This window comes from Festucalex cinctus, chromosome 17 (assembly GCF_051991245.1).
Source record: "Festucalex cinctus isolate MCC-2025b chromosome 17, RoL_Fcin_1.0, whole genome shotgun sequence".
NCBI classification, from domain to species: domain Eukaryota; kingdom Metazoa; phylum Chordata; class Actinopteri; order Syngnathiformes; family Syngnathidae; genus Festucalex; species Festucalex cinctus.
In genome coordinates this window covers 9,648,767-9,783,788 of record NC_135427.1, presented here as the reverse complement: position 1 = coordinate 9,783,788, position 135,022 = coordinate 9,648,767, and the positions used below count along the sequence as shown (strand labels likewise).

The 135,022-nt window shown below is 43.5% G+C and overlaps 4 protein-coding genes across 18 annotated transcripts; 2 read left to right on the top strand and 2 right to left on the bottom strand.

The window, feature by feature from the left end:
• Positions 1-52,916: 52,916 nt before the first annotated feature.
• LOC144004554 (myosin-1-like) lies at positions 52,917-78,495 on the bottom strand. Its single transcript, XM_077501809.1, has 39 exons — positions 77,457-78,495; positions 77,329-77,376; positions 72,357-76,829; positions 72,144-72,287; positions 70,343-70,499; positions 70,218-70,245; positions 70,002-70,116; positions 69,825-69,917; positions 68,318-68,381; positions 68,144-68,242; positions 67,964-68,067; positions 67,734-67,872; positions 67,526-67,644; positions 66,372-66,521; positions 66,128-66,298; positions 65,753-66,059; positions 65,588-65,667; positions 65,421-65,508; positions 64,383-64,500; positions 61,918-62,041; positions 61,714-61,850; positions 60,783-61,038; positions 60,403-60,645; positions 60,152-60,328; positions 59,920-60,065; positions 59,753-59,843; positions 58,264-58,653; positions 58,060-58,186; positions 57,850-57,968; positions 57,523-57,719; positions 57,270-57,453; positions 57,005-57,170; positions 56,782-56,906; positions 56,151-56,459; positions 55,860-56,063; positions 55,358-55,483; positions 53,820-53,990; positions 53,546-53,746; positions 52,917-53,470 (listed from the first exon to the last, which is right to left on the bottom strand). The coding sequence occupies exons 3-39, from the start codon at positions 72,552-72,554 to the stop codon at positions 53,198-53,200; spliced, it is 5,940 nt and encodes a 1,979-aa protein (XP_077357935.1). The 5' UTR covers positions 72,555-76,829; positions 77,329-77,376; positions 77,457-78,495; the 3' UTR covers positions 52,917-53,197.
• Positions 77,581-80,345, top strand: adprm (ADP-ribose/CDP-alcohol diphosphatase, manganese-dependent). Its single transcript, XM_077501829.1, has 3 exons — positions 77,581-78,477; positions 79,143-79,268; positions 79,509-80,345. Exons 1-3 carry the CDS (start codon positions 77,898-77,900, stop codon positions 79,811-79,813), a joined length of 1,011 nt encoding a protein of 336 aa, XP_077357955.1. The 5' UTR covers positions 77,581-77,897; the 3' UTR covers positions 79,814-80,345.
• An 852-nt stretch (positions 80,346-81,197) lies between these two features.
• On the top strand, positions 81,198-91,614 carry map2k4b (mitogen-activated protein kinase kinase 4b). Of its 3 annotated transcripts, XM_077501825.1 has the most exons (13): positions 81,216-81,482; positions 82,628-82,663; positions 83,790-83,822; positions 85,323-85,425; positions 86,199-86,373; positions 86,467-86,586; positions 86,664-86,783; positions 86,872-86,923; positions 87,727-87,854; positions 87,917-87,994; positions 88,096-88,244; positions 88,894-88,939; positions 89,035-91,614. In XM_077501825.1, exons 1-13 carry the CDS (start codon positions 81,383-81,385, stop codon positions 89,146-89,148), a joined length of 1,254 nt encoding a protein of 417 aa, XP_077357951.1. In that variant the 5' UTR covers positions 81,216-81,382; the 3' UTR covers positions 89,149-91,614. The 3 variants fall into 3 exon arrangements, with proteins under 3 accessions (XP_077357954.1, XP_077357951.1, XP_077357953.1); XM_077501827.1 differs by lacking the exon at positions 83,790-83,822 and having other exon boundaries at positions 81,218-81,482; XM_077501828.1 differs by lacking the exons at positions 82,628-82,663; positions 83,790-83,822 and having other exon boundaries at positions 81,198-81,482.
• A 605-nt stretch (positions 91,615-92,219) lies between these two features.
• On the bottom strand, positions 92,220-133,371 carry myocd (myocardin). 13 transcript variants are annotated; one of them, XM_077501811.1, is made up of 16 exons: positions 133,152-133,371; positions 132,960-133,062; positions 132,710-132,877; positions 122,271-124,072; positions 121,449-121,679; positions 114,668-114,733; positions 105,950-106,134; positions 104,333-104,437; positions 103,955-104,262; positions 103,050-103,206; positions 101,641-102,153; positions 100,995-101,495; positions 99,734-99,880; positions 99,439-99,552; positions 98,897-98,954; positions 92,220-96,165 (listed from the first exon to the last, which is right to left on the bottom strand). In XM_077501811.1, exons 5-16 carry the CDS (start codon positions 121,588-121,590, stop codon positions 95,582-95,584), a joined length of 2,880 nt encoding a protein of 959 aa, XP_077357937.1. In that variant the 5' UTR covers positions 121,591-121,679; positions 122,271-124,072; positions 132,710-132,877; positions 132,960-133,062; positions 133,152-133,371; the 3' UTR covers positions 92,220-95,581. The 13 variants fall into 13 exon arrangements, with proteins under 13 accessions (XP_077357937.1, XP_077357936.1, XP_077357945.1 ...); XM_077501810.1 differs by having other exon boundaries at positions 121,449-123,222; positions 123,970-124,072; XM_077501819.1 differs by having other exon boundaries at positions 119,008-124,072.
• Positions 133,372-135,022: the final 1,651 nt, after the last annotated feature.

The window sequence follows — 135,022 nt, the reverse complement described above, 5'->3', positions numbered from 1 at the left end:
CTAACCCTAACCCTAACCCTAACCCTAACCCTAACCCTAACCCTAACCCTAACCCTAACCCTAACCCTAACCCTAACCCTAACCCTAACCCTAACCCTAACCCTAACCCTAACCCTAACCCTAACCCTAACCCTAACCCTAACCCTAACCCTAACCCTAACCCTAACCCTAACCCTAACCCTAACCCTAACCCTAACCCTAACCCTAACCCTAACCCTAACCCTAACCCTAACCCTAACCCTAACCCTAACCCTAACCCTAACCCTAACCCTAACCCTAACCCTAACCCTAACCCTAACCCTAACCCTAACCCTAACCCTAACCCTAACCCTAACCCTAACCCTAACCCTAACCCTAACCCTAACCCTAACCCTAACCCTAACCCTAACCCTAACCCTAACCCTAACCCTAACCCTAACCCTAACCCTAACCCTAACCCTAACCCTAACCCTAACCCTAACCCTAACCCTAACCCTAACCCTAACCCTAACCCTAACCCTAACCCTAACCCTAACCCTAACCCTAACCCTAACCCTAACCCTAACCCTAACCCTAACCCTAACCCTAACCCTAACCCTAACCCTAACCCTAACCCTAACCCTAACCCTAACCCTAACCCTAACCCTAACCCTAACCCTAACCCTAACCCTAACCCTAACCCTAACCCTAACCCTAACCCTAACCCTAACCCTAACCCTAACCCTAACCCTAACCCTAACCCTAACCCTAACCCTAACCCTAACCCTAACCCTAACCCTAACCCTAACCCTAACCCTAACCCTAACCCTAACCCTAACCCTAACCCTAACCCTAACCCTAACCCTAACCCTAACCCTAACCCTAACCCTAACCCTAACCCTAACCCTAACCCTAACCCTAACCCTAACCCTAACCCTAACCCTAACCCTAACCCTAACCCTAACCCTAACCCTAACCCTAACCCTAACCCTAACCCTAACCCTAACCCTAACCCTAACCCTAACCCTAACCCTAACCCTAACCCTAACCCTAACCCTAACCCTAACCCTAACCCTAACCCTAACCCTAACCCTAACCCTAACCCTAACCCTAACCCTAACCCTAACCCTAACCCTAACCCTAACCCTAACCCTAACCCTAACCCTAACCCTAACCCTAACCCTAACCCTAACCCTAACCCTAACCCTAACCCTAACCCTAACCCTAACCCTAACCCTAACCCTAACCCTAACCCTAACCCTAACCCTAACCCTAACCCTAACCCTAACCCTAACCCTAACCCTAACCCTAACCCTAACCCTAACCCTAACCCTAACCCTAACCCTAACCCTAACCCTAACCCTAACCCTAACCCTAACCCTAACCCTAACCCTAACCCTAACCCTAACCCTAACCCTAACCCTAACCCTAACCCTAACCCTAACCCTAACCCTAACCCTAACCCTAACCCTAACCCTAACCCTAACCCTAACCCTAACCCTAACCCTAACCCTAACCCTAACCCTAACCCTAACCCTAACCCTAACCCTAACCCTAACCCTAACCCTAACCCTAACCCTAACCCTAACCCTAACCCTAACCCTAACCCTAACCCAAACCCTAACCCTAACCCTAACCCTAACCCTAACCCTAACCCTAACCCTAACCCTATATATTGTGAATAGCTTATTACTTATGATACAAAGGCGACCAGAGAAAGAGAAACAACACACCAAGAAAGGAAAGAATGCAGGTCAAACAAGACAAGAAAGTACACCAAAGAAGGAAAGAAGGAAAGCCATGCAGAGAACACCAAGTAAGGAAAGAAGGAAAGTCATGCAGACAGTTGAGAAAAGTGCAAGAAAGAAAGTACACCAAAGAAGGAAAGAAGGAAAGCCATGCAGAGAACACCAAGTAAGGAAAGAAGGAAAGTCATGCAGACAGTTGAGAAAAGTGCAAGAAAAAACAGACACACCAAAGAAGGAAAGCAAGAAACACCAAAGAAGGAAAGCGAGGATGACGATAGGAGGGGGAGCTCTTGAGTGTTAGGAAAAGTGTCGTAGGACCGTGCAATTCCGCCTCATTGTGGGCGTTTCAGTCCCCTTACCTAACCCTAACCCTAACCCTAAACCCTAACCCTAACCCTAACCCTAACCCTAACCCTAACCCTAGGGTAAAACCCCTGTAACCTAAGGAACCCTAAAACCTAAGGAACCCTAAAACAGCCTAAATCCTAAACCCAACCAAAACACAAACACAATCACAAAAAAAGAATGAAGTGGATGGAAAACAAAAAAAATCAATCAAAGTCAATGGAGCAACATCGCCCCCTTGTGGTGAAATGCCGCAACTGCACCTTGGGAATGGCACAAACTTGGAAAAGACACCTATCCCACCTAATTAGACCACGCTGAACACAACGGTCTTGGTCCCATCTCTCTACGACCTATCGTTCTCAAGTTATTTGAGGATGGCCCCGGGGCCATCATGGTAAAACCCCTGCAACCTAACCCTAACCCTAACCCTAACCCTAACCCTTGGGCTTGATGACATCATTCACCCCGTTCGCGGCAGTCTACGGCGTAAATAAGCCATTAAAATTCCCTGGATGAGTTTATTTCACAAAAGACAGTTGAAAGAATGAATCATTAAGTCAACTGACAACCGAAAAACGTGCCAAATGCACAGCATTATTCCAAAAACAACCGAAATAAGCGAAAACTACAATTCCGCCGCCATTTTTGTAGTCCCGAGGTAGACACGTGGCGCCTACGCCCAGCGACAGCGCCCTCTGCTGTCGCGGGTGGCTTGGGCTTGATGACATCATTCATCCCGTTCGCGGCAGTCTAAGACGTAAATAAGCCATTAAAATTCCCTGGATGAGTTTATTTCACAAAATACAGTTGAAAGAATGAATCATTAAGTTAAATGACAACCGAAAGACGTGCCAAATGCACAGCATTATTCCAAAAACAACCGAAAGAAGCGAAAACTACAAATCCGCCGCCATTTTTGTAGTCCCGAGGTAGACACGTGGCGCCTACGCCCAGCGACAGCGCCCTCTGCTGTCGCGGGTGGCTTGGGCTTGATGACATCATTCATCCCGTTCGCGGCAGTCTAAGACGTAAATAGGCCATTAAAATTTCCTGGATGAGTTTATTTCACAAAATACAGTTGAAAGAATGAATCATTAAGTCAACTGACAACCGAAAAACGTGCCAAATGCACAGCATTATTCCAAAAACAACCGAAATAAGCGAAAACTACAAATCCGCCGCCATTTTTGTAGTCCCGAGGTAGACACGTGGCGCCTACGCCCAGCGACAGCGCCCTCTGCTGTCGCGGGTGGCTTGGGCTTGATGACATCATTCATCCCGTTCGCGGCAGTCTAAGACGTAAATAAGCCATTAAAATTTCCTGGATGAGTTTATTTCACAAAAGACAGTTGAAAGAATGAATCATTAAGTCAACTGACAACCGAAAATCGTGCCAAATGCACAGCATTATTCCAAAAACAACCGAAAGAAGCGAAAACTACAAATCCGCCGCCATTTTTGTAGGCCCGAGGTAGACACGTGGCCCCCACGCCCAGCGACAGCGCCCTCTGCTGTCGCGGGTGGCTTGGGCTTGATGACGTCATTCATCCCGTTCGCGGCAGTCTACGACGTAAATAAGCCATTAAAATTTCCTGGATGAGTTTATTTCACAAAAGACAGTTGAAAGAATGAATCATTAAGTCAACTGACAACCGAAAAACGTGCCAAATGCGCATCATTATTCCAAAAACAACCGAAATAAGCGAAAACTACAAATCCGCCGCCATTTTTGTAGTCCCGAGGTAGACACGTGGCCCCCACGCCCAGCGACAGCGCCCTCTGCTGTCGCGGGTTGCTTGGGCTTGATGACATCATTCATCCCGTTCGCGGCAGTCTACGACGTAAATAAGCCATTAAAATTCCCTGGATGAGTTTATTTCACAAAAGACAGTTGAAAGAATGAATCATTAAGTCAACTGACAACCGAAAAACGTGCCAAATGCGCAGCATTATTCCAAAAACAACCGAAAGAAGCGAAAACTACAAATCCGCCGCCATTTTTGTAGGCCCGAGGTAGACACGTGGCCCCCACGCCCAGCGACAGCGCCCTCTGCTGTCGCGGGTGGCTTGGGCTTGATGACATCATTCATCCCGTTCGCGGCAGTCTAAGACGTAAATAAGCCATTAAAATTTCCTAGATGAGTTTATTTCACAAAAGACAGTTGAAAGAATGAATCATTAAGTTAAATGACAACCGAAAAACGTGCCAAATGCACAGCATTATTCCAAAAACAACCGAAATAAGCGAAAACTACAAATCCGCCGCCATTTTTGTAGTCCCGAGGTAGACACGTGGCGCCTACGCCCAGCGACAGCGCCCTCTGCTGTCGCGGGTGGCTTGGGCTTGATGACATCATTCATCCCGTTCGCGGCTGTCTAAGACGTAAATAAGCCATTAAAATTTCCTGGATGAGTTTATTTCACAAAAGACAGTTGAAAGAATGAATCATTAAGTCAACTGACAACCGAAAAACGTGCCAAATGCACAGCATTATTCCAAAAACAACCGAAAGAAGCGAAAACTACAAAATCGTCGCCATTTTTGTAGTCCCGAGGTAGACACGTGGCCCCCACGCCCAGCGACAGCGCCCTCTGCTGTCGCGGGTGGCTTGGGCTTGATGACGTCATTCATCCCGTTCGCGGCAGTCTAAGACGTAAATAAGCCATTAAAATTTCCTGGATGAGTTTATTTAACAAAATACAGTTGAAAGAATGAATCATTAAGTCAACTGACAACCGAAAAACGTGCCAAATGCACAGCATTATTTAAAAAACAACCGAAATAAGCGAAAACTACAAATCCGCCGCCATTTTTGTAGTCCCGAGGTAGACACGTGGCCCCCACGCCCAGCGACAGCGCCCTCTGCTGTCGCGGGTGGCTTGGGCTTGATGACATCATTCATCCCGTTCGCGGCAGTCTACGGCGTAAATAAGCCATTAAAATTCCCTGGATGAGGTTATTTCACAAATGACAGTTGAAAGAATGAACCATTAAGTTAAATGACAACCGAAAAACGTGCCAAATGCACAGCATTATTCCAAAAACAACCGAAATAAGCGAAAACTACAAATCCGCCACCATTTTCGTAGTCCCGAGGTAGACACGTGGCCCCCACGCCCAGCGACAGCGCCCTCTGCTGTCGCGGGTGGCTTGGGCTTGATGACATCATTCATCCCGTTCGCGGCAGTCTAAGACTTAAATAAGCCATTAAAATTCCCTGAATGAGTTTATTTAACAAAGGATAATTGAAAGAATGAATCATTAAGTCAACTGACAACCGAAAAACGTGCCAAATGCGCAGCATTATTCCAAAAACAACCGAAATAAGCGAAAACTACAAATCCGCCGCCATTTTTGTAGTCCCGAGGTAGACACGTGGCGCCTACGCCCAGCGACAGCGCCCTCTGCTGTCGCGGGTGGCTTGGGCTTGATGACATCATTCATCCCGTTCGCGGCAGTCTAAGACGTAAATAAGCCATTAAAATTTCCTGGATGAGTTTATTTCACAAAATACAGTTGAAAGAATGAATCATTAAGTTAAATGACAACCGAAAAACGTGCCAAATGCACAGCATTATTCCAAAAACAACCGAAAGAAGCGAAAACTACAAATCCGCCGCCATTTTTGTAGGCCCGAGGTAGACACGTGGCCCCCACGCCCAGCGACAGCGCCCTCTGCTGTCGTGGGTGGCTTGGGCTTGATGACGTCATTCATCCCGTTCGCGGCAGTCTACGACGTAAATAAGCCATTAAAATTTCCTGGATGAGTTTATTTCACAAAAGACAGTTGAAAGAATGAATCATTAAGTCAACTGACAACCGAAAAACGTGCCAAATGCGCAGCATTATTCCAAAAACAACCGAAATAAGCGAAAACTACAAATCCGCCGCCATTTTTGTAGTCCCGAGGTAGACACGTGGCCCCCACGCCCAGCGACAGCGCCCTCTGCTGTCGCGGGTTGCTTGGGCTTGATGACATCATTCATCCCGTTCGCGGCAGTCTACGACGTAAATAAGCCATTAAAATTTCCTGGATGAGTTTATTTCACAAAAGACAGTTGAAAGAATGAATCATTAAGTCAACTGACAACCGAAAAACGTGCCAAATGCGAAGCATTATTCCAAAAACAACCGAAAGAAGCGAAAACTACAAATCCGCCGCCATTTTTGTAGGCCCGAGGTAGACACGTGGCCCCCACGCCCAGCGACAGCGCCCTCTGCTGTCGCGGGTGGCTTGGGCTTGATGACATCATTCATCCCGTTCGCGGCAGTCTAAGACGTAAATAAGCCATTAAAATTTCCTGGATGAGTTTATTTCACAAAAGACAGTTGAAAGAATGAATCATTAAGTCAACTGACAACCGAAAAACGTGCCAAATGCACAGCATTATTTAAAAAACAACCGAAATAAGCGAAAACTACAAATCCGCCGCCATTTTTGTAGTCCCGAGGTAGACACGTGACGCCTACGCCCAGCGACAGCGCCCTCTGCTGTCGCGGGTGGCTTGGGCTTGATGACATCATTCATCCCGTTCGCGGCTGTCTAAGACGTAAATAAGCCATTAAAATTTCCTGGATGAGTTTATTTCACAAAAGACAGTTGAAAGAATGAATCATTAAGTCAACTGACAACCGAAAAACGTGCCAAATGCACAGCATTATTCAAAAAACAACCGAAATAAGCGAAAACTACAAATCCGCCGCCATTTTTGTAGTCCCGAGGTAGACACGTGGCGCCTACGCCCAGCGACAGCGCCCTCTGCTGTCGCGGGTGGCTTGGGCTTGATGACATCATTCATCCCGTTCGCGGCAGTCTAAGACGTAAATAAGCCATTAAAATTCCCTGGATGAGTTTATTTCACAAAATACAGTTGAAAGAATGAATCATTAAGTTAAATGACAACCGAAAAACGTGCCAAATGCACAGCATTATTCCAAAAACAACCGAAAGAAGCGAAAACTACAAATCCGCCGCCATTTTTGTAGTCCCGAGGTAGACACGTGGCCCCCACGCCCAGCGACAGCTCCCTCTGCTGTCGCGGGTGGCTTGGGCTTGATGACATCATTCATCCCGTTCGCGGCAGTCTAAGACTTAAATAAGCCATTAAAATTCCCTGAATGAGTTTATTTAACAAAAGATAATTGAAAGAATGAATCATTAAGTCAACTGACAACCGAAAAACGTGCCAAATGCGCAGCATTATTCCAAAAACAACCGAAATAAGCGAAAACTACAAATCCGCCGCCATTTTTGTAGTCCCGAGGTAGACACGTGGCCCCCACGCCCAGCGACAGCGCCCTCTGCTGTCGCGGATGGCTTGGGCTTGATGACATCATTCATCCCGTTCGCGGCAGTCTACGGCGTAAATAAGCCATTAAAATTCCCTGGATGAGTTTATTTCACAAAATACAGTTGAAAGAATGAATCATTAAGTCAACTGACAACCGAAAAACGTGCCAAATGCACAGCATTATTCCAAAAACAACCGAAATAAGCGAAAACTACAAATCCGCCGCCATTTTTGTAGTCCCGAGGTAGACACGTGGCCCCCACGCCCAGCGACAGCGCCCTCTGCTGTCGCGGGTTGCTTGGGCTTGATGACACATTCATCCCGTTCGCGGCAGTCTACGACGTAAATAAGCCATTAAAATTCCCTGGATGAGTTTATTTCACAAAAGACAGTTGAAAGAATGAATCATTAAGTCAACTGACAACCGAAAAACGTGCCAAATGCGCAGCATTATTCCAAAAACAACCGAAAGAAGCGAAAACTACAAATCCGCCGCCATTTTTGTAGGCCCGAGGTAGACACGTGGCCCCCACGCCCAGCGACAGCGCCCTCTGCTGTCGCGGGTGGCTTGGGCTTGATGACGTCATTCATCCCGTTCGCGGCAGTCTAAGACGTAAATAAGCCATTAAAATTTCCTGGATGAGTTTATTTCACAAAAGACAGTTGAAAGAATGAATCATTAAGTTAAATGACAACCGAAAAACGTGCCAAATGCACAGCATTATTCCAAAAACAACCGAAATAAGCGAAAACTACAAATCCGCCGCCATTTTTGTAGTCCCGAGGTAGACACGTGGCCCCCACGCCCAGCGACAGCGCCCTCTGCTGTCGCGGGTGGCTTGGGCTTGATGACATCATTCATCCCGTTCGCGGCAGTCTAAGACTTAAATAAGCCATTAAAATTCCCTGAATGAGTTTATTTAACAAAAGACAATTGAAAGAATGAATCATTAAGTCAACTGACAACCGAAAAACGTGCCAAATGCGCAGCATTATTCCAAAAACAACCGAAATAAGCGAAAACTACAAATCCGCCGCCATTTTTGTAGTCCCGAGGTAGACACGTGGCGCCTACGCCCAGCGACAGCGCCCTCTGCTGTCGCGGGTGGCTTGGGCTTGATGACGTCATTCATCCCGTTCGCGGCAGTCTAAGACGTAAATAAGCCATTAAAATTTCCTGGATGAGTTTATTTAACAAAATACAGTTGAAAGAATGAATCATTAAGTCAACTGACAACCGAAAAACGTGCCAAATGCACAGCATTATTTAAAAAACAACCGAAATAAGCGAAAACTACAAATCCGCCGCCATTTTTGTAGTCCCGAGGTAGACACGTGGCCCCCACGCCCAGCGACAGCGCCCTCTGCTGTCGCGGGTGGCTTGGGCTTGATGACATCATTCATCCCGTTCGCGGCAGTCTACGGCGTAAATAAGCCATTAAAATTCCCTGGATGAGGTTATTTCACAAATGACAGTTGAAAGAATGAACCATTAAGTTAAATGACAACCGAAAAACGTGCCAAATGCACAGCATTATTCCAAAAACAACCGAAATAAGCGAAAACTACAAATCCGCCACCATTTTCGTAGTCCCGAGGTAGACACGTGGCCCCCACGCCCAGCGACAGCGCCCTCTGCTGTCGCGGGTGGCTTGGGCTTGATGACATCATTCATCCCGTTCGCGGCAGTCTAAGACTTAAATAAGCCATTAAAATTCCCTGAATGAGTTTATTTAACAAAGGATAATTGAAAGAATGAATCATTAAGTCAACTGACAACCGAAAAACGTGCCAAATGCACAGCATTATTCCAAAACAACCGAAATAAGCGAAAACTACAAAACCGCCGCCATTTTTGTAGTCCCGAGGTAGACACGTGGCCCCCACGCCCAGCGACAGCGCCCTCTGCTGTCGCGGGTTGCTTGGGCTTGATGACATCATTCATCCCGTTCGCGTCAGTCTACGGCGTAAATAAGCCATTAAAATTCCCTGGATGAGGTCATTTCACAAATGACAGTTGAAAGAATGAACCATTAAGTTAAATGACAACCGAAAAACGTGCCAAATGCACAGCATTATTCCAAAAACAACCGAAATAAGCGAAAACTACAAATCCGCCGCCATTTTTGTAGTCCCGAGGTAGACACGTGGCCCCCACGCCCAGCGACAGCGCCCTCTGCTGTCGCGGGTGGCTTGGGCTTGATGACATCATTCATCCCGTTCGCGGCTGTCTAAGACGTAAATAAGCCATTAAAATTCCCTGAATGAGTTTATTTAACAAAAGACAATTGAAAGAATGAATCATTAAGTTAAATGACAACCGAAAAACGTGCCAAATGCACAGCATTATTCCAAAAACAACCGAAAGAAGCGAAAACTACAAATCCGCCGCCATTTTTTGTAGGCCCGAGGTAGACACGTGGCCCCCACGCCCAGCGACAGCGCCCTCTGCTGTCGCGGGTGGCTTGGGCTTGATGACGTCATTCATCCCGTTCGCGGCAGTCTACGACGTAAATAAGCCATTAAAATTTCCTGGATGAGTTTATTTCACAAAAGACAGTTGAAAGAATGAATCATTAAGTCAACTGACAACCGAAAAACGTGCCAAATGCACAGCATTATTCCAAAAACAACCGAAATAAGCGAAAACTACAAATCCGCCGCCATTTTTGTAGTCCCGAGGTAGACACGTGGCCCCCACGCCCAGCGACAGCGCCCTCTGCTGTCGCGGGTTGCTTGGGCTTGATGACATCATTCATCCCGTTCGCGGCAGTCTACGACGTAAATAAGCCATTAAAATTCCCTGGATGAGTTTATTTCACAAAAGACAGTTTAAAGAATGAATCATTAAGTCAACTGACAACCGAAAAACGTGCCAAATGCGCAGCATTATTCCAAAAACAACCGAAATAAGCGAAAACTACAATTCCGCCGCCATTTTTGTAGTCCCGAGGTAGACACGTGGCGCCTACGCCCAGCGACAGCGCCCTCTGCTGTCGCGGGTGGCTTGGGCTTGATGACATCATTCATCCCGTTCGCGGCAGTCTAAGACGTAAATAAGCCATTAAAATTCCCTGGATGAGTTTATTTCACAAAATACAGTTGAAAGAATGAATCATTAAGTTAAATGACAACCGAAAAACGTGCCAAATGCACAGCATTATTCCAAAAACAACCAAAAGAAGCGAAAACTACAAATCCGCCGCCATTTTTGTAGTCCCGAGGTAGACACGTGGCCCCCACGCCCAGCGACAGCGCCCTCTGCTGTCGCGGGTGGCTTGGGCTTGATGACATCATTCATCCCGTTCGCGGCAGTCTAAGACTTAAATAAGCCATTAAAATTCCCTGAATGAGTTTATTTAACAAAGGATAATTGAAAGAATGAATCATTAAGTCAACTGACAACCGAAAAACGTGCCAAATGCGCAGCATTATTCCAAAAACAACCGAAATAAGCGAAAACTACAAATCCGCCGCCATTTTTGTAGTCCCGAGGTCGACACGTGGCGCCTACGCCCAGCGACAGCGCCCTCTGCTGTCGCGGGTGGCTTGGGCTTGATGACATCATTCATCCCGTTCGCGGCAGTCTAAGACGTAAATAAGCCATTAAAATTTCCTGGATGAGTTTATTTCACAAAATACAGTTGAAAGAATGAATCATTAAGTTAAATGACAACCGAAAAACGTGCCAAATGCACAGCATTATTCCAAAAACAACCGAAATAAGCGAAAACTACAAATCCGCCGCCATTTTTGTAGGCCCGAGGTAGACACGTGGCCCCCACGCCCAGCGACAGCGCCCTCTGCTGTCGCGGGTGGCTTGGGCTTGATGACGTCATTCATCCCGTTCGCGGCAGTCTACGACGTAAATAAGCCATTAAAATTTCCTGGATGAGTTTATTTCACAAAAGACAGTTGAAAGAATGAATCATTAAGTCAACTGACAACCGAAAAACGTGCCAAATGCGCAGCATTATTCCAAAAACAACCGAAATAAGCGAAAACTACAAATCCGCCGCCATTTTTGTAGTCCCGAGGTAGACACGTGGCCCCCACGCCCAGCGACAGCGCCCTCTGCTGTCGCGGGTTGCTTGGGCTTGATGACATCATTCATCCCGTTCGCGGCAGTCTACGACGTAAATAAGCCATTAAAATTCCCTGGATGAGTTTATTTCACAAAAGACAGTTGAAAGAATGAATCATTAAGTCAACTGACAACCGAAAAACGTGCCAAATGCGCAGCATTATTCCAAAAACAACCGAAAGAAGCGAAAACTACAAATCCGCCGCCATTTTTGTAGGCCCGAGGTAGACACGTGGCCCCCACGCCCAGCGACAGCGCCCTCTGCTGTCGCGGGTGGCTTGGGCTTGATGACATCATTCATCCCGTTCGCGGCAGTCTAAGACGTAAATAAGCCATTAAAATTTCCTGGATGAGTTTATTTAACAAAATACAGTTGAAAGAATGAATCATTAAGTCAACTGACAACCGAAAAACGTGCCAAATGCACAGCATTATTTAAAAAACAACCGAAATAAGCGAAAACTACAAATCCGCCGCCATTTTTGTAGTCCCGAGGTAGACACGTGGCGCCTACGCCCAGCGACAGCGCCCTCTGCTGTCGCGGGTGGCTTGGGCTTGATGACATCATTCATCCCGTTCGCGGCTGTCTAAGACGTAAATAAGCCATTAAAATTTCCTGGATGAGTTTATTTCACAAAAGACAGTTGAAAGAATGAATCATTAAGTCAACTGACAACCGAAAAACGTGCCAAATGCACAGCATTATTCCAAAAACAACCGAAAGAAGCGAAAACTACAAAATCGTCGCCATTTTTGTAGTCCCGAGGTAGACACGTGGCCCCCACGCCCAGCGACAGCGCCCTCTGCTGTCGCGGGTGGCTTGGGCTTGATGACGTCATTCATCCCGTTCGCGGCAGTCTAAGACGTAAATAAGCCATTAAAATTTCCTGGATGAGTTTATTTAACAAAATACAGTTGAAAGAATGAATCATTAAGTCAACTGACAACCGAAAAACGTGCCAAATGCACAGCATTATTTAAAAAACAACCGAAATAAGCGAAAACTACAAATCCGCCGCCATTTTTGTAGTCCCGAGGTAGACACGTGGCCCCCACGCCCAGCGACAGCGCCCTCTGCTGTCGCGGGTGGCTTGGGCTTGATGACATCATTCATCCCGTTCGCGGCAGTCTACGGTGTAAATAAGCCATTAAAATTCCCTGGATGAGGTTATTTCACAAATGACAGTTGAAAGAATGAACCATTAAGTTAAATGACAACCGAAAAACGTGCCAAATGCACAGCATTATTCCAAAAACAACCGAAATAAGCGAAAACTACAAATCCGCCGCCATTTTCGTAGTCCCGAGGTAGACACGTGGCCCCCCATGCCCAGCGACAGCGCCCTCTGCTGTCGCGGGTGGCTTGGGCTTGATGACATCATTCATCCCGTTCGCGGCAGTCTACGGCGTAAATAAGCCATTAAAATTCCCTGGATGAGTTTATTTCACAAAAGACAGTTGAAAGAATGAATCATTAAGTCAACTGACAACCGAAAAACGTGCCAAATGCACAGCATTATTCCAAAAACAACCGAAATAAGCGAAAACTACAAATCCGCCGCCATTTTTGTAGTCCCGAGGTAGACACGTGGCGCCTACGCCCAGCGACAGCGCCCTCTGCTGTCGCGGGTGGCTTGGGCTTGATGACATCATTCATCCCGTTCGCGGCAGTCTAAGACGTAAATAAGCCATTAAAATTCCCTGGATGAGTTTATTTCACAAAATACAGTTGAAAGAATGAATCATTAAGTTAAATGACAACCGAAAAACGTGCCAAATGCACAGCATTATTCCAAAAACAACCGAAAGAAGCGAAAACTACAAATCCGCCGCCATTTTTGTAGTCCCGAGGTAGACACGTGGCCCCCACGCCCAGCGACAGCGCCCTCTGCTGTCGCGGGTGGCTTGGGCTTGATGACATCATTCATCCCGTTCGCGGCAGTCTAAGACTTAAATAAGCCATTAAAATTCCCTGAATGAGTTTATTTAACAAAGGATAATTGAAAGAATGAATCATTAAGTCAACTGACAACCGAAAAACGTGCCAAATGCGCAGCATTATTCCAAAAACAACCGAAATAAGCGAAAACTACAAATCCGCCGCCATTTTTGTAGTCCCGAGGTAGACACGTGGCGCCTACGCCCAGCGACAGCGCCCTCTGCTGTCGCGGGTGGCTTGGGCTTGATGACATCATTCATCCCGTTCGCGGCAGTCTAAGACGTAAATAAGCCATTAAAATTTCCTGGATGAGTTTATTTAACAAAATACAGTTGAAAGAATGAATCATTAAGTCAACTGACAACCGAAAAACGTGCCAAATGCACAGCATTATTTAAAAAACAACCGAAATAAGCGAAAACTACAAATCCGCCGCCATTTTTGTAGTCCCGAGGTAGACACGTGGCGCCTACGCCCAGCGACAGCGCCCTCTGCTGTCGCGGGTGGCTTGGGCTTGATGACATCATTCATCCCGTTCGCGGCAGTCTAAGACGTAAATAAGCCATTAAAATTTCCTGGATGAGTTTATTTCACAAAAGACAGTTGAAAGAATGAATCATTAAGTCAACTGACAACCGAAAATCGTGCCAAATGCACAGCATTATTCCAAAAACAACCGAAAGAAGCGAAAACTACAAATCCGCCGCCATTTTTGTAGGCCCGAGGTAGACACGTGGCCCCCACGCCCAGCGACAGCGCCCTCTGCTGTCGCGGGTGGCTTGGGCTTGATGACGTCATTCATCCCGTTCGCGGCAGTCTACGACGTAAATAAGCCATTAAAATTTCCTGGATGAGTTTATTTCACAAAAGACAGTTGAAAGAATGAATCATTAAGTCAACTGACAACCGAAAAACGTGCCAAATGCGCATCATTATTCCAAAAACAACCGAAATAAGCGAAAACTACAAATCCGCCGCCATTTTTGTAGTCCCGAGGTAGACACGTGGCCCCCACGCCCAGCGACAGCGCCCTCTGCTGTCGCGGGTTGCTTGGGCTTGATGACATCATTCATCCCGTTCGCGGCAGTCTACGACGTAAATAAGCCATTAAAATTCCCTGGATGAGTTTATTTCACAAAAGACAGTTGAAAGAATGAATCATTAAGTCAACTGACAACCGAAAAACGTGCCAAATGCGCAGCATTATTCCAAAAACAACCGAAAGAAGCGAAAACTACAAATCCGCCGCCATTTTTGTAGGCCCGAGGTAGACACGTGGCCCCCACGCCCAGCGACAGCGCCCTCTGCTGTCGCGGGTGGCTTGGGCTTGATGACATCATTCATCCCGTTCGCGGCAGTCTAAGACGTAAATAAGCCATTAAAATTTCCTAGATGAGTTTATTTCACAAAAGACAGTTGAAAGAATGAATCATTAAGTTAAATGACAACCGAAAAACGTGCCAAATGCACAGCATTATTCCAAAAACAACCGAAATAAGCGAAAACTACAAATCCGCCGCCATTTTTGTAGTCCCGAGGTAGACACGTGGCGCCTACGCCCAGCGACAGCGCCCTCTGCTGTCGCGGGTGGCTTGGGCTTGATGACATCATTCATCCCGTTCGCGGCTGTCTAAGACGTAAATAAGCCATTAAAATTTCCTGGATGAGTTTATTTCACAAAAGACAGTTGAAAGAATGAATCATTAAGTCAACTGACAACCGAAAAACGTGCCAAATGCACAGCATTATTCCAAAAACAACCGAAAGAAGCGAAAACTACAAAATCGTCGCCATTTTTGTAGTCCCGAGGTAGACACGTGGCCCCCACGCCCAGCGACAGCGCCCTCTGCTGTCGCGGGTGGCTTGGGCTTGATGACGTCATTCATCCCGTTCGCGGCAGTCTAAGACGTAAATAAGCCATTAAAATTTCCTGGATGAGTTTATTTAACAAAATACAGTTGAAAGAATGAATCATTAAGTCAACTGACAACCGAAAAACGTGCCAAATGCACAGCATTATTTAAAAAACAACCGAAATAAGCGAAAACTACAAATCCGCCGCCATTTTTGTAGTCCCGAGGTAGACACGTGGCCCCCACGCCCAGCGACAGCGCCCTCTGCTGTCGCGGGTGGCTTGGGCTTGATGACATCATTCATCCCGTTCGCGGCAGTCTACGGCGTAAATAAGCCATTAAAATTCCCTGGATGAGGTTATTTCACAAATGACAGTTGAAAGAATGAACCATTAAGTTAAATGACAACCGAAAAACGTGCCAAATGCACAGCATTATTCCAAAAACAACCGAAATAAGCGAAAACTACAAATCCGCCACCATTTTCGTAGTCCCGAGGTAGACACGTGGCCCCCACGCCCAGCGACAGCGCCCTCTGCTGTCGCGGGTGGCTTGGGCTTGATGACATCATTCATCCCGTTCGCGGCAGTCTAAGACTTAAATAAGCCATTAAAATTCCCTGAATGAGTTTATTTAACAAAGGATAATTGAAAGAATGAATCATTAAGTCAACTGACAACCGAAAAACGTGCCAAATGCGCAGCATTATTCCAAAAACAACCGAAATAAGCGAAAACTACAAATCCGCCGCCATTTTTGTAGTCCCGAGGTAGACACGTGGCGCCTACGCCCAGCGACAGCGCCCTCTGCTGTCGCGGGTGGCTTGGGCTTGATGACATCATTCATCCCGTTCGCGGCAGTCTAAGACGTAAATAAGCCATTAAAATTTCCTGGATGAGTTTATTTCACAAAATACAGTTGAAAGGATGAATCATTAAGTTAAATGACAACCGAAAAACGTGCCAAATGCACAGCATTATTCCAAAAACAACCGAAAGAAGCGAAAACTACAAATCCGCCGCCATTTTTGTAGGCCCGAGGTAGACACGTGGCCCCCACGCCCAGCGACAGCGCCCTCTGCTGTCGTGGGTGGCTTGGGCTTGATGACGTCATTCATCCCGTTCGCGGCAGTCTACGACGTAAATAAGCCATTAAAATTTCCTGGATGAGTTTATTTCACAAAAGACAGTTGAAAGAATGAATCATTAAGTCAACTGACAACCGAAAAACGTGCCAAATGCGCAGCATTATTCCAAAAACAACCGAAATAAGCGAAAACTACAAATCCGCCGCCATTTTTGTAGTCCCGAGGTAGACACGTGGCCCCCACGCCCAGCGACAGCGCCCTCTGCTGTCGCGGGTTGCTTGGGCTTGATGACATCATTCATCCCGTTCGCGGCAGTCTACGACGTAAATAAGCCATTAAAATTTCCTGGATGAGTTTATTTCACAAAAGACAGTTGAAAGAATGAATCATTAAGTCAACTGACAACCGAAAAACGTGCCAAATGCGAAGCATTATTCCAAAAACAACCGAAAGAAGCGAAAACTACAAATCCGCCGCCATTTTTGTAGGCCCGAGGTAGACACGTGGCCCCCACGCCCAGCGACAGCGCCCTCTGCTGTCGCGGGTGGCTTGGGCTTGATGACATCATTCATCCCGTTCGCGGCAGTCTAAGACGTAAATAAGCCATTAAAATTTCCTGGATGAGTTTATTTCACAAAAGACAGTTGAAAGAATGAATCATTAAGTCAACTGACAACCGAAAAACGTGCCAAATGCACAGCATTATTTAAAAAACAACCGAAATAAGCGAAAACTACAAATCCGCCGCCATTTTTGTAGTCCCGAGGTAGACACGTGACGCCTACGCCCAGCGACAGCGCCCTCTGCTGTCGCGGGTGGCTTGGGCTTGATGACATCATTCATCCCGTTCGCGGCTGTCTAAGACGTAAATAAGCCATTAAAATTTCCTGGATGAGTTTATTTCACAAAAGACAGTTGAAAGAATGAATCATTAAGTCAACTGACAACCGAAAAACGTGCCAAATGCACAGCATTATTCAAAAAACAACCGAAATAAGCGAAAACTACAAATCCGCCGCCATTTTTGTAGTCCCGAGGTAGACACGTGGCGCCTACGCCCAGCGACAGCGCCCTCTGCTGTCGCGGGTGGCTTGGGCTTGATGACATCATTCATCCCGTTCGCGGCAGTCTAAGACGTAAATAAGCCATTAAAATTCCCTGGATGAGTTTATTTCACAAAATACAGTTGAAAGAATGAATCATTAAGTTAAATGACAACCGAAAAACGTGCCAAATGCACAGCATTATTCCAAAAACAACCGAAAGAAGCGAAAACTACAAATCCGCCGCCATTTTTGTAGTCCCGAGGTAGACACGTGGCCCCCACGCCCAGCGACAGCTCCCTCTGCTGTCGCGGGTGGCTTGGGCTTGATGACATCATTCATCCCGTTCGCGGCAGTCTAAGACTTAAATAAGCCATTAAAATTCCCTGAATGAGTTTATTTAACAAAAGATAATTGAAAGAATGAATCATTAAGTCAACTGACAACCGAAAAACGTGCCAAATGCGCAGCATTATTCCAAAAACAACCGAAATAAGCGAAAACTACAAATCCGCCGCCATTTTTGTAGTCCCGAGGTAGACACGTGGCCCCCACGCCCAGCGACAGCGCCCTCTGCTGTCGCGGATGGCTTGGGCTTGATGACATCATTCATCCCGTTCGCGGCAGTCTACGGCGTAAATAAGCCATTAAAATTCCCTGGATGAGTTTATTTCACAAAATACAGTTGAAAGAATGAATCATTAAGTCAACTGACAACCGAAAAACGTGCCAAATGCACAGCATTATTCCAAAAACAACCGAAATAAGCGAAAACTACAAATCCGCCGCCATTTTTGTAGTCCCGAGGTAGACACGTGGCCCCCACGCCCAGCGACAGCGCCCTCTGCTGTCGCGGGTTGCTTGGGCTTGATGACACATTCATCCCGTTCGCGGCAGTCTACGACGTAAATAAGCCATTAAAATTCCCTGGATGAGTTTATTTCACAAAAGACAGTTGAAAGAATGAATCATTAAGTCAACTGACAACCGAAAAACGTGCCAAATGCGCAGCATTATTCCAAAAACAACCGAAAGAAGCGAAAACTACAAATCCGCCGCCATTTTTGTAGGCCCGAGGTAGACACGTGGCCCCCACGCCCAGCGACAGCGCCCTCTGCTGTCGCGGGTGGCTTGGGCTTGATGACGTCATTCATCCCGTTCGCGGCAGTCTAAGACGTAAATAAGCCATTAAAATTTCCTGGATGAGTTTATTTCACAAAAGACAGTTGAAAGAATGAATCATTAAGTTAAATGACAACCGAAAAACGTGCCAAATGCACAGCATTATTCCAAAAACAACCGAAATAAGCGAAAACTACAAATCCGCCGCCATTTTTGTAGTCCCGAGGTAGACACGTGGCCCCCACGCCCAGCGACAGCGCCCTCTGCTGTCGCGGGTGGCTTGGGCTTGATGACATCATTCATCCCGTTCGCGGCAGTCTAAGACTTAAATAAGCCATTAAAATTCCCTGAATGAGTTTATTTAACAAAAGACAATTGAAAGAATGAATCATTAAGTCAACTGACAACCGAAAAACGTGCCAAATGCGCAGCATTATTCCAAAAACAACCGAAATAAGCGAAAACTACAAATCCGCCGCCATTTTTGTAGTCCCGAGGTAGACACGTGGCGCCTACGCCCAGCGACAGCGCCCTCTGCTGTCGCGGGTGGCTTGGGCTTGATGACATCATTCATCCCGTTCGCGGCTGTCTAAGACTTAAATAAGCCATTAAAATTTCCTGGATGAGTTTATTTCACAAAAGACAGTTGAAAGAATGAATCATTAAGTCAACTGACAACCGAAAAACGTGCCAAATGCACAGCATTATTCCAAAAACAACCGAAATAAGCGAAAACTACAAATCCACCGCCATTTTTGTAGTCCCGAGGTAGACACGTGGCCCCCACGCCCAGCGACAGCGCCCTCTGCTGTCGCGGGTGGCTTGGGCTTGATGACGTCATTCATCCCGTTCGCGGCAGTCTAAGACGTAAATAAGCCATTAAAATTTCCTGGATGAGTTTAACAAAAGACAGTTGAAAGAATGAATCATTAAGTCAACTGACAACCGAAAAACGTGCCAAATGCACAGCATTATTCCAAAACAACCGAAATAAGCGAAAACTACAAAACCGCCGCCATTTTTGTAGTCCCGAGGTAGACACGTGGCCCCCACGCCCAGCGACAGCGCCCTCTGCTGTCGCGGGTTGCTTGGGCTTGATGACATCATTCATCCCGTTCGCGTCAGTCTACGGCGTAAATAAGCCATTAAAATTCCCTGGATGAGGTCATTTCACAAATGACAGTTGAAAGAATGAACCATTAAGTTAAATGACAACCGAAAAACGTGCCAAATGCACAGCATTATTCCAAAAACAACCGAAATAAGCGAAAACTACAAATCCGCCGCCATTTTTGTAGTCCCGAGGTAGACACGTGGCCCCCACGCCCAGCGACAGCGCCCTCTGCTGTCGCGGGTGGCTTGGGCTTGATGACATCATTCATCCCGTTCGCGGCTGTCTAAGACGTAAATAAGCCATTAAAATTCCCTGAATGAGTTTATTTAACAAAAGACAATTGAAAGAATGAATCATTAAGTTAAATGACAACCGAAAAACGTGCCAAATGCACAGCATTATTCCAAAAACAACCGAAAGAAGCGAAAACTACAAATCCGCCGCCATTTTTTGTAGGCCCGAGGTAGACACGTGGCCCCCACGCCCAGCGACAGCGCCCTCTGCTGTCGCGGGTGGCTTGGGCTTGATGACGTCATTCATCCCGTTCGCGGCAGTCTACGACGTAAATAAGCCATTAAAATTTCCTGGATGAGTTTATTTCACAAAAGACAGTTGAAAGAATGAATCATTAAGTCAACTGACAACCGAAAAACGTGCCAAATGCACAGCATTATTCCAAAAACAACCGAAATAAGCGAAAACTACAAATCCGCCGCCATTTTTGTAGTCCCGAGGTAGACACGTGGCCCCCACGCCCAGCGACAGCGCCCTCTGCTGTCGCGGGTTGCTTGGGCTTGATGACATCATTCATCCCGTTCGCGGCAGTCTACGACGTAAATAAGCCATTAAAATTCCCTGGATGAGTTTATTTCACAAAAGACAGTTTAAAGAATGAATCATTAAGTCAACTGACAACCGAAAAACGTGCCAAATGCGCAGCATTATTCCAAAAACAACCGAAATAAGCGAAAACTACAATTCCGCCGCCATTTTTGTAGTCCCGAGGTAGACACGTGGCGCCTACGCCCAGCGACAGCGCCCTCTGCTGTCGCGGGTGGCTTGGGCTTGATGACATCATTCATCCCGTTCGCGGCAGTCTAAGACGTAAATAAGCCATTAAAATTCCCTGGATGAGTTTATTTCACAAAATACAGTTGAAAGAATGAATCATTAAGTTAAATGACAACCGAAAAACGTGCCAAATGCACAGCATTATTCCAAAAACAACCAAAAGAAGCGAAAACTACAAATCCGCCGCCATTTTTGTAGTCCCGAGGTAGACACGTGGCGCCTACGCCCAGCGACAGCGCCCTCTGCTGTCGCGGGTGGCTTGGGCTTGATGACATCATTCATCCCGTTCGCGGCAGTCTAAGACGTAAATAAGCCATTAAAATTCCCTGGATGAGTTTATTTCACAAAATACAGTTGAAAGAATGAATCATTAAGTTAAATGACAACCGAAAAACGTGCCAAATGCACAGCATTATTCCAAAAACAACCGAAAGAAGCGAAAACTACAAATCCGCCGCCATTTTTGTAGTCCCGAGGTAGACACGTGGCCCCCACGCCCAGCGACAGCTCCCTCTGCTGTCGCGGGTGGCTTGGGCTTGATGACATCATTCATCCCGTTCGCGGCAGTCTAAGACTTAAATAAGCCATTAAAATTCCCTGAATGAGTTTATTTAACAAAAGATAATTGAAAGAATGAATCATTAAGTCAACTGACAACCGAAAAACGTGCCAAATGCGCAGCATTATTCCAAAAACAACCGAAATAAGCGAAAACTACAAATCCGCCGCCATTTTTGTAGTCCCGAGGTAGACACGTGGCCCCCACGCCCAGCGACAGCGCCCTCTGCTGTCGCGGATGGCTTGGGCTTGATGACATCATTCATCCCGTTCGCGGCAGTCTACGGCGTAAATAAGCCATTAAAATTCCCTGGATGAGTTTATTTCACAAAATACAGTTGAAAGAATGAATCATTAAGTCAACTGACAACCGAAAAACGTGCCAAATGCACAGCATTATTCCAAAAACAACCGAAATAAGCGAAAACTACAAATCCGCCGCCATTTTTGTAGTCCCGAGGTAGACACGTGGCCCCCACGCCCAGCGACAGCGCCCTCTGCTGTCGCGGGTTGCTTGGGCTTGATGACACATTCATCCCGTTCGCGGCAGTCTACGACGTAAATAAGCCATTAAAATTCCCTGGATGAGTTTATTTCACAAAAGACAGTTGAAAGAATGAATCATTAAGTCAACTGACAACCGAAAAACGTGCCAAATGCGCAGCATTATTCCAAAAACAACCGAAAGAAGCGAAAACTACAAATCCGCCGCCATTTTTGTAGGCCCGAGGTAGACACGTGGCCCCCACGCCCAGCGACAGCGCCCTCTGCTGTCGCGGGTGGCTTGGGCTTGATGACGTCATTCATCCCGTTCGCGGCAGTCTAAGACGTAAATAAGCCATTAAAATTTCCTGGATGAGTTTATTTCACAAAAGACAGTTGAAAGAATGAATCATTAAGTTAAATGACAACCGAAAAACGTGCCAAATGCACAGCATTATTCCAAAAACAACCGAAATAAGCGAAAACTACAAATCCGCCGCCATTTTTGTAGTCCCGAGGTAGACACGTGGCCCCCACGCCCAGCGACAGCGCCCTCTGCTGTCGCGGGTGGCTTGGGCTTGATGACATCATTCATCCCGTTCGCGGCAGTCTAAGACTTAAATAAGCCATTAAAATTCCCTGAATGAGTTTATTTAACAAAAGACAATTGAAAGAATGAATCATTAAGTCAACTGACAACCGAAAAACGTGCCAAATGCGCAGCATTATTCCAAAAACAACCGAAATAAGCGAAAACTACAAATCCGCCGCCATTTTTGTAGTCCCGAGGTAGACACGTGGCGCCTACGCCCAGCGACAGCGCCCTCTGCTGTCGCGGGTGGCTTGGGCTTGATGACATCATTCATCCCGTTCGCGGCTGTCTAAGACTTAAATAAGCCATTAAAATTTCCTGGATGAGTTTATTTCACAAAAGACAGTTGAAAGAATGAATCATTAAGTCAACTGACAACCGAAAAACGTGCCAAATGCACAGCATTATTCCAAAAACAACCGAAATAAGCGAAAACTACAAATCCACCGCCATTTTTGTAGTCCCGAGGTAGACACGTGGCCCCCACGCCCAGCGACAGCGCCCTCTGCTGTCGCGGGTGGCTTGGGCTTGATGACGTCATTCATCCCGTTCGCGGCAGTCTAAGACGTAAATAAGCCATTAAAATTTCCTGGATGAGTTTAACAAAAGACAGTTGAAAGAATGAATCATTAAGTCAACTGACAACCGAAAAACGTGCCAAATGCACAGCATTATTCCAAAACAACCGAAATAAGCGAAAACTACAAAACCGCCGCCATTTTTGTAGTCCCGAGGTAGACACGTGGCCCCCACGCCCAGCGACAGCGCCCTCTGCTGTCGCGGGTTGCTTGGGCTTGATGACATCATTCATCCCGTTCGCGTCAGTCTACGGCGTAAATAAGCCATTAAAATTCCCTGGATGAGGTCATTTCACAAATGACAGTTGAAAGAATGAACCATTAAGTTAAATGACAACCGAAAAACGTGCCAAATGCACAGCATTATTCCAAAAACAACCGAAATAAGCGAAAACTACAAATCCGCCGCCATTTTTGTAGTCCCGAGGTAGACACGTGGCCCCCACGCCCAGCGACAGCGCCCTCTGCTGTCGCGGGTGGCTTGGGCTTGATGACATCATTCATCCCGTTCGCGGCTGTCTAAGACGTAAATAAGCCATTAAAATTCCCTGAATGAGTTTATTTAACAAAAGACAATTGAAAGAATGAATCATTAAGTTAAATGACAACCGAAAAACGTGCCAAATGCACAGCATTATTCCAAAAACAACCGAAAGAAGCGAAAACTACAAATCCGCCGCCATTTTTTGTAGGCCCGAGGTAGACACGTGGCCCCCACGCCCAGCGACAGCGCCCTCTGCTGTCGCGGGTGGCTTGGGCTTGATGACGTCATTCATCCCGTTCGCGGCAGTCTACGACGTAAATAAGCCATTAAAATTTCCTGGATGAGTTTATTTCACAAAAGACAGTTGAAAGAATGAATCATTAAGTCAACTGACAACCGAAAAACGTGCCAAATGCACAGCATTATTCCAAAAACAACCGAAATAAGCGAAAACTACAAATCCGCCGCCATTTTTGTAGTCCCGAGGTAGACACGTGGCCCCCACGCCCAGCGACAGCGCCCTCTGCTGTCGCGGGTTGCTTGGGCTTGATGACATCATTCATCCCGTTCGCGGCAGTCTACGACGTAAATAAGCCATTAAAATTCCCTGGATGAGTTTATTTCACAAAAGACAGTTTAAAGAATGAATCATTAAGTCAACTGACAACCGAAAAACGTGCCAAATGCGCAGCATTATTCCAAAAACAACCGAAATAAGCGAAAACTACAATTCCGCCGCCATTTTTGTAGTCCCGAGGTAGACACGTGGCGCCTACGCCCAGCGACAGCGCCCTCTGCTGTCGCGGGTGGCTTGGGCTTGATGACATCATTCATCCCGTTCGCGGCAGTCTAAGACGTAAATAAGCCATTAAAATTCCCTGGATGAGTTTATTTCACAAAATACAGTTGAAAGAATGAATCATTAAGTTAAATGACAACCGAAAAACGTGCCAAATGCACAGCATTATTCCAAAAACAACCAAAAGAAGCGAAAACTACAAATCCGCCGCCATTTTTGTAGTCCCGAGGTAGACACGTGGCCCCCACGCCCAGCGACAGCGCCCTCTGCTGTCGCGGGTGGCTTGGGCTTGATGACATCATTCATCCCGTTCGCGGCAGTCTAAGACTTAAATAAGCCATTAAAATTCCCTGAATGAGTTTATTTAACAAAGGATAATTGAAAGAATGAATCATTAAGTCAACTGACAACCGAAAAACGTGCCAAATGCGCAGCATTATTCCAAAAACAACCGAAATAAGCGAAAACTACAAATCCGCCGCCATTTTTGTAGTCCCGAGGTCGACACGTGGCGCCTACGCCCAGCGACAGCGCCCTCTGCTGTCGCGGGTGGCTTGGGCTTGATGACATCATTCATCCCGTTCGCGGCAGTCTAAGACGTAAATAAGCCATTAAAATTTCCTGGATGAGTTTATTTCACAAAATACAGTTGAAAGAATGAATCATTAAGTTAAATGACAACCGAAAAACGTGCCAAATGCACAGCATTATTCCAAAAACAACCGAAATAAGCGAAAACTACAAATCCGCCGCCATTTTTGTAGGCCCGAGGTAGACACGTGGCCCCCACGCCCAGCGACAGCGCCCTCTGCTGTCGCGGGTGGCTTGGGCTTGATGACGTCATTCATCCCGTTCGCGGCAGTCTACGACGTAAATAAGCCATTAAAATTTCCTGGATGAGTTTATTTCACAAAAGACAGTTGAAAGAATGAATCATTAAGTCAACTGACAACCGAAAAACGTGCCAAATGCGCAGCATTATTCCAAAAACAACCGAAATAAGCGAAAACTACAAATCCGCCGCCATTTTTGTAGTCCCGAGGTAGACACGTGGCCCCCACGCCCAGCGACAGCGCCCTCTGCTGTCGCGGGTTGCTTGGGCTTGATGACATCATTCATCCCGTTCGCGGCAGTCTACGACGTAAATAAGCCATTAAAATTCCCTGGATGAGTTTATTTCACAAAAGACAGTTGAAAGAATGAATCATTAAGTCAACTGACAACCGAAAAACGTGCCAAATGCGCAGCATTATTCCAAAAACAACCGAAAGAAGCGAAAACTACAAATCCGCCGCCATTTTTGTAGGCCCGAGGTAGACACGTGGCCCCCACGCCCAGCGACAGCGCCCTCTGCTGTCGCGGGTGGCTTGGGCTTGATGACATCATTCATCCCGTTCGCGGCAGTCTAAGACGTAAATAAGCCATTAAAATTTCCTGGATGAGTTTATTTAACAAAATACAGTTGAAAGAATGAATCATTAAGTCAACTGACAACCGAAAAACGTGCCAAATGCACAGCATTATTTAAAAAACAACCGAAATAAGCGAAAACTACAAATCCGCCGCCATTTTTGTAGTCCCGAGGTAGACACGTGGCGCCTACGCCCAGCGACAGCGCCCTCTGCTGTCGCGGGTGGCTTGGGCTTGATGACATCATTCATCCCGTTCGCGGCTGTCTAAGACGTAAATAAGCCATTAAAATTTCCTGGATGAGTTTATTTCACAAAAGACAGTTGAAAGAATGAATCATTAAGTCAACTGACAACCGAAAAACGTGCCAAATGCACAGCATTATTCCAAAAACAACCGAAAGAAGCGAAAACTACAAAATCGTCGCCATTTTTGTAGTCCCGAGGTAGACACGTGGCCCCCACGCCCAGCGACAGCGCCCTCTGCTGTCGCGGGTGGCTTGGGCTTGATGACGTCATTCATCCCGTTCGCGGCAGTCTAAGACGTAAATAAGCCATTAAAATTTCCTGGATGAGTTTATTTAACAAAATACAGTTGAAAGAATGAATCATTAAGTCAACTGACAACCGAAAAACGTGCCAAATGCACAGCATTATTTAAAAAACAACCGAAATAAGCGAAAACTACAAATCCGCCGCCATTTTTGTAGTCCCGAGGTAGACACGTGGCCCCCACGCCCAGCGACAGCGCCCTCTGCTGTCGCGGGTGGCTTGGGCTTGATGACATCATTCATCCCGTTCGCGGCAGTCTACGGTGTAAATAAGCCATTAAAATTCCCTGGATGAGGTTATTTCACAAATGACAGTTGAAAGAATGAACCATTAAGTTAAATGACAACCGAAAAACGTGCCAAATGCACAGCATTATTCCAAAAACAACCGAAATAAGCGAAAACTACAAATCCGCCGCCATTTTCGTAGTCCCGAGGTAGACACGTGGCCCCCCATGCCCAGCGACAGCGCCCTCTGCTGTCGCGGGTGGCTTGGGCTTGATGACATCATTCATCCCGTTCGCGGCAGTCTACGGCGTAAATAAGCCATTAAAATTCCCTGGATGAGTTTATTTCACAAAAGACAGTTGAAAGAATGAATCATTAAGTCAACTGACAACCGAAAAACGTGCCAAATGCACAGCATTATTCCAAAAACAACCGAAATAAGCGAAAACTACAAATCCGCCGCCATTTTTGTAGTCCCGAGGTAGACACGTGGCGCCTACGCCCAGCGACAGCGCCCTCTGCTGTCGCGGGTGGCTTGGGCTTGATGACATCATTCATCCCGTTCGCGGCAGTCTAAGACGTAAATAAGCCATTAAAATTCCCTGGATGAGTTTATTTCACAAAATACAGTTGAAAGAATGAATCATTAAGTTAAATGACAACCGAAAAACGTGCCAAATGCACAGCATTATTCCAAAAACAACCGAAAGAAGCGAAAACTACAAATCCGCCGCCATTTTTGTAGTCCCGAGGTAGACACGTGGCCCCCACGCCCAGCGACAGCGCCCTCTGCTGTCGCGGGTGGCTTGGGCTTGATGACATCATTCATCCCGTTCGCGGCAGTCTAAGACTTAAATAAGCCATTAAAATTCCCTGAATGAGTTTATTTAACAAAGGATAATTGAAAGAATGAATCATTAAGTCAACTGACAACCGAAAAACGTGCCAAATGCGCAGCATTATTCCAAAAACAACCGAAATAAGCGAAAACTACAAATCCGCCGCCATTTTTGTAGTCCCGAGGTAGACACGTGGCGCCTACGCCCAGCGACAGCGCCCTCTGCTGTCGCGGGTGGCTTGGGCTTGATGACATCATTCATCCCGTTCGCGGCAGTCTAAGACGTAAATAAGCCATTAAAATTTCCTGGATGAGTTTATTTAACAAAATACAGTTGAAAGAATGAATCATTAAGTCAACTGACAACCGAAAAACGTGCCAAATGCACAGCATTATTTAAAAAACAACCGAAATAAGCGAAAACTACAAATCCGCCGCCATTTTTGTAGTCCCGAGGTAGACACGTGGCCCCCACGCCCAGCGACAGCGCCCTCTGCTGTCGCGGGTGGCTTGGGCTTGATGACATCATTCATCCCGTTCGCGGCAGTCTACGGCGTAAATAAGCCATTAAAATTCCCTGGATGAGGTTATTTCACAAATGACAGTTGAAAGAATGAACCATTAAGTTAAATGACAACCGAAAAACGTGCCAAATGCACAGCATTATTCCAAAAACAACCGAAATAAGCGAAAACTACAAATCCGCCGCCATTTTCGTAGTCCCGAGGTAGACACGTGGCCCCCCATGCCCAGCGACAGCGCCCTCTGCTGTCGCGGGTGGCTTGGGCTTGATGACATCATTCATCCCGTTCGCGGCAGTCTACGGCGTAAATAAGCCATTAAAATTCCCTGGATGAGTTTATTTCACAAAAGACAGTTGAAAGAATGAATCATTAAGTCAACTGACAACCGAAAAACGTGCCAAATGCACAGCATTATTCCAAAAACAACCGAAATAAGCGAAAACTACAAATCCGCCGCCATTTTTGTAGTCCCGAGGTAGACACGTGGCGCCTACGCCCAGCGACAGCGCCCTCTGCTGTCGCGGGTGGCTTGGGCTTGATGACATCATTCATCCCGTTCGCGGCAGTCTAAGACGTAAATAAGCCATTAAAATTCCCTGGATGAGTTTATTTCACAAAATACAGTTGAAAGAATGAATCATTAAGTCAACTGACAACCGAAAAACGTGCCAAATGCGAAGCATTATTCCAAAAACAACCGAAAGAAGCGAAAACTACAAATCCGCCGCCATTTTTGTAGGCCCGAGGTAGACACGTGGCCCCCACGCCCAGCGACAGCGCCCTCTGCTGTCGCGGGTGGCTTGGGCTTGATGACATCATTCATCCCGTTCGCGGCAGTCTAAGACGTAAATAAGCCATTAAAATTTCCTGGATGAGTTTATTTCACAAAAGACAGTTGAAAGAATGAATCATTAAGTTAAATGACAACCGAAAAACGTGCCAAATGCACAGCATTATTCCAAAAACAACCGAAATAAGCGAAAACTACAAATCCGCCGCCATTTTTGTAGTCCCGAGGTAGACACGTGGCGCCTACGCCCAGCGACAGCGCCCTCTGCTGTCGCGGGTGGCTTGGGCTTGATGACATCATTCATCCCGTTCGCGGCTGTCTAAGACGTAAATAAGCCATTAAAATTTCCTGGATGAGTTTATTTCACAAAAGACAGTTGAAAGAATGAATCATTAAGTCAACTGACAACCGAAAAACGTGCCAAATGCACAGCATTATTCCAAAAACAACCGAAAGAAGCGAAAACTACAAATCCGCCGCCATTTTTGTAGTCCCGAGGTAGACACGTGGCCCCCACGCCCAGCGACAGCGCCCTCTGCTGTCGCGGGTGGCTTGGGCTTGATGACATCATTCATCCCGTTCGCGGCAGTCTAAGACTTAAATAAGCCATTAAAATTCCCTGAATGAGTTTATTTAACAAAAGATAATTGAAAGAATGAATCATTAAGTCAACTGACAACCGAAAAACGTGCCAAATGCGCAGCATTATTCCAAAAACAACCGAAATAAGCGAAAACTACAAATCCGCCGCCATTTTTGTAGTCCCGAGGTAGACACGTGGCCCCCACGCCCAGCGACAGCGCCCTCTGCTGTCGCGGATGGCTTGGGCTTGATGACATCATTCATCCCGTTCGCGGCAGTCTAAGACGTAAATAAGCCATTAAAATTTCCTGGATGAGTTTATTTCACAAAATACAGTTGAAAGAATGAATCATTAAGTCAACTGACAACCGAAAAACGTGCCAAATGCACAGCATTATTCCAAAAACAACCGAAATAAGCGAAAACTACAAATCCGCCGCCATTTTTGTAGTCCCGAGGTAGACACGTGGCCCCCACGCCCAGCGACAGCGCCCTCTGCTGTCGCGGGTTGCTTGGGCTTGATGACATCTTTCATCCCGTTCGCGGCAGTCTAAGACGTAAATAAGCCATTAAAATTTCCTGGATGAGTTTATTTCACAAAAGACAGTTGAAAGAATGAATCATTAAGTCAACTGACAACCGAAAAACGTGCAAAATGCACAGCATTATTCCAAAAACAACCGAAATAAGCGAAAACTACAAATCCACCGCCATTTTTGTAGTCCCGAGTTAGACACGTGGCCCCCACGCCCAGCGACAGCGCCCTCTGCTGTCGCGGGTGGCTTGGGCTTGATGACGTCATTCATCCCGTTCGCGTCAGTCTACGGCGTAAATAAGCCATTAAAATTCCCTGGATGAGGTCATTTCACAAATGACAGTTGAAAGAATGAACCATTAAGTTAAATGACAACCGAAAAACGTGCCAAATGCACAGCATTATTCCAAAAACAACCGAAATAAGCGAAAACTACAAATCCGCCGCCATTTTTGTAGTCCCGAGGTAGACACGTGGCCCCCACGCCCAGCGACAGCGCCCTCTGCTGTCGCGGGTTGCTTGGGCTTGATGACACATTCATCCCGTTCGCGGCAGTCTACGACGTAAATAAGCCATTAAAATTCCCTGGATGAGTTTATTTCACAAAAGACAGTTGAAAGAATGAATCATTAAGTCAACTGACAACCGAAAAACGTGCCAAATGCGCAGCATTATTCCAAAAACAACCGAAAGAAGCGAAAACTACAAATCCGCCGCCATTTTTGTAGGCCCGAGGTAGACACGTGGCCCCCACGCCCAGCGACAGCGCCCTCTGCTGTCGCGGGTGGCTTGGGCTTGATGACGTCATTCATCCCGTTCGCGGCAGTCTAAGACGTAAATAAGCCATTAAAATTTCCTGGATGAGTTTATTTCACAAAAGACAGTTGAAAGAATGAATCATTAAGTTAAATGACAACCGAAAAACGTGCCAAATGCACAGCATTATTCCAAAAACAACCGAAATAAGCGAAAACTACAAATCCGCCGCCATTTTTGTAGTCCCGAGGTAGACACGTGGCGCCTACGCCCAGCGACAGCGCCCTCTGCTGTCGCGGGTGGCTTGGGCTTGATGACATCATTCATCCCGTTCGCGGCAGTCTAAGACGTAAATAAGCCATTAAAATTCCCTGGATGAGTTTATTTCACAAAATACAGTTGAAAGAATGAATCATTAAGTTAAATGACAACCGAAAAACGTGCCAAATGCACAGCATTATTCCAAAAACAACCGAAAGAAGCGAAAACTACAAATCCGCCGCCATTTTTGTAGTCCCGAGGTAGACACGTGGCCCCCACGCCCAGCGACAGCGCCCTCTGCTGTCGCGGGTGGCTTGGGCTTGATGACATCATTCATCCCGTTCGCGGCAGTCTAAGACTTAAATAAGCCATTAAAATTCCCTGAATGAGTTTATTTAACAAAGGATAATTGAAAGAATGAATCATTAAGTCAACTGACAACCGAAAAACGTGCCAAATGCGCAGCATTATTCCAAAAACAACCGAAATAAGCGAAAACTACAAATCCGCCGCCATTTTTGTAGTCCCGAGGTAGACACGTGGCGCCTACGCCCAGCGACAGCGCCCTCTGCTGTCGCGGGTGGCTTGGGCTTGATGACATCATTCATCCCGTTCGCGGCAGTCTAAGACGTAAATAAGCCATTAAAATTTCCTGGATGAGTTTATTTAACAAAATACAGTTGAAAGAATGAATCATTAAGTCAACTGACAACCGAAAAACGTGCCAAATGCACAGCATTATTTAAAAAACAACCGAAATAAGCGAAAACTACAAATCCGCCGCCATTTTTGTAGTCCCGAGGTAGACACGTGGCCCCCACGCCCAGCGACAGCGCCCTCTGCTGTCGCGGGTGGCTTGGGCTTGATGACATCATTCATCCCGTTCGCGGCAGTCTACGGCGTAAATAAGCCATTAAAATTCCCTGGATGAGGTTATTTCACAAATGACAGTTGAAAGAATGAACCATTAAGTTAAATGACAACCGAAAAACGTGCCAAATGCACAGCATTATTCCAAAAACAACCGAAATAAGCGAAAACTACAAATCCGCCGCCATTTTCGTAGTCCCGAGGTAGACACGTGGCCCCCCATGCCCAGCGACAGCGCCCTCTGCTGTCGCGGGTGGCTTGGGCTTGATGACATCATTCATCCCGTTCGCGGCAGTCTACGGCGTAAATAAGCCATTAAAATTCCCTGGATGAGTTTATTTCACAAAAGACAGTTGAAAGAATGAATCATTAAGTCAACTGACAACCGAAAAACGTGCCAAATGCACAGCATTATTCCAAAAACAACCGAAATAAGCGAAAACTACAAATCCGCCGCCATTTTTGTAGTCCCGAGGTAGACACGTGGCGCCTACGCCCAGCGACAGCGCCCTCTGCTGTCGCGGGTGGCTTGGGCTTGATGACATCATTCATCCCGTTCGCGGCAGTCTAAGACGTAAATAAGCCATTAAAATTCCCTGGATGAGTTTATTTCACAAAATACAGTTGAAAGAATGAATCATTAAGTCAACTGACAACCGAAAAACGTGCCAAATGCGAAGCATTATTCCAAAAACAACCGAAAGAAGCGAAAACTACAAATCCGCCGCCATTTTTGTAGGCCCGAGGTAGACACGTGGCCCCCACGCCCAGCGACAGCGCCCTCTGCTGTCGCGGGTGGCTTGGGCTTGATGACATCATTCATCCCGTTCGCGGCAGTCTAAGACGTAAATAAGCCATTAAAATTTCCTGGATGAGTTTATTTCACAAAAGACAGTTGAAAGAATGAATCATTAAGTTAAATGACAACCGAAAAACGTGCCAAATGCACAGCATTATTCCAAAAACAACCGAAATAAGCGAAAACTACAAATCCGCCGCCATTTTTGTAGTCCCGAGGTAGACACGTGGCGCCTACGCCCAGCGACAGCGCCCTCTGCTGTCGCGGGTGGCTTGGGCTTGATGACATCATTCATCCCGTTCGCGGCTGTCTAAGACGTAAATAAGCCATTAAAATTTCCTGGATGAGTTTATTTCACAAAAGACAGTTGAAAGAATGAATCATTAAGTCAACTGACAACCGAAAAACGTGCCAAATGCACAGCATTATTCCAAAAACAACCGAAAGAAGCGAAAACTACAAATCCGCCGCCATTTTTGTAGTCCCGAGGTAGACACGTGGCCCCCACGCCCAGCGACAGCGCCCTCTGCTGTCGCGGGTGGCTTGGGCTTGATGACATCATTCATCCCGTTCGCGGCAGTCTAAGACTTAAATAAGCCATTAAAATTCCCTGAATGAGTTTATTTAACAAAATACAGTTGAAAGAATGAATCATTAAGTCAACTGACAACCGAAAAACGTGCCAAATGCACAGCATTATTCCAAAAACAACCGAAATAAGCGAAAACTACAAATCCGCCGCCATTTTTGTAGTCCCGAGGTAGACACGTGGCCCCCACGCCCAGCGACAGCGCCCTCTGCTGTCGCGGGTTGCTTGGGCTTGATGACATCTTTCATCCCGTTCGCGGCAGTCTAAGACGTAAATAAGCCATTAAAATTTCCTGGATGAGTTTATTTCACAAAAGACAGTTGAAAGAATGAATCATTAAGTCAACTGACAACCGAAAAACGTGCAAAATGCACAGCATTATTCCAAAAACAACCGAAATAAGCGAAAACTACAAATCCACCGCCATTTTTGTAGTCCCGAGTTAGACACGTGGCCCCCACGCCCAGCGACAGCGCCCTCTGCTGTCGCGGGTGGCTTGGGCTTGATGACGTCATTCATCCCGTTCGCGTCAGTCTACGGCGTAAATAAGCCATTAAAATTCCCTGGATGAGGTCATTTCACAAATGACAGTTGAAAGAATGAACCATTAAGTTAAATGACAACCGAAAAACGTGCCAAATGCACAGCATTATTCCAAAAACAACCGAAATAAGCGAAAACTACAAATCCGCCGCCATTTTTGTAGTCCCGAGGTAGACACGTGGCCCCCACGCCCAGCGACAGCGCCCTCTGCTGTCGCGGGTTGCTTGGGCTTGATGACACATTCATCCCGTTCGCGGCAGTCTACGACGTAAATAAGCCATTAAAATTCCCTGGATGAGTTTATTTCACAAAAGACAGTTGAAAGAATGAATCATTAAGTTAAATGACAACCGAAAAACGTGCCAAATGCACAGCATTATTCCAAAAACAACCGAAATAAGCGAAAACTACAAATCCGCCGCCATTTTTGTAGTCCCGAGGTAGACACGTGGCCCCCACGCCCAGCGACAGCGCCCTCTGCTGTCGCGGGTGGCTTGGGCTTGATGACATCATTCATCCCGTTCGCGGCAGTCTAAGACTTAAATAAGCCATTAAAATTCCCTGAATGAGTTTATTTAACAAAGGATAATTGAAAGAATGAATCATTAAGTCAACTGACAACCGAAAAACGTGCCAAATGCGCAGCATTATTCCAAAAACAACCGAAATAAGCGAAAACTACAAATCCGCCGCCATTTTTGTAGTCCCGAGGTAGACACGTGGCGCCTACGCCCAGCGACAGCGCCCTCTGCTGTCGCGGGTGGCTTGGGCTTGATGACATCATTCATCCCGTTCGCGGCAGTCTAAGACGTAAATAAGCCATTAAAATTTCCTGGATGAGTTTATTTAACAAAATACAGTTGAAAGAATGAATCATTAAGTCAACTGACAACCGAAAAACGTGCCAAATGCACAGCATTATTTAAAAAACAACCGAAATAAGCGAAAACTACAAATCCGCCGCCATTTTTGTAGTCCCGAGGTAGACACGTGGCCCCCACGCCCAGCGACAGCGCCCTCTGCTGTCGCGGGTGGCTTGGGCTTGATGACATCATTCATCCCGTTCGCGGCAGTCTACGGCGTAAATAAGCCATTAAAATTCCCTGGATGAGGTTATTTCACAAATGACAGTTGAAAGAATGAACCATTAAGTTAAATGACAACCGAAAAACGTGCCAAATGCACAGCATTATTCCAAAAACAACCGAAATAAGCGAAAACTACAAATCCGCCGCCATTTTCGTAGTCCCGAGGTAGACACGTGGCCCCCCATGCCCAGCGACAGCGCCCTCTGCTGTCGCGGGTGGCTTGGGCTTGATGACATCATTCATCCCGTTCGCGGCAGTCTACGGCGTAAATAAGCCATTAAAATTCCCTGGATGAGTTTATTTCACAAAAGACAGTTGAAAGAATGAATCATTAAGTCAACTGACAACCGAAAAACGTGCCAAATGCACAGCATTATTCCAAAAACAACCGAAATAAGCGAAAACTACAAATCCGCCGCCATTTTTGTAGTCCCGAGGTAGACACGTGGCGCCTACGCCCAGCGACAGCGCCCTCTGCTGTCGCGGGTGGCTTGGGCTTGATGACATCATTCATCCCGTTCGCGGCAGTCTAAGACGTAAATAAGCCATTAAAATTTCCTGGATGAGTTTATTTCACAAAATACAGTTGAAAGAATGAATCATTAAGTCAACTGACAACCGAAAAACGTGCCAAATGCACAGCATTATTCCAAAAACAACCGAAATAAGCGAAAACTACAAATCCGCCGCCATTTTTGTAGTCCCGAGGTAGACACGTGGCCCCCACGCCCAGCGACAGCGCCCTCTGCTGTCGCGGGTTGCTTGGGCTTGATGACATCTTTCATCCCGTTCGCGGCAGTCTAAGACGTAAATAAGCCATTAAAATTTCCTGGATGAGTTTATTTCACAAAAGACAGTTGAAAGAATGAATCATTAAGTCAACTGACAACCGAAAAACGTGCAAAATGCACAGCATTATTCCAAAAACAACCGAAATAAGCGAAAACTACAAATCCACCGCCATTTTTGTAGTCCCGAGTTAGACACGTGGCCCCCACGCCCAGCGACAGCGCCCTCTGCTGTCGCGGGTGGCTTGGGCTTGATGACGTCATTCATCCCGTTCGCGTCAGTCTACGGCGTAAATAAGCCATTAAAATTCCCTGGATGAGGTCATTTCACAAATGACAGTTGAAAGAATGAACCATTAAGTTAAATGACAACCGAAAAACGTGCCAAATGCACAGCATTATTCCAAAAACAACCGAAATAAGCGAAAACTACAAATCCGCCGCCATTTTTGTAGTCCCGAGGTAGACACGTGGCCCCCACGCCCAGCGACAGCGCCCTCTGCTGTCGCGGGTTGCTTGGGCTTGATGACACATTCATCCCGTTCGCGGCAGTCTACGACGTAAATAAGCCATTAAAATTCCCTGGATGAGTTTATTTCACAAAAGACAGTTGAAAGAATGAATCATTAAGTCAACTGACAACCGAAAAACGTGCCAAATGCGCAGCATTATTCCAAAAACAACCGAAAGAAGCGAAAACTACAAATCCGCCGCCATTTTTGTAGGCCCGAGGTAGACACGTGGCCCCCACGCCCAGCGACAGCGCCCTCTGCTGTCGCGGGTGGCTTGGGCTTGATGACGTCATTCATCCCGTTCGCGGCAGTCTAAGACGTAAATAAGCCATTAAAATTTCCTGGATGAGTTTATTTCACAAAAGACAGTTGAAAGAATGAATCATTAAGTTAAATGACAACCGAAAAACGTGCCAAATGCACAGCATTATTCCAAAAACAACCGAAATAAGCGAAAACTACAAATCCGCCGCCATTTTTGTAGTCCCGAGGTAGACACGTGGCCCCCACGCCCAGCGACAGCGCCCTCTGCTGTCGCGGGTGGCTTGGGCTTGATGACATCATTCATCCCGTTCGCGGCAGTCTAAGACTTAAATAAGCCATTAAAATTCCCTGAATGAGTTTATTTAACAAAAGACAATTGAAAGAATGAATCATTAAGTCAACTGACAACCGAAAAACGTGCCAAATGCGCAGCATTATTCCAAAAACAACCGAAATAAGCGAAAACTACAAATCCGCCGCCATTTTTGTAGTCCCGAGGTAGACACGTGGCGCCTACGCCCAGCGACAGCGCCCTCTGCTGTCGCGGGTGGCTTGGGCTTGATGACATCATTCATCCCGTTCGCGGCTGTCTAAGACTTAAATAAGCCATTAAAATTTCCTGGATGAGTTTATTTCACAAAAGACAGTTGAAAGAATGAATCATTAAGTCAACTGACAACCGAAAAACGTGCCAAATGCACAGCATTATTCCAAAAACAACCGAAATAAGCGAAAACTACAAATCCACCGCCATTTTTGTAGTCCCGAGGTAGACACGTGGCCCCCACGCCCAGCGACAGCGCCCTCTGCTGTCGCGGGTGGCTTGGGCTTGATGACGTCATTCATCCCGTTCGCGGCAGTCTAAGACGTAAATAAGCCATTAAAATTTCCTGGATGAGTTTAACAAAAGACAGTTGAAAGAATGAATCATTAAGTCAACTGACAACCGAAAAACGTGCCAAATGCACAGCATTATTCCAAAACAACCGAAATAAGCGAAAACTACAAAACCGCCGCCATTTTTGTAGTCCCGAGGTAGACACGTGGCCCCTACGCCCAGCGACAGCGCCCTCTGCTGTCGCGGGTTGCTTGGGCTTGATGACATCATTCATCCCGTTCGCGTCAGTCTTCGGCGTAAATAAGCCATTAAAATTCCCTGGATGAGGTCATTTCACAAATGACAGTTGAAAGAATGAACCATTAAGTTAAATGACAACCGAAAAACGTGCCAAATGCACAGCATTATTCCAAAAACAACCGAAATAAGCGAAAACTACAAATCCGCCGCCATTTTTGTAGTCCCGAGGTAGACACGTGGCCCCCACGCCCAGCGACAGCGCCCTCTGCTGTCGCGGGTGGCTTGGGCTTGATGACATCATTCATCCCGTTCGCGGCTGTCTAAGACGTAAATAAGCCATTAAAATTCCCTGAATGAGTTTATTTAACAAAAGACAATTGAAAGAATGAATCATTAAGTTAAATGACAACCGAAAAACGTGCCAAATGCACAGCATTATTCCAAAAACAACCGAAAGAAGCGAAAACTACAAATCCGCCGCCATTTTTTGTAGGCCCGAGGTAGACACGTGGCCCCCACGCCCAGCGACAGCGCCCTCTGCTGTCGCGGGTGGCTTGGGCTTGATGACGTCATTCATCCCGTTCGCGGCAGTCTACGACGTAAATAAGCCATTAAAATTTCCTGGATGAGTTTATTTCACAAAAGACAGTTGAAAGAATGAATCATTAAGTCAACTGACAACCGAAAAACGTGCCAAATGCACAGCATTATTCCAAAAACAACCGAAATAAGCGAAAACTACAAATCCGCCGCCATTTTTGTAGTCCCGAGGTAGACACGTGGCCCCCACGCCCAGCGACAGCGCCCTCTGCTGTCGCGGGTTGCTTGGGCTTGATGACATCATTCATCCCGTTCGCGGCAGTCTACGACGTAAATAAGCCATTAAAATTCCCTGGATGAGTTTATTTCACAAAAGACAGTTTAAAGAATGAATCATTAAGTCAACTGACAACCGAAAAACGTGCCAAATGCGCAGCATTATTCCAAAAACAACCGAAATAAGCGAAAACTACAATTCCGCCGCCATTTTTGTAGTCCCGAGGTAGACACGTGGCGCCTACGCCCAGCGACAGCGCCCTCTGCTGTCGCGGGTGGCTTGGGCTTGATGACATCATTCATCCCGTTCGCGGCAGTCTAAGACGTAAATAAGCCATTAAAATTCCCTGGATGAGTTTATTTCACAAAATACAGTTGAAAGAATGAATCATTAAGTTAAATGACAACCGAAAAACGTGCCAAATGCACAGCATTATTCCAAAAACAACCAAAAGAAGCGAAAACTACAAATCCGCCGCCATTTTTGTAGTCCCGAGGTAGACACGTGGCCCCCACGCCCAGCGACAGCGCCCTCTGCTGTCGCGGGTGGCTTGGGCTTGATGACATCATTCATCCCGTTCGCGGCAGTCTAAGACTTAAATAAGCCATTAAAATTCCCTGAATGAGTTTATTTAACAAAGGATAATTGAAAGAATGAATCATTAAGTCAACTGACAACCGAAAAACGTGCCAAATGCGCAGCATTATTCCAAAAACAACCGAAATAAGCGAAAACTACAAATCCGCCGCCATTTTTGTAGTCCCGAGGTAGACACGTGGCGCCTACGCCCAGCGACAGCGCCCTCTGCTGTCGCGGGTTGCTTGGGCTTGATGACATCATTCATCCCGTTCGCGGCAGTCTAAGACGTAAATAAGCCATTAAAATTTCCTGGATGAGTTTATTTCACAAAAGACAGTTGAAAGAATGAATCATTAAGTCAACTGACAACCGAAAAACGTGCCAAATGCACAGCATTATTCCAAAAACAACCGAAATAAGCGAAAACTACAAATCCGCCGCCATTTTCGTAGTCCCGAGGTAGACACGTGGCCCCCCATGCCCAGCGACAGCGCCCTCTGCTGTCGCGGGTGGCTTGGGCTTGATGACATCATTCATCCCGTTCGCGGCAGTCTACGGCGTAAATAAGCCATTAAAATTCCCTGGATGAGTTTATTTCACAAAAGACAGTTGAAAGAATGAATCATTAAGTCAACTGACAACCGAAAAACGTGCCAAATGCACAGCATTATTCCAAAAACAACCGAAATAAGCGAAAACTACAAATCCGCCGCCATTTTTGTAGTCCCGAGGTAGACACGTGGCGCCTACGCCCAGCGACAGCGCCCTCTGCTGTCGCGGGTGGCTTGGGCCTGATGACATCATTCATCCCGTTCGCGGCAGTCTAAGACGTAAATAAGCCATTAAAATTCCCTGGATGAGTTTATTTCACAAAATACAGTTGAAAGAATGAATCATTAAGTTAAATGACAACCGAAAAACGTGCCAAATGCACAGCATTATTCCAAAAACAACCGAAAGAAGCGAAAACTACAAATCCGCCGCCATTTTTGTAGTCCCGAGGTAGACACGTGGCCCCCACGCCCAGCGACAGCGCCCTCTGCTGTCGCGGGTGGCTTGGGCTTGATGACATCATTCATCCCGTTCGCGGCAGTCTAAGACTTAAATAAGCCATTAAAATTCCCTGAATGAGTTTATTTAACAAAAGATAATTGAAAGAATGAATAATTAAGTCAACTGACAACCGAAAAACGTGCCAAATGCGCAGCATTATTCCAAAAACAACCGAAATAAGCGAAAACTACAAATCCGCCGCCATTTTTGTAGTCCCGAGGTAGACACGTGGCCCCCACGCCCAGCGACAGCGCCCTCTGCTGTCGCGGGTTGCTTGGGCTTGATGACATCTTTCATCCCGTTCGCGGCAGTCTAAGACGTAAATAAGCCATTAAAATTTCCTGGATGAGTTTATTTCACAAAAGACAGTTGAAAGAATGAATCATTAAGTCAACTGACAACCGAAAAACGTGCCAAATGCACAGCATTATTCCAAAAACAACCGAAATAAGCGAAAACTACAAATCCACCGCCATTTTTGTAGTCCCGAGTTAGACACGTGGCCCCCACGCCCAGCGACAGCGCCCTCTGCTGTCGCGGGTGGCTTGGGCTTGATGACGTCATTCATCCCGTTCGCGGCAGTCTAAGACGTAAATAAGCCATTAAAATTTCCTGGATGAGTTTATTTAACAAAAGACAGTTGAAAGAATGAATCATTAAGTCAACTGACAACCGAAAAACGTGCCAAATGCACAGCATTATTCCAAAACAACCGAAATAAGCGAAAACTACAAATCCGCCGCCATTTTTGTAGTCCCGAGGTAGACACGTGGCCCCCACGCCCAGCGACAGCGCCCTCTGCTGTCGCGGGTTGCTTGGGCTTGATGACATCATTCATCCCGTTCGCGTCAGTCTACGGCGTAAATAAGCCATTAAAATTCCCTGGATGAGGTCATTTCACAAATGACAGTTGAAAGAATGAACCATTAAGTTAAATGACAACCGAAAAACGTGCCAAATGCACAGCATTATTCCAAAAACAACCGAAATAAGCGAAAACTACAAATCCGCCGCCATTTTTGTAGTCCCGAGGTAGACACGTGGCGCCTACGCCCAGCGACAGCGCCCTCTGCTGTCGCGGGTGGCTTGGGCCTGATGACATCATTCATCCCGTTCGCGGCAGTCTAAGACGTAAATAAGCCATTAAAATTCCCTGGATGAGTTTATTTCACAAAATACAGTTGAAAGAATGAATCATTAAGTCAACTGACAACCGAAAAACGTGCCAAATGCGCAGCATTATTCCAAAAACAACCGAAATAAGCGAAAACTACAAATCCGCCGCCATTTTTGTAGTCCCGAGGTAGACACGTGGCGCCTACGCCCAGCGACAGCGCCCTCTGCTGTCGCGGGTTGCTTGGGCTTGATGACATCATTCATCCCGTTCGCGGCAGTCTAAGACGTAAATAAGCCATTAAAATTTCCTGGATGAGTTTATTTCACAAAAGACAGTTGAAAGAATGAATCATTAAGTCAACTGACAACCGAAAAACGTGCCAAATGCACAGCATTATTCCAAAAACAACCGAAATAAGCGAAAACTACAAATCCGCCGCCATTTTCGTAGTCCCGAGGTAGACACGTGGCCCCCCATGCCCAGCGACAGCGCCCTCTGCTGTCGCGGGTGGCTTGGGCTTGATGACATCATTCATCCCGTTCGCGGCAGTCTACGGCGTAAATAAGCCATTAAAATTCCCTGGATGAGTTTATTTCACAAAAGACAGTTGAAAGAATGAATCATTAAGTCAACTGACAACCGAAAAACGTGCCAAATGCACAGCATTATTCCAAAAACAACCGAAATAAGCGAAAACTACAAATCCGCCGCCATTTTTGTAGTCCCGAGGTAGACACGTGGCGCCTACGCCCAGCGACAGCGCCCTCTGCTGTCGCGGGTGGCTTGGGCCTGATGACATCATTCATCCCGTTCGCGGCAGTCTAAGACGTAAATAAGCCATTAAAATTCCCTGGATGAGTTTATTTCACAAAATACAGTTGAAAGAATGAATCATTAAGTTAAATGACAACCGAAAAACGTGCCAAATGCACAGCATTATTCCAAAAACAACCGAAAGAAGCGAAAACTACAAATCCGCCGCCATTTTTGTAGTCCCGAGGTAGACACGTGGCCCCCACGCCCAGCGACAGCGCCCTCTGCTGTCGCGGGTGGCTTGGGCTTGATGACATCATTCATCCCGTTCGCGGCAGTCTAAGACTTAAATAAGCCATTAAAATTCCCTGAATGAGTTTATTTAACAAAAGATAATTGAAAGAATGAATAATTAAGTCAACTGACAACCGAAAAACGTGCCAAATGCGCAGCATTATTCCAAAAACAACCGAAATAAGCGAAAACTACAAATCCGCCGCCATTTTTGTAGTCCCGAGGTAGACACGTGGCCCCCACGCCCAGCGACAGCGCCCTCTGCTGTCGCGGGTTGCTTGGGCTTGATGACATCTTTCATCCCGTTCGCGGCAGTCTAAGACGTAAATAAGCCATTAAAATTTCCTGGATGAGTTTATTTCACAAAAGACAGTTGAAAGAATGAATCATTAAGTCAACTGACAACCGAAAAACGTGCCAAATGCACAGCATTATTCCAAAAACAACCGAAATAAGCGAAAACTACAAATCCACCGCCATTTTTGTAGTCCCGAGTTAGACACGTGGCCCCCACGCCCAGCGACAGCGCCCTCTGCTGTCGCGGGTGGCTTGGGCTTGATGACGTCATTCATCCCGTTCGCGGCAGTCTAAGACGTAAATAAGCCATTAAAATTTCCTGGATGAGTTTATTTAACAAAAGACAGTTGAAAGAATGAATCATTAAGTCAACTGACAACCGAAAAACGTGCCAAATGCACAGCATTATTCCAAAACAACCGAAATAAGCGAAAACTACAAATCCGCCGCCATTTTTGTAGTCCCGAGGTAGACACGTGGCCCCCACGCCCAGCGACAGCGCCCTCTGCTGTCGCGGGTTGCTTGGGCTTGATGACATCATTCATCCCGTTCGCGTCAGTCTACGGCGTAAATAAGCCATTAAAATTCCCTGGATGAGGTCATTTCACAAATGACAGTTGAAAGAATGAACCATTAAGTTAAATGACAACCGAAAAACGTGCCAAATGCACAGCATTATTCCAAAAACAACCGAAATAAGCGAAAACTACAAATCCGCCGCCATTTTTGTAGTCCCGAGGTAGACACGTGGCGCCTACGCCCAGCGACAGCGCCCTCTGCTGTCGCGGGTGGCTTGGGCCTGATGACATCATTCATCCCGTTCGCGGCAGTCTAAGACGTAAATAAGCCATTAAAATTCCCTGGATGAGTTTATTTCACAAAATACAGTTGAAAGAATGAATCATTAAGTTAAATGACAACCGAAAAACGTGCCAAATGCACAGCATTATTCCAAAAACAACCGAAATAAGCGAAAACTACAAATCCACCGCCATTTTTGTAGTCCCGAGTTAGACACGTGGCCCCCACGCCCAGCGACAGCGCCCTCTGCTGTCGCGGGTGGCTTGGGCTTGATGACGTCATTCATCCCGTTCGCGGCAGTCTAAGACGTAAATAAGCCATTAAAATTTCCTGGATGAGTTTATTTAACAAAAGACAGTTGAAAGAATGAATCATTAAGTCAACTGACAACCGAAAAACGTGCCAAATGCACAGCATTATTCCAAAACAACCGAAATAAGCGAAAACTACAAATCCGCCGCCATTTTTGTAGTCCCGAGGTAGACACGTGGCCCCCACGCCCAGCGACAGCGCCCTCTGCTGTCGCGGGTTGCTTGGGCTTGATGACATCATTCATCCCGTTCGCGTCAGTCTACGGCGTAAATAAGCCATTAAAATTCCCTGGATGAGGTCATTTCACAAATGACAGTTGAAAGAATGAACCATTAAGTTAAATGACAACCGAAAAACGTGCCAAATGCACAGCATTATTCCAAAAACAACCGAAATAAGCGAAAACTACAAATCCGCCGCCATTTTTGTAGTCCCGAGGTAGACACGTGGCGCCTACGCCCAGCGACAGCGCCCTCTGCTGTCGCGGGTGGCTTGGGCCTGATGACATCATTCATCCCGTTCGCGGCAGTCTAAGACGTAAATAAGCCATTAAAATTCCCTGGATGAGTTTATTTCACAAAATACAGTTGAAAGAATGAATCATTAAGTTAAATGACAACCGAAAAACGTGCCAAATGCACAGCATTATTCCAAAAACAACCGAAAGAAGCGAAAACTACAAATCCGCCGCCATTTTTGTAGTCCCGAGGTAGACACGTGGCCCCCACGCCCAGCGACAGCGCCCTCTGCTGTCGCGGGTGGCTTGGGCTTGATGACATCATTCATCCCGTTCGCGGCAGTCTAAGACTTAAATAAGCCATTAAAATTCCCTGAATGAGTTTATTTAACAAAAGATAATTGAAAGAATGAATAATTAAGTCAACTGACAACCGAAAAACGTGCCAAATGCGCAGAAAACTACAAATCGGCCGCCATTTTTGTAGTCCCGAGGTAGACACGTGGCCCCCATGCCCAGCGACAGCGCCCTCTGCTGTCACGGGTGGCTTGGGCTTGATGACATCATTCATCCCGTTCGCGGCAGTCTTAGACGTAAATAAGCCATTAAAATTCCCTGGATGAGTTTATTTCACAAAGGACAGTTGAAAGAATGAATCATTAAGTCAAATGACAACCGAAAAACGTGCCAAATGCACAGCATTATTCCAAAAACAACCGAAAGAAGCGAAAACTACAAAACCGCCGCCATTTTTGTAGTCCCGAGGTAGACACGTGGCCCCCCATCCCAGCGACAGCGCCCTCTGCTGTCGCGGGTGGCTTGGGCTTGATGACATCATTCATCCCGTTCGCGGCAGTCTACGGCGTAAATAAGCCATTAAAATTCCCTGGATGAGTTTATTTGACAAAATACAGTTGAAAGAATGATTCATTAAGTTAAATGACAACCGAAAAACGTGCCAAATACACAGAATTATTCCAAAAACAACCGAAATAAGCGAAAACTACAAACCCACCGCCATTTTTGTAGTCCCGAGGTAGACACGTGGCCCCCATGCCCAGCGACAGCGCCCTCTGCTGTCGCGGGTGGCTTGGGCTTGATGACATCATTCATCCCGTTCGCGGCAGTCTACGGCGTAAATAAGCCATTAAAATTCCCTGGATGAGTTTATTTCACAAATGACAGTTGAAAGAATGAATCATTAAGTCAACTGACAACCGAAAAACGTGCCAAATGCGCAGCATTATTCCAAAAACAACCGAAATAAGCGAAAACTACAAACCCACCGCCATTTTTGTAGTCCCGAGGTAGACACGTGGCCCCCATGCCCAGCGACAGCGCCCTCTGCTGTCGCGGGTGGCTTGGGCTTGATGACATCATTCATCCCGTTCGCGGCAGTCTACGGCGTAAATAAGCCATTAAAATTCCCTGGATGAGTTTATTTCACAAATGACAGTTGAAAGAATGAATCATTAAGTTAAATGACAACCGAAAAACGTGCCAAATACACAGCATTATTCCAAAAACAACCGAAATAAGCGAAAACTACAAACCCACCGCCATTTTTGTAGTCCCGAGGTAGACACGTGGCCCCCATGCCCAGCGACAGCGCCCTCTGCTGTCGCGGGTGGCTTGGGCTTGATGACATCATTCATCCCGTTCGCGGCAGTCTACGGCGTAAATAAGCCATTAAAATTCCCTGGATGAGTTTATTTCACAAATGACAGTTGAAAGAATGAATCATTAAGTTAAATGACAACCGAAAAACGTGCCAAATGCACAGCATTATTCCAAAAACAACCGAAAGAAGCGAAAACTACAAAACCGCCGCCATTTTTGTAGTCCCGAGGTAGACACGTGGCCCCCATGCCCAGCGACAGCGCCCTCTGCTGTCGCGGGTGGCTTGGGCTTGATGACATCATTCATCCCGTTCGCGGCAGTCTTAGACGTAAATAAGCCATTAAAATTCCCTGGATGAGTTTATTTCACAAAGGACAGTTGAAAGAATGAATCATTAAGTCAACTGACAACCGAAAAACGTGCCAAATGCGCAGCATTATTCCAAAAACAACCGAAATAAGCGAAAACTACAAACCCACCGCCATTTTTGTAGTACCGAGGTAGACACGTGGCCCCCATGCCCAGCGACAGCGCCCTCTGCTGTCGCGGGTGGCTTGGGCTTGATGACATCATTCATCCCGTTCGCGGCAGTCTACGGCGTAAATAAGCCATTAAAATTCCCTGGATGAGTTTATTTCACAAAGGACAGTTGAAAGAATGAATCATTAAGTCAACTGACAACCGAAAAACGTGCCAAATGCGCAGCATTATTCCAAAAACAACCGAAATAAGTGAAAACTACAAACCCACCGCCATTTTTGTAGTCCCGAGGTAGACACGTGGCCCCCATGCCCAGCGACAGCGCCCTCTGCTGTCGCGGGTGGCTTGGGCTTGATGACATCATTCATCCCGTTCGCGGCAGTCTACGGCGTAAATAAGCCATTAAAATTCCCTGGATGAGTTTATTTCACAAATGACAGTTGAAAGAATGAATCATTAAGTTAAATGACAACCGAAAAACGTGCCAAATACACAGCATTATTCCAAAAACAACCGAAATAAGCGAAAACTACAAACCCACCGCCATTTTTGTATCCCGAGGTAGACACGTGGCCCCCATGCCCAGCGACAGCGCCCTCTGCTGTCGCGGGTGGCTTGGGCTTGATGACATCATTCATCCCGTTCGCGGCAGTCTACGGCGTAAATAAGCCATTAAAATTCCCTGGATGAGTTTATTTCACAAATGACAATTGAAAGAATGAATCATTAAGTTAAATGACAACCGAAAAACGTGCCAAATGCACAGCATTATTCCAAAAACAACCGAAAGAAGCGAAAACTACAAAACCGCCGCCATTTTTGTAGTCCCGAGGTAGACACGTGGCCCCCATGCCCAGCGACAGCGCCCTCTGCTGTCGCGGGTGGCTTGGGCTTGATGACATCATTCATCCCGTTCGCGGCAGTCTTAGACGTAAATAAGCCATTAAAATTCCCTGGATGAGTTTATTTGACAAAATACAGTTGAAAGAATGATTCATTAAGTTAAATGACAACCGAAAAACGTGCCAAATACACAGCATTATTCCAAAAACAACCGAAATAAGCGAAAACTACAAACCCACCGCCATTTTTGTAGTCCCGAGGTAGACACGTGGCCCCCATGCCCAGCGACAGCGCCCTCTGCTGTCGCGGGTGGCTTGGGCTTGATGACATCATTCATCCCGTTCGCGGCAGTCTACGTCGTAAATAAGCCATTAAAATTCCCTGGATTAGGTTATTTCACAAATGACAGTTGAAAGAATGAATCATTAAGTTAAATGACAACCGAAAAACGTGCCAAATGCACAGCATTATTCCAAAAACAACCGAAAGAAGCGAAAACTACAAATCGGCCGCCATTTTTGTAGTCCCGAGGTAGACACGTGGCCCCCATGCCCAGCGACAGCGCCCTCTGCTGTCACGGGTGGCTTGGGCTTGATGACATCATTCATCCCGTTCGCGGCAGTCTTAGACGTAAATAAGCCATTAAAATTCCCTGGATGAGTTTATTTCACAAAGGACAGTTGAAAGAATGAATCATTAAGTCAACTGACAACCGAAAAACGTGCCAAATGCACAGCATTATTCCAAAAACAACCGAAAGAAGCGAAAACTACAAAACCGCCGCCATTTTTGTAGTCCCGAGGTAGACACGTGGCCCCCCATCCCAGCGACAGCGCCCTCTGCTGTCGCGGGTGGCTTGGGCTTGATGACATCATTCATCCCGTTCGCGGCAGTCTACGGCGTAAATAAGCCATTAAAATTCCCTGGATGAGTTTATTTGACAAAATACAGTTGAAAGAATGATTCATTAAGTTAAATGACAACCGAAAAACGTGCCAAATACACAGCATTATTCCAAAAACAACCGAAATAAGCGAAAACTACAAACCCACCGCCATTTTTGTAGTCCCGAGGTAGACACGTGGCCCCCATGCCCAGCGACAGCGCCCTCTGCTGTCGCGGGTGGCTTGGGCTTGATGACATCATTCATCCCGTTCGCGGCAGTCTACGGCGTAAATAAGCCATTAAAATTCCCTGGATGAGGTTATTTCACAAATGACAGTTGAAAGAATGAATCATTAAGTTAAATGACAACCGAAAAACGTGCCAAATGCACAGCATTATTCCAAAAACAACCGAAAGAAGCGAAAACTACAAAACCGCCGCCATTTTTGTAGTCCCGAGGTAGACACGTGGCCCCCATGCCCAGCGACAGCGCCCTCTGCTGTCGCGGGTGGCTTGGGCTTGATGACATCATTCATCCCGTTCGCGGCAGTCTTAGACGTAAATAAGCCATTAAAATTCCCTGGATGAGTTTATTTCACAAAGGACAGTTGAAAGAATGAATCATTAAGTCAACTGACAACCGAAAAACGTGCCAAATGCGCAGCATTATTCCAAAAACAACCGAAAGAAGCGAAAACTACAAATCCGCCGCCATTTTTGTAGGCCCGAGTTAGACACGTGGCCCCCACGCCCAGCGACAGCGCCCTCTGCTGTCGCGGGTTGCTTGGGCTTGATTACATCATTCATCCCGTTCGCGGCAGTCTACGGCGTAAATAAGCCATTAAAATTCCCTGGATGAGGTTATTTCACAAATGACAGTTGAAAGAATGAACCATTAAGTTAAATGACAACCGAAAAACGTGCCAAATGCACAGCATTATTCCAAAAACAACCGAAATAAGCGAAAACTACAAAACCACCGCCATTTTTGTAGTCCCGAGGTAGACACGTGGCGCCCACGCCCAGCGACAGCGCCCTCTGCTGTCGCGGGTGGCTTGATAAAATCGTTCATCCCCTTTCACGCCAGTCTAAGACGTAAATAAGCCATTAAAATTCCCTGGATGAGGTTATTTCACAAGAGACAGTTGAAAGAATGAATCATTAAGTTAACTGACAACCGAAAAACGTGCCAAATGCGCAGCATTATTTCAAAAACAACCGAAATAAGCGAAAACTTCAAAACCGCCGCCATTTTTGTAGTCCCGAGCTAGACACGTGGCGCCCACGGCCAGCGACAGCGCCCTCTGCTGTCGCGGGTGGCTTGATAAATTTCTTAAATCCGTTCGAGTCAGTCTAAGACTTAAATTAGCCATTAAAATTCCCTGGATGAGGTTATTTCACAAGAGAGAGTTGAATGAATGAATCATTAAGTTAACTGACAAGCGAAAAACGTGCCAAATGCACAGCATTAATCAAAAGCCGAACTAAGAGAAAACCATACAACCGCCGCCATTTTTGTAGTCCCAAGCGACTGACAGGGAGTTTCAAATATTCAAGTCTAATCTAATCTTATTAACGTCTGTTTCAGAGAATTTTCGGACGATCGGTGTTTGTTTGTTCTTATAGGAATTAACTGAGTGTTTAAATATTTTCAGAGTGTTTGATTTGGTACATTTAATTCTAAAAGGTTTTGGCTAAAACTGTGTAATGTTGAGAAGCTTGGGCTGGTAAATTCTACATGTCCACGTTCTCAATCTGTTGCTTGACAGCTCGAGGAATTGCTTTTGAAATCTTTTTAAATGTTCATCTTCGACATATTGTAGAGCGCACACAAATGTTGAAAAGGAAAGCCAGTTGCCCTGATCAACCATTAGATGGCGTAGTGACCCACACTCCTTTATCTCTCCAGTTGTGCGAGGAGATTGATTTTGTTTTGCCAATAACATAACCGTTGTTCCATATTGGGGATTGATGTGTTGTAAAATTGTGCTTGTACATAAGGGAGCAGGGCTTGCTTATGAAAAGACTATTATAATACTGTCAGTTTATCAACGTTAAATAAAATTAAAAAAATCACACCGAAGCACAAATTCATCACCCATGTATTTTTTTTTTTTTAAACACCTTTGGAGAGAAAAACAGATGCTATTATTTTCTATCAGGAAATATATTAACCATTTGATTTTTAGTAAATACTTCAACATTCAAAATCAATTGCTGTAATTCCACCTTCTTTATCTTTTTTTCCCCATATGGTGGACTCTGTTTTTCCACAAATGAAAATGATTTGGTTTATTGCTTGTATTGATTTGTCTGGTATGGCCATCGCGAATATGCTGGATAAATGCACCTTGCTAAAGATTCCATTTTAGTTGGATATGGTTCCATCTTGGTTGTAGCCAAGAATTCAATTTGAGTTGACACTGATTGATTTTTCTTTGGATATTGAATGATTGACTTGCAGCAGTGTCTTTCGTTAGGTTCATAATAGCTCGGTATGTATTTCACACAAGATTTCATGGGGATACGATATGTATTGTGCCATCAGGTTTTTTTGGGGGGGAATACTGCTGACTCGCGCCGTTTGTTTGTTTTGAACAATTTCCTCGCTTCTTTTCTAAGCCACAACATAGCGAGAAGGCAGGCAAGCAGGCACTTGGTTTGCCGAGCAAGGTACCTTTCGAAGACGGCAGTGCACCTCGTTCCTTCCACATGCAGCACGAAGTGACGTTGCTTCTCTTTGGTCACACTTGACGGCTGCACGTATTCAAAGTTGATTGTTGGACTTTCACTGGATTCCAAGATCGCGTTTGCACGCTCAACAAAAAAAGTTTCTTCCCCATGCAGCCGCACCCCACCAGGTGATCAATGCCAGATAGCCACACCCTCCCCAACACAGGTGAGCCCACTTACTAATTAAGCCAGACCACGCCCACCGCCAATCATCGTGCTAGTACAATGTGCGAACGTTGATGACGTGTTCATCGCAATTATACGCACATCCCACAACAGGAAGAAACCACCAAAATATGGATCATACAGTATTCATTACATGCAATCTTACTTTCATCATCGTCTGCAAAAACAAACAAACAAACAAACAAACAGACAGACAGAATGTTGTCCCATTCCAAAGATTTTCCAACAGTCCCACAAAGTTTTTGTGCAAACACATCTTCTGTATTTTCAATGTCTTGCTCACAAATACATTTTGCTCAATATTAAACTTTTTCTAAGCAGTTCACTGGATGGATGAATATCATATAAGATCTTAAAAAATAAAAATCATGTAGCTAAGGCGTTTTGTTTTGTTTTTTTTTAAACAGTAAGGTGTTTCTTTTTTTTTTTTCCGACAGCTTGTGCAATAGCAGCTCTAACCAGCAGATGGAGCGCTATTGCAGTGTGACCATCTGAATCCGCGGGGGAGGCCATATTGTTCCTTTGGGCGACAGGGCGGGGCTTGAGTGTGCCTATCGTTTGCACGCAAAATCAATCATTTGGGATCTTTTCCCATTCTTTGATGTACTTAACAAAACAGGCGAGTGCTGATTTTCAACGTTGAATGCTGGAAATGTATTCAAATAAGAGATGGATTTGCTTTCTTTGGCTCCTGATTCCAAGTCGGAAGCGACGGTTGCGCAAACGCATTTGAGATGCGAGTTGCGCTCACACCAATTTGCCACTTGGAACAAAAAACTCGTCAAGTGCAAACAAACATTTGCTTCCCATTCAAAAGAAAAGGAAAAACTCAATGAAGCTGCCCTTGACATCAAGGTCAAAGTTCAATTCTGCACTCTTGTAAAAACAAAAAACAACCCAAAAGTATATATGCAGGTCAGCAGTGTCACCCCCTAGTGGTAAAACAAAAATATCTCCAATAAAAGAGGCGACATTTTTAAAATCACAGGAAACCAAAAATCAAACATCTTCAGTGTGTCATACGAACAACAACAGCAAATACAAGAGTTTTTATTTTTTTTTATTTACACTCTAGTGGAGAGCTGCAAAACATTTCCAGTTACTTTCTATGACAAATTCAAAGTTGGCAAAAGAATGCCGCCAAATTAGAAAGTGACAAATTCAAACACGAGCGCAAATGTTTTGCTTGACGTCAATCTTCTTCAACACATTTAACAATTGCAACAACTGCATTCCCTTTTTGTTTTGTTTTTGGACTTGAACGTCACCAAATGGAAAACATACGCACAATCTTCAACGATGGACATGTCCCGCCTATTCCAAACAATTGGCATGGAAAAAAATGATCCATTTGAAAAAGCAGCCGTTTCATCTCTTCACTACAGTGACAGTGACATCATCATCATCATCATCATCATCATCAGTGGCTGCTCAATGTGTTTGTCGCTTGCGTGTGGGAAGAAAAGTCGTGTTGGCACGCCGGCCGGTGAGCGCCTGCTCACTCGTCGGTTGTGGTTGCGCTTACGTGGCGACCTTCTGGGCGACGCTTTGCCTGCGGGAAAAACAAACGGCTGACAGACCGTCAAACATGCCCGCGTCCATCTTGACACGTTCAAGAACGGTCAGCGTCCGTCCGTCCATCCGTGTGCTGGTTCACATTCACAATTTGGCAACTTCCTCAAACAAACATCAAACAAGACCTCACCTCGCCCACTCTGCATCAAAGCCCAACGGGAAGGAAGGAAGGAAGAAAGCAAACAAAGTGAGAGAGCCATCCGTATGCGCGCAAAAGGTCAAAGGCCAATCGGGGAGAGGGGAAAAAGAACAAAAGCAAAGGTTGGCAAGAGTCAAGTGAAGGACGACGAGAAGGAAAAAAAAGGGTCCTCCAAGAGGCTTTCGGTGAAGGTGAAAGATGAAAATTGTGACCAAGGCCCAAACACTCACTCATCTGGTTGAGGGTTTCTTGCGGGATCCAGCTGAGGTCATATGTGGAAGAAATACAAAGAGTGTGTTGATTGTATATGTCTCGACAACTTTATTCATCCAGTACAGTATCGAGTGTTTGAAGTGGGCCGGAACGTCGCCTTACCGGTACAGAGGTCCGGCACTTCTAAAAAATCTCACCTGAGCGTTCGGGTACTTCTCAACGTGCTATCAGCGTTCCGGTATGCCTGAACAATGCACGTTTTGATCCCCAAAATCAGCACATCAATGGATAATATGAAATATATGTGTGAACATAACAATCGATAACATTGAATATGTGTATATTCCTACATAAGACTCTTTTCTAAATTCGTCTCCATCCTGCCAAGTGTCCCATTAATCACCAACGAATCCTCACATTAGACTATAGATAGCTATGCTACGTGTATGCCTATTTGGAGTATGTTTCGGAGTTGCTGTTTTTTTCCTCACAAATTTGCCACTTGTCGAAAATTTGCAGGGAGTGCGGGAACAACACTTAATGTATCATGCTGATTTATTCTACTATAGTTTCACAGCATAGCAAATTGCTGAAGCTTATCAAATTAAATTCAGGCATTCACTTTTATTGAGCTCAGAGTTGATAATGATGATCCTCTTCGTGTAGACGTTTTCCAGTTCTACACTGAATCAGCAACCTAGCCCCAAAAAAATGACAGAAGAGAGGCAATGTTTTCATGATACAGAAAATAGCCAATCAAAATGTTTTCAAGGCAAAGGCTTCATGATGTCAACTTGGTGTTTGTGCATCTGATTTAGATGTTTGTTTGTTTTTTAAACAATCTGTAAATAAAGTCGAGTTGTTTGTGTGCGCGTGTGTTCTAAATCAGGCAGTTGATATATTTAGCCATGCATTGAAATTGAAATCCATTTCACATAACATAACGAATAATGATGTGTTTTTTTCTTTTCCACCTGCTAAGGACAAGGATGATTTCACTTGTATAATACCGGTGCTTGAAGTTACCCTTCCAAATTCTCTGCTTTTGCTTCTCATCTTATTGACTTGAGACTCAGCAATGTCTGCTCTCTCTTGGGCCTCTTCCAGTTCATGTTGGACCTTCCTTAATTTGGCAAGATGAACATTGGCCTGCTCCTCCTGTGCAAATGATGAATTGCAATGAATGTTTTATTGTCATTCACAAGTCGACGGGCGATTCAATTAAGAACATACCACTTCCTCATTCTGCCGCTTGTATACTTTGACTTTCAGTTGCAGTTTATCAACAAGGTCCTGCAGTCTCAAAACGGTCTTCTTGTCCTCTTCTGTCTGATACGCGAGTTCCCTGATCCGCCTCTCATATTTACGAACTCCCTTGATAGCATCGGCAGCTCGTCTCTGTTCACTCTCCATTTCAGCTTCCAGTTCGCGCACCTGAAACAGACAACCAACTCCAAGAGCTCATCTTTCCTTGGCAATATTTTAAGGACAGTACATGTTGGCATACCCGAGCCTCCAGTTTCTGGAGCTGCTTCTTGCCCCCCTTCAATGCGAGGCTCTCAGCTTCATCGAGACGGTGCTGCAGGTCCTTTACTGAGGTTTCCATGTTCTTTTTCATCCTCTCGAGGTGGCTGCTAGTGTCCTGCTCTTTCTTTAGCTCCTCTGCCATCATGGCTGCCTGAATTTACACAAGCAAAGGATAAGATGGAAATTTGTTTCTCCAAAAATGCTCAAATTACAACACATGCAATCACTGATGGGAGACGTGGCTTGACTTCAAGTGTGGCATGGATCCAATGTCCACTCACGGACAGCGTGGATGTGTGGTGTGAGTGATTGGTCATCTGTGTCTACAGTATATGTGGCCTGCGATTGACTGGTGACCACCTTCGGGTGTAGTGCGCCTTTTAGTATCGTAGTCAAGACCCAACCAATCGAGACAAGACAAAGAATTTTGGAGGTCAAGACTGAGACAAGAACAAGACTTTTGAAAGTCAAGACAGATATAAGACCAAGACTTTTGGAGGTCAAGACTGAGACAAAACCCAGACTTTTGAAAGTCAAGACCGAGACAGTAAAGTCAAGTCTAAGTCTAAATCCAAGTCTAAGACTTTTAAAGGTCCAGACCGAAATAAGCCCAAGACTTTTACAGGTCGAGACAGAGACATGACAAAGACTTTTGAAGGTCGAGACTGAGACAAGATCAAGACTTTTGAAAGTCAGGACTGAGACAGGACCAAGACTTGTGGATGTAAGAGACCGGGAAAAAGACCAAGACTTTGAAGGTCGAGACTGAGACAAGACCAAGACTTTTGCCTGGAGGGCCGTGGAGCGGCGGCACCGACGCCGACGGAAAGCCGAGGTTGACCCGATTCCGAGGATGTGTTCATTTTCCCCGTAGGATTTATGGTTCGACCAGTACGGGGGTGTCAATCCAAGCCCCGACAGTTTGTGGCAAACGTTTTAGTGACGACTGCTTCAGGAATTTGGGGCAATACAAACGTGGATTAGCAGAACATCTTTCACTTCCGCCGGATCGGTACCAACGATTGAAAGTAAAGCATTGCCAATATTCCTTCAGGTGCAGATGTGAAGACCATGTTTGTAAACAGGAGCACACGGAAAAGATGAGACTTGGCCATGCCCAACTCATTTTGTAGTCAAAAACACACGCAAGTCTGGCGAGCTTTGGCCACGCCCACCAAAATCCGCTCGTTTGATGCTAGGCTAACAGTAGACCTTCCTCGTGGAGACTGCAACTCTACAACAAGGTACAATTTCGTGAGCATTTCTTTTGATACGGTATCGGAGCATCCAGAGAATGGTGGGTGTCATATCAGGTGATCCTTAAAGCTCATCAAGACTATATTTGCATTGTATGTGGGAATTCCGATGATTTGCTGAGAAGCTAAAGTTGAAGTCTTCAATGAATTTCTTTCTTTGCTATTTCATCTCAAAGTCCCTCAGCGTTCAAACACACAATTCCTGAGGGAAATGCAAATTGAATCTTGATATGTAACAACAAATAATTCATGGGATATTTACATCAGTGATCGCTTTCTTTGCTTTCTCATCAGCATTGCGAGAATCTTGGATCGCATCCTCCAGCTCGCCCTGCAGCTGGCTGACATCCGCATCCAGCTTCCTCTTTTGGTTGAGAAGACTTGTGTTCTGTATTCCAGTGATAAACATAACCACGGTGCATTAAGGCAGTAAACGGAAGTGTACACATACAACTTGAATTCCCAGGTGTTTCAAACAGATTCGCCAGACGAGGGCATCAAATTAATGTGTTACAATAGATTTAGCACAAAACCACTGAGAGGAAAACCTTTAGCAAACGTTGTGAATGTGAACAAACATTGAAAAAATAAAAACACTGCCACAGTTTGGCTTTAGCCTAGCTAGCTCCCTAGCAGGTAAACGGGCACCATGGGAGCTAGCTAGCTAGCTAGCTAGCTACCACCTGGGGCTAAAGTCAAACAGGGTTTTTACTTTCTGGACCTGGATTTGCCACCTCTGGCCAAACGGGTTTCCTGTTCCCCACCTGTGAGTGCAGCAGCCCAGCTCGCTCACAGGCATCAGCAAGTTCCTGCTCAGCTAATTTGCGGCTTCTGTCTGATTGTTCCAGCGCAGCCCTCAGCTCTTCCACTTCGGCTTGCATCAAGGTGTTTCTGCGCTCCAACATGGCTACCTGCTCCTTCAAGTCCTCTTGGCTACGCAGTGCATTATCCAGGAGAAGAGTTTGCTCCTGCAAGAAAGCAAAATAACGGGCTGCATTCTGCTTTGTGTTCAAAGCTGGCTGTCTGTCTGTCTGTCTGTCGGGAAATGGTTTCACCTTCAGGTGGGCTTGTATGCTCCTCAGCTGTTTCTGGGCTTCAGAAGCCTGCCGATTGGAGTGGCTCAACTGCATCTCCAACTCGTTGAGGTCAGTCTCCATCTTCTTCCTGATTCGCATGGCATCATTCTTGCTGCGTACTTCAGCATCCAAGGTGGACTGCAAAGTGTCCACCATGCGCAGGTGGTTGCGTTTCGTCTGCTCAATCTCTTCGTCCTTCTCAGCCAGCCTTCGATCCACTTCCCCCTTGACTTGAGTGAGCTCAAGCTGGATGCGGAGAATTTTGGATTCTTCGTGTTCCAGAGAAGCCTGTAATGCAGAAATGACACGTCAATACTGAAGCAGAGGCTAATGGTAGGTTTGATTTTTGTGAAGAAGGTTCTTTTCCCCTTTGGCTATTTTTCTGTTCACTTTACTGGCAGGTTGTAGCATAGTCAAGATCTAGATTTGTGGCTTGTTCAAGCCATATGAGCAACTTTTTATCTGGTCTGGAAGTATTGGAGATTGTCTACAAGATGTTGATTTCTCTTGCCATGGCATTTATAGACAAAGGAGCCTCTTACACAACATCCCAACCTCATTGCAATTGGGGTTTGAACACACAAAAAAAAAACCTTAACAGCCATAATACCTCTGCCTCTTCCAAAGCAGTCTGGATCTCTGTTTTTTCACTCTCTGTATGTTTCTTAGTCTTCTCCAGCTCATGCATGACTTTGCCATTTTCACCAAGTTGGTCAGAGAGGTCGGAGATCTCCTCTACAAAGCACATTTCATATCCAGTGGCTGATCAGAAATATGTACAGTACACTGTATATGTTTTCCCTTCTCTTTTTGTTTTACAATCAAACACGTACGCTGCAAGTTTGTATTCTCTCGTTTGAGGACCTCGAGGTGATCCAAAGCTTCTTCATAGGAGTTCCTGATTTTGAAGAGCTCTGTGCTGAGGGTTCTACATTCCCGTTGCGAGCCTTCCAGCGCAGCTTGACTTTCTTCATACTTCTGTCTCGACTCCGACAAAATCTAAACACGACATAATTCATTGTTTCAAATATATGTAAAAACATCCATTCGGTAGCAAAGTTCGGTACTTTTGACTGACTGACAGGGTATCTCTCTGACCTTATCAAAGCTCCTCTGCTTTTTATCCAGGAGAGCTGCTTGCACATTGGCCCTTTCCACTTCAACCATCAGGTCGTCCACTTCTCCTTGGAGCCTCTGCTTTGTCTTTTCCAATGAGGAACACTTGGCATTCACAGCCTCATTAGCCTCTTCAGCATCTTGCAAACGTTGAGTGAGCTTTTTCCTGAACAAATGCAACATTTAAGAGTTGGAGAATGACTGTCAGTTCTCAAACAATGAGCGTAACACGAACTTCGCCTCTTCCAGCTCATCATTGCGCTGAATGGCATCAGTCTCATATTTTGTTCTCCATTGTGCCACCTCAGTGTTGGCTTTGGACATTGCCCTCTGGAGCTCAGCTTTGGCCTCCTGCTCCTCTTCAAACTGTTCCCGAAGCAGATCACAGTCATGACGTGCAGATTGGAGCGCGTGAGCCAGGGCGCTCTTAGCCTAACCGAGAGGAAACGAGTTGCGAATAACTGTATTTGGGCAGAGGCAACGATTTTATTTGATCTTGTAATTAGTCTCTAAAATGATCACTGCTTTGGCTTGTATTTTAGAAAACACTACGTTAACAGACCTTTGTTTCCTCCTCAACTTGTCTCTTGAGCTCATCAACTTGCTGGGTGAAGGCAAGCTTAGCCCTTGACATTTGACAAAGGATCGATTCTTTCTCCTCCAGAAGACGAGAAAACTCACCTGCTCAGTGAATGCAAAATCAAAACAAAACAAAACAAAAAAAAGTTTCTGTACACTTCTACATTCCACAAGACTGTAATCAGCACGTTACCATTTTCATTCTGGAGCTTTGCCCTTTGTGTGTTCAATTCAGTGATCAAACGAGAATCTTCATCATGTTTCGCCTTGTATTCACTCAGTTGGTCCTCCATGGAGTGACACATCTTCTCATAATGACTCTGGATTCAGTGAAGACATTCAGAACACTTTCTTGAAAAACAGTTTGAACACCAATGTGTATGCAAGCCCACATTACCTTTGCTTTTACTGCAACTTCAATGTTGCCTGACATGTCATCGACCTCCATCTTGTATTCGCTCTTCTCCTTCTCCAGCTTTTGCTTCACCCGTTGCAGGTTGTCAATATGCTCCCCCAGCTCGGCCACACTGTCGGCATGTTTCTTCCTCAAGGCGGCGGCTATCGCCTCGTGGTGAAGGGTGGACTCCTCCAGATCCCGTCTTAGTTTCTGAAACTCCATCTCTCGCTTCTTGTTCATCTCGATCTGCGCTGTGGTGGCCCCACCGGCCTCCTCTAACCTCTCGCTGATCTCCTCAAGCTCCCGTGCGAGTTCACCCCGCTGTCTCTCCACCTTGGCTCGGGCAACATGCTCTGCTTCAATCTCCTCTTCCAGCTCTTCAATGCGTGCCTAGGAAAGCAGCCGATTCAAAGTCAAACACCACGGCAACCGAAACCAAGAAATGATCAAGTCTAGAGCGTATCAAGACAAGCGGGGCAAGACCAAGACTTTTGGGAACGGAGACGCAGGTGGCATGGCACTCTCGGCAGAGTACGTGCATTCTGCGTTTCTCACTGCCCAAAGTAGTACTGGTCTGGTCTCGATGAAAAATCTTTAGTCTGCCCTGTCTGAGGCCAAGACAAGACCGAGGAAAAAACGGCTTCAATTCCGGGAAGGAAAAAAAAAAAAAAAAAAAAAAAAAAAAGTGGTCTGAAGACCATGACCAACCTCATGAACGACAACACTAATATGTATGTTACGTTCATCATTTTTGTTTGTTTTTTATATAGTAAAATAAATATATTGTTTGTGTGGGAACACTCAACAGACCACATTTTATGGTAAGTCAACAAGGCTACATATGAGAAAAACTAAAATAAAAAGAATAGAGCAGTAATCATATTGTACAACATGAATCAGCATAATTGCTCTTACTGCTGCCTCACAGGTCCGATCGGCGACACCAGACCAGAAGAACGCAAACAAGCTGATGGCTGCTATCAAAGCAACCCGTACTTCCGTAACACCTCAACAGTGTCACAAGCTTCTCGTCTCCATGACGCTGACGCAGCATTTCTTGAGAAATAAACTTCAACCAAGTATTGACTGTATATGAATGAAAAGACTTTTCAGGAGATCATCATGTCTATATTAAATATCACTTTATTTGGTTATGTAGTAATTATTTTGAGATGGTGCATTTGTGAGTTTTTTTTTTGTTTTTGTCGGCAGCGAAGATCATCGATTATGAGAAATAATATTTGTGAGTTGTAAATGCAAAGTATGTAAGGTATGGGTTTCACTTATTGAATTATACTACTAAAGTAAATGAAGTTTCCGTGAAATGATGATTTATTGAGCTAGGTACTTGTTCTGTGATCGAATCAGCAGAAATTCTGGATCTGGGTTAGCCTAATATAGGACTTATTGATGTCCTGGGTGCCAAATATTTAAGACTTGGTGAAGGTCTACCTTCTGTGGGTGCTCACTGCTCTCATTTGCAAGGTACCTGCAGCTCCTTAAGCTTCTTCTGAGACTGCACAGCTATACTCTGCTCATCTTCCATTTTGGATGTAAGTTGGCTTAACTCAAAGTCTTTCCTGAAAATGTAAATAAATCACTATCAGTGAACCACAGTGAGCCATCTTGTTGAAATGCTTTTGTCTCAATGCCTACTTTTTAAGGTGCTCCTCTAGCGTTTGTTTGTCATTTTCCAAATCCATTATGGCTTCGTGGGCTAGATTAAGATCTCCTTCGGTCTTCCTCTTGCTCCTTTCGACATCCATGCGGTTCTTCTTCTCTTGTTCTAGAGACCCCTCCAGCTAATCCATCGACAGAAAGATACATTTTATTCAGATTTTTGGACATTGTAGTGTGACTTGATTTCGCTAAAAAATAAAAGACCGACATCATCAGCTTGTTGCTCCAACTTGGTTTTAGCTTTGCTCAGAGAGTTGACTTTGTCTTCCTCCGCTTGCAGGTCTTCCAGGGTTTGCTGGTGTGCCTGCTGTAAGGCGGACTTCTCCTTGGATAACTTGACAATTGTGTCATCCAGGGAAGACATCTCCTCTGTTAAATTTTTGACCTGAAGAAAAAGAAATACATTGAACAAACATTCCTCTTTTGGTCCTCAGTAGGGATTGTCGAGCAGATCCAAACCTTGTTTTCAGTGGCATGCTTTTCCTTTTCAACTTTGGCCAGGGTAAGTTCTAAGTCATCAATGTCCCTTTTCAGCTCGGAGCATTCATCCTCCAGCTTCCTTTTCTTAGCAGTGAGTTCAGCATTCACCTCTTCCTCGTCCTCTAGTCGTTCGCTCAATTCTTTGGTTTTTGCCTCCAACACAATTTTGTTCTTTATGAGTCCATCACATCTTTCTTCTGCATCTGCCAGGCTTTCGCCTTCCTAGATTAAACGACAAGAGAATAAATAATGCTAATTATTAACATTACCAGTAGCATGCGTTTGTCTCTCCTTAATCTTGAAACTACCCGTGGTTTACATTCACTCATCAAAGACGGTTCAATAAAGACTTGACTCACAGTTTGGATCTGCAGACACAAATCATTCTTCTCCTGAACCAGGGAAACCATTTTGGCTTCCAGCTCCTTTCTCTTAGCTTCAGATTTAGCTAAATCCTCTTTGCACTTTGCAAATTCTTCCTTCATAATGGCCATTTCCTTCTCTGTCTCAGCGCTTCTCAAGAGTGGTTTAATCTTGAAGTAAAGCTTCATCCATGGCCAGTGTTTGACATTCATGAAGGAGCGAATGTTGTACTGGATGGTGTAAACAGATTCTCTACAAGTGGATGGAATTCAGGCAATTAAGTCTAAATATGATGATAATGGTTTCCAGAGGTGGCAAATCCAGGTCCAGAAAGTAAAAACACTGCCACGTTTGGCTTTAGCCACTGGTGCTAGCTCGGTAGCTACCTAGCTAGCTAGCTCCCGTGGTGCTCTAGGGTGGCCAGGCGTCCTGATTTTAGGCATGATAGTCCTAATTTTCAGTGATGTGTCCTCCTTTTTAAAGAAAATGAGCAGTGGTTGAGTTTATGTGACCCAGCATCAGCACCACCCTACGTTTGTCACAACTGGTCTGTGATTGGCCAAGAGTGGCTTCAGTTAAAAATGTCATATATCATTGGCTGCGATTGGCTGGCAATCAGTGCAGGGTGTCCCCCCCCTGCTGCCCAGAGCCAGCTGAGATAGGCGCCAGCACCCCCCGCGGCCCGTGTGAGTTACAAGCGGTCAAGAAAATGGATGGTTGGATATATCATTGGTTCAATACATGTAAACAAAGCTCCACATGTGGCTTCCTGACAATGTCATTTCCTCACCGTCTTCTTTGACAGCAGCGCTAGCAACCTGCTTGGGAGTAAGCTAGCTAGCACCAGGGGCTAAAGCCAAACTGTGGCAGGGTTTTTACTTTCTTGACCTGAATTTGCCACCGCTGATTATTATAAATAATCCTTACCTCCTCTCAGTCATTTGCTGAATTTCCTTCCTCCTGAGGAAGCCACGACACAAGGCTTGAGTGATCGTGATGAGGGAGGCCAGTCGCTCATCCCTCATTTCTTCCAGGAGACCCAGAAGACCTGCTTTGAAGAACACCTACAAGAACCAAAAGACATTTGACTTCCATTATGAAGCATTATGAGGGTGGATCTTCTGAAAATACCTTTGTATGCCCAAATCTATACTGTGTATGATCCACATCTATAGATCCTAAGAGCTTCTCTGCAGCTTTCTTGTTGTCAATGAATTGGCCATCAGGGATAACACTGGCATTCAATACTTTGTACCTTGAGGACAATAGAACAGAAATACAAATGTGATGGTTTAAATCTTTGAGGAATAGACATTTCACAAAATATCCTTGGTCAACTAATTAAAAAAAAACAAAAACAATCACACAATTAATTAATTGTTCTTTTTTGGTCTTTATTTTTCATGTGATTTGAATGAAATGCATAATCTGAAATTGCATCTCCACCTATATGTCAAACATCTGTTTCAAAACCGGCGTTGTATTGAGCAGTGAGACTGAAAATGATTTGAGACTGAATCAACAGCACCTCTGCTGGTTGCAGACAAGCAGTGCACTCAAATGATCCACAAGTGATTCAAGACATGATTAACAAAAGAATTCGGCCAAGCAGATTTTGATTTTAATGAAACTTGGTGTATTTGTTCATAGTGACGGCACAACACCAAATCTCAAATTTTTGGTCATTTGGAGCAGGACTTTAGGAGATACAGTCCACCAAGTGTTGACATTTTTGGCAAAAAAAGGGGGGGCGTGGCTACTTTATTTGAACCCCTTATCTCAGGAAAAACTAAAGTAAAAAAAAAACTTACTTATGTCAGACTAGAGTATGAAAATTGTATATGTGAGTATGAGTACAGTCTTCCCTCGCTATAACGCGGTTCACTTTTCGCGGTCTCGCTGTATCGCGGATTTTTTTTTAAGTGCAATTTTGCATATTTTTTTTGCAGTAATATACCCATTTTATAAAATTTATGAAGGTTTGAACATTATCAATGTTTGAACAAGAGAGAAATGTGAGAACATGTAAATGCCTCAATGAGAAAAAGTGTCTAAATTGTGTGGTAGGGGATTTTAGAGCCTTAAAACATTTATAAGAATTGTAAAACATAAAGCTAACTACTTCGCAGATTTCATTTATTGCGGGTATTTTTTGGAACCGAACCCCAGCGGAAAACGAGGGAACACTGTATATGATTTAGATAGGTATTATGGTATATGTCTAGGAAATTCATGGATATACGTTATTGGCAAATGCACGCATGTCTAAGTGCACTTGTGTATATAACCAGGTTTATACATTTTATTTAAGAAAAAAAAAAAGTAAAAAAATTAGTTTAAACATACAAAGTAAAAGGGGTAGGACTAGATACGTTTTTAACATCTTCCTACTCCCTTTTGAACATGTAAACTGTGATTGATTGATGATTTTATTGGGGTTTTCTTTTCTTTTTAATTTCTGTTTTTCTGCTGTTTGCTTGTTTATATTCAATAAATCAAATCAATCAAAAAAAAAAAAAAACTACTGGCTCAATCGTCACAGAATTATTGTTGGAAAGATGACCTTTGAACTTGAAAATGACCTTTTGATCATGTCAACGTATCCATACCCTCAGATACTTTACTCCTTATTGCTGCGAAACATTTTTTTTTTTTTATATCTCTGAAACTTTTATCTGTTTAAAAGAACATGAGATTACATTTCATGAAAAAAAAATAAAATTGTTAAGGTCAAGTGACCCACGAGGCCAATTTCAAAGTCAATTAGGCAAAGTGCAATTTCTGGAGAAATCGTGTGGGAATGCTGAAAGTTGGATGCTATTAGGTGAATGCAAAGATTAGAATGCATGTGGAATGCTTATGAAGAAAATTGAGAGATAAAGTTTTGAAATTATGACCTCCTGGTTACTGGATAATGCACTTTACCTGGTAAAGATGATAAGTTGTGTGTATGGAAGTGGGTGTGGAAAGTGATACTTAGAAAAAGTTAACTGTGTGTCCCATTGAAAATGATTGGGTAAAAGTTGATATTTAACATTTAATTGTGAAAATACTGCAAGTCATGTGGAATCAGACGATATATACCCCGGGAGGCGTGAATTTTTTCAGCAAGTTGAAATTTAAATGGTGTAAATCGGAAGTACTATTGTGTTGGGGTTGTTACACGGCAAAAAAAGTGTGGCGAATTAAAAATCACAATAACATGTGGGAATGCTTCAGCATGCCCACAAGGAAAAAGTCAAAATGTTACTAAAATATGCACCAATCCTCCAATGATTTGGAATCCTTGTTCAATTTCATTTCCAACAATACCTGTTTGTGAAGATTGATACAGTAGTTCCTAAGATAGAAGTATTGAAAGCAAGGTGGCCGCGCCACTTTGTGATAAAAACGTCCAAATTTGGCAGGCCACAGCTCCCAAACCGCTGCTCCGATTGATCAAAGATTTGAGATTTTGTCTTATGGCATCACTACCAACAAGTACACCAAGTTTCATTCAAATCAAAACCTGCTTGCTTAAACCAACATCTGGCATGGAACGTCCAACAATGAAATGAAATATGATCACTTTGCTGACAAATGTACTTTTCGCTTACCTTTGCTTGAAATCCCCATACAAAATCCGACTGGGAAATCCCTTCCTGCAGATCCTGATTCCCTCCAGCACACCATTACATCTGAGCTGGTGTATAACCAGATGGTGTTCCATAATCCCTAATTGACAGCCACATCATCATTTTGCCTCCGGTGGCATTGACGTTATATATGAAAAGGATGCTGTAGACTTGTGCAGACATAATCCAGCCCCGGATGTTCATCAAATTGCTCATTAAAATACTAATTGAAACAAAGCAATATGGCCATTACTTTGGTTGTACACAGTCACAGCCTCAGTTTAAATGTTTTCAGGGAACCAAACAGTAGCTTGTTGACTCACAAAAGGAAAGTCAAACAACAAAAATACAATGGTCCATGTTTTCTGTTTAAATTTGACTGAAAATAATGAACTCATAATTTATCATTAACTCATTCACTCCCAGCCATTTTTAAATAAGCAATCCCCTTCACTCCCTTCTGTTTTACTGGATTTGGACTGATTTGGCAAGGCCCACAGAATATTGTGTTCCATCGCTATAAAAACATGGAACCTACCAAAAGAAAGATTAGAGTCTCTTCTTTCATCAGGAAAAAAGGTATAGTTCAGTCCGTTTCCATTTTGCATCAATTAGGATTAGAATATAGCTAAGTTTCATTATTACTCACAGATCTATTTAGAATTTGGAGCAATTGAGCTTTTCTTTTCAACATGGCCCTGGTAGATCTCTTCTCTGCTGCCACCTGCTGACCGTTTTTGTAATAACTACCATTTCTTCAACCGTTCTTTGCAGTTGAGAGGCTGCATCAAAGCCTTCTGTATGATCTAGCATACAAAAACATAAAAAAAAAAAAAAATGGTATACATATGTTTAAAATAGAACATATTTCTACGTTTTTGGGAGCAAATGAGTTAAGAACTACCTGAAAAGTGTGAAACTCCAAATGACTGACGTGATTTGTAAAGGCAGAATTTCTGATACAAATCTACTGAATAACATTACATCAGGTGAGTGTGTAATTTCATGAGACACAAATACCTGGAGTTTTAGTTTCGTTTGGAATGAGACACCTAACAAAATGTGGATGGGTACTCCTGAGATTTGTCATGAGCTTCCCAAGGTTCTCCTGTTTCAAACAATCATTGTCATTATAATATTGCAAACTTCCCAAAGTTGAATTGCTCAATATTTCAGAATGATATTACCCGAAAGAGAGCAGAAACAGTCTGGAAGGAGGAGCCCTTCTTTTTGGCGGCTTTCTTTGCACTTCCTCCAGCAGAGTTATCTGATAAGTATGAGAATGTTAATGACGGACGATAAAAAAGAAAAAGAAAAGAAAAAGTATGACAAGTACGAGTTAAATATCTTACCATCCGATGAAGAATAACTGCTATAAAGAAATGCCAGTAGTTTTAGGCCTGCTTTCTGGAAGAGCTGGACGACAGTTTCATTGAGCGGGTCCTTGTTCTTGTCTAACCAGCCGGTGATGCTGTAGTCCACAGTGCCAGCGTAGTGCACCAGAGAGAAGTGAGCCTCGGCTTTGCCTTTGACAGGCTTGGGCTTCTGGAAGTTGCTTGACTTTCCAAGATGTTGGTCATACAGTTTGTTTTTGAAGGTGCTATCTGAGGCCTTGGGGAACATGCATTCCTCTTCAAGGATAGAAAAGATACCCATTGGCTGTGGTAAACCAAACAAAATACATGATGTCATATTCATCGACAAAGACGGGATCACTTGTAAACAACCTTTTCAATTAACTCGATGCAAGCAGCCAGGTCCATCCCAAAGTCAATGAACTCCCACTCGATGCCTTCTTTCTTATACTCTTCTTGCTCCAACACAAACATGTGATGGTTGAAAAACTGTTGCAGTTTCTCATTGGTGAAATTGATACACAGCTGCTCCAGACTGTTATACTGGAAAACACAACCATTTGACTTCAACTAAACGACTCCATTGCGATTTCAGTAAATGTGAACGGGAACGTACGTCGAAGATCTCAAAGCCAGCAATATCCAAAACGCCAATAAAGAACTGACGTGGTTGCTTGGTGTCCAGCATTTGATTGATGCGGATGACCATCCACAGGAACATCTTCTCATACACCGATTTGGCCAAAGCACCAATGGAATTGTACACCTGTACAATTAGATAATTAGATAGATAGACAAGAGTCTGGCGCATTGTAAATCTGTGCAGCAGGCCAGATGAAGTTTAGGTATTTTTGCAAACCCGTGCAAGCCAATGCAGTGCGAGTGAACCCTGATGAAAAATGCTAACTTTCGCCGCCCAGTGTGATATGGGTTTAGAACCGTGATTTGAGTACCACCGGTGGTACACAGGCTCTTTGTTATGCAAAAGAATGACTGAATTCAACACTAGGCTTTACCTGATCAGGATTTTTTTGGCCAATCATCAAGTTTGAAGAAAACGATAATCGATCACCGATTCTATCAGAAGGTGGCGTAACATATCCATTTAAGAAAACTTTTACGTTTACTCTACAATCAACTGCCGCCATTTGCGGGACAGGGACTGGCCTGGCCCACAAATAGCAAAAACCTATGTAGAACTCAAATGCATTAAGGGGAGAAAAAAAAAAACAGTGCTAAACATTAAATGTGACATGTAACGTCTTTTTTCGCTGAGCCTATCAATGATGTCATTGATGGATTGGGCTAATTAAGACAATTACAGCCAATCACTGATTTTGCATGAAATGCTAAATATTGTGCGATTCCGAAGCAACAATCAAACATATTAGAAGGAAGCTTGTAACTATACAGCCTGCTTGTCATGTTTCGGTTTTGGGGGGTTGGGTTTTGCTTTAGTTTTGGGTGTTTATGTTGTCCGGTTTTGTCTCCCCTAGTCTCGTCATAGTTCATCTCGTCCACCTGTGTGTTTCTCCCCTCCCCGTATGTGTTGCTAATTAGCGCCCTCTACCTGCTGTGTGTCTTGTTAGTATCTCATTAGTGTTGTATTTAGTCAAAGATGTTTGTTCACGCGTCGTGGTGGCATTCTTGTCTTGTCTGTTCCAGTTGAGTTGTGCAAGTTATGTTGGTTGCGTCTAGGTCTAGTCAAGTTTCTCCAAATGTCTCTCCCTCCCCCTCCCCCTTTTCGCACTTATTTCCATTCATAAATACCTGTTGCACAGTTTGTCCTTTGGTTACATACTCATTCCCCACTTTCACTCTGGGATAACACAGCGCTTTCAATAGGTCCGCCGAGTTCAGACCCATCAGATAAGCCGCTTTGTCAGCCACTGAAGACAACGAAACAGGGAATCCAAAAATATTTGGAACATTTATAATTCCAGAGAGCGGAACTTAGTGCCGAGTTCTGATAGTACACCTTCTGTCCCATCTGGTTCCGCTTGCTCTTCTCTCTGCTTCTGCTTGAACTTCATGTTCCCATAATGCATCACAGCACCTGTGAGCTTGTAAATGCCGATCCGCTCCTCTCCGGTGAAGCCGAGGGTGTCAATCGCACTCTAAAAGAACAACGTGACAAATCCCCCAACAGTGCATTCCATGTCAATAAGGCCACGAGATATGAGTATTTTGTTTGAAATGTTGTCTTACGTCTGTAGCCAACAGCTCATCACTGTCGTCAATGCTGGCTACGCTGATCTCTCCCTGGCTGACGAACGGGTAGTCATACGGGTTGGTAGTAATAAGCAGAGCCTCTGGAAGGACCATTTGGAGTCGTAATGCGCAAGAATGTCATTTGCAACAATAACTCCGTTTCGATCGAAATGTTACCGATGAGCTCTGGCTTCTTGTTGGACATGATCTGGTAAAAAATATGGTAACTCCTCTCTGCAGACAGCTGGAAGGTAACTCTGGATTTTTCCAACAAATCTAACAAGCATGAGTTCATCATAAGCAAAAAGTTAGAGCGATAAAATGCATACAGCTTCAATTTCTTCAACTCACATGTTTCAATGTCCGCGGAGGCCAATTTCCCTGTTGTGCCAAAGTGAATTCTTATGAATTTGCCCTGGAGAAAAAAAAACAAAACAAAAAAATTACTCTATTAGGGAGGTTCAATAGCACTTTTTTAAAAGACCAATACCAGTATGAATACTCAATTCTTGAGTCATCTCTGATACCAAGTACCAATACTACTAGTACTTTAATGCATCAAATCTCCCTTCCCCCTAAAAACAGTGACATATAATTTTAGTGTTTAAATGTTTTTATTTGGTAGTTATTAAATTTTTAGCTCCAGTGTTTTCTCATGGGGGAGCCTCCACAGTGAGAGGGATGCTTGGTCTTCATCCATCTCACTGTGGATGAACTCCTCCTGGGTGCCTTTCCTTACAGGGTACTTCTGTGCCCCGCCATGTTGTGGTTTTCATGTGTTTGTTGGGTTTTGGGTGTGTCTGTGGGTACGATCATGGGGATGGGGGGGCTTTTTCTTTCTTTTATTTTATTGTATTATGGATGTCCAGCACTTTGAGTTGCATTTTACATGTATGAAAGGTGCTATATAATTAAAGTTGATTGATTGATTTTTTTAAATTATTATTATTACGACTTCGAGTTCCTGACAGTAAAATGGCCACCCACGTTAAGGAACTCACTGGCTATGAATACAGTATAAAAGCATTCAAAACTGCCCACACTCACATACAATTACTAGCTGCCTTCCAATGTCAAAGTTCAACATCATTACCTCTGCAAAGCTATTTTTACAGAAAGATGCAGTACACTGTAAAAAAAAAAAAAAAAAAAAAAAAGTAAAGAAAAAAAAATAATAATTTTCTGGCAGCTGGGGATCCAGAAAAAATACTGTGAAATAACAGAAAACAAACTTATCATATATCTCATCAAATGTCCTTTCAAAATAAATGTTAATACAATGAATCTGTAGGACATTACTGAAATTTTAGTTCTTTTCACTTAAAAAAAATGTCAATAAAGAAATTATGGTAAAATTACACATTTTTACTGCAAATTTCTTAGTAAATATATATATTTTTTCTTTTCTTTTTTTATTTTAAAGTTGATTTTACATTTTATTCCATTAAATAACAGACAAATATTTGTGAAATTACGATATATTTGAACAGATTTTAACAATCAATATACATATTTCTAATGGAGTTTTTTTTTTTTTTTTTGGGTAAAAGAACAGAAATTTTGTTTTTACAGTTACAGTAATTTCAAGTTATTTTTTCACATTATGTTGTTACAGTCCGGTTGCACATAGGACCCACCAATGAAATGGAGCAAATAGAGAAAATGGTTTAAAAAAAAAAAAAGGCTTCACTGTAGAAGGACGACAGTGTCATGAATGTTCATACAAATACAGGCAACAAGGCAACATTGTTTGGCTTTAGTATCAAACAGTTCATAGCCATCTTTGTAAAAGCAGAATTATTCTCTTGCAATTAATTCTTGCATTGGATCTCATTAAAGAGAAGAGTACTTTACTCACAAAACGTGAGGAATTGTCATTTCTGACCGTCTTGGCATTTCCAAAAGCCTCAAGCAGGGGGTTAGCAGAGATGATCTGGTCCTCCAGATTTCCCTACAAACGCAGTCAACTCCAAATACATATATGGCATACAATGCAAAGACATTGGAAGGTATACAGAAATCATTTCATAGTCACCTGTAACTTGCCAGTTGCGCCAGAGTCTTTCTTTTTATCCCCGGACCCTGCAATTGTTGCAAAGTACTGGATGACACGCTTGGTGTTGACAGTCTTCCCTGCACCGGATTCTCCGCTACAACATAGAAGTCAACAGGAATCATTTGGATTTTGTCGTCTTTCCCGGACAAAAGAAAACACAATTTGGTGTGAATAAACAGTAAACGCACAACTTACGTGATAAGGATGGACTGGTTTTCTCGATCTAGAATAAACAAACGCACAGTTACATTTCTTTCTAAATGGTGATGCTTGAACCAACAGTGCAGAACTTTTGACAGGCGCTAATGCAAAGAAAGTACCAGTGAGCATGAACTGATAGGCATTGTCAGAGATGGAGAAAATGTGTGGTGGGGCCTCCTGGCGCTTTTTGCCCCTGTAGGCCACCACGACCTCTTGGTTGTACACCGGCAGCCACTTGTAAGGGTTCACAGTGACACAGAAGAGTCCGGAGTAGGTCTGAAAGCACAGCGCATATCTTATTGTCATTTTTATTCTCCACGCTTTTTTTTTTTTGCCGCGTAACAACTCCCACATAATACTCACAATTTACATTGTTCAAATTTCCACTAGCTTAAAAAAAAATTCACGCCTCCCACGGTATATATATCGTCCGATTGCACATTACATACAGTATTTGCACAATTTCACATTTAATATCAACTTTTCTCCATTCCTTTTCAATGGGACAGACATTGAACCTTTTCTCAGTATCACTTTCCGCAGCCACTTCCAAAAATATAACTCATCAGCATTACCAGGTGTCTTACACTGCTCGGTGGCACAGTTGGTCCAGTAACCAGGACGTCATCATTTATCTCTCAATTTACTTCCTAAGCATTCCACATGCATTCAAATCTTAACATTCAGCTATTAGCATTTAGCTTTCAGCATTCCCACACAATTTCTCCAGAAATTGCACTTAGTCTAGTTGTTGTTTTTAAAGAAGGGGATATGCTAAAAAATATGCAAAGACACAACAAAAGTGACAACTAATTACTACCAGTAGTTAAAATAGTAAAACAAAAAATCTCTCATGAATAAAGCTAACTAGCAAAAATGGTTTCCTCCACTTGCTACTCCTTGTCAAGGTCGACAATGATCCTATTAATGATCCTTAAAAATGTGAACTTACTGGTTGATTGATTGATTTGTATCAGGGACAATAAATATTAATAGACATTACAGTAACTATGCTAGAATTAGCCAAAAGGCTATTTTTCATCTGCAGTCCCGAGACAGTCACAAATGTTATTAATAACATAAAAATAAAATGCACAACAATTACAAGACATTTACGAAAATACTATTAAGTAAAAATTACATTTTACATAACGATAGCAATACATTTACTAAAATGTACATTAAAAGCAGCCAAGGATAAACAAATACAGGAAGCATGGGAACATTCAAAAGGCAAAAATTCACCTTTTTTTTTTTTTAGTTCAGTACTAATGACTCAGTTTCTTTCCAAAAGCTGTCATCAGACTCAACTCCACTTTGCACTGAGAACTGACCTGGACTCATTTAAGGTCTGGCATTGCACATTTGCACATTGCAATATGTATTGTGGGTACAGTGGTTTTATTTTTTATTTTTTTTAACCTATTTATTTCATTGCATATATTTGTATCTGTCTATTATGTGTGTACTTGTGGCAGAGCTTTCATTTTATTGTACTTGTATAATGACAATAAAGGCTAATCTAATCTAATGTATGTGTTTAGACTTCTGACAAGAGGAGATCAATATAATATAGGGGCGGATTTTTTTTTCTTTCAAAATTTGCTTAAAGGAAAGCTCTGGTGTAGTTTTTTTTCCCCCCCCTTCTTAAACAACTGCAATTTATAAATACCATGAAATTGCTTGGAAATGTTTTACCATTGTATTAAATTAAAGGTAAAGAATTCCAAACGGGCCCTTACATCGTTATATTTTCCTGTAAGCGGAGGAAATGTTTTGGACAAAGTTGTTTTCCAAACAACAAAAAGTATATTTAAAAGAGTATCCAAGTTTGAATTTAAAACTTCCTGATGAAAACGTAGTCAGGCAAGAATGCAAAACTACTTCAAGGACCAAAAGTTGCGCTCATATTTGACTCACATAAATCATCCACGCTGCATAACGCTCTTTGAGGTTGTACAGCACAGCAGCCTCATTGAGGTGGGTCATCATGGCCATGTCCTCAATTTTGTCAAACTTGGGCGGATTCATGGGGAAGACTTCGTCATCCGTCGCCGTGACAACCTGCAATGTTCATTAATTACGGTTAACACAGCTCAACGTGGCGCACACGCTTCTTGTATTCTATTGTACCTTTCCCACGTCTGTTTTTACAGTCACTTTCCCCTTGTCTTTGCTCTGGATAGTGCCTTTAACAAAGAGCTCCTTTGGATCCACCACATACACGCAAGTCTTGGCGTCAAAGGGCCGATTTTGGGCCTCGATCCGTTCCCGTTCAGGCCGCCTTAGGTAGTGGGCCGCTTCCCCGAACACAGCCATTTCAGAGTCCATTTTCACCCTTGTACTTTTCTCAAAGGATACGGCACAACTGTTATTCTGTCTGTCGACATTTTGAATGACCAGAAAGGATCCATCACTCCACAAAGCCAAACAATGAAACAGTCAAACATACTTACCAGCAGAAGTCTCAGCCGAAAAATGCACATGACATTGGCGCTAAAGTCTTTTATAAGGTCTGCAACACCTATATTTAGGTCAAAGCCATGTGGCGGGTAGAGGAGCGATTACTTTGGCATGTGATTTAATGGGGATATCACTGAGCTTTTGTTATAAACCCAAGGCACGGAGTAACTGGGATTAAGGATAAAAAAAAAAAAAAAAAGGCAAAGGATGGCGACCTCTACAAGCGATACAAAGCTTGAAACAATTAAGGCCCCATCGAAGATGATTCAGCCTTGGCAACAAGCAAGCAACAACACACAAGGGCCGCAGTTGTCCTCTTTCACGCAATCTCAGAAAGCAAAGTCATAAGAAGAGCTTCACAATAATGCCTCATCATGGGCCCGACTGGGTTTATTGTCAAAGTATGTGTCAATACAGCATCATAATACCGAGGGACTATTCGGAATGTCCCATCCTTCACATCTGAAGGACACGCAGTTACGTCAATATACTGTTTTGCGCACTGGACAGGCTGACAATTTTAGGCTTGAGATATTAGGCAGATATAAATGACCTCATGATTGCTTTGACATATGCATAAAAATAAATAGTATTATGTTCAGTTCCACAACAGCGCAAATGCTCCTTTCTACCTGCACCCGACTACAAAAATATCAAAACAAACAAAACTCCGCCCATGACCAAAGTTAGACTGCAAATCTTTTTTTGAAAACTTAAAATTGAACTTTTCAGTCAGTCAAAGAAAATGTTCATCATTGAGATTGAAAATTTCATTGAAATAATCATTTGTATACAAACACAAACAAAACATGACAAATGAATCACTATCCGAATGATAATTCTGACATGTAAAACGATTTGTCAGGGGCGCATTCTTCATTGGCCCGTTCTTTGCACGTCACGTGACAACTAACCCCAAAATGACTGAGACATGTTGCCAAAAACTACCGTTTTTTTTGTTTTGTTTTTTAATCATATAAAGGATGAACGGGGGTATTCCACTTTTCATATCGTCACTGTCCTGTGAAAAACACTTGTCAAATTTATTTATTTATTTATCTTTAAGTTTATGGGCTGTCTACAGCCAGTTTCATCCCATAAATCTAAAAAATGTTAAAAACAATGACAAAAATGAACATAAGTGTTTTCCACAGGACATTGGTCCATTCTTTGCACGTCATGTGACAACTAACCCCAAAATGACTGAGACATGTTGCCCAAAACTACCATGTTTTTGTTTTTTGATCATATAAAGGAAAAACTTTTCATATCGTCACCGTCTTGTGAAAAACATGTATGTCCATTTTATTTATTTATTTTTACGTTTTTGAGATGTCTGCATTCGGTTTCATCCCATAAACGTAAAAAAAAAAAAATGCCAAAAATGGACGTGTTTTTCGCAGCGACGATATGCGCTCTCCGTTGGAAAAGATAATTGCAATGTGACAACAAGCACCAGTCTGCCCTATATTATTAATAGTCTTTGAAGTGATGTATTTAAAGTGTCAGTCAGTTTAAAATCTCTTGTCAGGGTCATGCAGGAGAAAATGAGATGATTGTCAAGTGACAAGAAGGCTGCTAAATGATGAACAAGCAGGCTGTGAACCTTCAGCTTACATTGTTTCCATCTTAAGTATGGGCGACATTAGGGAGTCCATCGACTTTGATATTCTTAGGGACTGTCCTCAAAGGGAAAACGCTGCCCAATGTGACACTAATTGGATTAACGCCGCAGCCACAAATTGTCTCTCTCTTTTATTGGCTTGTTTTAACTGCGGCGTGTGTGTGCTTCTATTGATTGGAATGGTTTTGAACAGCACCTCCTTGTGTGTCGAAGAAAGCCAGGCTGAATGCTCTGGATTGCAACCAGAGTCTATTGTAATCTGTCATGTAACAGATGGTCAAATCTCACGGCTTATGAGTAAATGCCAAGTCGAGTTCAAGTTGTCTAAATAAGGGGGTGCTAAGCGCTCGTCGCAGTCTATTATCTGTCTGAGATTGCATTTTGATACAACAACAATAGTTATGTGCAAGCCTACAACATTTATTTGTGCAAATTTCAGCTAATTATTTCAATGGAAAAATAATTTTAAAGGCCTTTTTTTTTTTTTAAATCGAATTTTCCCATTACGCAAGTATGTATGCAAACGGAAAATGATTTCTTTACTTATTATTTGTTTATTTAATTACTTATGAACAGAGCAAGCAGAATAGAAAGTTGATGGACAGGTGAATGGTTGCATAATAATACACCGTATTTGAATGCACAACACAAAATGATCCCATTAATATGTTCTAAGCAGAGTTAGAAATAAACCACAGTGCCCTCTAGTGTCAGGCAATTTGATCGAACCCAGTTATATGAGAACATTCTAGAACGACATGAAACTACTACATGGACTTTGTGTGAAAATGACACATTTTCATTTGTGTCCTAATGCAGTGATTTTAATTAAATTAAATACAATTAATAAGCAATAATAATAATCATTAGGGATGTTTGATACCATTTTTTTTCATACCAATACACGAGTACTCAACTCAAATAGTCATCGATACTACTAGTACTTTTGATCCATAACTCCCCCAATAAAAACAATACAAATAATTTTCAAGAATGTCTATCATTTTCAAGAAAGACCTCTATATATCCTAATACACGGCTTTTTCTTCAAAATTGCAAGAAATGTAATTTTTATCCTTCTAATTTCTAGTTCCTGATCGTAAAATGGCCACAAGAGGGCGCCCAATACCAGTTAGGGTATAACCCAGGATTGAGGCTGGGTATTTGCCCGCATTCATGGCAGAAAGTATACTTTATAATTAACGTGTATATCCAGCTTTGTTTGGTGGTGTGCTGAGATTTTTCAAACTTACATGTGCCTTGGCTCAATAAAGGGAATCACTGCTCTATAAAAACAAATTTAAATATCTATCCAATGTAATGCATGCATCTAATGAGTACTTAGTACAATAATGTCAATACAGCCTGTTGATTCCATGACACCTTTATACTTTTTGAAATGTAAATATGTATTTAAATATTTGTTTCTATTTATTTTCTCGTTTATTTGCTTTTTTATGTTGTAAACTTGGGTCCATTACTGTGCTGCTCTATGCTAATTTATTGTCCACTGGGAGAAATAAAGTTTTCATAATTGGTGTTGTTGTTTGTTGGTGTTATTGTTTTTGTAGTAGTAGTAGTATTAATAGTAGTTGCAGTAGTAGCACTTTACATTATAAATTTAGGATGCAGCATATTTATGGAAGAATCTGCTACCATCATAATTCAGTCGCCCCCTGATGGCCATTAAGAGGAACGCAGGGTGTTTATAAAAAAAAATAAAAAAAAAAAAAATAAAAAAAAAAAGTGTCAAACGCAGCACTTTTGGTTGAAAGAACGGAAGTTGTCTCAAGACAGAACACAATAAATATTTGTAATCACTTATGTAAGTCAACGAAGCATACAATACTCACATTCAGGTATTTCCCTACGCATTTTTATCAGACTATTTGTTTAAAACTTTGTACATTTCCATGTAGCCAATATTTGCTGCATATCCTAACAAAAGTACAGAGGTAAGAATAGGCTAGGTGTCAGAAGAGTAAGGAAGAGAGGAGGCAGAGACTAAAACTTGCGTTTGGTAATTTCACCATGTACTAAATTACAACGTGGACAAGACAAATATACAACAGATGTACAAGAGACAAAAATGAATGGCCTTTCAATGCAAGGAATACATTTTCAATCATTTACCATGGGGGAAAAAAAGAAAGAAAAGAAAGAAAGTGTTTATCCAGGCGCGGATTGAACTATCTGATTGATAATTTCCAAAGTTCTGCAATACGAAGTTCATTTGTTGGCAATTGCACAGTCGCAGTTCACTTGCGCAAAAACGTAGTCAAAGTTCATGCAACCAGCAATATAGTGATCCAATTGTCCAGCAACAGACGTGTATGAATGAACGTGAGTAAGTGAGAGAATGAATGGGGGGTGATGGAAATGTGCAGGGTCGGCTACGAGAGCCTCCTACCAGCCCGAACAGAGCAGGTGGTTGGGGTTCCTGGCAGGAATCTCCATTTCCTTAGCTGCGTTCAATGTGCGTTGACTGTTCCTGGGCTGAGCTCACCATCAATTCAAGCCTGGCCCGTATGAAACAGGACCATCTTAATAGTCTTTGTGTACACAAATAAAAAACTACATTGCATAAATAACACTAACAGCATTATCAATCCAAAAGTTATAATCCATCATCAATATTATACAATATAAATCTATTAGGCATGTCAATCCATTTATCAAAACTAATGTACTATATGAAAGTGCTAAAGTTGTGCAAAATTAGCAATAGCAGCATTAAATTTAAGTCATAAGAATAATATATTCTAATGAAGACGTATTAAACCTACACAATTCAAGTACATTCAAGTATCAAAAAGAACAACTTCATTTAGTAAAATACTGTTCAGTATTCATTATATTTCAAACAATCAAAGCTGGGTAAAACGCCACATTGTACATAAAATAAGGACTAACGGTGAATAATCAGTACCATTAATCACTTCATTCATTATTTCATACAACCATTTGAGAACCATGTCAAAGCACCATTGGGCTGGCTACTGCTAACGCGTAACTCACCAACTCGACTTTTCGAACAACCACGACGGTCAAACGACGCAGTCGGCTCTACGGGTTAACAAGAAAGTAGGCGTTTAAGTTTCAAATCATAACAGCTATATTCACGATAGAGATTTCTAAACGCCCACCTCGATCCGCAACAAACATTTCCACTCGCGTTCCCTGGCTCCTTCCGCACTGCTGACCATAAGCGGCTCCTATTGGTGGTACGTGCGGTCACATGACCGAGAGCGGCAGTATAGCAAAAGATCGTTTATAAAGGCAAGAGCGTACACTCAACAGGTCGTCTTGGTACCCACGTTACATCTACATTTGCCCTCTATTGCCAACGTGCCACTCCCCTATTTTATTTTATTTTTTTGAAGGTACAACCCGGAAGTTTATACAGGCAACTCGCCAAGGACACCAGTGCAGGATTGGCGTCTTCAGAACTGACGTGGAGGAAATGATGAGTTGATGATTTTCACTTTTCATGACATGCGGAGGGATTACTCGTGCTGTTCACTGAACGCCGGCATCCCTCCCGTGAACACACCGGCTCACCGTTGTTAGCCAAGACAAGACCGGCGATGGACGACGGTTGTCACTGTCAGCGAGCGCCACTGTTTACATTCGGCGTGATCGCTGACGTGCAGTACGCCGACATGGACGACGGGCTCAATTTCAGCCAGACAAGAAGGCGATACTACCGAAATAGTCTTGGGCTGCTCAGAAAGGCCCGGGAAAGCTGGTCCCACTCGGCCGCCCGTCCAAAGTTCATCATTCAGCTGGGAGACATCATCGACGGGTTTAACAAGGTTCGCGGCGCCTCAAGCCGAGCACTGGAGAAGGTCTTGGAAGAGTTCAGCCTCAGTCTCATTGATGTGCACCATGTGTGGGGCAACCACGAGTTCTACAACTTCAGTCGAAGCGAGCTGTTGTCTTCCAAGCTGAACAGCTCCGCCCTTGCCGACACGAGCCTCAGTGGAACCCGGGCCGGTGGCGAGATCTACGCCTACAGCTTCAGTCCCTTCCGCGGCTTCACGTTTATCGTGTTGGACGCTTATGACGTGAGCTTGCTTGGTGTCGATGAGGACAGTCAGCAGTACCGCAGCGCTTTACATTGGATAAAACAACACAACAGCAACGAGGATCTCAATACTCCCCCGGGTAACCAACCACACATACGGAAGACCTTCAACCGTCACGTGATGATGACATCGCACATATCGCCAGGGCAAAAGTCCACGCAATCTCCGATAGAATAACATCACTAGGAAACTTTCATGTACTACTGTGCACCATAAGTACTATTCATATTTTTTGTCACTATTTTAAAATACTTTATTTGGAATTGTTTGGTGTGTGTGTCCCCTAACCCCTGGGCGTTATCTTATTTTGAAATGACTTGGTCAGAACCATCAAAAAGCCCAAAACGGGTCACAATAATGCCTAACGGTTTTCGCAAATGTCATATTTTTCAGCTTACAAAAAATTTGGTGGGTTGCGTTCTATATATGTATATCAGTGGTGTGAAGAGGAAAAGAAAAGAAAAAAGAAAACCCTCAGTGACATTTGACATGGCTCGCAAGGCTATTAAAAATAAATAAAGCAGTGTCAAAAAAGTGCCACTACTTACTAATAAATTGGTTTATACTTCCTGTAAACTTACTGTTGGTGGGCCGTCCGGTCCCCGTTCTCCACCAATAATACATATGTTCACATTTTGTGATACTGTACAAGTTTACAGTGTAACGTTGGTTTGGTTCCTTCAGTAAACAAATGTCTTGATTGTTTGTCTTTCATTTTTGCACTGCTCCGTCGTCCCGTCCCAGGGTTCCGTGATGACCTTGAGCAGAGGTTCTCCAAGTTCAATGGCGCTTTCAGCAAGACCCAGCTGGACTGGCTCGATTCTGTTCTGTCCTTGGCCGACAAGAATCGGGACAAAGTCACCATTGTCAGTAAGTCGTATTTTTGACTACCTCAGTGTCATACTACAAACTGAGCTTGTTTTAGTTCTGAATGTGGAAATGTTCTGGGGCGGATCTATTCTGCTGCGATACGGGGCAGTGACCACCCCAAAATCCAGATGTTTTTATTGATTTATTTTTGTTGTCTTATCACCTTTAAGGAAAGCTGTAGCATGATAAAACATTTGGATACCACTCCAGTTAAGGTGACGTTTTAGTGTCACTTTTCAGGTCACCTCCCAGTCCATCCGTTCTCCACAGCCCCCATGTGCCTGGCCTGGAACTTCGACGAGCTCCTATCCACTATGCAGTCCCACAGTAGTGTGGTGTGTTTCATAGCCGGACACGATCACGATGGTGGCTACTTCTTGGATAAAAGCACAGGAATCCACCATGTTACGCTGGAGGCGGTCATCGAGACGCCACCGGACAGCAACGCGTTTGGGACTGTCCAAGTGTTCGAAGACGGGATGGTCTTGAAGGGGGTTGGGAGGATTTCAGATGTTGATATTTCCTTCCCCCCCACCTGTCTTTGAAGCAATGAGAACCAAAGATTCCTCAACTTTGTATTTTCCGTGTTGGCCATCATTTTGTATGTACAATATTTACATCATGTATGTACAAGGTGATGGTTTGATTCTAAGGAAAATGAATCTCTTACAAAAAAAAAAAAAAAAAAGTTAAAGGTTGCACATGTATCATTTTGCACTGATCTGATTACTTCTGCATATTTCATGAAGAAAAATGAAACGTGACATATTCAGCAGGGCATTTGTTAAATACTTTTGTAGCGCTTCCACTGGCAAGATCTGGTCAAAATCTGAATGTACTGTATCACGTTTTCATTGAAATGACACTGTTCATCAACATCGATTCATTTGTTTTGTTTTGTTTAAATCACTGACTTCTACCTAGTGTTGCATATTGTAAACGCCACATCTTATGTTTGCTGTGAAATATTTTTGTCAGGTGCTGCCATTGTGGCGGGTTTTCTAGAGACATAACGAGCTCAATACGCTGAAAATGCAAATGTACATTTGGAATAGGCTAATAAATACATTTCTGTAAGTACTGCGCAGGCATATGTGTCAATGTACCAGTGATACATGGATGATTTGTAGCAGAATATTTGAAGAAAAGACTTTCAACAATCAAATGTAAAATAGTTTTTTTTTTTTTTTTTTTAATAACACACATCAACCTGAAAACAAATGACCTTGCAGGATTTCAATTATTAGCCGATTAGCCATAGGACATCCATCCATCCATTTTCTTGACTGCTTATTCCTCACAAGGAGTGCTGGAGCCTATCCCAGCTGGCTTTTGGGCAGGAGGCGGGGGACACCCGGGACTGGTTGCACACCGACGGGACAATTGGGAGCGCCCAATTAACCTGCCATGCATTGTCTTTGGAACGTGGGAGGAGACCGGAGTACCCGGAGAAGACCCACGCGGGCACGGGGAGAACATGCAAACTCCACCCAGGAAGGGCGGAGCCTGGACTCGAACCCGAGTCCTCAGAACTGGGAGGCAGCCGTGCTAACCAGTCAGACACCGTGCCGCCCTGTAGGCCATATTGCTTTAATTCCACCTTTACCGAACTGACATTATGTTGGTTAGCTCCACGAAGGATGCATAATATTTTGCAAAACCTGTTGATCAAAACAGCATTTCCAGGACTTGCGATTGTAAAATGTGGGCTCATTCTAAACCATTTCACAGTGTACAATAAAAAACGGTTATTATTTGCCAATATGCCAATTATTATTTTTAATTCCTCGGCCAATTCATTGCAAATTGACAATTTCCTTCATGATTTCTCGCGCCATACTGTGGCACAGTTCAGATTCACTTGATTACATAACACATAGCATTCATTATTATTCGATTTGATTTTTAAATTATGAGGATCGTGGAAGTTGCTTGCAGTGGGCTACGGGCTACTGATATGTCCAATAGTACGTGAAGGCATCATCAGCAAAGACGTGGCCGTATCGCATCTGCTGCGTTCAAGTTGCGCAGTGTCCCGTCTGGAGGCAGAGCGAGGGCGAAGTTTCACTATCTGCATTGCAGCCCCAGCGCTGCTGCCGGAACCCAACACAACAATGGCGACTCCCAGTCCTGACAGCAACTCCTCTAGCTCCAGCATTGTAGGATCCGCGTCGCACCAATTCCACCAGCAGACACAGAGTAGCAGTATGCAAGGTACGCCGCAAATTGATTTGCGCTCGTTGGTTGATCTTCAGACGGAAGCTGTAAGGAAATGTAGCATTGTAGCTCCCGAAGTAGGAACTGTTGTAAAAGGGATAGATTTACATCGGACCGCGTAGTTAGACTTTTCAAAATAAAATGTATATTGTTGTTGGTTCGTAGATGAATTGTTTTGACAGGCGAGTCAGCCCATAAAATGTTAGTCAAAATGAACAACATTATCAACACAAAACTTTTAATGCACACTATGTCGCGTTTTTGTATGTTATAAACACATACATTCTAATAAGGTACATGGAAACTTTTATGTCGAAGTGTACATTTCTTCGTTTCCGCTTGGTTCAGCTAACTTCAAACGGCTCCACCAGCAACTCACAGCTATCAGGTTAGCAATGATGCGGTAGCCTAGTTTAGCTGCTGCTTCGCCGGGCCTGTAAATTGGCATCTTGGAGACTTGTATTGCCCGAGTCCAGCACGATCCACGTTACTTCTAAAAACTACCACGTATAAAAACTTAAGGCAATATTGAATCCGTCAGTATAGGAACACCGTCACTGACAGCACAGTCGTTCAAATGATACCAGTAGTGAGGAAGCCAGGCCTGCATTGAAAGTAGTTCTTCTTTCCTGCACAATATCTTATTAATAGTGAACTACAAATTAATTATAATACGTGCATCTAGTCAGTCTACCTTTATTCATTAACTGCTGAATGACCTGAGCTAATTACATTTTGCAAATACAGTCCTCATTCAGATCAAGTCATGTTTTTATTAAGCATTGCACGCCCTGAATCACTTCTGCTTCTCGTCCTGTCATTAATGGGTGTGCTATGTATTCTCAACTGTTATTACAGTCTTACGTATAGGATCGTGATAAGGGTGATATCCCTTATAAATGAAACTCCCAGCATATCCAGTATTGGGTTAGAATGGCAAATGTGTCAACCTAGTGACACACACTGTGAGTTGTCACACTTTTCTTTTCTTTTTTTAAATGTTTAATTCTTGACAGAATTCTGATGGAGGACATTTGCCCCACCTCCTTACATCAGGACGTGAAAAACAGCAATATGTGTATTTGCATGATACTATTCTGTGGCACATGTGTAGTATGAAATCTTTGATCTAAACCCTACAGAAACCAACAGCTGCTGGAGATGTCAAAATGAAACAGGTACTCACATTTACCTTACTAGGCTTTAGTCTGCTGTTGGAAGTGATCTGTTTGGCATTTTTACACTTTATCTGGGTCTTATACTGTATAATGGCAAATAAGATCAATTTACTTTTACAATTGACCAATTGAACTTGGAACCACCTCATTTTGTCATGGTATGATTATTTTACATTTGAATTCATGTCCACAGTCAAACCTCGAGTCCCGGATGACACTTTGCTCACAAATGTCCGACTAACCTTTTTCAACAAACCTCGGCTTGGGTTCATGGAATATTTCTCAGTTCACACGCGGCCACAATATCCACACGGAACAATCAGTTGCGGGTTCTCCAGTATCGACGTTGCTATCCGCGTCACGTACTCTATTGTCCTTATAGGTACGTGTTTGTTTTTTGCTCTAAATTTGCCCTCAGTTTGGTTTGGAAAACTGCACCGTCTCTGTTATCCTTCAAAACAAAGTGGTAATAAAAGGCATAGCCATAAAACAAGGTAAACATAACTTTGCTCTGGGGCTAGAATGTCATTCTATTTCTATGCATTCAATGGGGGGGACAATTATTTTGGTTTGCAAACAGAGTCCCAGAACAAATTAAGCTCATGAACCGAGGTTTGACTGAAGCCTGCATCTAAAGTATTTGTAGTGAAGCTGCATGTTGTTGTATAAGTTTCCTTTTCTAAATGTTTTTCTTTCGACAATAATGCACCGGACAGAAAATGATACCGTTACTATGATGTCATGTTAACAAATGAGCTACTACATATTGCAGAGGACAAAGTCAAGTGTTTAACAAAACAAGTGTGTTGCCTAAACTGCAGGTTTTCTCTTGAAATTATTCTTGTTTTTAGTCAAAAATGAGCTCAGCTTCTGAAAACAGGTGAGCCATGATTGATCGTTACCTGAGCCTTGAGCACCTGTGATGTCATTTTCAGTCAACAGCAAGTGAAAAAAATGGTCGCTCACTGAGATTAGCGTTCCCCCCAAAAAGTGCGCTTGTCTCAGCAGTTCCACTTTCGAGTCCGTTATTGTAGCTTGCTGATATGTTGACACATTCTAATAGCCATGCACTCCTAATGTAAGTCAAATTAAAAAGTAAGTGTGTGTTCTTTTATTCTGACTTCAGGGTTTCAGATAAACCTCTCCGGAGTTTCCCAAAGTAAGCAAATAACATGCACGCTAATCACGCCGCTCTAATCTCTTTGTGGGTACACATATTACACCTCAGTAGTCAAAGGTGCTTTTCCTAACTTCTATCATTCCGTTTGTGGGCACTTGATTGGCTGTGGTCATGATGGGCTGCTGTCAGGGGCACGTTTCAATGTTGATTTGTTCCATGTGACGTGTGAAAGGGGTTGGAGGAAGCCACTGCCTGTGTGGCGCTGCGCTAGATTGGGAGTCTGTCCACTGTCCACTGCTTAAGTCAACTTGGGCAACGAAAGCTATAGTATGTTTGCATTTGGACTGGATAGTATTGCAATTGCTTTGGGCATGACAAAGAGGATGTCGCACTTGAAGGCAGCACTTTGAAAGGATTTATTCTTGACCAGCTGGTTTCATTCTTGGATCTCCAATTTCGCATGATCATCAGGTCACTTTCACAGAAGTCTTTTTCCCAATAGTCTCAGCATATACACAAATGTGCACATTATTATTGCGTATACATCCGCAGTGAAACACGAATTTGGTGCACAAGTTTGAAATTATTTGGGATTTTCTCCAATCTTCACGAGTCACACCAGAAGGAGCGGCACATTAAATTGATGCAGTGTGACAAAAACGCTTCAATTCTTTGTAATATAATACTTAAGAAATGAGCACTCGTACTGTTAGCGGTCAGGAAAAAAAGTGGTATCGAACGTTCCTAATAATTACTGTATATTTTGTTTTTTCCTCATTAAAATACAGTACATATTACAAAGGCCGGAAGATGAATTCAACAGGTTTCTGTTCTGGAGACACGGCAAATTGGGTTCACATCTTTACTGTTCTTCAAAACGAACACACCTGCACTCCAAAAGTCAAAGTTTCAGTGGACGTCACGGCTCGCTTTCCTCATCACTTGCCGGTGATCACTGGCAAGAAATGTAGCAATTCGAGACCAAGATAAAGGAGCTGCTCGTGCAGCATTGGGAAACCCTGCACGGCTGCCTTGGCATTGAATTAGTGTTCAAATACATTTCAATGGCAATGTGAGAGAACTCAACAATAGAATTTATTGCAGCTATTTCAGCACACTTGATTCTTCTTTCCAAAAAGTAGACTGGTAATTCCTCTCTCTTCTACTCCTTTACATTATTCACGGACCTATCTGGTGTCAAATTTTAGGTCGCTTTTCACAATGAGAAGGCTTATCTCATGCTGAACTTGCACAATAGAATGATATCGGTGCCACAGCTGCATCAAACATTCAACTTCAAGATATATTTTTATTGACACTATCAGTGATGATGATGATGATGATGATGGTTTGTCTTGGATATCATGATTTTTTGCCAAGTGGTTCTAATGTTGTGGCCTGGTTGCTGTAACCATAGTAGTGTAAGTTATGAAGCAATAAGCACGATTTAATGGCGCATCACTTCACACAGAACGCCATGTTTCGCAGTGCGTCGTATGCAATGCGCATATGGATCCGTCTGTGTTTTTGTTGCGGCAGGTAAACGGAAAGCGCTGAAGCTGAATTTCGCCAGCCCTCCGGTCAAGCCATCGTCCCGCCTGCCGCTCAATCCGACGCCGCCTTCCTTCCAGAACCCACACATGTGAGTGGGCAGGACTTTTCATTTTCAATTCAAACAGCTCATCAACTCTGGACATATCCAAAACGGGAGATTGTTTGGGATCAAATTTCAAACTTGATTTACACACAATAATTATCCATCCATCTTCTTCTCGCTAGCTGCTAACGCTGGCGCGCCGCTAAACGCTAGCAACAGGTGCTATATAACAGAGGTGGTCATTCCGCCAGCCCGTCACCGACGTACGCCTTTTCTGCTAACACAGACAAGAAAGTTAAAGAAGATGACAGACTAAGTAGTGCGAGAAGTGGATTTTGGAGCATCACGAACTAGGCGAAGTAGCGATGAAATCTCTCGCAGTCCGTCACTGACGGACGCCCGTTTTGTTGATGATGGACTGATGCAACGGCCACCTCGGCCTGCTGGTCTTCAAATGGTGGTGATGGAGTGATGACGAAAGTGTGGTTCAAACAAACTGACAGTTACAGTTTGAAAATAAAATAAAATAAATGATGGAATGCCAATGACATAGTGGTGCCTTCAATGGCATTAAGAAGAATTGAGTAGACATTAAAAATACTGTTCTTGTCACTAACGTCCAACATGAAACACTAATGCCACCTAGTGGCAGAAAATGACCACAGCTAAAATCTGACTCAATGTTTCACACTCCTTTTTAACTTAATATACTTTTTTTTTTTTTTTTCTGTACTTCAAATAACTATGAATTACTATATGGTTTTATCGAGGCTTGTATGACTTCCTATACCTTGATTGCATCTTTCATGGGCGTCCAGAGAGCGGCTGAGAACGCACAGCATCGAATCGTCCGGGAAGCTGAAAATTTCTCCTGAGCAGCACTGCGACTTCACGGCCGAGGATCTGAGAGACCTCGGGGAGATCGGCCGCGGGGCGTACGGCTCCGTCAATAAGATGGTCCACAAACCCAGCGGCCAGATTATGGCAGTCAAGGTGCCGAACGAGTTGCGGATCTGGTCGCGAGATCGGAGCTGATCGCAAGTGATTGAACGATTGCCCTTTGGGCTTCCTTTGTTGCCCGCTCAGAGGATTCGTTCCACCGTGGACGAGAAGGAGCAGAAGCAGCTGTTGATGGATCTGGACGTGGTGATGCGGAGCAGCGACTGTCCTTACATCGTTCAGTTCTACGGGGCTCTCTTCAGAGAGGTACACGGCAAAAGAGGTTTGCTTTGGGGTTTTGGAAACGTGTATTGTGTCAGAAGATTGTTTTGTGTGCCTTTCAGGGAGACTGTTGGATTTGTATGGAGCTTATGTCTACCTCATTAGACAAATTTTATAAATATGTATATTGTGCATTCGATGATGTCATTCCAGAGGAAATATTAGGCAAAATCACATTAGCGGTGAGTACAACATCAACCTGTGTATGTTTTGATGTGATATCCCGCATCCTATCTGGATTCCAGTTGAGTTTTTGTGTCTTTTGAACAGACCGTGAAAGCGCTCAACCACTTAAAGGAAAACTTGAAAATCATTCATAGAGGTGAGATGATGCATTGGACATTCTTTTAAGAGTATTTTAGGAATGTGGTGTGCAAGGATTTCACTACATTGGAGGAAAATTAAGTGCACATTATTGATGGCAGAAAATGTCAAATAATAAAATGTAAAAAAAAAAAAAAGATGTATTCTTATGCTGCTATGCAATCTAATTTGTTGCATGTTCAAAACAGGGAAAATCAAAAATACAACACTAATATTCATTGTTTTCAAAACTTTGGATTTATTAAACTTCCAAATCTCAACTTTAATTTGAAGAACAAAGTGAAATAATATATGAAAATAATATCAACAAATGAAATGAAATACCAGCTATACGTGCAGTGCGCGACTTGGCCTGTTGGGGCAGTCTGCGGTGAATGGATTGAGTACCTCTTTGTATGAGTGAGTACAGCGTTTCGTGTGAATTTTTGTCCATGCTAATTTCCCGTTAGCATGTCAATGGGATATTACATTGACTTTAGCATTAGCACTGGTGATGTTACTTGAACTATGTCTTGTATTTCAATATCCAACTGTGTTTTCATGAAAGAGCTTAACGCATGCTCGGGAGGACAAAATGGCAGTTGTCATACGATTGCTGCTCCAACAAGGTGCATTCAGGGTGCTTTCACAATGTCAGAACTTGCAAAGACGCTGCCGTGATTAGAATGTTCTTAGGATTGTGAGAATACAAAATCCAAATCACGATTCCATTTCGACTTGATTGAATTCCAAATGATCAACAAAACAATGATATGACAATTCCGCCACAATAAAGCACAATGTGACTTTCTACCATTCTAGACATCAAACCTTCCAACATTCTTATGGACCGAAAGGGTAACATCAAGCTGTGCGATTTCGGGATCAGCGGCCAGCTGGTGGACTCCATAGCCAAGACCAGAGATGCTGGCTGCAGACCCTACATGGCAGTAAGTTTGATCCCAAATCACAAGCCCGCTTCAACACCACCGACGAATTGTACCTTTTTCAGCCTGAACGAATAGACCCCAGTGCCTCCAGACAAGGTTACGATGTCCGTTCTGACGTGTGGAGCTTGGGAATCACCTTGGTACGAAATCCAGAGTTGGGACTGACTGCAAGTGCACCACAAGTTGTGAGACGTGAAGGTGGTTCCGTCTCGAAATTCATACCGTTTGTGTTTCTTTCTAGTACGAGCTGGCCACCGGAAGGTTTCCGTACCCCAAGTGGAACAGCGTTTTTGACCAGCTGACGCAAGTGGTGAAAGGGGAGCCTCCGCAGCTCAGTAATTCTGAGGAGAGGCAGTTCTCCCCCAAGTTCATCAATTTTGTTAACTTATGGTAAGTGAAACGCACGCACGTTGCTTCAGCTGTCAGCCGCTCTCTTCGCTCTCGCTGCCTGCCAGTCACGCGCAAGTCCCAAGTCAAGTCGCCGTGCGTACATTTCCTTCATCTATTGTAAGTGTCTGCATTGAAAATAAGAATCTGCCGTCACTTGCCTTAGCTGCTTGAAATAAAGGTTCAAATCAACACTCTCACAGTAGTTTGCTTACTATCTTAAATAACATGCTAGCGCACCATTTGCACACGAGCACTTAACAAAAACTCTTAAGGGATTCAACTCACTTTGGGGCATTTATACACAACATGGGAATGGCAAATCGTTTCAGATTCCTTCATTGCAAAATGTGCCACCAGGTGGTGCTAAAGTATTACTTTGGTTTTAGCTTGAGCACCGCTACAACACAAAGATAGCAGCAGGTTTTCAGCGCAAAATAGGATCTTTTTCTCCACTGCTACTATGATTTTTGAAATGCAGTTTTGATTATATTGATTATGTTCTGGGAACAATGCATCAACATGCCTCCACTGTGGAATGTCCACTTGTCATCTTCTCTGTTCTGTCACTTGATTCAAATGACACTACGCAGCCAAATTCATTTGAAGCGTTTCTCATCTGTCTGACTTGATGCTTTTGTGGACTCTCCAGCCTTACAAAGGACGAATCTAAAAGGCCAAAGTACAGGGAGTTGCTGGTAAGCGTCTCCTCTGTCGAGCTAACCTCAAGCAACTATTATGGAAAGGTGTTAATTGATTGGAGTTGACGAGCGTTCGCGTTTGCCTTCCCCAGAAACATCCCTTCATCCTCATGTACGAAGAGCGTTTTGTTGACGTCGCCACCTACGTGTGCCGCATCCTGGATCAGATCCCCGCCTCGCCCGTCTCTCCCATGTACGTGGACTGAGGGAGTCGGGGAATCGGGGCTGCGGCTGACAAACGCTCCTGGACTTTGACACAATCACCCATTTTGAAGCGGCGTTCCAAAGAAGAGAGGAACACGAGCGGCGCAACGCGATCAATACGGTTAAGCCGCATCGCCTCATTTCAAGTCACTCGTCGTTCACAAAAAAATACAAAGAATACCAAAAAATAAAAAGACTGATGAGAACAAATAGCCACCTATTGGGTTGTGCGTTGTGGACCGTACGTACGCTTTTGTGTGTTCACCTCTGAAGAAATGTACACGTGTAATCAGCTAGACCGACTGTGTAAACACACGCGGCCATCTTGGACTTTGGCTTAAGTATGCAAAGCGCGCCTGCCTGGGTGAATCCTTGTGAAATTGGTCGTGTGGCTTCTTTCTCTCTCTTCCATGTGGAATTTGTGACCGTTTGTCTTCATCGGACAAGAGTCGACGCTCAAGGTGGCCTCGGTTTGTGCCTCTCTTGGAATGTCTTTGCGTTCAAGTCACTGAGATGAGCCTTTTGTTTGTTTCAAGATGGTCTTTAGACTTTAGGATTGGAGCCTGATTGAGTCGTTCAGTAGACCTTAAAGTAGGATTGGACATGAAGTTTATAGACCGATTATCGGTGCCGATATTTGTCCAAATGCTAAATATCTCCATCGGACTTTTTACGACTGAGTGGTGGATGCTTGCAAAAGTTGCACATTTATGGATGTATTTACATTTACACTTTATAAAGAAATGATGCTGACACTGGGGACTCGCTAGATTTTTTTTTTTTTTTAAATAATAAATACATTAACTCATTCAATCCCAAAAACGTTTTTCAACACTTTGTCCTTCCCTCCCAAAAACGTGTTTACACTTTTTTTTTTTTTTTTTTAATGCTAGAGCATACAGGAGGCTTTGATGCAGCTTCTGACATGAAGAGGTGGCTTAAAGCAATGGCAGTTATTACGGCCAGCAGGTGGCAGCAGAGTATAAGCGATCAGCCAGAGCCATGATGCAACAAGCTCTTTTTGCCAGTGTTTTTACCAGGAATGTGAATATCTCAAGTCAGGACAAAATTTAGCTATATTCTAATGCTAATTGCTGCAAAACGGAAACAGGTACAAACACTTTTTTTTTCTTTTTTTTTTCTCCTGATGAAAGCAGAGACGCTAATCTTTCTTTTGGTGTGTTTCATGTTTTGAGAGCAATAGAACACAATCTTCTGTGGGCCTTGCAAAATCAGTCAAAAATCATACAAAACAGTCGGAAGCAAAGAGGGTTGCTTCAGTGAAAATGAATGAATGAGTTAAATGCATAAATAAACCAAATTAAGAAATTGGGGTGAAATTTGGGGAAAAAAAAAAAAAATAATTCCGAAACTTTAGGGGACTATTTACTTGCTTAGTTTGAATTCCAGTTAACACGCTCCCTGCAATTTTTGTGAACATTTTAAACTAATCTGTCAATTATTTATGTGTGAAATTAAGAAGTTTTCTTTTTCTTATTTTGATGCAAATATTTTCTCTTTTACTGCAAATTAATATTTGCGGCCTCCTTGACTACTTATCGGCAACGGCCTTGAAAAAAAAAACCAAAAAAACATCGGTCTATCACCAAAGTTTATTAGAAATTGAAATGAATGCTCATTTCTGTGACTTGAAAATAATGACAATGCACAAACTTGCCTGATGTATATGTGTATGTATATAGTGCATCTAATCTGCTGTTCTTGGCAGGCTTTGCAAAGACCATTCAGGCCCACTCGAGCAAAACCACAAATATGTTAGTGGGGTGAGCAGGTTAAAAAAAACCCAACACAAAACAAAATCAGGAGTGGCATTTGAGTGGGCCTTGATGCCTCTTCGCATCCTGTCACCGCACTGTCCCGTTTTACTGCTCATCCACACTGATCACAGATCCACCATGCTGCATTACGACGACAAACCGGTGCAAGCGGGTATGTTTGAGAAATGCGACGCCAAACGTTTCCTCCTAATCGGAAAACAACAACAACACACCAGTAAATGCTGCTAAATGATGTCTGTTGAGTGGTGACAGATGACGTTTTAACGTTGGCTACTCCGCATGTTCGTCCAATGTCGCTCTGGCTTGCACTGATGATGAAAATCCACATCATATCATATATTTCCATCCAAATGCAAAATCCCCCAAATCGGAGCCAGAGAGGTGATGAATTAGTACGAGCCGCTGTTCTCTCTTGAGGTCAGTTGGAGGATTGTGTCACCGCGTTTGTCTGTAATGCGGGAATGGTGCAAACCTACCAAAAAAAAAAAAAAAAAAAAAGGATCTGTTTATCACCTCTGGGGTATGTTTTTGTTTTGTCGCCCTCGTGAATGCAGATCACTGGGGTACATGTTGTATAAATTGCTATATTAGATTATAAAGTAATATTAAGGGCAATTAATATTATATTGTATGTCAATCGAGGGTTACCAATAAAGTTCCTGTGGAAAAGGCTGGACTTTTTTTTCCCCCCCTTCCGTAAAAAAAGAAAAAGTAGGCGGCTTATTTTGCTGTGGTGAATTTATTGCTCTTTTCTGTCGTGTGCAGGAAGGAAAATCAACAATATTAAACGAGCCAGTGGCCAAGCAACAATGCAGCTTCTGTCACATACATTTTTTTTTTTTTTGGATGAATTTTGTCTCGGTTGGGGAAAGTTATTGCCAAATGGACAATTGCAATGATGAAAGGTGAAAACATTTTGATACAGAAGGATGAAAATCATTTGAGTTACCAGAAAAGTCGAAATACGCATTGATAGTGATTGTATGAGGATTCTTCCAGATTTTGTTGGGGGTTTTTTTCACCTATATATAAAATATCAATATTCAAAAGTGACATGGGGGAAAAAATAGTAAATATTTTTCTCATTAGAACGGAAATGTTTCTCATCCGAATGAGAGAAACTTTTTTTTTTTTTTTCGCCTCCTCATTCCATTTCAGGTAGCTCCCATAGTTTTCTTTTAGCATGAAATAATATTTTTGGTGTACGTACAAGTTCTGTGTGGCAATTTTGACCTCATATCATGTAAATCAGTCACTCGTGTCATCACAGTAAATGACCAATGGAAGCACAATTTATTGCATACATCACTTCAACATACGAAAACACAAGTCGAGCATACATGGATGATTTGTTTACAATTTCATCATTTACTTCCGTCAAACTTTTTCTGCCCTTGTCTGGTTTACATAGAAAGAAAAACATTGTTTTCTTTCCTTGGAACAGGGAAAAGCAGAATTTTCATCAAGGTCATAAAATGTGTAGCCAATGCTAAAATGAATTGTTGTTGAATGTTTGCAGAGAACATGTCGTCTTACACCTCGCAGGCCACAAGAAAGCAAAGAAAGGTGTCAAACGTGTGATCAGTATTTCCGCGTGCAACAAAGTGGAAGTGCTTATTATTATTATTATTATTATTATTATGGCACCTACTTTGTCAAAAGTTAGAAGGCAGTATTCACAGTCGAGATCTGTTTACAGCTATACTTATATATTACATGTATTATTCACAAGTGCTAGTAATGGACAATTCCTGGTGGATTACGAGTCCTTTCAATTTTGCATCCCATTTTCAAAGACGAATGCCTGCGGTCTATTCAATCCAAAACAATCGATGTCGAAAGGAATGTCGCTGCTATAAATACATGAAACGGTACAAATATTATTACAGCAAATAAATAACTAGCTGGCTTGAACTTCTCAAAGGTGAACGAACATTTTAGGACAAAAAAAGTCTTTGCTAGAAAAATAGAGATTACATTGAAATTGAAATGTTTGCATGGAAGCAGAAATGATATATGCACAATTTCTGCTGATTAAAATAGAGAACACATTTTTAAAGGCATTAAGTTTGGAATAAATGGATAAATATTTGAAAGAACGAAGAGAGTTATAAAAGGTCCCTCAACTTCTCTACACAAGAGCACATAAAAAAAAAAAACACAAAAAAACAACCCAACCCTGTTCAAAGGTTTTTGTAATATCAAAAATTGAGACTCTGATAAATTTAAAGTCCTGTTAAATCCAAGTCAGCATACACCTCCAACCATTTTAAATTGCTTCTAAATAATTCCAATTCGCTGTCAGTTGTTCCGGTAGGCTTTTCCTGGCCTTGTTCTAACAGAAACCAAACATTTTTTTTTAAATATTTTTTTTAAGTCGAGTTGTACACTACATACTATAGGTCACATTATTGATGAAAAAGATTTGAAAATCATTTACTTGGTCTCATTTTTATATACCCCAAAAATGCATTTCAACAAGGGGTGTGTGGACTTTTTATAGCCATTGCATATTCATATTAATATCACAAAGCAAAGTGTCGCAAATACTGCATCAATTCAACTCAAGGTGCACAGTGAGTTTTGTTCGTATTTACATTCAAAGATAAAGTGAACACAAACCCAAAAGCCCCCCAAACTTCAACATCGCTGTAAAAATTAGGCTTGGAGTAGTGATGTCATAACGCTTTCAACATTTTGGGAATGGATATGATAAAGCTGTCTGGAGAATATTTCATTGCTATTCATTTGTAGGGATGTTTGATACACAACTATTGAGGATGTAGTCACAGACTCTGATACCGTGTACCGATAGCATTAATAGTTTTGTAACATCAAATTTCGCCCCAAAAACAATGGCAGACAATTTTGTATTCTTCTAATGTTGAATTTCTATTGCTTGATCATAAAGGAAGTGTGAGTTAAGAGTAGGGTTGCCAACTTTCTCATCCCAAAATGAGGGACAGGTGCGCAGGTTTCTATTTCACTGCGATCAATTGTTCTTTTGTGCTTTGCCTTCATTTAATTTTTGATGGTTCTGACAACATGATGATGCAAACCAATCATGGAGTAGCAGCTGGAAAAATATCTTACGAAAGAAAATGTATATTTGCATTCTTAGTAATGAAATCTGCATTTAGAGTTTCTCCAACACATTTCATCCTTATTGGTACGACGGTACTTAACACACTGTACTGTGGGTGTGGCAACGCAAGCTTTTTGTTCATTAAAATCCCGTTTGGACCTCTGTGCCTCCTCACCCTGCTTCCTCCTATTTGAGTCCGCATAATCACACCCCAAACACAACAGCATCACCGCGTGTGATGTTCTACAAATTGCGCATGCATGTTTTGTGTGTGTGGCTTGATTGATTAAAATATGTTTTCCCACTCACTTGAACATGTGATGTGTGAACGTTAAAACTTGAGGACTCACAGGAATTCCAGCCATGTGTCAGCCTGGACGAGACGTGTTGGCGGCTCCCATTGCAATACATTTGTTTTTAATCCACAAAAAGGCAACGGCAGACCCATCTTGCTACATAAAAATTCGGCAGGCAGGCGAGCACGTTCTGTTCTGGCTACCGCGGAAGTAGATTCGTATGTCAAAAGACCGCGTCTGACCGGCCCCACCCCCATCCCGATCGTCATTGGCTAACTTTAGCTGTCAATCGCCAAACGTGAGAGGAACTTGCACCACGTGACAGCCAGCGACTCACTTTATTGGCTACGAGCAACTTCCTTGTCCTTGTCAACTTACGGGAGCCGCCGTGGTCCAAAAATGGCAAAGATGCCGTTTTCTGCATTTCGTGTGAAAACTGAGAATTATTTTACGGGACTTGAGAGGTCCCGTACGGGACATAACAATTTAGCCCAAAATACGGGAAGTCCCGCTTATACAGGACCGTTGGCAACCCTAGTTAAGAGACTGTATAAAATCCTTATGGAGATTTTTTTTTTTTTTTTTTTTTTTTAATGGCACGACGATATTTTAAAAATACGTGACTTAATGGGACAGTTTGTATTATTTAGTGCCATCTAGTGGTGAACTAATGCAACAATTTGGAAGCACTCCAGTGCCTCCGAGAGTCCACACCACACGTCGCGAGGCTACCACCAATTATTGATCGGAGTGAGTGAGCGAGCAGCCCGGTGAGCAGGAGTGTCTAACAACAACTTGCTGGAGCGGCTAACAAGAGTGGCTAGCAAGAACTAGCTGGAAACATAGGATTATATATATTCCAAAAAAACATGTAGGTTGATGAATTTAATAGTGAGTTTTTAAAATCAGAGGTGGCAAATCCAGGTCCAGAAAGTAAAAAGTAGCCCCTTAGCCCTCGTCGCTAATTGTTTCCGTTGTGCTAGCAGGTAAACGAGCCTGATGAGAGCTAGCTAGCTAGCAGCTGGGGCTAAAGCCAAACTGTGGCAGGGTTGTTCCTTTCTGGACCTGGATTTGCTACCTCTGTTTAAAATGAATGATTAGTTCACCTGAAGATGGCGCCACATAAGACACACTGTCCATTTCGAAAATGAATGATAAAGGATATTTTGGTGGTCTGAATGGAGATTGTTGATTTCCATTATTTCCTTGGCTACTGTGATTTTGACAGTGACTAAAAGCTGGTGTCTCACTGTGTTCACCAGTGCTCCAGATGGAGGTCCATAGCGGAGTTCAAGTTGATATCAGTGACATCCAAGAACTCGGCGTTGAAAATGCTGGGCACGACGGGCGTTGGAACATTGAAGGCGGCGCTTGAGGTCGGTGGCGTCAGGTCCAGCCACTCCATCGTCTCCCACGGGGTTTCGCTGAAAGCCATACTGACCATCCCCTGCACCTCGGGGATAGCGGACACCTTGTTGAGGGGTGAAAGAGGCGTGTCCAGCAGATCTCTACTGGGCCCGACTTTGTCCTGTTGGGGATGGTGAGGGTGGCGCTGGTGGTTGTGAGGGCCGGCGAAGCCTTCGCCGTCTCGGTTTGCTTCGTCTTCTTGCTGGGCGTCATCCGTGGCCATCTTGACAGAGGTCGCCTCCCCTCCCCTGCTCATCGGGCCCAGCAGAGTCTCCAGGTGGTCGTAATGAAGCTGTGAGGGTGAATGGTGTTCGTAGTGGCGGTGGAGCCTTGGGACGAGTAGGCTGGGGTACCCTGGGAACACAGGAATGTGAGGCAAGACTTTGGTTACAGAAGACCTCCCCTTCTCTTCTCTGGCGTTAGCTGGCATCTCTTGAAGAGAAAGAAGATGAGGGAGTATCCAATCAGGTTGACGCTTTGGTTACCAATGGAGAGATTTATGAAGAGTCTATACGTACAAACAATTACAGTAGAATATGTTCGATTTATAACATAGCAATTCATACCATGAACCCATTAACTCATTCACACCCAGCAGCCATTTTGACAGAAGCAACCCCGTTCGCTCCCGTGTTTTGTTTTGTTTTTACTGGATTTTGACTGATTTTTGCAAGACCCACAGAATATTGTGTTCTATTGCTATAAAAACATGGAATCTACCAAAAGAAGGATGAGAGTCTCGTCTTTCATCAGGAAAAAAGAAAAAGAAAAGCATATTTCTATCTGTTTCCGTTTTGCCGCAATTCGCATTAGAATATAGCAAAGTTTCATCATTATTCACAAATTTAATTAGAACTGTGGGGAAATCAGCTTGTTGCAACATGGTCCTGGTTGATCTGGTTTACTCTGCTGCCACCCGTTGGCCGTCTTTTGTAATAACTACCATTGCTTCACCCATTCTCTGCAATTCAGAGGCTGCATCAAAGCCAGGAAAAACAACAACCATAAAACCCGTATAAATACCTCTTTGGGACCATGGCAATATTTAAAATAGAACATTTTTATACGTTTTTGGGAGCAAATGAGTTAAAAGGGAATTTAACTGTTACATCCCTTAAATGTAACTTTCACATTCCGTTTGTGTCCTCATTCGCATCGACTCACTAGCAGGCATGTTTTCATCATACTGGCTGAACTACAACTATTTCCTGCTTTCGTGTCAAAGAATGATGGGAAAAGTTGTCCTACTATCCTAATATTGCCTTCGCGGATGTTGGACCCAACACAAGCTGCGGTTTCGAGCAACATATTTTGTTACAATGTAGCAATGGCATTCAGTTTTCAATAGCCGCTGGTGTCAAGCTAAAATGGGTGGATAATGGTGAGTGCATTTAGCGCTGTACAACTGTCAACCAATATAAGATTTAGCATCAGCTAAAGTAAGTTACTAAAGTAAATTCTGAAATCTGGTCACTCTAGCTACACCGCAAAGTCTGCCTTTACCTTTTTTAGAGCAAGACAACAACATGAGTGGCAAAAGCACCAAAAGAGATGGATTAGGATTTGAACTTCCTGCACTGTACTTTGGCTATTGTGGCTAATGAGACGTGATAGCATGCTAACGGGCTGACATTTTATATGCTAACATGTAGCAAGGGTACAACCTGAGTTGAGAAAACATTAAGGCTGACTGATTTTTAATTTTTTATCTTGCTGTCATGTTTTGGGTTGGGTTTTGGTTTGTTTTCTCTTTTTTGTTTTTGTCAGGGTTCTAGTTTTGAGTGGGTTTTGTTTGAGTTTTGTCATGTTCCTTGTCAGTTTCTGTTACGTTCTGCTTTGCTTGTGTGTCTCCCATTGTCTCATCAAGCATTGTCCTGCCCGCCTATGTTTGCCTAACTTCCTGGTGTATCAACCTATCAGAACCCTCTGCCACTTGTCTTGCCCAGCTGTGTCACGTTGTATCAATTCGTGTGTGTGTATTTAGTTTCTTGTTTCCCCTCTGTATGTGTTGGTCCATTGTTGTTGTCGTTTTCCTCTCGACGTGCTGCCCATTATTTTGCCTTGATTGTTTTTTGGATGTTGTTTTGTTTTGTTTTTCTCAGCCAGATCCTTGTTTTGTTGAATTAAATCCCTTTTTTGACTGTACCACTGCTTCCTCGCCCCGTTTCCCTGGATCCTTCCTCTACCCTCCACATCGTGACACTTGCCCCGTTTTCAGGCATTATTTGTAATGAAAATGCTCACATGCTAACAAATTAAATATCAATCCGAGCAGAGGATTGTACATCTTCCCCGTATTCCAGTACTGATGACAATGTGACTACGCTGCCGCTAACACTGGTAAGGCTATCATTTAGGAAGATCGAAACCGGATAGCAAAACGTAAAAGTTTCAAGAAGGATTTTACATGTTACCCATCTGTTACATCTGGACTAAGAATTCTGAATCTAAAAATACATTTATGGTACCATTTAGGAAGATAGCAACATGGGTACTGAAAGTGATTAGGACTGACAAAGATTTTAAGAGTTTCCGTGTAGAAAGGTAAACGCTAATGATAATTTGATAATTAATAAAATATAAACATGATACCTGTTGCTCAGCAGCGGTTCAAGTTAGGCTTCGCTTGTGGAAAAATGCACTGACATTTATGAAGGAATAATAACATGTGCTGCTTTGCTAAGCAAAGCCATGCCTCTACTGCTTTGTATCAAATGGACATATTAAACCAAGTGTGACACAAATCCAAATATTCAAAATAAACAATGGTGTCCAACTGTTCTCCATTATACCTGGACGTTTCTCGAATATTTTGCCCTGCTCATGTAACTAAATTGTGTCGCTCATTTCACTGTAAACCAGACCGGAGCAAAGTACGGCCCTCGCAGTAATCATGAAGTCAAAACGTAAAATATTTGATTTTGAAAGTTGTGCTTTTCTTTTTATTTGCACACGTGTGGATGCTAGTACAAGCGATGCAGTTGTTCATTTGAACCCGTTGCAAAATTAACTGCCCGGCCAAACTATAGTGAGTGACCTTCAACAATTAAGCATTATCACTTTATTTTTTTTAAATAAGAAACAGTTTTTGGGCAATGTTGTATGTGTGTTTTATTATATAGTGACCAAATTAAGTTTTGACATTTCAAAAATTTCAGCTTACCTCCACTTTCTATGAGAACATCCAAAAGTTCATCCATCTGCTGACTTCTGGTCAGTTGCTGTAACACAAAATGTTGAAAGTATGTAATCATGGTGTTGATTTCACTTAGAAAATGAAAGCAGAACAGTTATTGAGGCATTTCTTGAAAACCAAGACCAATAGACAGTTCAGACTCGATTACAAAGAATAATTGTACAAATGAAGTAGTAGAATTGTCACGTCGCTGTTAATAGATTTCAGCAATTAATTGTTTTTTTTTGCTATGTTAAAACATCTGAATTCTTATTCTCATGGGATTTGTATGGCGTAAATGGGATGAATAGAATATGAATAGATTGAAAGGGTGCTGGCTCGCTCGTTAGTAATGAATTGTGGGCTGGTCATGTTCAAGGGTTTCGTAGATAGCAATATTATGGTCCTTTATTCATTTAACAAAAAGTAACAATAATAATAATGGATCAGATTTCTAAATCAATCAATCAATAAATAAAATGAAGGGCCAGCCATGATTTGTAGACTTTGAAGCTTGGATTGAAATTTACCTGCATGACTGCATCCTCATAGCATGGCAGTTGGCTTAAGTCAGACGAATGTGAACTATTGAAGGAGACTCGGCACTTTTGGCCAAGGTGACGAGGAGGGGGCAAAAATGACATCTACATGAAACAGGTGAGAAGGGACATTAGCTCTGAGCTGGAGCTTTCCACTCAACTTATGTGAAAGTTGAAGGAACAATGACGTTGGGTCTTTGCAAATGGAATGATGTGGTTTTGTGGCCGCAAAGAAAATGACACTGAAATAAAGGACAAAGCGGGAGGAATGGATGTCATTATTTACCTTTGGTTGCAAATTTGGGTTGCCAGGCTTGGCTGAGCCGTTGTGATTAAGGCTGTAATCGGATGCATTGGAATAAACTCCCTGAAGGCCTCTTTGGTCTGGAGGATAAGAACAGTTGACGGGCTGAGAAGCACTCTTATGAGGTACCTGTCGGAAGAGGAAGAGAGCATGTTCACACTTTAATGTAGTATTACCACTTCTTGTTTGTCTAGACTGAAGCACATTGTCTAACTTTGTCTTGGCGTTCTCTGTCGGTCATGCTGACTTTCATCTTGGCTACAACTCCATATTTAAATAATGATTACCAAAAGAAACATATCGAAATACTAAACTGCCACATTGTCAAAGCTCTGAAATTTGTAATCATTTCGGAATATTATTTTCACAAGTGTGAATTTGACCAAATATGAGCAGGTTGTCACAACAATAATCAACTACTTTTGTTTTGACATTTGGGAGACTGGCTGGAATTTTTCAGGCCCCGCAGGCCAGCAATTAATGAGCTATTCATTTTAGGCCCGCTACACACCAAACACGACTGCTGAACGTGACGTTATAAACAATTCTGGGGAAAAAAAAAAAAAAAGTCAATCAAACTAAGTGATTGGCTCTTGCAAATACGCTAACTAACTAAGAGAGAGTGGATATTTGAGAAGCTGCTAGTAATGTAAACCTCATTCATTTAATTCAACTTTGTTTTTTGTTTATTACTTTACCTCTGCCCCCTCATCCTGCTTCCCTGCACACCTTAAACGCGACAATAGGTATGTCAAAGTGGGGTCCCTACATTAAAGCCTTTTTGGGTGGTGACCCTGCCACAATCGGCACTGATATAATACAATAAGTTTCTGATTATTTTAGATTTAGTGTCTCTATACTGTATCATGTAAGCCTTTAGGAAAACATTACTTTCTTTGTGTTTTTTTTTTGCTGTATAAAATTGAACGGAATATTTGACTTTTTCTGGACTTTATATCTTGTTCAAGCCAATCCTTACAGAAAGGATTTAATCTGACGTACAAAAAAACAAGTGCGGTGTGGTGAAATGGTTAATAGTGATGAAAATATGGAATATCAAATATTTAAAAAGCAAAAACATGTTGCTTTCCCCATATTTATTGAAGAAGATTTGTATCTGTGATATTGCGACACCATTCCATTCACATTTGAGTCAAAATTTCAATCGCATTTCAACAATTGAAACCTTAAAATCCCACACATTTGATGACGATTGTTCTGCCGACGTTTGTACATACTGTACCTGCATCATGCATCCTCTGGTACCGCAGTGGGACGTGAGGTGAGCGCAGCCGTCCCTCCCAAGCGGAGGTGACAGCATGTAAGGGTTGCTTGGAGACGACGGCTGAGGGCTTCCGGAAGGCTTTCCGATGGGCGAGTCTTGCGGGGAGCACCGCGGACTGAGGAAAGCAGTCATGGTGGCCGGACTGCCCGAGGAAGGGGCCGAGTTCATACAATGTGGCCCACAGTCGCCCCCCATATTGGGGAGCGTGGCGTTGCATTGTCCCATGTCCTCCATGCAGTTCCCCGGGGAACTCTTGATATGTTTGGAAGAAGACAGCGGGCAGCTTGAAGACATGGACATGGGCTCTTGTTTGATGTTCACCTCGTAGGGATGCTGGCCCATCATTGCTGGAGCGAGATTATGCATGGACAGGTTGTGGGCCTGCGATGGAGTGATGGTGCCCTGTGCTGCTCCATAGCAGCGCTTTCGCTTGTGAAGTTGTATCTTTAGTTCCTCGACCTAACACGGACATCAAAAGGGTTAGGTTGTGACGTTTTTCACACTTTTGTTACTGAACTAAAAAATACTTTCCAATATACAGTGTATCATTTTAGCGAGCTGCACTGAGTCATTCTGGGATATGAGTTGCACTGGCGCTTCTCACCTGTCTCTGTTCCTGGTGTAGCTTCCATGTCAGCTCTTCAATCACCTTTTGTTTTTCCACCAGCATTTTGTCTTTTTCCGCATCCACGCCGTCCATTCCGCCAGCCTCTCCCGCTCGCGACGCAGCCCCGCCCAGGCCATCGTCCACGCCCACCTGGCCCGGCGATGCCCGCAGAGCAAACTGTGGCGGAGAGGACATGGGCACGTCGCTGAAGCTGTCTGGGAGCGAGCCACTGAGGGAATGCTCAGAGGACGCTGGTGAGATGGGCGGGGTGGAAGAGGTACTGGGGTAAGGGTAATAGCCTCCCCGAGACAGGGAAGAGGATGGAGACTGGTAAGAAGACAGCGAGCCTGTGGGAGTAACGGGGAAGGTCACGGTGGTGATGTCAGAGGAGGCTGATGGAGATGAGCTGGAATTGGAGTCCTTGAAGGGCCGAAGGCGCTCGATGAGAGCCGTCTTGGTGCCTGACACGGGCAATCCACGGATACGAAGATGCTGCCGGAGCTCCGATACCTTGAAAGCCAAACAAAAAACAACCTACTTGGCCTGTCCGGTTTCCACTAAATGAATTGGCAGCACAAAGATATTTGTGGGAATGCTGAAAGTTTTTGGGATTTTTATTCTCCTCACTTATTTGGCAAGAAACAACTCCCACGTAATACTTCCGATTTACACCGTTCAAATTCCAACTTGCTTCAAAAATTCACGCCTTCCGGGCTATATAATCATCTGATTCCACATCACTTACAGTACTAGCAAAATGTAACGTTAACGATCAACTTTTCCCCCATTCATTTTTTTTCCAAGTCCCACTTCCATACATACAACGGATCATCATTACCAGCTCTCTGATACTGCTCACTTGGTTAAGTGCATTGCTAACCAGGAGGTCCCGGGTTCCAATCCCACCTCTGACTGTACATTGATATAACTGTATAACATGTGACTATTACATCAGGAAATGCCTTACAATTTCACTGGATGAATGAAATGCGCATTGGCTTTCATCAGATAGTTATTTTTCAAATAAATACGCCATTAGCCATGAATTTGAACAAGGCAAGTTAGCTCAGTCGTTAGAGCAATTTCTTCCCCCATGGAGAACGTGGGTTCAAACCCTGCGTGGACCACGTTTTAGTACATTCGATGGTTTGGTACCAACTGACTATGGTTTCGGGAAATGGATATGTTTATCATTTCTCTGCAATGATTCAATCCCACCTTGGACAGATTGCAGTTCAAGTTTTCTTCTTATTCATTTATCTTTCAACTTCAATTCAAACTTTGCAATTTTCACATAATGTACCTTTCAATTGACTTCATCAGCATTCAGCTATTAGCTTTCAGCATTCCCACTTTCAGCAATTTCTCCAGGAATTGCGCTTCGTCTAGTTAACTCGAGAACCTACTTTAAGGTCATCCAGATTGGCCGGCAGGGGCCCGGGTTTTACTGGGGAGATGTTGTTTTGGGTGGGATATGCGGTCTTGACTGGTGAGGAAGAGTTGCTGTCTCCAGTGGAGGCTGGACCACTGGACGTGCAAACTGACAGCTGCTCGTTGGACTCTCTAGAATGAAATATTTCAACACATCATTAATAAGAACAACATAGTTTGTTTTTTTTACTTGATGCTGTATTAGTGATTTTAAAGCATGAGAGAGTGTTTGTGTTAAGAGTAAATATCACAGGTGGTGTCAGTCCGTCAAAGATGGACGCCCAATCATGAATTACTGCATATAAACCTCTATGGTTGTAGTTTTCTGGTAAATTTTTGGTAAGTTATTTATTTCAACAATATTTCTAAAACAACTACTTCCTGCTTTGACACAGAGTGACGGGGGGGGGAGAAGCTGTGACGGAACTTGGGAGAGCGAGGGAGAGAGAGAGAGAGAGATGGCAGCATTATATTATGTAATGGACTTTATTACTTCGGCTTTCTCTACTGTCATCACCATCATGGTGTGTTATACTTTGCTTATTTGACTCAAAGACATGATTTGTAAATATTGATTTAAAATGAAATATCTTTGTTTTCACGGTAGCGGTGTGGTTCTTTACCGGAAATGACTGTGATGGAGTAAGTAGCAGTAGAAAACAAAGGTGGGCGGGCCACTGAATGTTGAGCGTCCGTCATTCGTCAGTCGTCAACAGTTGAGCCGCCCTTCCGTCGTGGTCAGTCCATCAATATTTTGAGCCAAACCAAATTCTAGTTGGTATATGTTTTCCGTCAGTGACGGAATGCTCACGTGAGCCGTATTTGACTAAACAACTTGAGTCATATTTGTCAGCCACTCTGAGTTTCGCCACGCGCTTACTTGTGCATCTGCGCCTGCGGGTGCGGCTGATAACTGAAGGCAGGCTGTCGCTGCTGAGCCTGGCCCTGCATCTGCGCAGCGTGCGCGTGCTGCTGAGGCTGCGAATGAGCGCGCTTCTGCTGGCTGAGGATCTGCAGCTGCAGGAACAGCTGCTGCTGCTGGAGGAGTCGGGCGTAGGCCGAGTCCATAGGCGGGGGCGACTTATCAGCCTTCTGGTCCGGCGGGATATATTGGTGGTATTTGAGCTTTTTCACTTTGGGCTTCACGTCTTTGGGCTTCTTATGGCGGTTCTTGTCAGATGTCTTGGACTGTTTGGAAAGGAAAACGTGCGCAATATTTGCAAGATATGAGAGCGTTTGATACTCGCCGTGTGCTAACCTTGACAATAGCAGGAACTGGTATTGGGGGGGTAGCGTGGTTGTTGCAAACACCAGACAGTCCTTCATCCTGGCTTTGGTCAGACGGGTCTCTGGCTGTGCCCTCCTGTTCACAGACAAATAACTTGGGCTGTCAAAATTAAGTTCCTTTCATGTACGTACTGGGCATATTCCAGTCGCAGCGCAGCAGAAATGTCCACGACAACATTTAGCAGTAATAATCACGATATTGGAAAATCATGCAATATAGTTGCTTCACGCGTACCGAAGGAAATGACATTTTTATCATCTCATGAAAGAATGATAAGCAAACTCAATGTCTTCTTAGTTAATTAATTGTAACGACGTCTCGATAATGTTCAACTATTGGATGGCAGTGCAAATTTTAATTGGTGGTTGACTTGTCAAATTCAGATAAAAGCATCAAATATACCATATGAAACTTATTGCATGGCTTTGCGATATGCATTTTGCCTGGGCCAATATCAAATATCGATTTTTTTCGACATATTGTGCAGCCCTAATAATGATACATATATTTGTGGGTCAAGTTTTATTTTACAAATGTAAAATTGTGCAGAATTTCACAAGTTATTTCATGTTTAAGATTATAGAGCTGCTCATATGAAAAGAAAAATGCACTGGGCTGTCACCACCGTTTTACAAATACAATTATGCCGTCTAGTGGAAGAAAAATGACCAACACAAATCTATCTCACACTCGTTTTTTGTTTTTTTACAGTGCAATACATCTTTTAAATTTCACTAAATTTGATGAATTATAATGCAATTACTGTATCAATGACTAAAAGATGTAGCTATATTTTCTATTTCTATCTATGTTAACAAGAGTATGAAAACTTGGAAAAAATATGTGACTGTACATTTGTAACAAATATAAAATTTGCGATTAATCGCGACTCAACTATTGAAGTCACCACTACAAAATAAATATCGTGATAATTATTTCTTAATGCAGTCTACAATATCTGGTGATCTACTTGAAATGTGTGTTTATTCTAGTTTTAAAAGTGCTAATAGTGTCACTCCCTTCCTGGTCTCATTGTCTTTGCCCACATGAGCACTGAAGTCTCCCAACAGAACAAGGAAATCCTCAGTGGAAATCCTCACGAGCAAGACCACCAAGGACTCGAGTGCCAACATTTTAACTCAAGGTCAGATTTTTTTTTTTTTTTTTTTTTTACCTTGCCCACCATTTTAGTTTCATGACCCTACCTATGAGAGAGCCACATTTCGCCCTGCTCCAGCTGAGGCAAAACATAGTCCAGTTTTATCAATGGGGGCTTTGAGCCGTGCTCGTTCTGGTCTCTCACTTAAACCTGTTTGCCCTACCAGGGACAAAAAGCTCCGGACAAGCAAGCTGGTCAGATCATCATACAAGCTATTTTATGAAGAGACTAACCATAAATTGACAAGTAAAATGATGTAGTTCGCTCTGACGCCACGTGGGGGGAGAACAAGCTAAGATATGAAGAGAGATACTCCAGAAGCGCTCACTGTCAAAGTGGGTAGAAACAAGCAGATGGGGGAGAAAACAGAGCACGAAAGCTACATCTGGCTCATGTTTTGAAGAGCGACAGCGCAAGGTTGTTTGTACCTGCTGTGTGCCGGCGAATGCCGGTGAGGAAGAGGAGGAGGCCATGTTGCCAAGCGCCTCGGACGAAGGGCAGGCTGAGCCCTGAGACTCGTCGCTGTGATGCTGCTCAGGAGACAAACTCTCGCTGCCGCTGTCCTCCTCAAAGGCGTACGAGTCCTCTTGCTTGGGGAACTTGCCATGGTTTACTGCAAAGGACACACAAAGAGCAATGAGAAGTCAAGTACAAATAGGAAATATCAAACTCATTCGTTCAGGCGTCGCAAAAGAAAAAAAAGGGTTGACCTGTGATTTGGGTTTGGCAATTTAAACTAATTAAAAAGCTCTTGTTTCTGCTATTAAAACAAAATGTCCACTCGACCTTTTCACCAGTGTAATGCGTGGAGGCTGATTTTGCCATGGACGGCGAGGCGGGACAGCAACAAAAAAAAGAAAAGAAAAGGGAGAGCAACTTACGTTAGTAACATTTATTTTAAACTAACAAAAAAAAAAAAAAAAAAAAAAAAAGGAGCGGGCTCGACGCCGCCGCGCATTACAAAAAGACCGTTCAGGGGAAAATACAAAAAAAAGACCAAAAGAAAGAAAGCGCCACCTTGTGGTGCGGAGTCACACTGCCGATGCTTACAAGTGCTGGAATGAACGTTTGTAACGTGCGACGTGTGACTTGCATGTGTCACTGACACCTGGAACACACTCACTGCTCTGGTGAAACATCCCGATTGGCTTGCTTGACAAGGGCCTGACTCGGGATTGGAGGATGTGAGAGTGTCTATGTGAGAGAGAGCAGTGTTGCAGATTGGTGCGTGTGAGCTACAATAGATTGTGTTTTTGCATCCAAACACGTGACAACCGAGAACCGATCCCTGGTTTCAATCCCGGCAGTGAAACCCAGTGACCCCCTGCAACGCACGCACACAAAGCTGCATAGAGTTCAAGTGCATCCGTCAATCTGATGGCAGAGACTGAGGTGGCATCATGAAGGGACTTCGACAAGACTTTGGACGCTTGCGCTGTTCAAGTGGCCGTTTAGGAGTTCGGGTGGTTCCGGCATGACTGCGTTCACCGCTTTCAGGTGAGTGCTTCATGCTGCACGCGGGCGACAGGCGACAGGCCGGTCCTATCAGAAACCTTTGTAGGTGGCTTGCTGGAGCCACGCCGTCCCGTTCAAGCTGAGACAAGTGCTAAGAGGAGGGGAGGTAGTTACAAATATACACATATGAGACACGCACACACGCCCGTGCTTGCAAACACACTTCTAAAGAAAGGGTGGGCCTAAATACAGCTGCTGCTCATCCCAATAAAGCACTTCCGCATCCTTCTGCAGCACTCGCGTAAACTCCATCACGCAGCTTGTTTACGGAACCATCAAGGCAAACAGAACCACCAACCACTATAGGCAAACTCGTACGCAACGCACACTGTCAGGGATGATATCGAGACGGCACAAAACATGGAGGGGATTGCAAGACAAACAGTCCGAGGCCCGACATGACGCATCATCCAAGCTGCATTTGCTGGAATCAAAGAGAGCAGGAAGCCGTTTCAAGAGGACTTCAACCTGCCCAATAAACACCAGTAAAACTACAGACACTTGTCAAACAGAAATTGCTTGAATCGATGAAAAGTTGTATTTTTTTTTTTTTTCTAGCATGAATTTTTGCTTATTTAGTTCCCCCCCCTTTGTCTCTTTAGCATCCGCGGTATTGCCAAATTTGGAGTGTTCATTTATTTATTTATTTTTATACATTTTAATTCGCTATTTATTCTAAATAATAATAATAATTTATTATTATCATCATCATCATCATCCTCCATAAAATACCATCAAGGAAATTCTGTAAATGGGAAAAAAATAGTTGATAAGAAATCGGACATTATTAAATATAACTACAATATACATTTAAAAAAGTACTTTTCCCTAAAAAAAAAAAATACAGCTCAACTTCTCCCAAAAAAAGCAGTAGACTTAATACAATTTGTTACTGTGCACCAGTTGTTGATTTAAAATAAAGTTACAGTAATAATAGTAATATGACTTTTTCTAAACTATAGAAAAAGAAAAATATATGGTTGCATTAATTTAAAAAAACATCTACGTTTTAAAATTAAAGGGATACTTCACTTTATTACAGCAATAAAAAGTTCATATTTTGTCTATAATTAATTTGATACTTTCATTATTTTTCACCTACAATTAGTACCTTTAAAAACACATTTTGCAACTTGCTGGCGACTGAAAATGACATCACAAGAGCTCAGGTCACCTGTTTTCTAGGTTTGGTCATGTGACATTCACAAGCTGAGCCACTGCCATCTACTGTCGTGGATGTGCAATTAATGACATTTTCTTCTGTTCTCTAGTGTAAAAAGTGGAGTCATATTTTTGAAGTCAAATGAACATTTGAATTTTAGTTGTTGGAGATGTGGAAAAGCACATGGACTCAAGTGCACACTCACCGTATGTCTGAAGTGTGCTCCATTTGATTCAGCTCCAATTCGATTCACTCTCCTTTCAAATTCCGCATGCTCATGTGGAGCCACGCAGGTTGAGATGCAGGTGTGTCAAAACGCTCGTGTGGAATATCTCTGCCGATATCTGACATGGTGAGGGCAGCGTCTAGGACTGATGTTCTTTTGGACCACTTCCAGGGGCCCTGGCCCGAGAGCCGGCTTCCCATTGAGCTTTAACCTCACTTGCGAGGAGCTGACTCAGGCCGAGTTTGGAGAACACACGGCGGGGCCACACCGTCACCAACACGGGACACAACAAACGCTCCAACTGGGACTGGATTTACTCAAGAAACATACTCGAGTACCGCACCATTGAGGTGCACACACTGTACTACATTCTGCCATCAGAGAAATTAGGACAAGAATATATTATCCTGTCGGTGACCTCATTGCTCTACATATGACATTCTGATGAATATTTTACAAGAAAACATCATTTGAGTATGAGGCATAGGCTACTTGCTAACCACTAAGCGATTGTGCCACCTTTCAAGACAGTTTGGATTGGACTTGAAAAATGCCCCTTTGCTCATATGTCCACTTTGAAGATAACCTTTGTAAGTTGATGGGCAAACAAACCAACCAAGAGATTGTGCAAGTGTTTTAACATTTTGTTTCTCTGCTCTTCCTATTCATATCTATCATCTGTCTAGCGGCCTCACGCCATCAACAGACACAGATATGTTGGCTTACTAGAAAAATAAATGAAGCGGCTGTAATTAAAGAGCTGCAGCTGGTGAGATTTTCTACCGTTAAAGCTATTACGAAATAATCACGTCTAGGGCAAACTCAATCATTTGGATGATCTGATTGTGAGAAAGAGCAACAGACGTTATTTTTTCAAACTGAATTTGAGTCCCATTTTTGACTTGCCATATCTGCGGATCGAGTGGCAAAAGCAAATGAAGGATATTGAGGTTTTTGCTGGACAACTCAGATGAGATGGTGTTAATATCTGATGAAAAAGGTATTGCATTTGATTTAAAACAGGTATCTCCACCTCAAGATTATATCTGAGTTTTTTTCATATTTGTGAGTGTTTTTTTGACGGTACCCTTTCTAGAAAAATATGGCTCAAAAGTCAAACAACCACTTAAAAGATAGCAGCAAACCTTGTGATACTTCAGTTCAGTGAGCATCCATCCATCCATTTTCTTGACCGCTTATTCCTCACAAGGGCCGCGGGGGTGCTGGCGCCTATCTCAGCTGGCTCTGGGCAGTAGGCGGGGTTATTACACCCTGGACTGGTCGCCAGCCAATCGCAGGGCTTGACTTGACTAACATATCCATAATACAAGCAGGATCAAGTCAAAGTAAAAAGCAATGTTTACTGAGTTGAATTTACAAAATAATGCCATTTTCTATTTATTCAATTGAAAAGACTTTTTTTTTTGGGCAATTTCATGGACATTTTATCATGAATTTCTGCTTTTTCTCTTCCTTTTTGGACATTTTATGGTCACTTTTTGAACATAGGTAATTAAAAAAAAAACTTTTTTGGAATATTTAATGATTCAATTTTAAAAATCTAAATGAATTCATTTGAAGAATATTTTGTCTAATACATTTTAGAGATCCACAGAGAGTCAAAGGAGAAACTACAGTTATATCATGCAAAAACAAAAGCAGTGAAAAAAGTGAAATATGCAACTATACTGTACAGTATACGGACATGCAGAAATGATCCACCCACCCGATGTATAAACAACTCTTCCTTGTCACAGTGAAAATCCATTTGCTGACTTCATCATCATCATCATCCGTTTATAGCCGTGGAGTCTGTCCTGCTGTCCCAAACACCTCTCTTGTCTCTGCCTGGCCTGATTTCAGATCACACTTTTAACAGTGTTTAAACTGTGCAACCTAAAAACCTGCTCAACAACTGCAAAACCGGCCCACATAGGTAGAAGGTAACATGATCCAGTGAGTTTCAAGCTGGCTTACACGCTTTCAAACATCCACCAGCCCAATTAAAACACGCAGTGCACTTGAAAGCTATTGCAATACATATACCTTTTGACTGCATTGGTCAAATGTAAACACGGCACAAAGAGGTCGAATGTACGGCGCATTAGGCAAGAATATGTCCATCCACAAAGAATTAAACATGGTGCTCCAGATATCGACGGTGTTTTTACACGGGCGCTCACTAAACCGCAGTATTTTTTTATGAGGAAATAGGCTATTAGATTTTGCATATTAGCTATATTAATGTACATTTCCAAACAATCGCGCAAAGCAAAACGTGAATTTTGGATTGCCAGCCAACACATTCAACTGAAGGCATCACCAAAATGAAATCAACTGATGCTACTTTCCCGCAATCAAGAGGTAAACAGCCAATCGAAATGAGTTGCATTTCCGTTTGCCGCCTTATCAGTGACAGACTGCTACAACCTGATAGGACAGCGCCAGACTTCTGGATTCTGTTCCCTTGCACGCTTACCAACGGTTTATCTGGGGACTCGCTCAAATGGCAAACGGTGCCAAAGATATCGTTCAACAAATCCTTTGCCTGAAGTTCAAGCCCCCGTCATGTTGATCCCGCAGGCAAATTCCCCCCCACCGAAAGAAAAGCCACTACTACTTCCACTGCTTTCAAGTACATTTGAAGGAGAGCCACATTCTGATTTGGGAGTCGGTCTGTGGGAATTTCGAAGTCAGAGTGACTGATGTTGGACGCAAGGGTCGACCTCATAATCTCTGCTATGGATTATTCCATAGATGTCGGGTGGGGTTGAGATAAAGACCCCTTGTTTCCACAATATTGCAAGGTGAGGTGAAGAATTAGAGTGAAGTGAGTATTTAGTCTTTTGTCTCCCCTCTGTCTGCGTCAATTCATTGTCCTTTTCCGCATGTCACGCTGCCGGTTTTGTTCCATGTCTTGTCTCGGTTGACCCTTTTGGACTTTTTGTATTTGTTTCTTTCTCAACTTCTTTTTGACCCCTTCCTTTGCCTCCTCTCCCTGCTTCCCTGCATTTGGGTCCACCAGCACACCAAAAAGCTGACACTATTGAAAAGCTTCAGAGGAACTAAAGGTGTCAACATCTGACAGATGCCTGTGTACACATTTCCAAAGGGTATGTCGGCATCTACTTCCGATACGATGAATATGAGTTGACAATCCCTGTAGAATGGATAGATGAGCCTTTCGTGTGTTGGCAGTCAATACTAAACAAGTTTATTGAAGTATTACTGCACAGCCCTGACCTGAAGAGCAGTCGAGGCCATTAATCTGGATTATGGCAAAGATTTAAGTGCACTCTCAGTCCAGTCGGGTCTACATGTCCTCAACACTACGTCTCAGGTGACATTTAAGCATTTAAGTCCATACTTTGCCGGCTCCCGTTTGGTGCCGTTCTGTTCACAAATGCCTCCGCCTCAGATGCAAGCGTTGTAAACGGGTAACGTCAATGTGAATGCAGCCTGTCAACATGAAACCGAGCGCGTCTTCCGCATGAAAGCATTCCTTGGCGGTCATTCACCGACTTGTCGGCTGACTCACCGGCCATCCCGTCTCGCTGCATCTCGGCTCGCTGCTTCCAATTGTTCTGCTTCCTCGGCATCCACGTACGGAACCAACCAATTAGCAGAGAGCACATCTCGGCAAAGGTTGAGCAATCATCGATATCCAATTATGAAAATGCGCCTGCTGCATTATTCACCAAGCACTTAAATAACCTTGGGAAAATGGTTTCATAATGGCAAAAGTCATGGGCCAACAGCACACTTTTTGATGAAAAAGGAAAATATAACCACTTTATTGCAGAAAAAATACTTAGTAACTAGCTTGGCTGTGCATGAATTAGTGGCGACTTGATTTGAGATGCAAATTGGCTGTTCCAAAATAATGCCGAAAGAGAATTTTCGGATTTAAATGGGAATGAATCATAGCATCTTGTCATGTGTCACAGGAATGTTTGAGTGGCAACATGTGTGACGTCATGTCAACACCTGTCGGCTACGTTTGCACATTACAGGTGCTCGTTTGGAAGTTTGGAATATCCTCAAAAAGTTCAATCATTTCTGTAATTCCATTCCAAAAGTAAAACTTTCATGGATGTAAAAAAATGTACAAATAAACAAATACATACTTGCAAGGTGTGGGCCCTAAATCTATAATCTATGAAAGTTTGACTTCTTGAATGGAATTACAGAAACTTTTTGAGGCTATTCCAATTTTTTGACGAGCACCTGTATATGGCTAATCACCATGATATTAAACTATTAAGCAGTCAATCAAGAAGGGTGCATTCGGACCTGCATTTTTGGGTCCGCTTTAAACGGACCGCAGTTGGTTTCCCACGCTGGACGGACCTTTTGTGCAGGTCTGAATACACGCAAACGAATCCTGGTGCGGACCGAGGCTCACTTTTTGACCACGGCTGATCCGCTCCAACTGCAGGACATGCGCGCCTTTTGGGGCTTAACAAGTCACCGTGTGGAGGAAATATTGCCCGCTAGTTGTACTAAATTCATTCCTAAATCACGCGTATTCCTTTTAGCCATGTTGTGGTGGGGGCGGGGCAGGCCAAGCGCAACGGCTCCTCCGACGACGTTCCAAAATTAGAAACAGCGCCGTTGAACGAGCTGCTCTTGGCGCTTGCAAATATCTTACATCGAATAACGCCACAAATATGCCGAGCAGTAATGCAGCACGTCGGAATGTCATGTTTCGTTATGCGTTCAGCGCTCGTCATTTTTGTCCAATGGGAGCACAGATGGTCACGCGGGTCGACGTGATTACGCAATATAGTCCACTTTGCAAAAAGCACAGTGTGGAAAAAAAAAAGAAAGTCCGCTTTTGGTCCGGACCGAACAAGCGGACTAAACGACTTTTCTGGTCTGAATGCACCTTAAAGCCCATCTAGGCAGTTGTAGCAAAGCCTTTGTTGTTAATTTGGTGTCCTAACACAAAAGAGCTTGCAAACTTGAGACACGAGACCAAAGAGATGAACCATGCTAGGTTAGCTTAGCACTAGCTAGCTAACATGACAAGAAACGATATGAATGGATGGATTTTAAACTTGACCAAAAATGAAAAAGACGCCGTTTTCTGCCGCTGGCCAGTGAATGGCGAGGGATCCTGGAGGTTAAATAAACGAAGTTATTGAAAACTAAAAAGGGAAAAAATTCTGTCGGTTGACGTTAGCACCATAAGTACACTCCAAAAAAGGGAATATGAGACTTGGTAAAGTGCTTTTGACAACATATGGTGCGGATAAAGCGCAACGTGTTTTTCAACAAAAGTACACAACTTTCAAATGGATTTTGTCAGGACTGGGGAGTGTCGGAGGCAGGAGCCAAATGCAAGGCAAGGCAAGGCAGGGATGCAAGTAAAAAGAATTCAGAAAAAAAGGTAAACAAGGTACGCTGGCAAAATACAAATGAACAAGGTCAAAAACAAACTATAGTGACGAAAACACGAGAGCAACAAGGCATGACATGGACAACATGAGATGACAGCAACAGCAACAATGACTCAACAAGAAGTGAAAGAAAGCAGGCTAACTAAATCCACATGGTAACGAGAAAACAACAGACACCTGGGCGAGATACAAGAAGCTGATTGGTCAACACGCTGGGAAGGGAAGACGCACTCAGGTGGACGTGCTTAGACGTAACGAGACAAGGAATACATGACAAATCCCACCCCCCCACAACCAAAACATGACAATTTACGATTGAGTGGTCATCAAATATGCCAGCGCGGATTCCAGTTACAGGTTGAAGCTATAGTAAGAATCACACTTCTTTCCAACTCGTGAACAGTCTACAACATGGTTGATGATTTTTCCTGTATTTTGTTGCTAGAGTAAACATAAACTAACAAAACAAACAAAAGCATCCAAAACGTACATTATCAGCAACCCAATCATGAATGGCAAACAATAGCAACTAAAATTTGTTTGTTGTTGCAGCACACAGAGAAGGCAGAAGCTCGCCCAAAAACAAGCACTCCTCTCGAAAAGGCCAAATATGGAAGTCATTGTGAATTCTTAGCGGTACACCCTGATCGATTCCAAGCCCTCATAGGAATCATGTGAGGACAACTATAGGTATCGTGCATGTGCTTGTATTTGTGCAAAAGTGTCACATACACGCAACAGGAGGACCTCAAAATGGCGCAGAGGCCCATCAAGAGTCCGCGTAGACACGTTGGGCTATTTTGAAGAGTGAGTATGTGTGTATTGCGAGGGTGTTACTCACGAGGCATGATGCCTTGGTCTGCCAGCTGCTCTCGTGTCCTCCTCTGCTCAAGTCTTAACTGTAGCACTGGAGGTGGGGGTGGGAGGGAGGAAGAGGATGATGACAGTCAGGCAGACAGATAGCGAAGACCAACAGAAGTAACAAAGACGAAGAAAGAAACAAATGCAGAGGAAATTTGACAGCCAATCTGCTATTGCACAAATCAGGGGTGTTGAAGTCCTCTGACACGATGAATCAAATGATCAGCTCATCAGCAAGCACTGAGTATTTGATTCAGGTGTGTCGGAGGAGGGTGACATGGCAAACAGGCTGGACCGGACTTGGCATAGGCGAATTCAAAGCATGAAGCATACTTTGATTACACCGACAGCTTGTTGATGAAACGCAAGAAAAAAGTGCGTCTTCTACGCGTGCTTGTTCAAAACGAAAACGGGGGGAAAAAACAAAGCGGCTTGCTCACAAATATTTCTGCGAGCAGGATGTCGGCGGCAGTGATAAACACGGCTCCCGGCTTTAAACAGATCCGTTGAGCAGTGTGTGGTCCCGAGGCTGCGCGCACACGCCTGCGTGCTCAATGTGTGTACGTGGAATTGTGGACGAAGAGCGTACGGGGTCATAAACATCAAGACTCCCCCGTGTCTGTCGGGCGACTGGTGTCGGTGGCGATCCTTCGTATTCCTGCTTTTCCCTCCCTGATTCTATCTGAAGGTCTCCTTCTGGCATCCCGGATGTATGAAATGTTCCTCCTTTTGGCCAGAGGCCAATCGCTCTTTCCTCCGCTTGCTCATTTTCTGCTTCAGGTGGTTGACATTCATTCGGCTCTTGGCCCCGTTCCAATCTTGTTAGGACTTCATTTGAAGTCCGTCCGTTCGTTCGGCTACCTCAGGCCGCGCCACGCGCTCGTAGCGAAGCACCTCCGTTACGTAAGTCGAAGCATCTGCTTTAGTTTACAGTGACAGAGGTCATGACCTGCCAGTCGCATCATAACAGAGAGGATGCAGTTGCGGAATGTACGATGACCAAAACATGCAACGGAAACAAGCCCCATCGCTTTTTGTCCAAAGCGGCACGTATTTAGTGGGCGAAAGGAAACAGGTGTTTTCTGTCTGAAATCGTCAACGATTTTAACTCTTACTCTCAAACGTCATAATTCTTTGCGAGACGCACACCAGCTGCCATGAAATCCTCATTGTTATAGCGAGACGGCTTTCAAGCGTACGACCCCGTCTTCTCTTAAGCGCATTTGTGTTCCAATGTGGCTGTGCTGGTATACAAATGTGATACCATATTTACAAGATTCCAGATTTAGGGTGTAAATAAATTGTCACTTTGCCTGGTTGGCTCGCTAAAGTGGCGATAATTGAGGTTGTGATTTACGAAAGGCCCAATGCGAGAAGGACGCCTCGCAAACGCGACATTCCTAAGGAGGCAGGTCGCGTTTCTTGCATCCATTCCCAGAACTTCCCCTCAAGCGGACAGAAATGTGCTCAGGAGAGATGTATGAGCGCGACCGGATAGCTTCTCATAAACAGGTATTTCTAAATAGAATGTTACTGTTTATTTGAGAGCAATACCAGTGAATTTCCATCAACATAAAGTCGCCAAGCTTATCCCGACACGGCACACGGGACAATCTTTGGCAGAGTTGTCAAGAAGCGTCAACAAGTCATTGCAAAAATACGGATTTTGGATCCGATCCACTGACGGTGACTGAAAGTCAGCAGCTGGAGCTTGCAAGTTGCAACGATGTTCAGGTACGCAGTACTCTTATCGATAGGCGCAGGAACACGGAGCCACGATTACTGCAATGCTGTTGGGAACATTTCAAGACATTTCCGGTAAAAAGGAAAAATTACAGCTGCCTGCTCAGACTGAACTTGAGGACGAAATGGCAAAAATGACACATTCAAGTCAAAGTTGAGTCACAGCATGTCCATACACCCGAAAAAGCGAATGGAATTTTGGGCCTTAATTGAATTGGGTCAAAATTAAACCGACCCAACTTTTTGAGTTAACATGAAACCTTTTTGAATTATTTAACCCCAAAGTTGGGTCAAAAATTTGGCTTGGTTGTTTGTGGGTTATTAATTAACTAAACCCAACTTTTGGGGTTCATTGAATTGGCTCCCAAATGAACCGACACAACTTTTTGACTCATTTAACCCAAAAAGTTGGGTCCGATTAAATTGATACCCCACAAACCATCCAACTTTTTAGGTCAATTGAAGAATGAAAAATGTTGGGTTGATCGAACTGTTTTTAGAGTGTAAGTCAAACAAAACTTTGCTTTTTCGGCAGTGGTCCTTAACCCGGGTTTCATCAAGACGCACGTATATGATATGATATGATGTGCACCACTTGGCCATTATTGCCTGCAGGTGATGACGAGAAGTCCGTGTTCCTCAGGGTACAGTTGTGGGGCCTCGGCTGTCTTAATTGTATTACTAAGCGTTGGTTCCGTCTCAAGAAAACAGTAGTGGCCGTTTTATCAATGGCTCTATAAATGCAGACTTGAGTGATGCGAGTCAGCGTTCTAACTGCATGATTTGCAATCCCAAATTGAGCAATTGCAGTCCAGCACAAATCGCTATCGAGCAAAACTGAAGAAACACTGATGGATTTTCTTTGACACTTTTGTCACTCTGTTATGTAATGTCAGTCATCTCTTTGACTTGCTAATCAAATCAACATGAGAAGCAGTCAGTTACGCGCTGGCACTCACACAAAACACTGGTTGGTCCACGGGGAACACTCAAGTGCGATCTTGATCTTCTATTTGAAATTCAACCATGCAGCAACACTTCCCATGACTTTGTGGTGTATTTCAAGCGAAAACGTTCCACAGATCGCCGCTCTTAAAGGCTCGATAAAACGTGAGCTTTTACAATTAAAAAGAAGAGTTAATCAAAAGAGCAGACGGTGCCTGACTGCAGCCATCGCGAGCAGTTGAATTTACAAGTAGTTTTACTTCACTTACGCGCAGTTTTCAAGTCATGAATTCAGTCTTGTCAAGATGAATCCATTCTGACTGTATCATCAATCAGATCTGGAGTAAGATGACCTTTATGGGAATCAAGACGACGTCTCCACATCTGTGACAAATTAAGGCAGCTCCTGCGTGTGTATTTTTTATTTTTATTATTATTTTTTTCCTCTCTCGAGCAACACACAACCTGAACCGTCACGTTTCTCTTTCCCTGGAGCACCGCGGGTCATTTCCCACCCTGACAATCTACTCTAAACAGCACAAAAGGAAAAGGCCCATTTAGTCTGCCACTCCTGCGATGCAATGACATTTTCGAGACACCGAATAAGAAAAGAGATAGGCACTCATGTTGTCGCCAGTTTGCAGCAATTCTCTACTTTAAAAAAAGATGAGCTTCATAAAACAAAAAAAAACAAAAAAAAATGAATCAGTTACATTTTCCTCAGGGAGGTGGCACTGTTGTACACGCACGTAACTGTATACAAAGTCCAGTGCACAAACACGCATGCTTAGATCTCATCTTTGGAAAATAGCCATTCATCCATTTTCTATCGGGTTCTGCTTTTCACTAATCAATTTTCCTCTGCTCCAAGAAAGTGACGTTTTGTTTGTTGGCAGAATTTCACAACATCAACAACGTGCCATTTTGGCGGCTCACGCTGAAATTGAGGAATTGTGAGTGAATTTTTGCCAAATGGCAAGATGTTGGTATACAACAAGTCAGAATTTGGATCACAATGAATACAAAAGTCTTAAATCAGTACTCGTACTCCTTTTGATAAGACCGGGCACACTCACACAATTCAACCTTATTCAGATAACCTCCAACCAGTGTCTAATCTCTCTTATCAGCCCGAGTGTCAAAGCAGCTGGCTTCTCTCAGCGGCTGAACCTGCAACAAGTGCACCAAGCCGCTTGAATGTCACATTGCGAAGAAATGAAAGAAATGAAACTTGGAGCAGCGGCTTTTGACTTGCCTCCCTCTCGTGTCCCCGCATGCCGCGCGCCGGCGTATTCCGAGCACCTGTCACTTGGAGCTAAGCAGCACACAGCTCGTTCTTGAGGACAGGCAAGATCGATCGGCGTCGATAGGCGAAGGGAACAAACTAACGCAAATCTTTCACGTCTTTCGGGGTGGCATGGCTCAGCGGTAGAGTGGTCATCTCTCATCTGTGAGGTCGTGGGTTCGATCCTCACCCCTGTCGAAGCGTCCTCGAGCAAGGCACTGAACCCCGATTTGCTCCCAGCGGACACGACGTCAGGCATTGTAAAGCGCCATATGGTGATCAAGATAAAGCAACTATTTACCGCTGATACTGATCAGAAGGGACATGTAAAAGCATCAAGTCCTTACCTGATCTGAACTTGCTTCGTATCAGTATGGAGTGTTCAGAGCCCAGAAGAGTCATAATGCTTTCGAGTACAGTTCCAGGGTTCAAAAGTGGCAAGATGCAGCCATGCACCCCTGGGCCCTTCTTGGCTGCTGAGTGAGATGAGCTGGAGCAGACTCTGCCTACTTCATCTGCAGGTCTTGCTCAAATTCAAACGAGACACAGTTCATCTTGTTGCGTCCGTCTCCGAGCGCTCCCCTTCTCTCCCCCGGGGGCTTGATGCGGAAGTCTTGCCCAGGCTTTGGTCCCATCTGAGCCGAGAGCTCTGAGTTCGGAGTCAGGCGAAGCGCACGGGGATATGCCCTGCTTGGGGAGGGGCTAGGCGGCCCGGGGGCTGCGCTACAGACCCGCCCGCAGGAGCCGGAGGCCGGACGGGGTTTGGCCGATGACTTCGTCCTCCCATGATACCGCTGTAAATATATCTGCCGAGCAGCCCTGCTTGCTGTGTGTTATTGGAGGCCAGAGTCACATCGAACAAGCTCCAGCTTAAGCTCCAGCTTAAGCTTGCGAACAAACTTTGATCAATCAGACAAACAGATATAAAAAAAAAAACAAGGGACTTATGTGGTAGTTTGCTGTCCTGACTCCTGATCTGGCTGAGATATTAGCTGTGAAAGTCAAATATTAGTGGAGCAGAAGAGAGGAAACACTTCAAGTGGCCATTGATTTGGAAATTCATCATTTTCCCCAACAATAACAAGTTCTGAAAAGCACATTCATTTCAATTTGCACCAATTTGGATCGATAGAAATATTAAGTACCGGTATATTGGAAACACCTTGGCCCAATAAGTCTTTTATAACTTCCGTTTAATAACAGTTTATAATGTCAGCAAAACTATCAAGAATTTGTTTCGTTTCATGTAGTTCTTTCCTTAAAGTAAATTGTTTCTTCCTTGTTTACCAAATGCACAGCTGGAGTGCGAGAGTAGTATCGGCGCCAGCCACATGCACAAATTTGTGTGTATTTTTTTGCCCCTAAAAATGTTTTGGGTGGAAATTATAAACGTTTGGTGAGTGGCCGCCACAGTTCAGCACCTGCAAATTCACCTTTTCCAAAATGTTTTGACATTTATTGATTGTTCAAATACTTGGAGTTGGAGGCTGGAGCTTTTACAAATAAATGCATTGAGCATAAAAGATGAAAATACTGTGAACAGGGTTGGAGTGGCCATCTGGGATGCAGGACAGATGCCCGGTGGGCCGGCGTCTTTTGGGGCCGATACAGTGCTTTAAAAAATCCAAAATATTTTTATTGCACAAAAAATAATACAAACAATAACAATACTGTGCTTTTTTTTTAAACATGCATATGCAAATGATTTTGCTTACAATTTGTAGAAAAATACGTATTCATTAAGCATACAAAAAAGTGCTAGTTGCTTGATGACACAATTCACGAGTCTGTCTCCCGTTTTGCACTCCTAAAACCCATGCAGGTATTTTGCACTGCATAGCTTCTCCCAGCACACACTGGCAGTTGTATCAGTGAACCGTTTTCAGTTCAAAACAGACTTTTGAGGCACATGTTAAGCTTCACTTCCTCCAGTGATCTTCCTCCAGACCTTTTGTACAAATTCTGTAAGAGACCGCTGTGACACAGCACTAATAAGTCACAGAGCATTGAGAGCTTTGTCCAGCTCCAGCTTTACTACCCATTTTAATCTCTTCCCAGCATAAACACTGCTCGGCCTTTGTTGCAGATGAGCCCCGACGCGCGTCCCCGTCGGACGTATGCTACGCGCCGCAACGTACAATCATGTCATCTCGCGAATAACACCCTATCTGTCAGCTGTGAGCTAACGGAGCGTACGCAGAATGCTCCAAAATTCAAATATTTACACAGATAGACGTCAGTAAAGGCTGACACGGACGGGGCACATTTGTCTCGAATTTGCTGCGAATGAAAGCGCACACACGGGCGTCTTTAATTAGCAGGTGAAAGTGCTTCAAGGGAAGGTCTGTCAGAGGCTTTGACAGTATCCACACAGCGTTTTGGAGAGATTCCGAAAGAGGTCACCCAGCCCTGGCTTAATCCTCCCCTTTAATTGGGCCCTGTGTCAACAGACGTGACGAGTCGCATCTGAAGCGCCTGGACGAGTACGACTTGTGGACTTGCGAGACAAAGAAAGAGCCGACGGTCCCCATATTTCAATTGATTGATTGGAGTGCACAAAAATCTCACACACGCCACAATGTTTATTGGCCATCTGCAAAAACATCTGGATCAACTAAGGACATTTGGTGTTTTCTGTGATTTCTTGTGTTTGAGAGAACTTGCTAAAATGTGAACAAAATATCATTTCATTGATGTCAAGAATGATAAACACTGAATAAACTCAGTTTGGAACGTCATTGTTCCAATAAATCATGAAATAGTGGCGTGTTTTTCCATACGGGCTCACCATGTACGTCATTATCGGCCAGCGCTGGCATGTAACTGTCACTCGGCCAACATCGTCCGGTAGGCACCACACTTTCCATTCTACCTTGAATGGAGCCAGCGTGAGACGGGAGACGTGATGCGACTTGGCTGTTATATGCCATGAGAGGAAACTGGACGGCTTAGAACTTCTTTATCCGTTTAGCTTCTTCCTGCCTGTCTGCTTCCACTTCACACCTTTCACCAGGGAGTTCTGAGTGGATTATCAAAGGAATGGGCTCTCACAAGGAACATGAACAGATGAACAGTGCCATTCATGATGTAGAAACTGTCAATAGCTGGCTGATTGACTTAAAAAAATAAATACATAAAAAAAATAAAAAGCTGGCTGATTGACTGAACGTCCTCTTCCCAAGTAAGGGAAGTCGCTTCACAGTAAATTCGACTCTATCTTGAGTGGGACCAAAGACTCCGATATTTTGTACTTTCTCGGACTTGTTGGGACAGTCAGCTAAAGTCATCTTCAATTTCCTGACTCTGAAGATGTTGCTCTGGTCCACAGCTTTAATGATGCAGAAAATGGTGAAACTATAACAACAGTATGATGCGATATCATTTTTCACTTACAAAGTAGATGTTAAAATGAAAACACCTAAAATGTACAGATTATATGAATTATTTATTCACAAATGGACTAAACAATTAATCACAACCACTACAATATTGACATTAGGCTAACACAATTAGCGAGTGCTAGCATAATGTGAAACGCCGCCATATAAAGACATATTTTCAAATAATGATGCCACGGAAATGTGGATGAACAACAGTAAGTTGTACATACCTACGATGCTACCAAAGACATTCCATGTATGTGGATTGTTCTGGATTGGACTGTTTCGCTCACGTTTCTCTCATTGCGGATCTATCTCCAAAACGTCCTGTTTCCGCCATTGCAAATTCTGGTTTGATGACCTCACTTCCTATGGGAACTATAGCAGTTTTTTTCCCATCCATCCATCCATGCATCCATCCATGCATCCATCCGTCCGTCCGTCCGTCCGTCCGTCACCTGCCGCTTATCCGGGGTCGGGTCGTGGGGGCAGCAGCTTTATAGCAGGGAAGCCCAGGCTTCCCTCTCCCCGGCCACTTCAACCAGCTCCCCCGGCATTCGCAGGCCAGCCGAGAGACAGACGTCTCTCCAGCGTGTCCTGGGTCGTCGTCCCCGGGGCCTCCGACCGGTGGTACACGTCGGGAACGCCTCCGAACCAGATGCCCGAGCCACCTCAGCTGGTTCCTCTCAACGCGAAGGAGCAGCGGCTCGACTCAGAGTCCCTCCCGGATGAGCGAGCGTCTCACCCGATCTCTAAGGGAGAGCCCGGACACCCTGCGGAGGAAACTCATTTGGGCCGCTTGTTCTTTCGGTCACGACTCACAGCTCGTGGCCATAGGTGAGGGTAGGAATGACTGGTAAATCGACAGCTTCGGCTTTCGACTCAGCTCCTTTTTCACCACAACGGACAGATACAGAGTCCGCATCACAGCAGACGCTGCACCGATCCGCCTGTCGGTGTCCCGTTCCATCCTTCCGTCACTCGTGAACACGACCCCAAGATACGTGAACTCCTCCACTTGGGGCAGGATCTCATCCCTGACCCGAAGACGGCACTCCACCCTTTTCCGACTGAGGACCATGGTCTCGGATTTGGAGGTGCTGGTCTTCATCCCAACCGCTTCCCACTCGGCTGCAACCGCTCCAGTGTCACGGCTTGATGGGGCCAACAGCACCACATCATCTGCAAAGAGCAGAGATGCAATGCTGAGGCCAGGGTTAGCTGAGCGACTCTCACATTGAGCAAAACGGCTTTAACGGTGATAAAGGATGATGAAAGGTTACTTTAAACCAGAGGTTCTTAACCTTTTTGATCTTGGGGCACAATTTATCCTGTAAAAAAAAAGAAAGAAAACGGGGGCCCATCCTCATTGTGAGGTTCCTTCTTCTATTTCTACTGTACTTCTTCTATGTACACGTAAACAAGAATCTGACTCCTTGTCGCCACTTAGTGGTTGGAAGGTGAATTAATAAGTTATTAGGTTACTTGACAACCAACCTTTCATACTTCTATTCACACTGACTGTATGGTTTCAAACCTGGGACCTTTTGACTAGAAGGTAGACATGCTAAGCCCTCCGCCATTCTTTTGAAACGGTAACATGCATTGAAAATCCAAACAAATTGAAGGTTGCAGAGTTCACTGATATTTTGCATAAACTGCCTGGGAATCACACAGACCTCTAACAGCATCTCAGAACCGAGCTTAGGCTTCGGTCATCAGGGTACATTAGCTACACTATACAAAATGTGTTTTGCTGAAAAATATCTGAAAAAAAACATACAAAAGCCTGGCAACAAAAAAAAAGGTCAAACAGACAATTTTTCACAACATTGAAAAGGTCCCGCCTCCCTTTCTTGATGAATTTGACATTTAGTTTTTTGTTTTTTCAATGGACAAAGTCATGTGACACTGATTGATGGAACTTGCATTTGTTAGCAGCGACAGCGAGCGTGATTCCGTCATTTCTCAGCACTCCATCAGCGTTATCAGAAAAACGTAGGCCTTTTCCCACGGTACGAGCTGGCAGTTCCTGAAGAAAAAGATGCCAATGAAGTATTATAACTGAGGCTAAGAGCACGATGTACAAAATAAGCCAGCAATATTTTTCTACCAGCGGAGGCGAAGGATAGGCTGGAGTTTACCATCACTTTCTCCTCTGACTTGAAAACTGGGCATCGCACAAAAAGCCAAACCAAACGTGATGGAAAAGCAAGTCGGGCTTAGCCAGGATTCTCCCCTTCTGTCCCCCTTCTTAAATCTTTCTGCTTTCTTTATCTCCGCTGTGGCTCGGTCACCTTCACTTGCATGGAAGCGTGTTGGAGAGCGGCGCACGTCTGCCGCCAATTCCAAACGGAATCCACAAACACTGCGAGACGGAGCGAGAGATATAGCTGCTCTCCCGTTTTGCACATAAACACAGAGCTGAGAGATACTGTTTTATGCTTTTTGCAATGGAGTCTGCCGGGGGCCGAAAGAGGAGCGGGGGTCCGCGTCTGTGAGGCTTCGAGCTCCGCATCACCGTAGCTTAACTCCTAACACCCGCCTATTACCGAGGGGCTACGCGTCGGCTTTGCGCGGCATTCCGGAATTTTCTCCATCAGAAATTTAATAACTTCAAGTCGACTTTGTTGTTGCTAATGTGTGTACCCGTGACTAACTGGAGCAGATGAAAGGCGCATTTAGGTGAGCAATCATCTCTCATCTGATTTCGGTTATCACGCTTGACGAATTATCAAGAGAAAGTAATGAAGTCAAAATTGGTGAAATTGAAATAAAAGGTGTCAATATTAGTTGAAATAATAGTGGGTCAAACACTATGGATAAAATGAGGCGAGCCACGTGTGTCGGCTGAATCATTTGGCTCGGAATAGAAAATGGACATGCCACACATACAATTCACTGAAGCCAATCTCCAATCTCCATTTGGTTGCCGTGACAATTCAGGATCAGGGTGTCAGATCTACAAAAACATGCAGCATTGGCTAGCCACACAACACCACAGATTGAATTCTTTTTCCCTCATGGAGGCAGCACTTCAACAATTTACGGGCACGGAGCCACGCACAAACGTCAACATTTATTTATTGTATCGTTGTTTTTCCAGGTCCTTATCCTCCGGGATTTTTTTCCCCATCTAAGAACGGACGACGGCGTTTCGACCAGCGTCGCTCCCCGCTATAGTATCTGACGTGACGACGGCGTTCAAGCGCCCATCTCTTCTCGGTGTCACTTTTCTCCTGCTCCAGCTCCGGCGGCGCTCAACCAGCGCGCGCTCCCCGCTATAGTTTGGGACGACGGCGAAAGTTCCGCGACCGTCTTATTGTCACGGGCTTGTGTACGCGTTATGATCCGCTTACTTTTGTGATTTAGGTCACGTGTGTTATTTTCTTACCTGGGATCAGGTGAGGGTTACTGTCATGGCCTGGGTCGCATGCGCCAGAGTTCATGACCTGTTATGTGTCTGTGTAGGTACTGATGTAACTCAACTCAACTCAAGTTTATTTTTATAGCGCTTTCAAACAGCCTGAACTGTCACAAAGCGCTTTACAGAAAGACATAAAACATTAACACCAAAACAATACAGTCACAGCAAATCAACATTCTTCCATCCCTACATATGCTTTGATGTTTGAAGCAGTTTTTAGATGAAAGAGGACAGATTTGAACATTTTTTCCACTTTTAAGTTTACAAGAGTATGAAAAGTTGGAAAAATATTTTATTCTACATTTTATTGTACATGTAGACCAGATACAAAATCTGCGATTAAGCGTGAGTTAACTATTGAAGTCATGTGATTAATTAGGGTTCAAAAATTTGAAATATGTTGCCTTTAGGTTATTGGAACTTTTTGCATAAATGCAAGCGAAGAGCCAGTTGATAAAGCCGTAATCGTCATCCCAGTCCAGAGTTGAACCGTACGCGTTTTGAGGCTGCTGGAGGTTATGAGAGTGCTTGTTGAGGAGGAGAACTCTCCAAACCCGGAAATGTCTTTGTGGGCTTGACAGTGCTAACCGCTCTGCCGCTGTGCTGCCAATATAAAGAGCCAACAGTGCAAATATTTCGCCATGTTGTGTCACTGACATGGACTGTCAGCCAGCACATATTTTCTCTCACTGAGGGTCAAACAGAGCCATGTTGTTGTTGGTATTCCCCTCCCCACAGCCCCCATAAAACCCCCCCTTCCCCCGAAGGTAGAAACGTGCTCGCTTTCGACAGATGCCGACACCTGGCCGGTTGCGAAATGTTGCCGTCATCTGATCTGGGTACAGCGTCGGAGGTGGCTGACAGATCGAGAACAGAGCCGCAGGTTGCCAGGGGCGACAGACCGATTCCTGAGTACAGGGCTGCTATCTGCCGGACTGGACTCCACTTGACCCTTCGAGACCAACGACTTATTTATAGGACCGAGTGTGCGTGCGTATGCGTGTTTGAGCGCACATGCGTGTTTGCATGGTCACCCCGAGGGGAGCGCGTCTTATCAGCGCTGGCTTGCATTCATTTTGTGACCATTCCACATTCAAAGCAAACATGGCTTCACGGGCTATCGCCGTTCAGGGCGCATGGCGAGAGGCCTGACTTGTGCAACTTGTCAGTAAGAAATCACATCATGGTCATGCTAAAAGCCAACGATTCAGTATTTGGGAACGTGCCGCGTTATTTTTGTGATGAGAGGTCATTTTGCCCGATTTAAAACAACAAAGGTTCATAGACGCGGCAGCTTTTGACACCTTGGGTACGCTAAATGATGTTGTTCTGAGCTTCTGCATTCTCTAAATGACTTTTTGTTTTCTTTCCGTTTACATAGTGTATGTTATGATTGAGAGTGCACCAATAGCACTCAGTGTTTAGTAACTCCTCATGTAGTTCAAACAAACTGTTAACGGTTCGTTTGAAAAACAAAACAAAACAAAACAAAACACTGTGTACTTTTGAGATGTGTTTTAGCGGTGACTTAGGTTGAAATTTTTCATCTAGAAAGAGTTTGTTTTAAATGTGGTGATCTAACATGCTTCTTATTTTAAATGGAAAAAACAGCATTTGTTGACCTCATTTGGTGTTTGTGCTTATCTGCTTTCTCTTTGATGCACAAGATTGGAGGGGTGAACACAACGCAAAACTGCTCACCGACTGTAAACATTTCTATTTTCAAAACTTAAACGAGGGCAACTCCGAGTGCTGGCATGGGCCAGCTGCCAGTTATCCATCTCTGATTTAGAATCTTTCATGAGCCTAGCATGCTTGTTGTTTGAGAGTGGGAGGAAGCCAAAATTCGTGGAGAAAACCATGTTTGGCAGTAGCGTTGATTTTATCAGCCATTTTTAAATTTAATCTCCTGTTTTCATCCAATTTCAATAACACTTCATTTTTATCAACATCATCCCATTTTTATTTAGTCACCTTTTAGTCGACTATAAGTTGATCATTTTAGTCATTATTTTAGTCCAAAAGACGTAATTTTATTCGGCTAATTTTAGTCAACAGAAACTGTCAACACTTTAGTCTAGTTTTAGTCAGGACAATCATTTCACCCTTTTACATTTTTGTTGTTAACGTATAATATTAAACATTTCCATCTAATCTAAAACTACTTCACATCAAGTTTTCCGTCATCTTTTTGGTTTAAAACAGCTTCACACACAATTACGGCTACAAGCTAGTAAGTTAGCTAGCATTAGTTAGCGATCACATGAACATTATTTGAACGTTAGCCTATAGCTTTTGCATTAATATTTCGTTGCGTTGTGTCACTGTGTTATCAGAGGCAGGATTTTACAAAATCATCATTTCTGTTTGTGAACTAAAATGTCCATAGATTTTAGTCCAGTCTTTATTAAGAGAGATACATTTCCATCTCGTCTTAATCAGTTGACGAAAATGCAGACTGATTTAGTCCCAGTTATTGTTTATTAATTGAGTTTTAGTCTAATCCAGTCGAGTTTTCGTCCGTTGAAAAATGTATGATGATGAAAATGTATTTATCTAGTTTTCGTTAACAAAATGGACACTATTAGGCAGCACCCATATGCGCTGTATACTTGTATAGTTCAAGCTTTGAGTTTTTTGCCATCTTGGCTTAAATCATAACCAACATAAGTTTCTTATTCTAAATAATCACATTCAAGAATATTGAAGAATGAAAGTTATGTACCATAGACTTGAGCTTGAAGAGAAACAGGCCAAGCTTTGCGGCTTGGCTTGGCAAAGCTTGTTTTAAAGGACCGTAGTTGAGATTTCATCGACAAGTTTAGGAATTCGGCCCACTTGCGTGTGACATTCTCACAACAATGATCTTTTTACTCGGCTTCATGTTTAGGAATTTATAGGATGTGACGGGAGAATAGCTCATTACCTAATCTGTCGGATGTGGAATTTAAAATATTTTTGATGGAACGAAACAACATAATCATTTCAGAACAACTGCATTGTAAATGATCGTATACGCTATGTCTGACGTTATCACTTTTTATGACGTGTCAGTACAGAAAATGACACGCCGAGCTTCAGGACTCTGATCCTAAAAAAAGTTACGTCTGACCTTTCTTTCTTTCTTTGCTGAGCCTTGATTATTATTACCCTGTGTACGGTCACAGTGTCCAAAATGTTTGGAACAGTGTCTAAAGACTCTCCTGAAACGACAGCGGTGCCATCACAAATTATGTTCAATGTCACACAGTTTCAAACACACATTTGTTCTTAGGTTGGCCTTCCGGAATAGACACGTTCTATTCTGGAATCGAGAGTTTTAAGTGGCAACATTGCTCTGAAAAAGGATCAATGACCTGTCATCGCACTTGTAATGTACAGTATTTTCTCCCGTTCACTTCATCTCACACATATTCTGACGGCCACCAACTCCGATTGGTAGCGTGAACACGGAAACGGCGTGTCACAGTGACCAGAGGTGTCACTTTCCACAGGCACGCAAATGATGTCACTGGCTGCCGGAGTTGTGGAATCGCGCCACCATCGCAGGCCAAACAACTCAGACTCCACACTGGCGAGGACGACGAGGGGGAGAGCGTAAACGGCACGGAAGGGGCGATTGTGACAAGCCCGCAGTGTCCTCCACCGCACAGAAATGTTCGCACTCAGCCCATGTTTGCAATTGTTCTTTAAGAAGCTCACGTCCACCCTTGTACTGAAATCACATCTTGGCAGCACTTTCCATTATAATAATATGTGTGGGACTGGTTCAAACTTTCATAGTGTCTGTTGGTTTCGTTTAGGGGGGAAAAAAATGGCATTTATTTAGACAAACATGTCTGGCTAGATTGGAAATACTACTTGGAATGAACCCTTACATCAGCTTTACTTTTAGATTACAAATTAAGATTTTTTTTGTGTTGAAATTGTGTCCTTGTTTATCATTTGAATATATACTGTAACATTTATGGAATAAAACTGTTCTGTTCATAGAAACATTAACTTTTTTTTTTTTATCACTCACTCACTCACATCATGTAAGCTACATGGTCTCCCAGGCGGAGAAGCGAACCCACGCCAAGCGGCATCGAAGGTAAGTGACGGTTCCACTCCTCCACCTGGAGCCCACAAATATTACATTTAATTATGACTTTACCATTGTGTTAGCCCAAGTTAAAATTTGTTAACCCTTGCCTTGGAAAAAAAACAAAAGCAAACAAACAAAAAAAAACCCTTCTGGCTATAGTGCCACCTATTGATTTGGTATGCACATTACAGCATATCTTTTCCAAGTTAGTTGGAGTTACGTTTTTTGATTTGTTTTTTTGCGTTTAATTGACGTCAGTCGTTAGAGCAGTTTCTTCCCCCATGGAGAATGTGAGTTCAAACCCCGCTTGGACCACATTTCAGTATATTGGATGGTTTGATAGCGACTAGCTATGGTTTTCGGGAAATGGATAATTCCTCCGAAATGATTAAATCCCACCTTAGACAGATTGCAGTTCAAGTTTTCCTCTTATTCATTTATCTTTGAACTTCAATTAAACCTTGCTAATTTTCCACATCACGTATCTTTCAATCGACTCCATAAGCATTCCCACGCAATTTCTCCAGAAATTGCACTTATTCTAGTTCTTATCTTTGTTGTGCCTTTACATTGCATATTGATGTTGTGGTTCATTGGCTCTGACAATTTACTCCTTCCTCCGTTGTGCTACAAGAGTCACTCTGGTGACTTACGTGTGGGGAGACACCTCACATGCACTGGCGAGAACTGCAGTGGCACTTTGCATACTTGACACCAGCTTGCAATCTCTCTTCACCCGTTGTTCCTTGGAAATGTTTGGGCTTCTCAACATGCCTCAGGTCGCAATTTGTCAGATAAACAAGACTCTCGCTCTGATGGCTTGTCAGAGGGAAAGCGCTGACGGAAGATCATCTACTGGACAATTCTTCCAATTCTTGCTGGAAGTGTGTACACTACTGAGTGCTCATCTCGTGACTGGTTGGAATAAATGGCTGGATTTGGCTGCTCAGGGTTGGGAACGCGCTCAACGGCGACCCTTATCATTCCTGTCGTTTACAGACGGGAACACGACGCGAGTCTGAAACGCCGGAAAGCTCTGCCGTTGACTCCGCAGGTCAGAGATCACGCTGGCCGCTGGCTCGCATACCAGGCGGACAGGAAAGTAGGGGATGGAAAATGACATGTAGAAAAATGCTCTGTCGTGAAAATAGGCATACAGTAAACACAATCATTCGTACATAAGCCCAAAATTGGATCTCATTAGCTGCTGTATTGAATTGTAGGAGATATTGGTACAACAGTATTTACATAAACTTTGTATTAGGGTACGTATATTGGGATCTCGTTACTGGATTTCCAAAGTTTCCATTACATGACCTTGGAGATAGTTTGAAATCAGTATACTAAATAAGTAAATAAGATCAAAACTACTCTTGTCTTTTTTCGATGCAAAACATTCCTTCAGCGGGACTTTGCCGTTTCTAATTTCACAGTAAAGCCAAGTAGCGCGTGTCTTAGTATCGTCGGACAGCCGTCTGTCAAACCAAAGCAAACAGTGGATCAAAAGCCAGATACCTGTCGGAGCTCGTCTTCATTTTAATGAAATTTCCAAGGTCTTCTGAAAATGAAGGACAACGTACATAAACAGAAAACGATCAGACCGGATTGCTGTCCTGAGCGTTAATTGAAGAACATCTACATTGATCCCTGATAGCATCGACGCGCAATCGGCTCGAGTGCGATCGCAATATCAAAGTTATTTTTGTTGAAGCTGATTCCCATAGCTTCTGGTATGGAGGCGAAAACTCTCAAAATATCACCCTCGCTGCCATGTTATACTTGGCCTATGGGATGGACGGCGTTTAGGAGGCAACATTTCATGGATTGGCTCTTCCACATTTGAATGAACAACAAGAATCCAAAGGTCAGAATCAAAGTAGTCCAAGGGGATTTTCACATGGTGGGCACAATGAAGGCATCCTGCTTGTACTTCTCTTGGATGTTTGGGCTGTCACGTCGTCGGATTACAAATATGGGCATGAAAACGTTCAGCTTCCATGACAGAAGTCAAATTTCTTGCCAATAATATGTTGCGGCCTCACTCTCCTAAATACGATATTCTTCAAAGTGCGAATGCTTCATATGATATGGTTCATATCTGCCGACACATTTGAAAGCCCACCGACAATCTAATTGGACGTATAAAGTCATGTATAATTTAACGAGTTCTTCCAACGAAGGCATTTTGAACACTTGACACAAACATGCGAGCGAGCTACGTGTATTTCTCGCAAGTGTTTTTGTCTCGCAACATTAAACCAAAAATAATAATAATACAGTATATGTGCTTCTTGTTCCTTTGTTGTGTGTTTCCCAGGTGAACGTGTTTGCGTGTGCATTATTTGCCGCACGGCCCTAATCACAAGCAGGTGTCTCCCATTCCAATGACCATATGGTTCCAACTTTCTCCCACTTTTGACAAAAAAAAACCCCGTAAAAAGGAATGATTTGGATTCATTAGTGGAACGGCTGACAAAATTCAACGCAACGGAGCAGCGAATGATTTCACCCACCTCGCATGCATTGTGTACATGCTTATTCGAAGCAGGACCGATTGGACTTGGCTCATCTACGGATTTCTTTCAAACGTCCACGTTGTAGCTTATACCACCAAGAGCGCCATAAAACCCGAGCAGAAAGGCTTTTATATGATATTTTTTATGATCTGTGATTGCAGTTAAAAAAGAATGTGTTGCATTTTTTGGATTGAAAGGTCAAAAGTTGAATTTCAACACAAGTGTAATAATGGAAAACGGGAGTTGTAGACTGAAAATAAATGATTTGAATTCGTTTAACATGTAATTCTTATTCAAATTTTTTCAAAATGAAAAGCAAGAAAGATGCTTTTGTATTGCTTGCACTATAAAGAACCGAATTGTTCATCGGTAATGACTGGACGTGTGATTTTCAGTGATACCGTGACATCATTGATTTTTGATCCATGATATCATCACCGAAAAAGTCCGAAGAGAAATCCAAAGGAGCAAATTGTGCTCTGATTGAGGTCAATTGTTTTCACATTGGCAATGGTAGGAAGCAGCATCTACAAATACTTCCTGTATGTAGCCCCTCACTCAATTCGGTTCTGTAGAAGTTGCTGTGACACTCACTGGGAGCTCATTTGTAATCCACGAGGAAAAGATACTAGTACTCACAGATTCCTTCAGATCCAAGCAACGAAATTCAAACCTCCGGCAGAGCAGCGTGTTAGCTTAGCCACGGAAATCCTTGCGTGGTCCACAGGCGGAAGAGTAGGCCTCCCGGTCAACGACAAGTCCTGAGCACTTCTAGCAGCGTCACGAAGCACTTTATCCCGAAGCACACTATCAACAAGATTCACAAGCCTTCATAAAGTCACTGTCTTTCAAACGTCCATGAATTCACCTTTCCTGGTTTCATACTCACTCAGAAGCTTGTTGGGAAACACTCTTTCCCGCACACGCACTTCAGCTTGTTTCCACGTTGAGCTAAGCAGCAGCTAACTGCTAATAGCAGAACTTCGTTTGAGCTAATGACGCAGCACAATTAACGGACATTACTTTCACACGACAGATTCTCTCGATAAGTAAAATCAATGGTCAAAAGCAAGGCAATTACCTTAGTTGAACCAGTAACACTTAACTGTAAACGCAAACGGTATCTCTCGTCCTTTCTCCGTGTCACTCTCGTAATTCTCCTTTTTCTCCCTCGTACTTTCCTTTCCCTCTCGTTCTTTTAGGTTCCACCCCAACAGTCATCTGATTGGCTGATAATCATTCCCCACGTTACTCTGATTGACTGTCCATCGATATAACTCAAATGAATGCACACACGAAAGAAAAACACGTCACTGAGGCGTTCAAGGTCCCGCTCAAATGGGAAATCACAGTATCACAGTTCAGCATCAACTCTTCTCTACAAGGCAATGAAATAACAAGGTGAACTTTACAATAGAAATCACAACAGCAACAAAAATAGAGTGCTACATTACATTTTACTAATGACTTTTTCGTTTACTCTCACTTTGTGTACTTTGACTTGGCAAAAATAGTCTCGTTACTGCTCTCTAAAAAGAGGTTTGGCCTTTTTTTCCCCACATTAGAGTAAGTTCTCAAATGTGGGTTCGTGAAGGCATTCCAGGGGTACGCACGATTTGAAAATTAATCGAAAAAGTAGCATCCATGCAAAAATCCTTTCAAAATAATGTGTCAATATTTCAGGAAAATTCAAGTTAATAAAATGAATTATTAGGCTATTCAATTGAATTGGACTAAAAACGCAGTCTCCTCAAACCAGAATGGTTGGACCCAAACTGTCAGCTGGAGGTGTCGCAGATGGTGGACCCAAAGCAGGCGTGGCAGAGGTGCTCTTAAAGAAGTCTGAATTGAGCTCAAAACAAAGTGCAACATAAGATACAAAGCAGGGAATAAAATGACTCATTGTAAACACAAAAGGCAGGACTCGGAGGCACGAGAAACCGGGCAAGAACAAGGACACAAAAAAAAATGGCAGCAAAACAACAACAATGAACCAACAAGAAGTGAACGGACAACAGGTGACGTACTAAATACACACACTAATTGACAATGACGAGACACAAGTGGCAGGGGAAGCTGATTGGTCGATACACTGGGAAAGGAAGACACACGCAGGTGGACAAGGTTAACGAGAACCAGACCAGGAAGCACAAACAGAAACAAAAACAAAGCAAACACATGACACAAAACCCAAACTGTCATATGCTACCTTATATTAAATAATTATCGTATTGTGACCTTCAAATTGTGATCTGGTATCGTGAAGTTTGGGTATCGATACATCCCTGCTTTGCAATGATGATAATGCAACGTCTTTTTAAAAAAACAAACAAAACAAAACCAAGAGAAGCATTTGATTTGGTCTCTGGCCTCCCTGTGAAGAGTTTGCGTTCTTCTTCTCTTGCTTGAAGCGTTTTCTCACGTGAAAAATAGTTCCTGGAAGACTCTGAATTGTCCATCGGTGTGAATGGAAGTGCGAACGCTTGTTTGTCTGCATGTGCCCTCTATTATATGCCTCACTACGAGTTCACACGTATTTCAAGTTAAGATAATGAATATGTATTGATTACAGGTCATCTCTCAAGAGTTACGTACTGATATAATGTTACGCATGGATTACAGATGTTGTCACCTCTAAATGGGATTTTCCAAAAATGATAGAATCAAGACATTTTTATTGGCCGGCGATTGTTTTTTATGTCTTTCGAATCCTTGATTTCACCTGACCAGAGAATGAGCTCAGTCGACTTCAGAGTGTATTCAGTTTCAAAGTCTCATTCTTCATCCCTCTGTATTTTTGTAAAGGTTTTTCCAATTTTACTGTTGTCACTCCAATTTGTTACCCAATATTGGGGGGAAATTTGCATAAAAATGCGTCCGAGTCAAAGAAAGGTCGCCAAGACGACTTTCAGCCTGCGTCTACTGATGATGACATCATCGTATTATCATGAA

What these genes read in the sequence shown, in the direction of transcription:
- myocd (XM_077501811.1), bottom strand. Translation starts at nt 121,590, where the DNA reads ATGGCATATAACAGCCAAGTCGCATCACGTCTCCCGTCTCACGCTGGC. An exon ending in GGCCGATAATGACGTACATG is followed by an intron (nt 114,734 to 121,448) that starts GTGAGCCCGTAT and finishes CCCCACCTCCAG; the next exon opens with TGCTACAGTTAAGACTTGAG. An exon ending in ATGAGGATGCAGTCATGCAG is followed by an intron (nt 98,955 to 99,438) that starts GTAAATTTCAAT and finishes TTTGTGTTACAG; the next exon opens with CAACTGACCAGAAGTCAGCA.
- LOC144004554 (XM_077501809.1), bottom strand. Translation starts at nt 72,554, where the DNA reads ATGGACTCTGAAATGGCTGTGTTCGGGGAAGCGGCCCACTACCTAAGG. An exon ending in AAGGACAAACTGTGCAACAG is followed by an intron (nt 66,522 to 67,525) that starts GTATTTATGAAT and finishes CTAATTGTACAG; the next exon opens with GTGTACAATTCCATTGGTGC. An exon ending in AGAAGCTTAAGGAGCTGCAG is followed by an intron (nt 58,654 to 59,752) that starts GTACCTTGCAAA and finishes CTGCTTTCCTAG; the next exon opens with GCACGCATTGAAGAGCTGGA.
- map2k4b (XM_077501825.1), top strand. Translation starts at nt 81,383, where the DNA reads ATGGCGACTCCCAGTCCTGACAGCAACTCCTCTAGCTCCAGCATTGTA. An exon ending in TCCTTCCAGAACCCACACAT is followed by an intron (nt 85,426 to 86,198) that starts GTGAGTGGGCAG and finishes ATGGGCGTCCAG; the next exon opens with AGAGCGGCTGAGAACGCACA. An exon ending in GCTGCAGACCCTACATGGCA is followed by an intron (nt 87,855 to 87,916) that starts GTAAGTTTGATC and finishes TACCTTTTTCAG; the next exon opens with CCTGAACGAATAGACCCCAG.
- adprm (XM_077501829.1), top strand. Translation starts at nt 77,898, where the DNA reads ATGGACGACGGTTGTCACTGTCAGCGAGCGCCACTGTTTACATTCGGC. An exon ending in GGATCTCAATACTCCCCCGG is followed by an intron (nt 78,478 to 79,142) that starts GTAACCAACCAC and finishes GTCCCGTCCCAG; the next exon opens with GGTTCCGTGATGACCTTGAG. An exon ending in GGACAAAGTCACCATTGTCA is followed by an intron (nt 79,269 to 79,508) that starts GTAAGTCGTATT and finishes GTCACTTTTCAG; the next exon opens with GTCACCTCCCAGTCCATCCG.